Here is a 123353-nt window from a genome sequence, read left to right as displayed (position 1 = left end):
TAGCCTTGCTAAATTATAACTCTGTGCACACAAATTTAAAAAATGTTTTCATAATAACTGTTTTATTCCCTATTGTATCTGATACACATTTTAAAGAATGGTTTTTCTTCTTGGTTTACTTGTTTCTAACCCATTTCTTTTCTTTTCTTTGTTTTCCTTTTCTTTTATATTTGTTGGTGTATTTGTTTAATTGGTTCTTATTTTCTTTCGTTTCCTTTTGTCCGTTTCTTTCTTTTTCTTTCTGTTCCTTATATTTCTTGCATTTGATATTTCTTCTATACTGACCAGTAAAATGAAGCCTTGCCAGACTTGTCTTTCATGATGCTTAAAATGTTTTTATCTCTTATGGTTCATATTAACAATATTTATCATTTTGCTTCCATTTATGTTTTCTTGGGTAATTTAATGCTTTACAATGTTCTTAGTGTCAAATTTTGAGCACTTAGAATCTCTTAGTGCCTTTTAGTAGTTCTTAACCTATATTTTGACGATTAGACTATGTGCTCTTTTCTTGACCCAGTTTAATACCTTGATACCATTGTAAAAGTCCATTGTGATCGATAAAATTTTCGTCAAGTTTCTTGATGACAGTTAAGATGCAGACCATTCAATATTCAGGATTAAACAGACTTTGATTAAACAAAATCTGTATTAAATTTTAAAACAACATTTTATTTTTATATTTTATATTTAAGATTAGTATAAAAAAATCCCATAGTAGCAAAGCCCATCAAGATAATTTGCATTGGGAAAGAACATGATGTAGAACAGCCAAATAAATTTGAGATGCGTGAAGAAACAAACATTATATTTCATTGCCTCGAATGACAATGGTTAAGTCATGTTCACTAAAGATTATTGGTTAGTTCATAATCATCAGCAATGTTCCTTTGAAGTCGGATTTTATACCATACATAAAATGCAAAACATAATGGGTAGTTGGAATGGTCAGGTGTGAAAGTGTCTTTCATTTTTTAAGGCAAAATGTCGAATGCAGCTTGAGTTTATGAAGCCCAGCTGCAATATGGAACAGTTTTCACAAACTGCAAACATCTGCCATGTTGATGTTGGTCATTATGATGTTATCCATCATCACAATAAGACTACCCCACATCATGTCAGGCACCCTGACCACATGGCATCATGTAAGGCACTCTGACCACCCTGCATCATGGCAGGCACCCAGACCACCCTGCATCATGGCAGGCACCCAGACCACCCTGCATTATGGCAGGCACCCTGATCACCTTACATTAGGGCAGGTACCCTGACTACCCTGCACCATGGCAAGCATCCTGACCACCCTGCATCATGTCAGACATCCTGACTACCCTGCATCAGGGCATGTATCCTGACCACCCTGCATCATGTCAGACATCCTGACTACCCTGCATCAGGGCATGTATCCTGACCACCCTGCATCATGTCAGACATCCTGACTACCCTGCATCAAGACAGGTATCCTGACCACCCTGCATCATGTCAGACATCCTGACCACCCTGCATCAAGACAGGTATCCTGACCACCCTGCATCATGGCAAGCATCTTGACCATCCTGCATCATGTCAGTCATCCTGACCACCCTGCATCAGGACAGGTATCCTGACCACCCTGCATCATGTCAGACATCCTGACTACCCTGCATCAGGGCATGTATCCTGACCACACTGCATCATGTCAGACATCCTGACCACCCTGCACCATGGCAAGCATCCTGACCATCCTGCATCATGTCAGACATCCTGACTACCCTGCATCAGGGCATGTATCCTGACCACCCTGCATCATGTCAGACATCCTGACTACCCTGCATCAGGGCAGGTACCCTGACCACCCTGCATCAGAGCACATATCCTGACCACTCTGCATCATGGCAGGCACCCAGACCACCCTACATCATGGCAGTCTCAGAAAGATCATTTTCAATGGTCAGAAAAATTCAACAATATCTTCAAGGAAATTTGACAACAGTACCATCAACTCTCTGATAAGACTGCGAAGATGAATACGAATGACATCTGCATCGCATTCAAATTATTCAATGAGCTATTGAGAGCAGTAAAGTCAGCCACCACAAGCTCAATACTGTATTCCACTGTCCAACTGATTTTAAAGTAGTGGGGTCATGACTGTGGTACATGACACACTAAAGGTAGTGGGGTCATGACTGGTTCATGGCACACAAAAGGTAGTGGGGTCATGACTGGTTCATGGCACACAAAAGGTAGTGGGATCATGACTGGTTCATGGCACACAAAAGGTAGTGGGGTCATGACTGTGGTACAAAACACTCTAAAGGAAGTGGGGTAATGACTGTGGTACATGACACACTAAAGTTAGTGGGGTCATGATTGGTTCATGGCACACAAAAGGTAGTGGGGTCATGACTGGTTCATGGCACACTAAAGGTAGTGGGGTCATGACTGGTTCATGGCACACAAAAGGTAGTGGGGTCATGACTGGTTCATGGCACACTAAAGGTAGTGGGGTCATGACTGGTTCATGGCACACAAAAGGTAGTGGGGTCATGACTGGTTCATGGCACACTAAAGTTAGTGGGGTCATGACTGGTTCATGGCACACAAAAGGTAGTGGGGTCATGACTGGTTCATGGCACACTAAAGGTAGTGGGGTCATCACTGGTTCATGGCACACAAAAGGTAGTGGGGTCATGACTGGTTCATGGCACACAAAAGGTAGTGGGGTCATGACTGGTTCATGGCACACAAAAGGTAGTGGGGTCATGACTGTGGTACAAAACACTCTAAAGGAAGTGGGGTAATGACTGTGGTACATGACACACTAAAGTTAGTGGGGTCATGATTGGTACATGACACACTAAAGGTAGTGGGGTCATGAATGTGGTACATGACAAACTATCTAGTCATGAAAAATATCCATACTAGAGATGAGTGCAATGTGAATGGTCCACCTTACCACACTTCATGAAGCAGGTCCTTAAGGAACCTTGCGTTGGGAAACCAAAGTTAGGATATGGGTCGGGGGAGGGCATAATTCCACTAAATGATGATATGTAATGCAAGAAATTAAAGTCATCATTATAAAGATGCATGGCAATTTTGTTTGAAGTTCATCAATCCTTGGTAAAGAAATGCTGCATAAACCAAAGACTGGAGGGTGGACCAATCGGGGGACATAACTCCTGTAAATGATGCTGCGGAATACTAGAAATTCAACTCATTCAACATCTTGTCAATATAAGGTGTGGGCAAAAACCAAGAACCTTTATTTAAGTCATGCAGCAGAAAACTAAGAAATACTTTAAACTGAACTTGTTCAATTCTTATGAAAATAAAACTGCTGCATCTAAAGTTTGGTTGAAATCCAACAATTCCTCTTAAAATAATATTGCAGAAACCAATGACAGGAGGACAGGGACTATAACTCTCGAACACGAAGTCATGGAACACCAATCATGGAAATGAAACTGATTAAAGGTCTTATCAATAAACAACAGAAAAAAGTAGAAATGATAACCTCACCTACATAACTTTACAGTTGATCATTTCAGTAAGAAGGCACTTTAAAAACATAATCCTCAGTAACTATCTACTTAACTTTATATCATTTTGATTTTATGTATATTACTAAATAGTCTGATAAAATGCTCTTTCAAAAGAAAATGCATAGTTTGTATAAACATGTTTACCAAGTTTTATTGAAATTGGATGAGAAATATAGTCTCTAGACCTAAAAAGGTAACATGCTCAGCCAATCTGATGCAAGAACTTCTTATTAATGTATCTCACTTTTATTACAGAACCTATGAAAATAATGATACAAGCTTATTTACAAAGATGGAGTAAAATCCAATAAAAGCCTCCAGTGTGGGAACAAACTCTGCCAATCAGATACAAAATTATCTCATAAATATGCCTGGATGTTGTTCATAATCAAATTTGTTGAACATCTTGATGATGTAAAACTATTTCACACAAACAATCAAAATCTGATCAGAAATATTGTTGCTAGTGTTGAAAAGCTCAGTAAATCATGTGTTTATGTCTATTTACCAAATTTAATAAAATGAACAGAAATTTATTTGCTAAAGGGTTTACAAACTCTGTTAATCAGATGCAATAAAAGTAAATTTCACTCATCAAAAAGACATGGAATATCCTGATAATATAAACCTATTTACCAAGTTAAATTAAAAAAATATGGTCAGAAATAGTCTGACACTAAAATGTTGAACAATTCAGCCAATTAATTGAAAAATCACCTCATTTGTATGTGTGGGTTTCACTCATTATTGAACTCATCCAAGAACTTGATGATATAAGCCCATATTCCAAGATCATAAATATAATCTCCCAATGTTAAAAGGCTTAGCATGATCACCTTATGATTATGCGTAGATTTTGCTCATTATCAAATCTGCTCGAAATCTAGATAATTTAAGCCCATATTTCAGGTCTGATCAAAACTGGTTCAGTAATATGGCTTCCTAAGTGGTAACAAGAGCAACCAATCAAATACAAGATCACCTCATTAATATGCATTTGTCTCAATTATACAACTTGTCACATATGGTGATGTTATAAGATCTAATTCCAACTTTAATCAAAACTGGATCAGAAATATAGTCTCCAGACTGGCAACAATCTCAGCCAAACAAATGCAAATCACCTTTTTATTATGCATGGATCTTGCTCCTTTATTGAAATCATTCAAGATCTTGATAACATAAAGCACATTCCAAGACTGATTTAAAAAAATAGGATAAGAAATATGGCCTTCAGATTGGAAACAAGCAATTACTGACAGATGTACAACAAGCAACAGACACAGGGACATATCATAAGATAACCTGGACTAAACTGCATGCCACTTGGTCAAAATTCAACAAACTCTGGTCAAGTTATCCCGAAGAAAGCAAGGTCCTGAGGATGGGCAATACATGGGCATACATTTTGTAAATGAAGCAGTGGAATGCTGAAACAGACCTCTTTCAAGGTGTTTTCAATATAATGTTGATTGGTTAAAATCCAAATTCCTTTGTATAGTATGTTGCCAAATGTTTGGTTGAAACCCTAATTCCTTGGTATAGTTATGCTGCTAAATGTTTGGTTAAAATTCAAATTCCTTTGTATAATTATGCTGCCAAATGTTTGGTTGAAATTCAAATTCCTTTGCATAGTATTTTGCCAAATGTTTGGTTGAAATTCAAATTCCTTTGTATAGTTATGTTGCCAAATGTTTGGTTGAAATCCAAATTCCTTTGCATAGTTATGCTGCTGGATTAAGAGGACAAACAATCATGGGTCATAACTTTTCCAAAATGATACAGAAGTCTGAAAACAAGCACTCTGAATTTACCCAAATTTTCATAATGTATCTGTAGGAAACTGTTCTGTTCATGTTCCACTTGTCTCTTTATTAAAGCAATATAGTTTTGTGTTTTTGCATGTAAGATTGCAAGTATGTGGTTTTTAATTTGATAGAGTTGACTTAAAAGGTAAGAGGGTACATCTTTCACTACGGCTGTGGCTAATGATACCATAATACAAGTATAACAACATGAAATGACAGCAGTTATAGACATAATCACCTTCTGATTGGTTGAAAATGTGAGTTTATTCAAGGATCAAAAGATATAATCCAGCATCTTTAATAATCAACTTAACATGCAACAATTACAATAATTTCAATAGAAACAATTTTCTTCCCTTGCATTTTAGAATGAAATGAGAAAATTATAATCCCATAATTTACATCTGCTTGTTTAAAAATCTAAAGAAAATGTCTACGGAAAAAAGGTTAAAAGTATTGTTTTCATGTGTCAACAACGAATACTATACAAAATATATAAGAACTGATTCTATTTTGGCATTCAGTTTTTACAAAATAATAAAAAAACACCATCGTTTATTAACGGATTGCATGCAGTTCATTATCACTGGCTAAAATGTATTCCAGTTTTGTGTTACACAGGACTGGTAATACCTTTATTTAACTTACAATCAAACAGCCCATTTTATTAACCATGACAACACAAGTTTGATTATATATGTTGCTACTGACAGAGTGACAGATGTATTTTAAATAAATCCAGACACCAGCTGATAATGCCGAGACATAAAAATTACAAAACTCAGACTGACGGCAAAAAGTAAAATCTGTTTTATGCGCTAATACAACTCCTAGTATCATCTTGGGTCTCACTCATTAACAAACCCATCAGAGTTCTTCATGATGTAAGCTTATATTCCCCTACATGTCAAACCCTCTGAGATGTATAAGCATTATCATTGCATTATAAGTAGCAAAAAACATGTAATCTGGGCATAAAAGTGTAACCTATATACTTCCTGCCAGAATTACAGCATTTATGAAAAAGATGTTTATTTTTGTTACTAACCTGGTTCTGCAGCTCGTCAAAATTCTTGGCAAAATCCATATGGATTAGAACATGAAAAGAAACGCAATATATACTTAAAAATTATTGTTGTTCAGCATTCACCTTAACTAGTCTACATGTGTAACTTTCACTGAATGATCACAAACTGCAATTCTGCAATGAGCATGATCATGTGCTCAATGTGCTGTATTACATTAGTCTCATATTCTTTTTTCAATGTTTGTCAAGCAGTGTGGATTTGTCATTTTTTTTTCATCTGACATGTTTTGAAATTTGAAAAGATACATCTGCTCTAACATTTTCCATCATATAACATCCACAACTCACACCATAAAGCGTTGTGTTAAAAATTTGGTGCATCTTCTTTAAAAGTATAGACTGGTATGCTAACTAACAAGCTTATACATATAATAAATCTGTAAGGCAAAGTTCATATTTGAAACTGGTGTTTTCTAGGAAATGGGTCAAATCCAGTTCCTACAAATAGCAAATAAAGGAAGTACTCTTATATTATTCCTAAGCAGCAGTTGTCTTTTTAAGAATATTCTCAAGTTTATATGAGTGGAATTAAAGAGATGATAATAAAAATGAGAAAAACGACATTTTCTTACTTTAATTTTTTTTTTAATGAACCAAAACAGCGTAACCCATATACAGGCAAGCCTAAAATGTAATTTGGTTGGAACAAGTGTAATGATTATGCCAAAAGCATCATGGCTGGCATGTATGTATTCCAAGTTTGATGAAAACTAAATGAGAAGTATGGCCTCCAGATTGGCAAGCAGCTCAGCCAATCAGATTCAAGATCATCTTTCATGTCTGGACACTGTTCATTACCAAATTTGCCCAAGATCTTGATGATATAAGGCCACAGTCCAACTTTGATCAAAATCAGATCAATAATACAGCCAAAATAATGTGGCCCTATGGCCAGCTAAACTAAAATAAGGCCATAGTCCAACACTGATCAAAATCAGATCAATAATACAGGCAAAAGAATGTGGCCCTACTGCCAGCTAAACTAAAATAAGGCCACAGTCCATCTTTGATCAAAATCAGATCAACAATACAGAAAAATAATGTGGCCCTATGGCCAGCTAAACTTAAATAAGGCCATAGTCCAACTTTGATCAAAATCAGATCAATAATACAGCCAAAAGAATGTGGCCCTACGGCCAGCTAAACTAAAATAAGGCCACAGTCCAACTTTGATCAAAATCAGATCAATAATACAGCCAAAAGAATGTGGCCCTACGGCCAGCTAAACTAAAATAAGGCCACAGTCCAACTTTGATCAAAATCAGATCAATAATACAACCAAAAGAATGTGGCCTTATAGCCAGCTCAACTAAAATAAAGCCACAGTCCATCTTTGATCAAAATCAGATCAACAATACAGAAAAATAATGTGGCCCTATGGCCAGCTAAACTTAAATAAGGCCATAGTCCAACTTTGATCAAAATCAGATCAATAATACAGCCAAAAGAATGTGGCCCTACGGCCAGCTAAACTAAAATAAGGCCACAGTCCAACTTTGATCAAAATCAGATCAATAATACAACCAAAAGAATGTGGCCTTATGGCCAGCTCAACTAAAATAAGGCCACAGTCCATCTTTGATCAAAATCAGATCAATAATACAGCAAAAAAGCAAATGCATCAAATTCGTATTTAACACCATTTTTAGGTTCAAAATCACTTAATGGTTTCTCCTGTTAACACTTGCCATCTCCTATATCCTAATATACTTCCTAACTTTAAAAATAAAGTGCCTTCATTACTATGATCAGCCAGATGAATAACACTGGGAATTGGCCACTTTAGGTCTTCTAGATAGCTTGTATTATAAATGCACATTTCTAAAACTTCCCTGAGCAAGGTTCAAAATTTTACACAGTGCTTGTTATGGGGCCCAATGGACCAATCAAATTTCGTTTAACAACCATTCAAGTCAAGCCAAAGAAATCAGATGTATAAACGGTTATGAAAAAATACGTCACAATAAACGCTACAATATGTCTAAAATTTCTACAAGCACTTTAAGGGTGAATGGCTGAATATAGTTGTATACTGCACAGAGTATATTTTCATATCAAAGACTTGCAAAATTTATGGGAATTTTCATGCATTCTGCTCTCCAAGTGTATGAATTTGTAAAAGTATTTGCACAAATCACATACCCTGGGAGCATCTCTGTCAAAGTATTGCTGTAAAACATGTAACCATGACCCTTAGATCAAAAGGTTGAGCAAGCATGTCACAGAATGACAGAATGATTTTTCTAAGCATTGTTATAATTAATCAAAAGTAGGATCATGGAGTTAAGGAAATATCTGCAAATGAAAAAATCTTGAACCAAACCCTGAATGAATATTTTCTTTGTCTTTGACCCCAATATCAAAAGTGCCTCTTTTGTACCCTATGGTTAAGCATGTGGTCAATAAGTAAAATTACTATTCAAATATAGTTTTTATTCTTTCAGTGACCTTGACCTTTGACATTTTAACCCCAAAATTTCAATTGGTTTCATTCTTACCAAAAGAGAAAGCCATAGAAACCACTTATATTCTTCAAAACCAGTACCCTTGAAATGTGACCTTTTGATCTCAAAATGAATAGTACTGTAGTATCATCAATTTTCGTGGGGGACCAATTTTCGTGGTTTTTGCTGTTGACCTGAACCACGAATTTAAATCACCAACGAAAAATTGGCCACGTAGGATGATGCACCCCGATTTTTTTTGTGCAGTGTTTTATTACTAGAGATTAACACAGTTTCTAGTATTTGATAAATCAAGACCAATACTGTAATCGGGTAATTAAATATTAGCTTTTACATGTCTTTTTTAACCTTTTGAAACAAGAATTATAAATAATTTTATATTGTTTCAATGCACACGTTCGATAAGGTATCCGATAGCTGTAGTTTTACACTCACTGCCTTAAATCGATATGTGAGGCAAGTAAGGACAGATAGAAAAAAAGGGAAAAAGCTTAAGATATTCAAACAATAGTAACACCGAAAATGAAAGATAAAATAATACAAAATAACAGTATATAAAAATTACATTTAATACTTATTCAAATCGATCCCTCACTCGAGTACAACTGTTGCTGAAACATTTAAATCCTTCTGAAAGCACATTTCATTTTATCTATGCATTTTTAATCCCCCCCCCAAAACAATCCTGTAAAATACTATAACTATTTATTGAAACACTATTATTAATGAAACACTATGTATATACACTAATTACGGAAGAGTATCAAAGCTCACACTTGACAGATTTTTGGACAAAGCCACTGTATCAGCATCGTGTCAATCAAGTCTAATGGTACTCACAATTGCTTCTCAGGTAAATAATCCCCAAATTGCTAAATTAAACAAGTCCAGCTTTCTCAAAACCTCTGAAAATTGGGTCCTATCTTTCACTTATTTCGCGTGAGCTGCAATTATCCATTCAGCATGAATTGGCTTGATTAATGAGGTTGCAAGGTTTACTAATACTGTGCACTGATCATCACCAGTAACATCTTTTTCTATAATGGCATCCATGACCTGTTTAGCATCCCACTCCTGGAAGTGTGATTTTAATTCTTCTTTAATAACCGATTGACCTAGTGTTGTTGGCTGTGTTGGTTTCCTTTGATCTTGAGCACTCAAACGAAAACGTGGCAAAAGTGATTAATCTTGACAGGTATTTTATTTGTGCTCCTAGAGATTGTTTTTCAAATTTTGTGACCTTCAGTACAAGGTCATTAGCAGTGAGTAAGTATATCAATACAGTAACAGACCTGTCAATGAATGACGCAAAGGCCTTTTCTGCCCTCTTTTAAGCATGTCCAAGTACACAAATGTCTCATATGAATATCTCATTTATAGATCAAGTATATGAATATCTCATTTATAGATCAAGTATATGAATATCTCATTTATACATCAACACTGATTTTTTAAACTTTTAAGAGGCTGATATTTCCCTTGCCTTCAGTGTTTTGTTTCACATTTCCTGATGATGCTATTATGTCAAAGCAAAAGCATTTGAGGTGCCCCTGTTAAGTTAGTCTGGTTAAGCAAAATTGTTTGAGGTACCCCTGTTAAGTTAGTCTGGTTCCTTGATTAACTTTATTGACTCTAATATGAACATCTAGATCCAGACCAATCCAGGACAACCCAAAATAATGATTTAGCTATTGTTTCACAAGTTCATAATGTAAGGGTTGTTTACATAAGTCTTAGTAAAATTGTAAAAGTTGGCAGGTATGCAATAACAAACCATTGATACTGCTGCCCCTAACACTGAAAAAGTGACTGCTATATTTTGATTCCCACTAATTTTGACCTGAAAATAAAATTAATTCCCTTCTTCCTCAGATATAATAAAATGGAATAGCCTAAGGGATTAACTACTCTGGCATCTATCGTTTTCTTTTGCTTGTTGGCATTTCCTCATCAGAGTCAAACACAGCACCACGTTTTCCTGAGGTTGTGCTCCTCACAGAGCTGTTGCCTGCTCCTCTCTGCTGTTTCCTGCTGGAGCTAGGGATGTCAAAGGGATCCTCATCTGATGTGTCCGATGATATAATATCAACTTCCTCATCTGATATCAGACTGAAAGGAAATGTTATGAAGTAGGAATTATCAGTGTTCAGATGTCTGGAGTTACAGTAAGCTCCAGATAAAATGATACCCATTATTATAGTGTTATATCCAAATATAATGATATAGACTGGATCCCTATATCACAGTGTTATGTCGAAATATAATGATATAGACTGGATCCCATTATTATAGTGTTACATCCAAATATAATGATATAGACTGGATCCCATTATCATAGTGTTATATCCAAATATAATGATATAGACTGGATCCCTATATTGCAGTGATATGTCCAAATATAATGATACAGAATGGATCCCTATATTACAGTGATATGTCCAAATATAATGATATAGACTGGATCCCTATATTGCAGTGATATGTCCAAATATAATGATATAGACTGGATCCCTATATTGCAGTGATATGTCCAAATGTAATGATACAGATAGGATCCCTATATTACAGTGATATGTCCGAATATAACGATATAGACTGGATCCCTATATTGCAGTGATATGTCCAAATATAATGATATAGACTGGATCCCTATATTGCAGTGATATGTCCAAATGTAATGATACAGAATGGATCCCTATATTACAGTGTTATGTCCAAATATAACAATACTGAATAGATCCATTATAGTGTTATCTCCAAATATAATGATACCTAATGGAACCCAATATTATAGTATTATATCAAAAAAAAATGATACTTAATGGAACCCAATATTACAGTGTTATATCCTAATATAATGATACTTAATTGATCCCAGTGTTACAGTGTTATATCCAAATACAATGATACTTAATGGAACCCAATATTACAGTGTTATATCCAAATATAATGATACTTAATGGAACCCAATATTAGTGTTATATCCAAATATAAGAACACTTACTTACTCCAAATATAATGATACTTAATGCATCTCAATATTAGTGTTATATCCAAATATAAAGAAAATTAATGGATCCCAAGATTTTAGGAATCGTATACAAGTATAATGATATTTAATGGATTCTAGTAATACACCATTATATCCAAATATAAAGAAATTTAATGGATTCCAATAATATAGCATTATATCCAAATATAAAGATATTTAATGGATCTCATTATTATAGCATTATATCCAAATGTAATGATATTTAATGGATCTAATATTATAGTGCTATATCTGAATATTCAATGGATCCCAATATTACTGTGATATATTCAAATATATTTAATGGATCCCAATATTATAGTGTTATATCCAAATATAATGATATTTAATGGATCCCAATATTATAGTGTTATATCCAAATATAATGATATTTAATGGATCCTAATATTATAGTGCTATATCTGAATATTCAATGGATCCCAATATTATTGTGATATATTCAAATATATTTAATGGATCCCAATATTATAGTGTTATATCCAAATATAATGATATTTAATGGATCCTAATATAATTGTGATGTATCCAAATATATTTAATGGATCCCAATATTATAGTGTTATATCCAAATATAATGATATTTAATGGATCCCACTATTATAGTGATATCCAAATATAATGATACTGAACGGATGCCAATATTACAACATTATATCCAAATATACTTAAAGGGGCACTAATTGTTGTCCATGTGAAAACAGCTTTCTGACCCAAAAAAGTCCATGCAAAACTTTTGTCCTATTTTGGAAAGCACTTTTGTGTTTTATTTATTTCTATAAACAGCACATAGATACACTATACATATTTAAACAAATTTGGTTGATGACTCCAAGTAAACATGCATATGATAAAGACTTACTGAGTCTTGTGGGGAGAAAAATGGTTGAAAGCAGGGGACTTGAACCCACTGACATAGGTGAGATGGCAGTGATCAGTAATGGTGAGCACTTTAGACCACTCAGCCACCTGTTGGAAAAATACATTCAAATTTGTGTTCTTGGAATGTGAACATTGATGCTTTTTTAACAAGCTACATGTACATATACTTAAACTTGCCTAGATTTTGGTCAGCTGGAGATGGCTATCATCTTGCCAAGGTTATTCATAATGTGAACAAAATCCATTGCTTTTATTTAAATTTGGTGCTGACTTCCTTTGATAATAAAACAAAAACTATTTAATAAAATAAAAAAAATTGTAGTTGGCTTTCTTTGATGAAGGGTGCATCTTTTAGTGAAGTCACTGCTAAAGGCCAGCTTTGGACGACCAAACAAATGCCCTTTTCTTATTGCAGTGGCAACATCTTATAACTGTAGAGCATTGATTGAGACTGATTTTTTAAAATTTGCTTTGTATTTATGCCTCAGTTTTCTCTGAAGTTTCGGCAAAGCTATTTTTCTGGGTACATTTAAAAAAAAAGTTATTAGCCATCATTTGGGAGATTATAGCAGTTACTGTTTCTGCCTTCAAAAGTTGGTCGATTACAGCTAGTGGTATGACTATTGGAGTGCATCACAGGCCAGATGTCAGCATGTGTGTGTGTGTGTGATTTGGATTTTTAACACAGCTTAAACAATTTTTCAGTCAGACCACTACGATGTTTGCAGTAAGGCAATTTATAGTGATGTCTACCATAGATGCATCATGCCACAGACATGTAGGATCATGACCCACCCAGTCACATTATCCTGACACCAGGCCGACAAGTTATAATACTAGTCTCTTAATGCTTTGTGCCAGGTGAGGCAGCCGTTAGTATAATTAAAAAAAAAAAGGTCTTTGGTATGACTCAGCCAGGATTTGAACCCACGACTTCCTGCATCCAAGGCAGATACTCTAACCACTTTGGCTACCAGAGATGGTCAGCATAAGTAGATTATGATATAACAATGCACTGTTAAGATGGTTTGTCAATATGGACAATGAATTTGTTTATGTAACAATTGACAGATTCCAGTGCATTTTACAACAAGTGTGTGGCTTTCTCTCATGGTGCCTCTGAATTTCTCCACTCCAAACCCAATACTGCATATGCAAGTTTAAACAGCCAACAATGTTGCCAAAAAAATAAACTTTTTACATGTTATTTTTTGTACTTTTAAGAAGTAAAGACTATTTTTTTCATTTACAAGAAAAATACATGTATGTGAAATTTCAGGAGCCATGCCACGATCATCTTATTTTAGAATTCATTTACAATCTCTTTCCCAAAATGATAATAAATGCTTTACATGTTAATTTTTGTACTTTTAAGAAAGAAATTCTTTTGTGTAAGAGAAAAATACATGTGAATTTTTTTTAGCCATGCCACAATCGTGTTATATCCAAATTCATGTTATAACAGAATGTACTATGGCAGGGTCACATTGTACTACTACTACTACTACTAATAATAATAATAATAATCCCTGACAATGTGCACTGGTCATTATGTGCTATTTTTCTTTTCCAATTCATTAGCTGTATGTACCACACAACCACTCCTTCTACAATTAAAGGCAAAATAGCAATTTGTACTTTAAAATTTTTTTTGAAGACAACTAGAATACATTTGAGTACATGGAAAATAATGTTTAATCAAGAGTTTCTGCCATTTCTAATTTTGATAATGATAAATAAAGTAGCTTAAAGAAATTTGTATTGCCATCATTAGTAAGTCATCCTGACAAGTCATGCGCATTACAGCCAATTCTTATCAACAAATGAACAATCAAAAATATCTTACTAAACAGTTCTCTTAAGCAGAAATGTGGAAATATAAAATATATATTTTAATTGGCATGGTTACTTCCTGCCTCACAGCCACATACATTTCATTTACATGCTTACTAATTCTGTAAAAAGTTACAGTAAAATAAACCATTTACATATAAAAATGTAACAGCCTTAGTATGCAGTGAACTCATTTCAATGCCTTATCAAAAGTCCACGTCTTCCTCCACCATCACCTGACCACCAGTGAGTGGGACAAACATGAACCCATCTGATGAGAAGGATATTGTGTGATGAGTCGTAACATGAATTTATCTGCATCTACAAAAATCTAGAGGAGATGGAACTACTAGCACTTTGAACTGCTCTCAGTGGATAAAGGAATTGGTGATTCCCTCTCAGCTATGGAGGTGGCAAGTGGTGGTACCATCCCATTCCCTCTATGATGAGGCCAGCAAGATTTAGGGTGTGCCCTATCCACCAATATAAGGAGCTACAGCAAAGCCATCCATAGTGGCATGGCTGACTCAACATCAGCTGGGAGTCCCTTAGCTGTGATCCCTTCCCTCTGATTGGTTCTCAAAACATTAATAAGTCTGTTCCCAAAAGGGATTGAAAGGAAACAGAGTAAGGAGGGTTATCAAACCAATCCCTTCCTCTAAACCTGTAGTCAAAACTGATGTCTGATGCCTGGCTTATGTCAATCAGTGCTTTGCACAGGACATCTATGTTCGGTTCAATACCGACGTCTAATGCCCAGTTTATGTCAATCAGTGCTTTGCACAGGACACCCATGTTTGGTTCAATACCGACGTCTAATGCCCAGTTTATGTCAATCAGTGCTTTGCACAGGACATCCATGTTTGGTTCAATACTGACGTCTAATGCCCAGTTTATGTCCATCAGTGCTTTGCACAGGACATCCATGTTCGGTTCAAAACTGATGTCTGATGCCCGACTTATGTCAGTCAGTGCTTTGCACTGGATATCCATGTTTGGTAACTGGTACTGAGTGTTCTATTGGTGACCCAAGACAGAAATGGAGGACTGGCATCGGACACCATACCTGCAGCACAGTATATAATACCCAGTGATTGGTGCCTGGTGCTCACTCAGCATCTGTTGCTCAGTGGTTACTGCCCTGTGACAGAAACTCACAGTTATTTGGGACATTAGTTACCAGTGTCTAGTGTCCAAAGCCTAGCGCTCAGTAACACAGTACCGAATACCTGTGTCTGGCACCTGGTGACAGACTTTCTATGACTGTCACTTGACACATACCCTGGTGACTAGTGCCTGGCACCTAATGACTGCTCACGGACCTTCTATGGCTGTTGCTAGATATACTACCCTGTAATCGGGCATAGACTCCAAGGAATGATATCTTTGCTTTAATTTGATGTCTTTTAGCATGAGCTGATCACTGTGCTTCCCTTAAGACTGAAGGCAGACCTCACAAACTGGGACTGGCCACTTCTCCATGCCTGAAAGAGCAAAAAATCCTTCCCTTAATGATCTCCCATTAGTGAAAGTGGGTGACTTCCTAGCTCTGGACTCCTCTCTCACTGAAGCAGGTGACTTCAGTACACTGGGAAGTGCCATCACTGAAGCAAATGACTTCCATACATCTGGAAGTGCCCTAGCCTGCTCTTGCTAATGGAGGGGGCCCTCCTGAGAAGAAAAGATAAAAGGCTGGTCTCTTCTTCCTGGATGTACCTAGGAACATTCGACCAAATCCCAAAAGTTGTCAGCCCACAACGAATGGGGCAACTGTGTGTACTTTAATATTGGTCACAAAAACATCTTTTTGCAAAATGACTAGAATTTATCATTGTGCCTCAACTATAGTATGGTATGCATACATCTTCAAAAAAAACCAGTTAAAGGTAAAGTGTAAGTCATGAGCTTCTTTTTTTTAGTAATCGTGTGCTACTTACAGAAAGGCATTATCAGCAATTTCAGAGTTCTAGCATGAACACTGTCTGAGAAATTAACATAAAAACACAAATGTAAGCCAGGTCAGTGAAGCATAACTTTTAGTTAATAATGATATACTAATACAATGAAGGAGCAGTACTCGTCAAAATGCATACTCTCACCAAATTTACAATAGTATGCACATAGTATGCAACAAACCCTTATGTTCATGACCTAATACATAACTTTTACCCAAGCCAGTTAAATGTGCACTGTAGTTCAGTAACCTTTTTGTATGGGAATGGTACTAAGATACAGGTACAATTATATGGTTTAATGATCAAGCATGAAAGGTATAAATAGACAATTTAACAAAACTCAGTGAAACATAAAATATGGATCATGGTGACCTACATTCACAATGTGGGTTTAATACAAGATTCCCACACTTTTTTTTAAGATAAATCTCCAGGTCATTTCCAGGACGAAATTAATTTTTTCAAGGTTCACATATGACCATTAATGAATGAAATTAAAGAACATTTTAGCTTATAAAACATGCATTTTTTAAAAATTTAAATGAAAGATGTTTCTATTTTGAGACTGCCAAAACATCTAAGTCAAAAAAGATGATCATGCACTAACTACAAAATGTATCACATGAAACAAGTTCGATTACTGTATATTCCTGTAAAGTGGCATGTAAAGTCATTTCAATGTACAGACTAAAAGTTCTCACTTTACTTGCCTGACCTGCATCACGTTGGTACAAGGAAACAACATAATAAACATAAATTACTTTTATTTCTTTTCAAACATTTAATTTTAAAACAGATCAGAATAATCAGTTGTAAATTAAGATAACAGTCTATATGCATGTTATACAAAATGAACGTTTCCTATCACAGTACACCGCTCCCTCGATAACTCGCGCACAACGGGGTCCAAAAACATCGACCGCACTATAAGCGAGGGCACGAGTTACCGAGGGACCTATAAAAAAAACTAATAAAGAGATGAAGATCGACAGAGAGAGGCGAAAGGGGGGGGTTGCATTGTTAAATACTTGTTTTATAATCGTGCTGAAAATAACTGTGAATAAATATTTCTTTATAAAGGTGTTGTTCGTTTTTCTTTATAAATTACCTATAATTTCTGAATAAAGTATCTTGAAAAGATCGTAAAAACAAACATTATTCCACGAGGTATCAGTACTCTTAACATGTGTATCGCTAAACACATTGTGTATTATGTCACTGCTTTTTGTGTTGATTTGGATACATTCTAGTTTTATTGTTTGTTCAAAATGAATCAAGATTTCTTTTATAAAAAAAGATAACATTCATATCGAAAAACGACAACGTCGAAACTTGTGTTGCTCTAAAAAAAAAATTCTGCTATCACTAGATAGATAGATAGATAGAGTAAAATGTAAAAAAATAAATTCACAAAGATAAACCATTACCAACCATGAATTTAATGGGTCTAAACATCAGACATGTAAAAAAAAAAATTTAAAAAAATATTTAAATACAAATACGCGAGTGAGAATACGACAATATTTGCAGTTTTTGACACAGTTAACAAATATAAATTCACATTTTGAAAAAAATCTGTGAATTTTTTTTGTGTTGTCAGTTGATTTCTCTGCCGCTGAGCAAAATCTCAGGTTTCTCAACTGAATTATCTTCACAGAGTCAACATTTTGGGTCTCCAGCCACCGGATGGCAACATTAAAAGATTCTATTGCTTCCTGTGCAGAGGGGGGAGGTGGAGCAACATCTGAATCGGCTTCACTCTCGACAATAGGGGTGCTCCAATTGGAATCATCTTCCAATGCGACTCTGTTTGTTACAGAATGTACAATCTGTTCTTCTGTCATGTACTCAGCTGTGGGACAGTCATTTTCAGCACATAACCACCCCTCCACATCGTCGCGATTAACATCCATCTGAGCAGCGGCCGCCTTATTTGCCACCTGATTTGCTGAGCGTATCTCTCCCGACAACGAATTTTGTTTTATTCCATGTCGGAGCTGAAATCTCCAAAGCCATCCATGGCTTGCCATGAAATCTGAATCAGTATCCATAGTTTTGGCCATTTTCTCTGCCTGGGCCTTGAGAATTGTTCCCGAAATCGGAACACCTTGTTCATGTTGCTGTGTGAACCAGGTGTACACAGCATCATCTAATTCTGTGTCATTTGCAGTGCGTGCCCGTTTCCGTTTAAATCCATCATCAGAATCAACTTCATGTGAATAATCCCGAAATTTCTGCTCATCCTTGAGCCAACCTCTGAGTGTGAACTCGGCAAGTTTAAGTTCACTACAAACTTTTGATCTTGATTCACCATTACGAACCCTCTCTATGACAGTAAGCTTTTCATTCACTGAGTACGCCTTTCGCTTGATTCCCTTGCTCTCCATGATCACATTTACAAATGATTAGGATAAATTACTGATTAATATATACTTTAATGACAATAAGTACATACTATTTGAAACCATGTTCGATTGGTCCAACTAAATTGATTGATGTTGAGACATGATATTGACCACAAGAGTTCATGCATGTAGGATTTGCATTCCTTTGAACTTTTGTATTGTACATCTTTTACCTGATTTGATACAAAAGACCGACTTAACGTGATAAAGCAAAGCAGGTCTATTTTAATTGATTTTTACAATGCAACAAACACTTCCCCAAGTCGTTGATCAAAACGCAGCTGGCACTTAATTAGGTTCTCACAGATGTGCTCATGGGCATCGATGTGACGGTCAATTGACTCTTTTCATGTTTGAATAGAAGAGAACATGCAACGATTATACTGCTTACACTGCAACACAATGAAAAGATTAAAACACTAATTTCCCCTGACAAGACATTCATTCAGTGTTGCCACCTGTTAGCATTTACTATAATTCATTGATCGCTGTTTCACCGTATACATATACAGTGTTATTAGTTACAATGAACTGAGAAAATATTTTTTTCTGATAAAATCTAACAAGATATGTGATTCCTTATTAAAACCTGAAAATTTCACGATGTTGATTCTAACTTTTCGGGCACTAACTGCCATTTTCAAACGATAAAACGGGCGATATATCAAGGTTTCATTCACCAGTTCTGATCACGATTTTCTTCATTTTTTAAAAATATTTTCTTTATAAAAAAAATGGGATCCACGCCGGACACCGCGTTTTAAACGGGTTCGCGAGTTATCAGGGCGTGAGTTATCAAGGGAGCGGTGTATATAAAAAAAAAACAATAAATGGAAAGTGTTAGGATTTTATGTTGTAAAGAAAAAAGTATAAACCTGAATTAATCTGTGCCAATAAAACCCAAAAAAAGATTTTTCGAACAACCTAAATTCCTTTAAGATGATTTGGTAAAATCCATGATTTAGAAATCATTTACAAAAAGGATTGATTAAATTTTGACAAAAAGACCTTCAAAATTATACACTGTATAAAAAAAGACTGAATTTTCTGTAAAATTTACATATGTCTGCTTGTAATGCAATAAACCAGTCCCAAAAAACTGTATTGATACTCACAGGAGATTTTATTGTTTTGTCATATTCAATACAAGGGATGACAATCTCCCATTTCTTTTGTGACCTAAATACTATTTGAAACAATGCTTCCAGCTACATGTCACAGTGTAATCGTTTAGCACCAAAGTTCAGCTCAGAGATTCGACATTCTGGACTAAAAATTGGATTTAAAACAAATCTCTGTCCATTTTCTAATCCAGGTTTCCTCCGAATATTCCCACCACATTTTCCCATTTGGACATTTAGGTTGGGATGTGAGGTCAGAGAAATTGCCTATTAAAAAATTGGAATTTGCCACCACAGTGCTGTAACGGCATATGTAGTAGCTTACCAGTGGGCCTAGCAAACGTAAATGACGTTATATTGAGTCATATCTGTATGAAATCAATAGGAAAAATGATTTATTTCACAGAAATTATAAGTATTTGTTACGTCTTTAATCCGCTGACTGACTAGACAAAACTACAGCATAGATGAAACCTGACCCAGTATTTGCCATTTGCATTACTAGTCATATGACTACCATATAGGAAATCCAATGGTCTTGTGATATTACAGCAAACACCCAATATTGTTGTACAAAAATTCAAATATATTAAATGAAAGTTGGATACCTTTTGTAAAAAGCAGAAAGAACATAATTCTCAAAATTCTCAGAAACTTGTTGCTGTAGAAGCAATCTGGACAGTCATAGTCATCAAGCATCTAATAGAGCACATGTCAACCTGTTAGTCATGTGATACAACAAACCCAGTGTAGTTGTTTCCGGAATAAATATATAAAGAATTTTGTGTTCTTTTGTTTTTGTTCTTTATTACAGTACATGACTTTCACTTAATATTTTGTTTCCTACAACATCTGAAAAGGGTTATTATTGATATCACTTGACTAATGAATCTATGATGTCACGAACATGTGGGTTGCAAAATTTGTGTACTTGTGCAACTAGCAATGTAAATCATGAGTGCCAGGTCAAATTTCATAAACGACATAGTTTCATCTTGTCTTTCAGCAGATTAAAGACATAATGATGTAAAATTTTTGTGAAAATAATTTTCATATTGATTTCAAGCAGATATGACACGATGTAACAGCATTTAAGTTTGCTAGGACATATGGTAAACGGCACTGCTTTGCCGACACCATGTTGGCTGCTAGTAATGATAGACTGGTTTTCAACTTTAAAGTTAAGAAAGGATACAGATATCGAGCTTGTCTGTGCAACAACCAGTCTACCAGCCAAATCTTTACTGCTGAAATATTTGGATTGGCTCGACAAATATGTTTATGGCAAGCACCTAAATGATCCATTCTGCAACCTCTGAATATTCATCAGAACTCGCTAAATTTAACTCATGATCAATTCAGTTATAATTCAATTACTAACTGTTTTTGGCATCCAGTGTTGGTGGAAAATTCCCCGTTTTTCCTGACTTTCATCATTATTTGCAAAATTCAAGGACTTTTCATGGTCAGGACATTTTTTATCATTTCTCCCGACTTTTTCCAGATTTCCTGGTAGTGTGGGAACCCTGTTAGTGTTCATCAAGCTGCATCCTCTCATCAAGCTCAATGATTCCAGTTATAACAGTATCAGCTAAATTCAAACACTTAACCCTAGCCACAAAAATGTGAAATGTTGCTCAAAGTAATCTTCTTTTGTTGCGAGAGTGTAAAAATAGATTTTTTGTATTTTTGGTTTTTGTGTTAATGTTATTTTTAAGCAAATGATAGGCTATACACAGAATCCAATATATTGTGGTGGCGTAAGTACCTGGGAATTTTTTTTATTGTTGTTGTTGTGGGGTTTAATGCCATTTCTCAGCACACGATAGGCTATGCATGGCAGCCAGTAATAATGGTGGAGGAAGAACCAGGGAAAACCCCGGAGAGAACCACCAACCCACGAGAAGCTACTGGCAAGCTCTCTCACATACCCACATTGGCCGAATCCTAGACGAGAACCCACGCAGACAGAGGTGAGATGGCAGTGATCCATAATGGAAAGCGCTTTAGACCACTCGGCCACTCGGGGGCCCCTGTACCTGGGAGAAAACCCTGGAAGAACCACTGACACATGGGAAGCTACCAACAAAGAGCTGCCAAACCTCCAGACTTGCATTTAGTAAAAACACCGATAAAAATCAGTGAATTCTGAATAGCGTAAAAAATTATGCCATGACACATCCACTTTGATGGTCAGTATGCATTATGTGAAAATCCCAATCTAAAACTATAACATTATTTACACATAAAAATAAATCTGCATACAAATTTACAAATATATGCAAACTTCATATTATTTGTTTTGATATGATGCTGTGGCAGACTTGAACTTCCTCAATTAGACTATGGTAAATTTGTTTTCAACACAGTTCAGGCTTCTTGCCTGTGTTTCATCTTGGTGACTAAAATTGTTGCAAATTTTCAGCACCTAAGAACACCTCAAAAAGACTCTCGTTTTTCCTCATGACAGAAACTACTTTTTCACTGTCATTGTTGCTGATCTCCAGCTGAGAAAAAGCAGATTATGTTCAACAAGAACACTCACAAACAATGCTTCAGTATTGTTAGCTTTTAGGACTTGGGTAGGTGGCTTCAAGTATTCCGGAGCTGAAATCTGCTCAGTGCTCTTCATTTTTCCAGTATCTATGCTTTTCACTAGCAATGTGCTTTTTCACATTGTCTCTCACATGCCCTCAGGGGATTGCATTGTCGCTTACAATTTATCTGTCATACATGTACTATATAATACTATTATATAGTACATGTATGAGAGGAAAGTTGTAACCAACAATACAAGCCCCTGTGCACATTCCCAATTCTAAAATTCATGGAACACTGTTTGCAAAAAAAAAGCATAATGTACATTGATATTTGATGGCTGAATGCAAGACCAATTTTTGTGTATTCCAATCTATACTTCACTTTTTGTGGAATAAATTTGTTATTCCTTGGAGGTGAAAACATTTTAATTGTAGTGTAGCTTAATTACGAAATAATATTAATCCAGAAGACGTCGAATGATTAACAATTAGTGATGTTGGTGCATGCGTGGAGAAAATGAACTCAAGCAAGTTACAATATATGCTAATCTTTCAATATCTTAAAAATTCTTACACTCAAAAATGCTGTCTTCATTTAGTGTTTGTTTGAAAAAAATTACAGTTGCAGTAAGTATGTGCATGTGCCATTGTATTAAAAAATTCCAGGTGGGCCCTCATTTTTTTCGCAATTTTTTTTGTAAAACTTGTGTTCTAAATATAGATTAAATCCTTCAAAATGCTTGCTACAGGGCAAACTGTAATAACTGGATGGAGTTTTACTAACATTGCGACTAGCAGTACAGGACTGTTATTTGCATAAGTGACCACTGCTGATACTGTGGCTAGTACTTACTGGGATAAAAGTTATTTTATTCCTGATTTAAGCTGATTGAGAATTGGGGAATACGTGATTGTTTTGCATGCAGAGTGAATCTGTGAACTGCTATCAAGAGTCCTGAAATTCACGCTAAAATTGTGAGAGTTGGCAGGTCTGTGGCAAGCTTTCTCACGTACCCACTTAGACCACTCTGCCACCTGTGGGTGGTACTAGTAGAGTTGCATACAATAATCTCTAGTTTGCTGATTCTGACATGAACAGCATTTGAAACTGAATCTAAATCAGTGAAGTATGAAATATGAGTCAGAGTGACCTACTTTTGTAAGTTAAAAGCCCAGAGTGTTGCCTCCTCACCAAGATTTATGATCCTAGACATGGGTACAATTATCACAATTTGATTAGTTGAAGGTGAACAGAGCTTGAGAAACAAACTTCACAAAAACAATAAACCAAAGTGAAGTGAAGAGTGAAATATGGGTTGCAGTGACCTATATTTGTGATGTGGATGCAGTACTCATCAAGTTTCATCCCCTCTCCACGTTTCATGAATGTAGATATACAGAGCATTTATTTGGTCATGAGCTAAATGCAAATACTTTGCCAAAATGATGTGAAATGTAGGTCTTTAGTTGTAATGATGTGGCTTTAACAGAGATGCATGCAAAATTTCCAGAACAGAGCTCAAGAAATAAACTTATAACAAAACATAAGTCACATGTATGTGCAAAGTCATCCCCTTCCCCATGTTGTAGGGGGCTCACCATTCCGGATCACTGCCATCTCACTTGTCTGCGTGGGTTCGAGTCCAAGGCTCGGCTAGCGTGGGTACGTGGGAAAGCCTGCCAGTAGCTTCTCGTGGGTCGGTGGTTCTTCCCTGGGTTTTCCAGGGTTCTTCCTCCACCAGTTATACTGGCCGCCATGTATAGCCTATCTTGTGCCGAAAAATGGTGTTAAACCCTAGAACAACAACAACAACAAAATCCCCATGTTGTAAGTGCTATGAGCCCCACTTCAATGTGTTGTCTAGGACCTAGAAAGAAGGAATGGTGGTTGAGATTCAGTGAGGCATATGCTTTTATCTGTGTGAATACTGACACTGACATAGGTGAGAGTACAACACATCTTACTGACTACACAAGATAAGACAATGACCACAGATTTCACGTTTTCACTATAACTGAGCAAATAACCAATTATGGGGAGGTAATTCCTGGATAAAGGGATGCAATCCACATATCACAAAAAGGGTCTATTGATGCATCAGTGCAACACACATTTTAACACATAAATATATATGTTTCATATTCTGTGAGGTTTTTGCTACAAAAATATTACTTGTGGTAAGTATAAAAAAGAATCCTCCCTATGTGAGCGGACTGGAGAAAAGAAATTTTACCCTGACTGACTCAAATCTTACCCTGATTGACTCCAGTCTACTCTCTATCATTCCCACAAATATGAGGGAAGATTTTTAAAAATCTATTTTGTTGTATGAAACACTTCAACTTTCTACTTGCATCTAAACTCACTTCTGTTTGGATTTCTTTGCTGCCACATTGGTGAATGACGACCCAGAGTACTGGCCTGCCCCTGATGGTTTACACATAAAAGCATCCATGAGAGATGAGCTGCCTCGACTGTTTTCCGCCCCTGGAACCTTCCCCCTTCCTCTACTTCCTCGAGAGCCTCTACCGCCACCCCTGCTGCCTCTTGTAGCTTTTGCCACTTCATGACCTCGTCTGCCTCGCCCACGAGAAACTGAGGTGTCTGAGATTGTGCCTTTATCACCATCTGAGTCCATGTCATCTTGGTCTGCATCGTCTGGAAATCGATCATCATCCTGAGTCTCTGGACGCTTCTGTTGGGCTCTCTTCAAAGCTTCCCTAACTTCTTCTTCCTCCTCTTTTTTCTTCTTCCTCTCCTCCCTAAATTTGCAAACTTCCTCATCAATTAGTTCCTCCATAGTGTTTCTGTTTTTCAAATATTTCTGGTAAAAGATGTAAAAATAATGAAAGTTATTTGAAAGGTATCTAATACGGGTACAAAACTCGTGATGCGAGGCACATATAAATATCAAAATGAACTTACAAACAGTTTCACCTTTTCTTTTACAAAAAATTTAATCAAGTGTGTGAGCAAAGGAGGTCCTATAGCCTTCTCTTTAAATTATGGATTCATAATTTATTTACAAAAGAAAGCGAGTAAAGCTGTCAAAATTTTAGGAAACTTCTATCAGGTGCCAAAGGGAAATTGTATTAAATGTGAACCTGAACTGCTCTGTTGTAAGTTCATACATGCTGAATGGTCATGAACTCCACAAGTGATAAATACTGTATTAAATCACTGTCAAATTCTTCTTTTCAAATCTGAAAAGTGCTACTGATTTGTCCTTTTCCTGATGCAACATGTTTTTAACTTTAGCATAATCCCTCTCCTTTAAGAATTTTCAGTCATATAACATGCATGAGTCAAATCAATAAAGCCCATTTCTCTTCATATCGGGCACCATTTTATTTCAATTTAGACTGGTCCACTATGTGTGTATCAATATATAATGAATCTGTGACACATGGTTTCAAATTCAAGAAACCCGTCTATTTTCTTGGAATCGTTTCATGTGCAGTTACTATAAATAGAAAATAAGGAAATCAGACAGAGGGCTAACAATAGAAGAATATGCAGCAGCCAACAGTCACACAACATGAGTTTTGAACTGTATTAATTATTCTGTGTCTCACCTGCTCTTGATGTCTTTGATCAGGACTTAAAAACGTTTTTTTTAATTTTTTTTAAAATTAATGGGTGCCCAGTTGCCCATTTTATTATCTGGGTTATTATTAACGGGTGGGTATACAAGTACCTCCTGACAACTTTATAAATGAGAAGAGCTGATTTTTCCATCATGGTTGAAGTTTCACTAAATATCTATTGAAATCAGTGTTTTAAAATTATACACCTCTTGCCAATAACTCATGCAAATTGGAGTCTAAAAACAGACCGCAGTTTGTGAAAGCACAAGTTAACAAAAGACCTCTAAAAAACCCACAAGTGATGCCATTCCTGCTGGACACTGAAAGAACTGCAAAAGTGGGTCGAGGCAAATGGGCTGTTTAATGGCTGAGTACTCATTTCATAACTGAGCTGGGAATTATTGTTAGTAAACAAAGCTTTCATTTATCTGTATAAATTATTTTCAAGATGCACAACCTCTGATCATTAAAATTACTCAAACTGCTTTTTCAACAACCTTCACATTGTGTATTACATTGCTGCTCTTTGTTTTTGTTGATTAGTCTCTTCTCTGCTTTGTATGCATCTGTATTGCACTCTGCTACAGCATATGCAGCAGGGAACCAGACTATTTGTTCATTCAATTCACAACAAAACAAGATTCTTTTTTTCAAAAGCTATGGACATTTAAAAACTTTGAAACTCTGCTGGTTTTTTTTTTTGGTTCTATCAGTGAAATATTGATGTCATGATTTCACTGTAAGTAATAGTAAAACATCTCATCTTTGAGGAAATATCGGAGTGCCAATTCTGGAATTTTAAATTAACTCTCAAACTTGCTCTTTTTGTTACAATAAGCTGTATCTGTGAAACAAAGTTTTTTATTTCACTGATTAGTCATTTCACTTGTCTGCCTCGCTATCTTTGATCACATTTGTGAATCAGTAAGCTAATTTAATTATATTACATACAAAATAATATTGAAAATGGTGTTCAAATGATCAACTGAAATGAGTTGACCTGACACAACCATTTCCAAAAGCTCGTATGCAGCTAAAATTTGCAAGCCTTCTAACTTTTCTTTTATTCCACCCCCTTTATTTGATACAAAAGATGCAATTAATGTGATAATACAAAGGAGATCAGCTTTTAACTTGGTGCAACAATGCAACAAATACTTCTGCAAGTCAGATATCACAGTCAGCACTTGAGTAAGTTCTCAGATAAATGCCTGCGGACATAGCTTTTATGGTAGATTGACATATTTCATTGCATTTATGATGATTACACTTAAACCAAACTAAATGAAAGAACTAAAACATGAATTTCTCTTGATAAATAATTATTTAATAGGTATTTATTTATTAAAGTGCTTCCTCCAAGGGGCATTAGTGACATTTTGATACATTGCAATTTCATTGAAAATTATTATTTACAGTGTACTAAGAATGTCATTTGTAAAGAACATTTAACAAATTATATGACTTCTTATTAAAAGCTAATCATTTTGTAATGTTGATTCAAATTTCCAGGTCCAACGATAGAACAAGTTATATGTCAGAGTTTCAGTTATTGTTGTTGTTGTTGTTGTTGTAGGGTTTAACGCCATTTTTCAGCACAAGACAGGCTATACATGGCGGCCAGTATTAATGATGGAGGAAGAACCCGGGAAAAACCCAGAAAGAACCACCGACCCATGAGAAGCTACTGGCAAGCTTTCTCACATACCCACAATGGCTGAATCCGAGACTCGAACCCACGCAGACAGAGGTGAGATGGCAGTAATCTGTAACGGAAAGCGCTTTAGACCACTTGGCCACTCGGGGCCCCCGAGTTTCAGTTACTAATTTTGATCACAATTTTCTTCAGGTTCAACAAACAGGGGTCAATTTTGTTGTACTGTCTGGTAAAAATAACAGGGATCCACGCTCAACTCACATTATAAGCAGGCTTGCAAGTTATCAGTGCATGAGTTATCGACGTTGTTGTGTATACTGGACATGTATACAAAGCTTGCTGTGATGCACAAGGCATGGCTATGGTATGCAGCTGGCTACTGCTTCATAAAAACGTTTTCTGTGGTTCAACAGTTATACCATGCACAAGAACAGAAGTAGTTTTGCCACTGCCTTAACCTTGAGGCAGGGGGCATTCATATGGTACATGGCACACCATCTAGTCATGGTAAGAGCTTGGGAATAATTTCATGAAAATCTCTCTGACACAGTACAAAGTTTATAGGCTGGACAAGCAAATGTTAGCAAATGGAAGAATATCAAAACACAATACATTAAGGTCTCCCCAGGTTGGCTGCCTCAGTACGTTTTTGTGAAAGGCAATTATCTCCCATTTCCGAGGCATGATATAGCCAATTATGTTTAAAAACTGCTGTTAAAAACAACAAAACAAAACAAATAATCATGATGTATGGGACATGCTTAGGAAACAGGGTATGTCCCCTTCATAAGGGGCACATAAATTTTTATTAAAATCTTAAAACAGGGCCTGAAATCATTTACTTGTAGATGAAAGGATGTTAATATCAGTCTTAAATTCTATCAAATATAAATTGAAGTAGTCACTCAAAAGGATTAATATAAGGTCTGGATTTTACATTACAGTAGCTGGTAAGTTATCAGGCCTTGATTTTATATTACAGTAGCTTGTAAGTTATCTGGCCTTGATTTTATATTAGAGTAGCTGGTAAGTTATAAGGCCTGGATTTTATATTACAGTAGCTGGTAAGTTATCAGGCCTTGATTTTACATTACAGTAGCTGGTAAGTTATAAGGCCTGGATTTTACATTACAGTAGCTGGTAAGTTATCAGGCCTGGATTTTACATTACAGTAGCTGGTAAGTGTTCATGCCTGGATTTTACATTACAGTAGCTGGTAAGTTAACAGGCCTTGATTTTACATTACAGTAGCTGGTAAGTTATCAGGCCTGGATTTTACATTACAGTAGCTGGTAAGTTATCAGGCTTGGATTTTACATTACAGTAGCTGGTAGGTTATCAGGCCTGTATTTTACATTACAGTGGCTGGTAAGTTATCAGGCCTGGATTTTACATTACAGTAGCTGGTAAGTGTTCAGGCCTGGATTTTACATTACAGTAGCTGGTAAGTTACCTGTGTTTTTTCAAGCTGGAAGGTGACAAGCTCTTTTATGGCCTCCCGTTCCTCCTTGTCCACAAACTCCTGCACTGCTTCCCCCATTCCCCGCTCTGTCAGCACCTGCAGCTGCAGCTTCTGTCATAGCACACACACATACAGACAAATAAGTAATGTCTCCAACTATCAGTACACTTCAACTTTAACATAAATCAACTTTTCACCAATATTGTCAAACACATGTTGGGGACTCAAACACCATCTCTTACAGACTTTTGCTTGTTATGATCCTGTACAAATTTTAATATAAATGTGAAACTGTATCCCCGATCTATCTCATTCTAATCACATCAATGTAATTCATGTGCAAGTAATCAAAGTGTCAAAATGCCAAATTATTTTTCATCATCATCATGGAGTTTAGATTGAAACAGACTACATCCTCCTAGAATAAAGAATAATAGAAAAATGAATCCAACTAGAAAAATATAAAACACAAGGACCATGAATAGCATATATGCCCACCTCATGTTTAACAGTCCTCTGTGCTTGGATGGTTGACTTGGAAGATGTTATGAACCAAAAGGAAATGCCATCTTGAACTAAGCTTAATGTATAGAAACCATTATTTTCTTAAATTAGTTACCACGACTGTGACCTCTGACCTTAAAACCCAGAATCTATTGGCTTCTTCACTGCAAAACCCATTTTTCTTTTGAGTTACATGACTGCAATATCAACAGGCCTTTTCCATACCTAAGTGCAAGCCCTCCACAATCTTTGGTCAAGTACAAAAGTTATTAATCAAAAATCATTTTCTTTATCAAAGTAACCATAATCCCTGAATCCAAAATCAAAAGACTTTTTTTAAAAACCAAATAATCCACATACTTTGTAAAGGTACATAGTCAATAAATGAACATTTTGTGAAGAAAACATGTCTTCTTTTAGTCATACTGACCATGATCATGAATTGTGATCTTTTGACCCCAAAAATCGCTAGGGTTTTACCTTATTCCAAGTGAGAGCCATTCACACATTTGGTCCTTTTCTGTGCTGTAGTACTAATGTTACTGTGTAGAAACCATTTTGCTCTTTCAGTCACAGTGACCTTAATCTTGGATCTTTTGACCCTGAAATCAATAAACTTTCTTCCTCACACCATGTGCAAGCTATCCATAAAAGTTTGGTCTGGTATGTGACACAGAAATGATGTTATTGTGTGGAAACTGTCTTCTTAGAATTATATAACCTTGACCTTTGATGGTCATGGCTTTAAAATCAAGATTTCTTCCTCATCCCAAGTTTAAGCCATCTGGTTTTGTTCAACTCTGTGATGTAAAACTAATGTTATTTCATATTAACCATTTTTCTTCTTTCATTCATAGTGACCTTGACCTTTCACTCCAAAATCAACAGGTTTCTTCCTTATCCTAAGTGGAAACCATCCACAAAATTTGGTAACTGCAGACAGTGAACTCAAATTATTCAGTTAGTGTTGACTGTTGACCATGAATTAAACAGATTTCTTATCCCAAGTGCAAGCCATCCACAAAGTTTGGTATGTAAATGGAGGAGTTTTTCCACATAAACCTTTTTTATTCTTCAAGTCACTGTAAACTTGACTTTTTTCCCTCAAATCAAGAGGATTCTTCATTATCTCCAATGGATGCTATCCACAGTTTGTGCAACTGTAGATGGTGCACAACTCAATTTATGATGCAGCAAATGAAATTGGTAACATATAAGGATGGAAAACATCATATAATTGCTATGTATATTTAATTTGCAATGTTTGTTAGTTTTTTTATATTTTTTTTAGAATTTCATTTTATGATATTGTATGTTGGACTTAACCCTTTACTCCCCAAGTACGCTTTTTTACGCCTTTACCTTTGCCCCCCGTCTACGCCTAACTACGCTTTTACCTTTGCCCCCCATCTACGCCTAACTACGCTTTTACCTTTGCCCCCCATCTACGCCTAACTACGCTTTTACCTTTGCCCCCCATCTACGCATTTCTAAGCATTACACAATATCTACTATGAATAGGTTACAAGTTTCCATTTAAATGTTGTTTCGCCGTGAGGTAACCAAACGCTGGTCAAAAAATAAATCAGCTTTACTAACATTCGATTTCAATGACGTATTACTTAACATCAGAACTTTATAAATCTAAATTTAACTGACCAATTATATGTAGAGGGGTTTTCCACAGCCGCATCAAAAATGGCATTGTGGGTCGATTGTATTACCTCAATTCGATGTAAATATTATGGCCTTTTCAACACATGTATGTTACTCATACTTGTAATTTTTGCCAATTATAATGCGAAATTTTACATTACTAGCATAAATTCATAATGTCATCATGTTCTTTATGTGGAAAATCATATTCGCAGAATGCGCGGCAAATACGGCAAGTCTTCTTCCATATATTGTAATGTATAATGTAGTTTTAACGTGTTTAAAATACAATATCTGTCATATTTGCGTGTCATATAAAATAAAATAACAAAATTAAGAACATCTTTGTTGTTCATTTCTTCCATTCATTTCAATATGCAAACTTTCAATCAAATCGTATAACAGACGATACTGGAAGTGAAATTGTTTATTTATGAAAGGAATTCCCTGATCTCGTCATAGCGATGTCGTCCAAGTCTGTTGATTACAATGATTTGTCTGGCAGTGAAAACGATCTTTCTGGATTCAGTTCCAACGAAATACCAGCTTTTATAAACAATGATGCCTTTAATGACAAAGGATCTGAAATTTTGTCATAAGCTATCGACACTGAAATGTCATCAGACTCAAGTGACACTGATGATGATCAGCCAAATTGGTTTGCAGACGTGCAAGATGTTGACAGAAGTCCATTTACTCAGCAGTCAGGACCATGACATAATTTGCAGGAAACAGCACCAGAACTAGACTATTTCCATTTATATTTTCCAGTTGGACTTTTTGAAAAGATTGTTAGTGAAACAAATCAATTTGCAACTGAACAACATGTGAATCAAGGAATCAGTGATGCAAACTGGACAGAGACCAGTGTGCCTGAGATGTCTGCCTTTATTGGCATGTTGATATTCATGGGGATAATGAAAGCTCCTGACTATAGCTTTTATTGGTCAAATGACAATTTTCTATCAAATGAAGGAATCAAAAATGTATTGCCACGCAAAAGGTTTGAAAAACTCCTCCAGTACCTTCACCTAAATGATGACAACACCGATTTTCCTGCTGATCATCCTAACCATGATAAACTTTACAAAATCCGTCCAATACTGGATGAAGTTCTGTCAAACATTGCGAATACATACAAGCCTTGCCAACATCAAACCACTGATGAAGGTTTTTATACATTTCTACATTCATTACAAATATTGTATTTCTTTCCAACAGTAAATTGCACAGCAGAAACACTCACATATAGAGATCATTTAAAGAAATACACATACATACATGTATGCACACATATTATATTGTCTTTCATCTTTACATTAATGTGATAATTATAAAAATTAAAACAAATAACTTCATGTTAATTTGTATGTCCAATAAGAACCACTCATGTGTGCATATCATATACACACAAAAACATACATTAGATATCCATAACCACACAATTCTAATCTATCAAATCACCATACATAAATCTAAACATTAGATTCATGAATATCTGAAATTTAATGCATACCTTTTCATAATAATACAAATAAATTAAAAATAAACATAAATTAACTTTTATTTCACTGATCCTATTTTAAAGTTAGATTAAAATTTCAAACAATACTTCATTAAATGATTTATTAAGAAGATAATGCACTTTACAGGTATGATTGCATTCAAGGGACGACACAAGGCCAAGCAGTATCTTCCATCAAAGCCAATCAAGTGGGGTCTGAAAGTATGGATGCGCTGTGATAGTTTGTCTGGTTTTTGTCACCAGTACGAGTTTTACCAGGGGAAGGAAGATACAGGTGAAGTGAATGAAAGCATGAAGGGTCTTGGCTATTGCATTGTGCAAAAGCTTACTATGCCTTTGAGAGGAAAATTTTATCATGTATAACTTATTTACATCCATTCAACTGGTGCGAAGTTTATTGAGACATGGAATATACGCATGTGGCACCATGAGGAAAAACCGTAAAGGCTTCCCAGAGGAATTTAGATATCCACCATATATGGAGCAAGGGGACCATTTAGTCAGACAGGATGGAAACCTGACAGCCACACTGTGGAAGGACAAAAAACCAGTGACAGTCGTATCCACAGCAGCAGATCCAACCATCATTGATACTGCTAACCGGAAACAGAAAGATGGGACAGTGCGACTGGTTAACTGTCCAAAGGCCATCACAAATTACCAACAGTACTACAGAGGGGTTGATATATGTGACCAACTCAGGGCCAAATATCCAGTTGGATGATCTTCAAAGAAATGGTGGCGATATGTTTCATTTCATTATAAATATATGTATCATCAATGGTTTTATAACAATGGTGGAGAGTCATCCTGGGTCATGAAAGAAGAAAAAGATTCAAACAGTTAGATTTTCGAATTATTTGGCAAAGCAGCTCATAGGAAGTTTCAAGTGCAGGAAGGTTGCCATGCATCGAAAATCTGGAGCCCCAGTGACACAGGCCAATATTGAGACGCACCGACTGCAGACACTTAAAAGGAAAAAATCTACCTGCAAATACTGTACCAAGCATGGAGAAAAAAGACGTAAAGAAACCAAATCTGGCTGTGTTGTTTGCAACGTCCATCTATGCTGCATAGAATGTCACAGCCTGTTTCATCAAAGCATAGTCATAGTAGAGGAGTAGCTGTGATGTGCGCCAATACAATTATAGTTTATTCTTATTCTCATGTTTGTTTGTTTTGTTCATCAACATGAAAGTCTGAGAAGTGATTTGCTAAATAGTTCATATTTATATTTTAAATCAGCTCTTCAATGAAATGAAACATTAGCTAATTAAGAAAGTTTTTTTTCCTCCTCTCACAGCAGATATAATTACATTTCCTTGACCACATCACTAATGACAAATAACAAGAACTCACATTGAAATATTTTTAATAACCTTTAATAAGGCCATGTATGGAAAGCAGGATAAACTGTAAAATATTATTCTGTGAAGAACATTGAATTGCACTAGAAAAAATCTAAAATATTAGTCACACGTAAAGTACGAATAATTTCAAGCTCCAAAGATGTAATAAAATAAAAAATGTGATGCTGAATTTCATTGTTTCTGACAAAACAGTACCCGAGTTTTTCATCGACGATGAAATGAATCATTAAAGTACATCCTTGCATGAAATATATTCCTATATCCAACTGAATCACATTACGACCAAGAGTAAAATGGCACCACGCATGCCATGTGGGTGCATCTATTTTTAGAAACGGGGATTTTCTTAATATGACCACTCACTTCTTAATTAGGTTTTTAAAAAAACTATTGATAATTATAGGTTGTAATAATTAGTATGTACTGGTAATATTATTTTCTATTTGTTAGATATGATTTTCTTGGCTGTGTTATGTTATTATCATTACAAAATGAGTGATTTGAAAAAATAACCTTGACCTTCTATACCACATTGATTTATCCAACGTCGCATTGTGTAATATAGTTCAGACTTATTTTTTAAAGAGCTAAATATTTAATCACTGAATGTTTATATCATGTTTCTTATGAATTTTATATATTCCTTAATGTATATGCCAAATGAATTATAATTACAGTCTGTCTAATGAACAGGCACTGCCTAGATAATGCGATGTCCGCCATTATTACGTTTCTGCCTCTTGTCAGATTCACTTGTGACTTCTAACTGATATTACGAAGAATATAGCGGGAACACGGCAGTGAAATATTTTAGTTAAATATTTTGAACAATAATTTTACCAAGTATGATGATTAAATACATGTTTGTATTTACATATTAATGTTTAAAGATTCGAAGCACAAGTTGCAGTGATTAAAACAATACAAGTTGTGCTTCGATAGTTGTTTTTATCACAAAATGATGACAAATAATAACTTACAGTAATCCGGCATTAATAACAAATGCAGACTTTCGGTAGAAATGATTTAGGTTATTTTGAGGCTATTCCAGGAATGCAAGAATAATTTTTTTAAGGATGACATTGATTTATGGTTTATGTGGGGTTTTTTTTATGGGGAGTAAGAGTATGACGTCGCAAATGTCATATGGGACGCACAGGTAAGAGGGTTAGATTTTTATATGGGAAGTAAAGGGTTAACCTTGTCCAATATCAACTTTATTTTCTACTTGACCTGAATTATTGATTTTTCTTTTATTATTTTGTAAACAAATAATGCATAGCTGAAATATTCTCTATCTGCATTGTTGCAATATCAGGATCATTATTAAAAGAAGTAAAATGTTTATTTGGGTCTGGGTGTAGGTTATTGGAATTCCCCTACAATTTACCTGGTGTAGCTGACATAGTCTAGTTCTATATTATAATTTTAGTATAAGATTTCTAATTATAACTAACATGTTATATTGTAAGAACATTCTAGAAGGTTATTTTCCATTAGGTAACTTTTTTTATAAAAAAAGCTAATTGTGGCATGAGGTCAAGTAGATGACTATATAATCTTGCCACTGGAAAGATTATTCTTTCATGCTTAAGATTTAGCAGAATCAATTTATATTATTGGTGTGTCCTGAGGTTCATTTGGGCTGGAAATTATTTCTACAAATTATTTAATTCAATGATTGTTTCTTGGGAAATACTGAGTGCTAATAAAAATAATATTCTTGGATAGAGACATTCACTGGGATTTATTGTGAATTCAAACCTGCAATTATATTACTGTGCTTCAACAAAAGACTGTTGGTACAACAACACAATAAAGGCCACTACAGGCATACCACCACCATCAGTGTGGGACTTAATTTGGATTTCTACTAAAGTTTACTCAGAACTTTAAATTATTCGGACTTGTGTCTGTCATTCTGGGATTATTTTGGATTTAATTTGCAATACCTAAAGTTCTTTCTTTTTTTTCATTTTCACTTTGTTTTCAAGGGAAATAATATATCTGTTGCATTTTTTAAAAGCTTATTGCGTTTCATTAATTTCTGCTACTCATTTTAAGAGCAAAGACTCGTAACAACATAATTTTCTCTAGCTTATGGCAAACATATAAAAAGCGCACTCTCTATGGAAATTTTAATAGTGTTTACTGGTATTGCCATGTCTTGCTGCAAACCATGTTAAGATGTACACCAATTTATGTGATTTCAAAACAATCAAAACAAAACTTACAAAATTACAATCATGTCACTGTAGATATAGACACATCAATTGCTGGATGTTGTGATGTGATGTGATTTGGATTTTTAACGTAGCTTTAACAATTTTTCAGTCATATCACTACAATGTCTGCATTGTGGCAGTTTATAGTGATGTCTAGCACTGGGGCATCATGCCACAGACATGCAGCATGATGTTCCACCCCATCACATTATCCTGACACCAGGCAAACCAGTCCTAACACTAACCTCTTAATGCTGAGCACCAAGCAAGGTAGATGTTAGTACCATTTTTGTAAGTCTTTGGTATGTCTCGGCCAGGGATTGAACCCACGACCTCCCGCATCCATGGCGTACGCTCTAACCACCGTGCAGTTGGAGCGGTTGCAATTACTGGAAAAGTGATACAAATGCCACACCATCTTCTAGATGCAAGATCAATGAAATGAAAGAATTGTATACCAAAATGGGCAACTGGGATATTTCCTGCTAATATGATAGATGCATGTTGACAATTCTTTACCTGATCAGCCTGTGCAAAATAATCCTTGACCATGTCCTCCACACGTGAGGTGTCCAGGTTCTCCACTTTGATCCCTTTCAGCCCCTCTAGATCTGCAGAAGTTTAATTTATCTCAATACATTCTATTTGCAGGGACATAAATATGATGATGAAGCAGAAATAAAAGGATTACATGACTATCAAGGTGCATATGTGACTAAATGGTATAACTCCAAAACAGCAGACTTGAACAGGCAGATAATAAAAGGCATTTTTGTTAAAGAATTTTTAATGAGACACACATAGCCTCAAGTTATCAAAACTTGTTGCAGTGTCTCATAGTCCACTTACTTTGGATTTTGGGGCCCCAAGTGGCCAAGTGGTCTAAAGCGCTCTCCGTTATGGATCATTGCCATCTCACCTCTGTCTGCGTGGGTTCGAGTCTCAGATTCAGCCAATGTGGGTATGTGAGAAAGCTTGCCAGTAGCTTCTTGTGGGTCTGTGGTTCTTTCCGGGGTTTTCCCCGGGTTCTTCCTCCACCATTAATACTGGCCGCCATGTATAGCCTATCGTGTGCTGAAAAATGGCGTTAAACCCTATAACAACAACAACAACAACTTTGGATTTCTGTAACTCTGATTAGAATGAAGTTAGAATTGTAGATTATTGAACTCTGCTCTCCCAGCAGCTTACAAGCCTGGACAGAACACCACCAAGATTTCATCAAAATAAAGATGCACACTAGATTTGGTTGGAATCCATTTAATCGATGCAAAGTTGCTCTTTGGAAGCTGAACTATCCTGTAAAAGCCAAACTGTTGACAGATGAACCTGATTATAATATGGTTCCAAGTTTGCAGAGTGAGAAATGTGCACACAAGTTTGAGACTGAGACAATCAAATACAAATCTATTGTAAGGTCACAATGGTGCAAACAATCAATGCCTGACTCAGTCATAATATCTGACACTTCACTCACCAGGTGTTATTTCCACTTGACAATTTCCTACACATATCTGAGTATAACTTGTTGTGGATTACCTTCTGTAACAAACTCCATCTTCAAGACCTCACAGCCGGTCACAAATCTATTACAGGATAATATCCATACCAAAGTAGATTTTAACCCTTTACCTCATAAAGCATAATGACAAAGTGCAGTGCACTATAAACAGAACACCTGTTACCTAGCTGACCGCATACGCATAGGCCTGCCTGTGAACTGTTAAGCAATGTAGTGTATGTTACGTTTAACAGCAATTTTAACCATTTTACATTTTTGGTACACATCTATTATATGTGGAAAAATTTAAGAGTAAAGTCCGATTGTTATAGCTGTGTAATTATTTTTCACAGAAGAATTTTTTACGTGCTTTAAAATCTTGAGATAACTCATTCACTGTCATGTCAGTGAGGCCGCGTGACCAACCGTAGCTGCCATTTCCCATACTCGAAATTTACATGTTTTTCGTCTGCGTCTGCATCACTAAGTCATCTGAATTTGATAATTTATAAAAACTAATTGCTGCCTACACCAATATCAGAGCATTTACCTAAGTTATTGAATCTTTCATTGTTGTGATTCTAATCATGAAAACTTCGTTAAGTACTGAATGAAATCCTGCCTCTGAACTGTTAAGCAATGTAGTGTATGTTACGTTTAACAGCAATTTTAACCATTTTACATTTTTGGTACACATCTATTATATGTAAAAAAAATTAAGAATAAAGTCCGATTGTTATAGCTGTGTAATTATTTTTCACGGAAGAATTTTTTATGTGCTTTAAAATCTTGAGAGAACTCGTTCACCATCATGTCAGTGTGGCTGCGTGACTAACCGTAGCTGCCATTTCCCATACTCGAAATTTATGTGTTTTTCGTCTGCGTCTACATCACTAAGTCATCTAAATTTGATAATTTATAAAAACTAATTGCTGCTTACATCAATATCAGAGCCTTTACCTAAGTTATTGAATCTTTCATAGTTGTGATTCTAATCGTGAAAACTTTGTAAGTACTGAATGAAATCCGTGACCGCCATTTTGGAGAGTGGAGATTACGACCCAGTTACTTTAAATAGCAAATATCGACCAGTGCATAAACAGTGATCATGTGATCTGACGTAATTGTCATTCACAGAAATGAATGTAGTATCTAATAGGTGGGTTTTCCCTGAAGGCGGCGCTACGAAAACCAGCTCAAAATAGCTGATGTTTACAGCTGGCGTCTAGAGGCGTCAAAAGGCGCTTCCATGCGAATGGAGTAGAGGCATCAAAAGGCGCTTCCATGTGAATGGAGTAGAGGCATCCAAAGACGCTTGCATGAAGTAAAGGGTTAACAAACTGGCATTCTTTGATACAAATGTATGCAAAAAGAAAGTGCTCAACATAAAAAAGCTTTGATTAATGAAGCTGAAGGAGGGGACAGGGATGGACTACCACTTGCCCAGTCAACTTACCAATGGAGCCATGGGAATCTCATCCATGAACCATAAGGGAGAAAGGTAGACATTCCAGACACACCTCCTGGATGTGGGAATACCCAAGCCCTGTAGGGATTTAGAAAACAATTGGGGAAGTAGGGGTGGAAGTGCTGTGCAAGTCCTCTTCTTTTTGACCAGTATCTGTTGCCTTGCTCAATGCTCAGTACCATCACATGACGCCCAGTAAAAGATACCTGGTGAACAGTGGCCTCACAATGATCACTGTGAGGAATCCCTATCCTGGTAACTTCATTGAGGACCTCAACCCACTGAACTAGACAGTAGAAGACCATGCTTTTTTAAGGCATGAAAGGTGGGACTTGCTTGGAGTTGCCAGTGTCTCCTTTACACCAGAAAGTGCCCTTGATCCCTCCTGGGATTGGTGTGCTGGCAACTTCCTTGAACTTCAAAGTGCAAGATTGATATGCTTGTGACTTCCTTGAACTAGAAGTGCCAATGATCCCTTCCAGGATTGGTGAGCTGGGAACTTTACTGAATTGGAATGTGCCACTGACTCCTTCTTGACTGGTGTGTTGGCAATGTCCCTACTCCAGAAAATGCTGCTGAACCCTTCCAGGATCAGCAAGCTGGTGACTTCTTAACACTGGCAAATGCTACTAATTTGTCTGAAGCATCAAGGGGTCCAATGGAGAAGATGAGGGGGCAGCTCCTTTCTTCCAGCTCCTGCAAAGGTGTGGTTCTCTGCTAGGTCCAGCACCTCATCTGACCACTATGTGTAGAAAGAATCTGGTATGTGAGCACACTCTGTACACGCTAATAGGTGGGATGGTTTAGCAAGAAACCTTGGCTGCATTTGACAACATGTTGTGCAATGCTAAAAGGTTGAAAAAAACTATTAAAAGCAGAGAAACAACAGGAACAAAACAGTACTGGATAATATGTACCCTAACACCGCTACCAAACTGGGGGGGGGGGAGGAGAGAAATTAATGAACCACCGTTAAACTAACATGTACACTCAAATTAATAAAGACAAAGAGGGACATCAAAAACTGTAAAAAGAGCAAAGACAGGTGAGAAACGGGCAATTGCAACAGTGAAATGGAGCTGAATTAAATTAAAACACAAGACAATCTTATGAGCACAGAGATATGTTTAAACTTCACAAAGTCTAAGGAAAGAAGAACAATACTCAGAATGAAGGAAGTAATTATGGCACTAAACTGGGACTGAGGTTAATTTTGTTTCAGATCTCAAATTACAAATTGGAGGAGAAACTATTCACCTTGGACTGGGACTAGACCCAGGAAAAGAAACAGCAAAGAAATAATTGATGTTATTTTACAGTTATTCAAAACGGGTTGTTATGATACATATTCTACGGTTAATTGACCACTGTCAAAGATATTGAATTTGACACAGAAATGAAGGTGTCATGTTAGTTCTTGTTAACCAATACCTCTAACAAAGATAGCTAAGCCAAGTGTAGCTGATGCAATAGCAATTTCAATTAATGAAAAATACACAAAAAAACATTTGAAAAACACAGTTAATGAGTCCAAACTGTCAAGGGTCCTTTTCTATAACACAATTGACTCCAGATTTTAATACATTTAATAATTTGATTTTACAGATGAAGACAACTAAATTTTGATATAAATGCACCTGAACATCCTTGTGCTTCCATACCAACCCATGTGAGATTGTACTTCAGCATGTAGATTTCTGTGCAATTTTTGATACAGTCTCAACCATGTCTGTGAATTCTGATATGTTTTAAAATTCTTAAGGAATAAAAAGGTGAATAATTTTTTCGATATCTGTAACAAATTTTTACTTGATAATAAACATTAAAAATGTGTCAAAAGGAAAAGGACACATAATTTTATGACAACTAAAGTGAGTTTACTGTAGATTTCTTAAATAAAAAAAGGGTTTTGCAGCATTAATCTTGGCAAATAAAGAACAATTCTAAAGGACCTCTTTACTTAACACCAATTAATACTTGCATCACATTTTTTACTGAAGCCTCTTATCTTACTGATGTGAAAAATGACCATTTCTTTTACTACACAAAATTCTTAGTTTAAAAAAGATCTCATCTTTTATGTTACATTTTTTGGTACTATCTTTGAAGATAATATTTTTAAGACATTTTTAAAATATTAGCAATGTCAGCCCTGGATTCATTTTTAACATTAAATTAACAGGTATAAGGCTCATCCTTTAAATAATCTGTTGTACAAGGGAAAGAGACTGATACGAGCCGCATAAGCCCAATACATAACTAATGAGTTGTTTTATATAGAGATCGAAAAATATCAGATCAAAACTGCTTTATTGTCTGAGACTACATTACTAGGCATTGGAATTATTTCATCCAGTCAGTGGCGGCAGTAAACAGTCTTATTTATGATCGAAGAAACTGATGTGAAAGCATCAACATACACTCTCACTCCAACTACCTGCCATTTGTACCAATACAAGGCATCATTTGACCATATTTGGAATAGTCAAACTGTATGTAAAAAACAGAAAAAACTGAGTTGACAATCAATTTAAATAAATGGCATTATTTAAGTTATTGTATACAGTGCGCATGTTAAGAATTTCTGATAAATGGCATGGCCTTAACCAAATTCAAAGATATTTTTTTAAAAACATTTGATTATCCAGTAATGGTAACAATAGAGAAAATATTTTTTTAACAAATATTTGGTTACTGAGTAAAAGTGGAAACTGAGAGACTGTGATGGTGATATCGATCTTGGCTGCATAAGCAATATTGTAAACAGCAACTACAAAACTGCTTGAAGAACTAGTGTGAATTCTGAGCTTCTTAGAAATCTCAACATGTACAAAAATTGGTAGCACATGAAAAACATTTGAATGGATGGTACTTTGTTGTGTCAAGAAACTCATTTAAGTCTGAGAAACCATGCATATATCATTTTGCTTTACCTTCTTTGGATTCCTTTTTCGAAATTGTTTTCTTCCTCTGGAACTGAATCAGGTCTTTAGGGTTGGCAACTCTATCCACAAACTTTTGCCCAAATCTATAAATTATATATATATACTTAATATTTTTTTAAAAATAATGGTTGATTTTCATTTCTTAAACATCAATTTATAGCTGTGAAAATTGCTGTAATTTTACCCTTCATTTCTTTAGTTCCCATTTAATAAGAAAAAGACAAAATTGTCATACGTTACAAAAATGGTATAACAGCTTCATTAAATAAAGTCTGTATCATTTCATAACAACTGCATGCTACCACCTGAGCAAATGGCCCAAGTGGACATGTGATCAATAACATTTGCTTAGAAGACAAATAAATGCAACAGAAGTTGGCCCAGAAATCTGGGTTAATAGAAATGTCATCCAGTGCTGCTGGTCACATGCAAACAAAAAAACATGTTTCAAGTTTTTTTAAATTTTTGTATCTTCATCCATATTTGATGCCACAACAGCATCATTTGACCAATACTCAAAGCAGGGCTTTATCAACTGTTTTTGGAGCTACCTGTCTATGAATTTTAAGAACAGCACCTGCCTTAAGAATTTATCACTTTTCCATGCGTCTAAATAATAAGGAAAATGCACTTGCTATCGTGAGTTACTGTCTTTGATGTAAATTTTCAATCCTCCAATTTCTACTGATACCATATTTTAAAAATTTTGCAGTGATTTTCAGTAGCAAAAAAAATTCTGGACACAAGTATTTTTTTTAAAAGCATTCAAAAAAGGAATGTTCTTCATGAACTAAACTAGAGTGTCAAACAAATATATATCTCACCTCTAATTTTACTAATAACTTGGAGCCAATGTAAACATTATCATGTAGAAAATAAATTCACAACTGACTTTGGCCCCTTTTCTAATAAAGGTTTTTTTAAAACTTCATTCTTACATTAGAACTTTCCAATTTAACAATTTAAATTTGAACTTTTAAATGCCATTACACAGCTACTAGAATGACTTTATGTAGAGAGGGTAACACAGTTAGCTAAGAACTAATCTACCTTGAGGCCCTCATACAAAGTAATTTATTTATTTTAGCTGCATCTCTGAAGCTACTGGATATATTGGGTTTGGAAGAAGGAAATAGAGTGGGCATTTCTAATCTCAACTGGAATACTATTCCAGAGCAAAGTTCCAAAGTACTGAAAATGTTTTTGAATAATTCCTTATTTGGTTTGGGAACTTTATACTATCTGGTAGTCATGGATCGCAGGTGGGGAGTATTGCCAGGTAGCCTATACTGGAACAGTGATTGTAAATATTCAGGAGAACTATTATTGGATATCCTCTATATTAATTTGGCTTTTCTCAGACAGATTCAGTCTTTAATAGGCAATATTTTTAACTTACCAGCTAAATTTTCTTTGCTTTCTTTCTGAATTGATATTAGCCCAAATGCTCTTTTCTGAAGATGTGCCAGCTTTGCTATGTTTTTGTCATTTGAATTACCCCATACTGTATTACAGTAGTCTAAACAGGGTTGTATGTAACTGTTATAAAATAGTTTTCTGTACCTTTCAGGGAGAAAATGTCTTATCCTACTGAGAAGCCATAAACTTGAATTGACTTTTTTATTGATATGTTTGATATGTTCAGTCCATGATAGGTTATTATCTACCAAAACACCAAGTAATCTATCATGACAGACCATTTGTAAATTTTTAACCTTCCATGTCAGACCTAGTTCATCACTATCAAGATCTGTCTTTTTCTGCCATGTTGAGATTAGTTATATTTTAGTTTTACCATTATTTATCACCATGCCACTGCATGTGCACCAGTTTTCCAGTATGCTTAGTGCATTCTGTAAAGAAATTTGGAGTTCATGCTTTGTGTTTTTGGATGTCTGACAATGTTGTGTTATCTGCATAGAGATGTGTAGATGATATTGATTCCCTAAGTTAAAGTGGTAGGTCATTAATAAATAAAATGAATAGTAATGGACCTAGAATTGAGCCTTGTGCTACTACATATGTAATTGTTCCAGGTTCAGACAGAACATTATTTATATAAACATGTTGTGTTCTCTCACATAAGTATGAAGTAAACCATCTAACTGTGGTTTCATCACATTGGTAGATTTTCAGTTTCTTCAAAAGGATTTCATGATACACCATGTGAAAAGCTTTCCTGAAATTTATAAATACAGATCCTATTATTCTACCTTAATCAAGTGCTTGAAGCCATTTATCAGTTAGGTAGACCAAGGCAGTCTCACATGAATGTTTCTGTCTAAAGCTTGATTGATTAGGGTGTAACAGCAAGTGTTTGGTTAAACATGACACGATGAATGAGTTGTGGACATGTTTTTCAATCAATTTTGACAAATTCGGTAGTATTGAGATTGGCCAGTAGTTATCAGCATCATTCTTAGAACCAGATTTGTAAATAGAAGTTAATTTCGCATTTTCCATATTTTGGGGACAGATGAAGTTGCAATACTTAAATTGATTATGAATGTTATGCTGTCTAAAATAGCAGAGGCAGAAGATCTAATGAGTCGTGGACTAATCTGATAGAGTTCTGTAGCTTTCAATGAAACATTTTTAAAAAAAAAAGTTTTTTGATATTGGTGGGATAGAGAAACATACCTCCTTAGAGATTTTGCTGCTGCAGAACTTTTTCAGTTCATTAAAGTGGTTTTTCTATCACTGGTTCTTTTAACTTTGTGGTAATGTTGGTGAAAAAAATCATTGAAAACATTTGTATTGTCAGTGTCATTAGTGACTATTGTGCTGACATATCATGAAGCCACCTACCTACTTGTTCTACATACCTGCTTTAAGTCATAAAACACAAAACAATAAAAAGAACATTCTTTTCCATGATATCAAAATATGGGCACTACAGTGAGTTAATAAAAGTAAAAAATCGTTGTTTTTTAAAATTAATTTTAGCTGTAATAGCTTTGCATTGAATCATCAAATTTCATTATTAGAACATACACAGCACCCTAAATATTACCTTTTAACACAAACTTTCAACAAAGTCACTGAAGAATGGAATATAGATCACAGAAACCTCTTTTTGCAGAGAGGTTGTAGAATCTAACAAGATGTACACTCTCACCAAGCTTCAATAGTTGACATAAGGTAGTATTCATATAACATTCAAAAATTCAAATGGTCACAAGCTCAATGAAACAACCATAACCAATGCCAGTAACAAATGAAATATGGGTCACAGTGAGTAAAGGAGTGGTAGTAACATAGATGCATGTCATCATTTTCATGATTCTAACATGAACAGTCTCTGAGAAATGAACATCAAACACAGAATTTAAATCAGTGTTGCATAAAATATGGGTCATATTTACCTACTACTGAAATAAGGGAAAAGTGCTCATCAAGATGAATCCCCATGACTCTAGAAAGGTTAATATGTACACAGCATGCCAAAAACCCACATGGACACGAGCTAAATGCGAGAAATTAACCCAAACCAGTATAATGTGGTGAAATATATGTCACAGTAATCTATTTTGGTATGGGTAAGTACTAAGAGAGATTTATCCAATCGTCTAGTTTAATGATTCAAGCATGAACAGTTAGAAAAGAAGAAGAAAAAATGAACCTATGTATGTGAAATATGGGTCACAATACTGTTGTTTAAGATGAGAATGTAGTACTCAACAAAGAGCATACTCTTGACAAATTTCTTGATTCCAGATGTAACAGTATTATATAGTAGATAAAATGGCAATGTGGTCATGAGCTAAATGCAGAAACTTAGCACAAGTCAGTAAAATGTAGGTTACAATACCCTTTTGTTGTAAGCATGTGGTACTAATAGCCATGCATACAATAACCAAACTTGATGATTCTGTAATGAACAGCATTAGATTCAACACAAATCAGTGGCATGAGATATGGATCAGTGACCTTCTTTTGTGACGAGGATGTAGCATTCGTCAAAATATACTATGGTATTATACACAGTCCAAAAACTATTTGGTTTACAATGTAAACGTTCAAGTTTTTACCTTAGTCAGTAAGATGTAAATATGTAGGTCACAATGACATTCTTTTGTTGGAAGCAGGGGTACTAATAGAGATTCTTACAATAATCTAATCTGATGACTTGAGCTTAAACTGAATTTGAGAAATAAACTGAAAACAAAAAGTATATTCAGAGAAAAATTACACATGGGCCACAATAACCTAATACTGAAATGAGTGTGTAGTATACATCAAAATATGTCTCCAAGTTTCAGGATTCTAGAAAGGATGGTTACAAAATAGCATGCCAAAAACCTGTGCAATCAGGAGATAAATGTAAAATCTTAGCCAAAGTGGGTAAAATGAGAAATGTAGGTCATAGTTACTTGTTTGTGTTGTAAAGGTGTGGTACTAAAATAGACACATCAAATCATCTAGTTCAGAGTGGTCCAACTACAGGCCCATGGGCCAGATATGGCCTGCAAGTCAGTTTTATGTGGCCTACACTCACACAAAGGTCAGTTTTTAGTCCCATGGCCTATGATGTTGATGATGCTTTACCATCCTGATCTAGTTTGATTATTCTATCATGAACAGAAATTCAGAAATTAACATTAACCACAATTTTACCTAAGTCAGTGAAGCATTAGATAAGGGTCACACTGATGAAGAAGCATCCCCATTTTAAGTTTCATGGATCTTGACACTAAGGTGCAAAAAAAAATATCTGGTCATGATGTAAATACAAAAACTTAACCTACAGTAGACACATCAAGTATTTTAGACTGCCCAGTCAATACCATGGACATGGACACAGGGGGCAACGAATTGTGTGTCCACTGTAAATAGTGGTTGTCCATTACAGCTATTAAAAACTATCTCTGCTACTGAATGGTGCAAAAACCATTCTATGAGGACCACATGGCCCATCTGAACATGCTGTACACCTGGATATTCCTTTTGCCTGGAATATGGCAGACTCTGAGACTGAGCTCCTACAAGACTGCCTTTTGGACAAGGTTCAAGAGAAACAGATGGTGTAATGCATGTGTTACATTACTAATGACATGTCCAAGGTGACCATAACATAATGACACCTTATGAGGCAGACACATTCCTGTATGGCTAGAAACAATACCTTTATTTCTAGGTTTTTATACGAAGGATTGCTTCTTCCTCAGACCCAAGTCCCAATCCTCCCTGGCTTGAGGTGAATGCCCCATCCAAAATCTTATATATCTGTGTACAAAAAGGAGTTGGGTTCATGGCTTTGAATCAGGGCTCTGGTCAGGAAATTATCCCAGTCTAACCACCAACTTAGGTAGTTAAAGAAAATGGGATTACATACTAATCTTGAGCCTATAGCAGGTCCTTGTGCAGCTTCCAGTTTGCTTCAAGCAGGAATTGGAATAGGCATATGTCAAGACTCCCTAGGGAAACTAGATCTAGAGCTGTGTTCCGAGTTTTTAGGAGAGAGGAGAAAAGGTAAGCCAACAACGAAATTTTGACCATAAGACCAACTATATGAGACAGAATCTGAGTGGTCATGTCTAGTGGGATGCAAGCCCTACCTTGAGTTGTGAGGAAATTTTCCCCTTTATAGACAAAGTCCTGTTAAGGGATGAAACCTGACTTCACTAGGTTAAGGATTAGACCCATACAAGTCACTGTTGACTAACAGAGGGATAGGTCATTTGCAGAGTATCTTGCAGACATTGTGTATCAGCCAGTCAGTGAAATACCAGAGGAAACAAATCTGTAAAGATCTCAAGTGCTCCACTTTTACCCCCATCATCCAATAAAGGCTCTGGAAATGGAGGTCATGCCAAATGGATGTTTTGACATGCATGGAGTCATGACCTGGGACCAGTGCTACTGGTCCCTCTAATCCTGTGATATTACAGGGGGCGGATAGACCTCCCAAAAAGTGTCTCCACCTCAAGTGGTAGAGCACTCAAAAGGTTCTTGCTGTGGTCCAGCAAGATCTTACACATCTCCAAAAATGCATCCCTGCAGAGGTGGAAAAGCTCTGCAGAATCCACCACTGATATAGAGAGCTTATGGCTTGGTGTTTTTGTCACAGCCTCCAAGAAGCACTGCAGTGCCAGTGGGGACAATGATTTTCCTTCCAGAGACTGAACAAAGCATAGGAGAAAAGTGAACAGCATGGGAGACAATTGTTGCTAGGGTGGAGACTTGAGCTCCAAGGCCTATAAGGCCTTTACCAGGAGATAAGCCCAGGTCCTAGCTGGCATCCCCACTTGTGATACCCTCGAGTCCAAGGGGGGAGGCTTAAGGGATCAAGCAGGAAAATTAACTCAGTTGATGGAGACAAAAACCAGCAGCTACTTCTTCTGCTGCATAACTCTTGGCCCTGGAGCAACTTCTGTGCACACTCCTGAACCACAGCAGAGTATGACTTTCAACTGAAGCAATAAAACTTAATCTGTCCATTACAAGCAACAATGTCCGCAATCATCACTATAATCAATCCATGATTGACAACAGCATGGAGTGATTCAAGTCTAATGCAATGTGTGTACTGTAAGCCACTAAAATGTGAAATGTAGGTTACAGTTAGAGTGGTACTAGGAGAGCAACCATCTCTGGCATGAAAAGAATTTAAACAATAAACTCACAACAAAATTTTACCCTAGTCTGTGATGAGTGAAATACAGATCAATGGCATGAAATATAGGTCAGTGACCTACTTTTGTGATGAGAGTGTAGTACACATCAAGAATCTAAGCTTAATAGTATATATTTAAAGGGTGCAAACAAACCTATTTGGCCATGAGCGAAACACCCAAATTTAAGCTATGCCATTAAAATATTAAATAAGTGTCACAGTGACCTTCTTTTGCAGTTAAAGTGTGCTGCTAATAGCAATGCATATTCATATAGTTTGATGATTCTAGCATGAACAGAGCTTAAAAAATAAACTTAACACACAACATTTAACCATAATCAGTGAAGCATGATACACAAAGGACCATACCATAGGTTCACTTTGTCTCATGGTCAGTTTGAATAAGAAAATAAAGAACAAAAAAAAAATGGATAAAGAGAAAATTCTGCTCATCTCAGTTTGAAAGCATATAGCAATGTGCTCAACTCAGTTTGAAAGCATATGTAAGTGTACTCACCTCATTTTGAAAGCAAATACAGTTGTAGCAGTGTGCTCACCTCCATTGCAAGCATACAGCAATATGCTCATCTCAGTTTGTAAGCTTACTGCAGTTTGCTCACCTCAGTTTGTAAGCTTATTTCAGTGTGCTCATATCAGTTTCTAAGCTTACTGCAGTGTGCTCACCTCAGTTTCTAAACTTACTGCAGTGTGCTCACCTCAGTTTGTAAACTTACTGCAGTGTGCTCACCTCAGTTTGTAAGCTTACTGCAGTGTGCTCGTCTCAGTTTGTAAGCTTACTGCAGTGTGCTCATCTCAGTTTCTAAGCTTACTGCAGTGTGCTCATCTCAGTTTCTAAGCTTACTGCAGTGTGCTCATCTCTGTAAGCTTAGAGCAGTGTGCTCATCTCAGTTTGTAAGCTCACTGTAGTGTGCTCATCTCTGTAAGCTTACTGCAGTGTGCTTATTTCAGTTTGTAAGCTTACTGCAGTGTGCTCATCTCAGTTTGTAAGCTCAGTGCAGTGTGCTCATCTCCGTAAGCTTACTGCAGTGTGCTTATCTTAGTTGTAAGTATACAGCATCAATGTGATCTCATTTTAAGTGAAGCAGACTAGCTGCAAGCTTCTCTTTGTCCAAAATAGACAAATCAAAATGTCCCCCCAAAAATGGTAGAACATACATATCATACCTGTATGTACTAAAGGGTTCAAATCCTCCACTATAGTCCACTCGCAGACGAATTAGAGGTTTTTTATCCTGCTTATTATTTCCTGTATGTTCTAATTCTGAAAATACAAGACGGTATAGTACAGTAAAACACCACATAATCAATTAACATGTACTCACATGTATCAAATACATGGCTAATAACCAATGCTACTGTATGATGATTACTTCACCAAAATGTACAATGATTACTTCACCAAAGGGTATAATGATTACTTGACCTAAATGTACAATGATTACTTCACCAAAATAATATTATTTTAAGCAGTTTATATTTATTCAGAACTTTTTAATCAGTTAAAGTTCAGGTTTCTAGAGCACTTAAACAAAAGTCCCAAGTGGACTTGATATCATCTTGAGAATGCAAATTCACACATAAATTGAAACTGCAGATGGAAAAGAAAGGCTTGGAGTATCTAGCTGCTACATACATTGTCTGTTAATACTGGTGTGATTAATTTTCTTTCCTAGATCATATATATAAAACCACTTTCTCTGCATAAAAAGGAAGTGCTAAAATCAATATCAGGACATTCAATAAATTTTTGGCAAATATTTGAATTGAAAACTGATATTCAAATATTTATTGTATCATTCACACATGAACTTGTCCACTTTTAATGTGCCTCATGAGTTACTCCAACTGGGATGGCTATGTAACATATAGCATCACTGTAGTAATTTTAATGTCAGAATTGGTGTTTCTGAAGAAGTGAAATTTTGTCACTGTCGATTTATGTAGGCTTGGCTGAATCTGTTAAAATGTCAGTTGCATGGCTGGCCGTATTTCTTGAACAACATACTATGTTACTGTTTATGCATTATAAGAGTTGCATTTAACTTAATAATGGCTTTTGTACTTAATGCAGCAAAATTTGTCCAAATGCAGCAAGTACTATACTGCTTTGACTATATCTTCTGGACTATTGTGTTTGGTAACGCTAATGACTAAAACATGAAAATTCATTATCTCTAGTTTTATGCAGAGCCATTTGAAATAACTACATATTTTCTCTCCACACAATTGATTATATTGCTTCTATTTACATTGTTTACGAAGTTATGGATTTTCCAACATCTCATGTAATGCTTTGTTTTAATTTATTTGAATAGTTATAGATCGTTTGGGGGCCGCCCATTTAATAAGTACGCATGGAGAGGGGTAACCCAAATGCATACACTTGCATATGGATGGGGTCTACTGATAATGTACACACACATAGGAAACGGGGGTGGGGTGGGGGTGAAACCTCGATAATAATTTGTCTAATACATAACCATATGAATTTTAGCAGACACTAGACAAACTGTTTAAAGTTGTGCAGCTTATGTCTTTGATGCAGCCAGACATTCAACATCAGTGGACAATCTGTTTTATTAAACACATTAATATTAATCTTTTATGGTTTCTGCATGGATTAAATATAGGTTGTTCTGTAGAATTGGGGTGTGTGCATCAATCGTACGTATGCAGGTGGGGTTTATGATTTTTGCATACATATTAAATGGATGACCCCTTGCCATCTTAAATGGGATTTGGTGTCCAAGTTATATGCGTAAAAAATGTAGTTTTTAAACAAAAGATGGTTATTTAACAGAATTTTTAAATAGGAAAAAGTTAATCCTGTGTATGTTCCACAGATAATTTGGTATATTCATTATTTGTCAAGTTACTTCTTTATGTCAAGTTTCATAGAAAGTTTCACTTAAATATGCTGTTGTATGAAATATTCTGTATTATAATGCTTGTTTGTGCCTATATCCACTTGTAATTTGTGCAAAAAGGCACAAAGTTATATGCACAACTTTTTCAATTTGTTGTTTTCATTGTCATGTTTAAGTCAAAATATGAATCTCTGAAGTCAGTTTTATAAAAGGCATACAACCAGTGCATACAAAATATTGTTTACATATATTCAATTTTTGGCATATATGTAACACTTTTGGGACCCATGATCTTGGCCAAGAACATACAGTAACAGAAACTTGTGCAGTGGAGCAATTAACAGCAGAATACAATAAATCATTTCTTTCTAACCCACCTGCTTTATCCAGTAAGGACTCCACAACTTCTTGGCAGTAAGCCTCTACTTTCTTGACTATATCATGGTCTGCCGGATTTAGACTCGTGTCACTAAGTACAACATCTTTCATATAAAACTGTCGCACAGTCTGTAATGGTATTTTAGACATCTTGAAATCCTTCCCACGTATTTGAAGTAAGCCAATGTGTTTTGGAGCTGCTTCACTCTCACTCAGTGAGGTGGCAATGCTGCTCCCTGGCTGACTTACATAAAAGTTCTGAATGCTGTTCCATTCTGGGTCGATCCGACACTCATGCTCATGGCCCCATATAACCAGATCCAGAAAATCATCCAGAAACTGTTCTGGTATGTAATTTGTGGCACTATGTTTAGAACGATTTTGATGAATCACAAATAAATTAAACCAGTCATCTTTGTCTTCACGTGGTCTCAGCATTGTAACATTTTTATGTAAAAACATTCTGTGAAGTCTTTCATCTCTGACAGATCCCAGCCCATAGAGTGCTAGTTTTGTGTTCCCTTTCTGCAAGAGAAGAGGACTAAGTTGTATTCCCTCTAGTGATGTAGTCTTACCAAAGTAATTCACCACTCCCGCAGTGTGCATCAGATCCAGAGAACACAGATTCCCCTGACCAGTTGGATCATCATGGTTACCATGGATTGAAAACACAGGAATAGAAATGTTCAGGTTTGGATCTTCATAATTCAACCCAGGGAACTGACAGTGCTTGAAATCCACAGACTGATCACTGAGAAACTCAAACTGGACTGGTTTGTCTCCCATGCAGTAGCGTCGGAAAAGAGCAAGGCAACCGTGTAGGATTTTACGAGAGGGTTTATTTTCATGAAACAAATCTCCACCTAACAAAACGAAGTCAACCTCATGCTTCTTTGCATTTTCCATGATCTCCTCAAAAGTAACAAGAGAATCATTTCCACGAACAGCATCTTTCTCACAGTAGCCAAGGTGGATGTCAGTAGCCACTAAAATCTTGAACACATTCTGATCCTCTTGGTCTTCTATAGGAGGCATTGTCTGTAAAAAAGTAAACATAAAAATAAAACCCTGAATGAGATAAATGGGATAGAAGTGTGTCCATGTTCTTCCATCTACCACAAACTGTTTCATGATCGTTGTTGTTGTTGTAGTGTTTAACGCCATTTTTCAGCACACGATAGGCTATACATGGCAGCCAGTATTAATGGTGGAGGAAGAACCCTGAAAAACCCAGGGAAGAACCACCAACCCACGAGAAGCTACTGGCAGGCTTTCCCACGTACTCACACTAGCCGAGCCTTGGACTCGAACCCACGCAGACAAAGGTGAGATGGCAGTGATCCGTAACGGAGAGCGCTTTAGACCACTCGGGGCCCCCGTGTAAAGCAGAAACAAAAGAAAGCTTATAATATTGACACATGGCCTTAACCTTGAAGAAGCATCCCCCTCGAAATGGACATCAAGTAACAGTATGGTATAGAATTTGAAATTATAAAAGCAGTGTATGTAGTGTCTATAAAGTTAATAATACCACTGATATCGGTCTATCTTAAATGGCCTTGACACTACAGAGCTCAGAAGTAGGGTACAAACCTCCTGACGCACAAATGTGGCACCAGGGGTTAATGAGTTAACTGAACATTAGTCAAATAAATTTTAAAACTAAAATTTTCAAGCAAAATATTCATATAATTTTCTTCAAAAATTATGGAGTCATGATTAATTGCCGTCATAATGCCCAGCTGTTCATTAAGGGCACAATCATTTGGCATTCACTGAAAAAGCATAACTATACACACATGAAATCATGCAGTGATCCTCAAAACAAAAAAAATAATGATCAAATTATTCAACACCACGTTTCAGTGTAATATTTATGTCTCCTTATTCTTACATTAAAAAATCTGATAAATTTAAGCCAATCTCACAAGTTTCCAACTGTGTTTGACCTTGAGAGAAAAGTTCACAAGTTGACTTAAGACAAAAGTAGTATAAAAGATAGCACCAATAAAATTTCAAACAATTTTCTGAACTTTGTAAATCAATTTGGCGTCAAAACGTTACATCTTGAATTCTTATCAAATACTGGCAGCAACAGACAAAATAGCTAACACTGTCTACATCAAGCATCATTTATTTTATGACATCTACATGCTATCCATTTATGACAGCCTGATTTAATATAAAGCATATACTGTTTTGGCAGACAAAATGGAGGTATGCCTACTTTCTCACCACACTTGCATCAACTGTATAAAAACATCAACCATGTATGGAATTTGTGCTCTGGATGGTAAATAACATAAATAGCTTTAAAATGATAATGTTTGTATTCTGCTTTAAATTAAGGTAGAAATGACTCATGTGACACAAATGATTTTCAAGAACTTCAGTTTTTTCCAGCCCCTCTTCCTGTCCATTGCTATATACTACTTATATTTCAAGTTTTAGGACCCACCCACCCCACTGTTGTATGCAGAACACCTATTAGTGATGGATACACCGTTTCATACCTAAGCCTCATAATCTGTAAAATAGCAGCACAGAAAACATAAAATACAGAACCATGACCTTGACCCATCTCAATATGTGACACCAATGTTCACTCCAGAAAACTGAAACAGTGGGACTCAACTGTCTATAGCAAATCAAAAAGTGGGGTCATTTATACTGAAACACCCCCCCCAAAAAAAACAAGGATGACAAATATCATTACCTGTTCCTTGCTTATTCAAGAAAATCAAAGACAAATTATGTGAATAGTTGTTTATGTACTGTGTATTTGCTTTTGTGTGTATTTGTGTGTGTGTATTTGTGTGTGTGTATTTGTGTGTGTATTTGTGTGTGTGTATTTGTGTGTGTGTAAACATATTATTAGCTTGTATCTTAAGTATATAATAGACAGCATCAAGGTAGATTAGTTTCTCATTTGTAACTAATTGAGTCAATCTTTGAAAATAAAGTTACTATTTATTAGTACTATTATTATTATTATTATTATTGTTATTACAAGATCTCACACAATGGATTTATTAATTTATGCAATAAATATTCACTTTTCCAGCACTATTTGCTTTCACTCAGCCATTGTGGAGTCACACCACAGCAGTTTTATAGTTTCATTGCTAAAATAAATGTTTTCACTAAGGACAAGGAAACTGTAGCAAACTGATACAGTCTTACTCAACGATGACAGATTCAAAGTATATAATGCTGGCAGAGTAAATATTTACTTCATAAATTTATAAATCTGCAAACCATGTGATCATTATTAGCCCTCTTTTCATGAACCTTCCACATTGTCATTTTATTTCATTTTGGACATTTGAATAAACACATTTTCCTCCCTGTACACTACTTTGGATATAGATGCAGCAGTCCTTTTGCTGAGGATTTCACATTCTCATCATTATATTTTCTATAAATGATGATTAACTATGTGCTCTCAGTGCAAAAAATAATAAAAATCAGTGTAACATTTCTATCAGCCAATGAAACTTGCCATCTTATACTTCTTTGGGAACAAGTGCAATATAATCTGTAAACTTGGGATGCAGTTGATTCGGTCTAAAAGCAACCAAATCATTCTTTCATCTTTATTTTCCTTGGATATTTGTATTGACAACACATAGAAAATTTTCTTCCACTGAAGATGAACAAAAATCTCTCAAAGGGACTGATGGTTTGCAGACCAAAATAAATTTCCATGAATTCATGACCATTTCTTCTTGTAACTGCTGATTGTTGAAACCATCTCTGATGTTCTTGAGCAACAACTTTTCAAATTAGTAAATGTGCCAGCCCTACTAGCTGATAAATCCCTTTCATCTAGTATAAATTAGACACCATTACAAAGCTTTTGGTGAAAACCCCAGGTTAATGGAGAATTAGTGACAAGATTTTCCATATGTTCATTGTAGCAACCATATCTGTGGTCCGATCAGCACCATATACATTGAGAACCAACTAGATATCACAATTAGTTTTCTAGTAAAAACCCAATGTTGATACAACTTTCCATTTAGTTGGTGCAACAATAAGATTTTCTAAATGGCTGATTTGGTATCTACATTGGATGCCAGATCTGCATCATTTTATTTTATGCGAACTGGACATCATAAGAATGTTTCTATTGATATAACCGTCTATCTAGGAGCAGTACTGATAAGATTACAAATAAGAACAATTTTTTTATTTAAAATCAACTAGACACCATAACAAGTACTCCAGTGAAAACACCATGCTGATATGACTTTCTGTTCATGAGAAGCAGCAATAAAGATTTTCAAGATGGCAACTGTGGTGGCCATATTGGAAGTCAGATTGGTACTATTCTGATTTACGACCAATTAGATTAAAATAAGACGACTTGTTGAAAAACCCATACCAATATGACTTTCCATTCAGGTGGAATGGAATAACAAGATTTTCTAGATGACTGCCATTGTGGCCACATTAGATGTGAGATTAGCACCATTTTCACTTTTACGAGTAACCACACGTGGAAATAAAAGGTCTTTTAGTGAAAATCCAATGTTCATATGACCATCATTAAGAAAAACTATTGATAACTAGATTTTCAAGATGGTTGCTGTGACAATCATATTGGTTGTTAAGCAAAACATTTTCCCTCATTATTTGAAGTTGTGACAAGAATGTAAAATTTCATGCTGTATGCATAAAAAGATGATTCTAGTGCAGAAGCACAGTTCAAGATAAGGTTTGGTCTATAATGTGAATTTTTCTAAGGTCTGTTTGTGTGTTTCTTATATTGATTTCGTTAGAAATATGTCTGTTTATGCTTAACATTCTTTTCTATTAAACTCACATCTTCTTTTTTTAACTGACTGGAGTTGATTTTACAAGAATATGGAATAAATGTGTATTCATTTTTCTCAAAATTCTCAAAACTTTTTCGTGTTTTAAAGGTCACTCATGACAACATGAATGGTAAATATTGCCAGCATATGCTTAAGCAAAAAGTAAACAAACTGCAACATAAAACTGGACTCAAAAGACCTGTTTTCTCAAAAAACTTTATGTTTATACAAAGGAATCAGATAATAAAAATATTTGGTCATTCTTCACATTAAATTTATATCGAACTTTTGGTATCACTTTGGTGGTGTGAATCATTTTCATGATTAGATTCATCATATTGATGGCCTGATATCTCAAAGGACACCTAACAGTGAAGTGTTTAATTTAGATTTTAACATTGCTTTAAGAATTTGAATCATACTGCTATGATGTTTGCAGTGTGGCAGTTTATAGTGATGTCAAGCATTGGGGCACCATGCCACAGACATGTAGTGTCTCACCCAGTCATATTATCCTGACACCAGGCCGACCAGTCCTAACACTAACCTCTTAATGCTGAGTGCCAAGCGAGGCAGCTGTTAGCACAATTTTTTAAGTCTTTGGTATGAATTGGCCGAGGATAGAACTCAAGACCCCCCCGCATCCGAGGCGGGTGCTCTAACCATGAGGCCACTGGAGCGATGCTTCTGAGTAATTAAGTCATTTAAATTATGGAATTCACCTTATCTCTTGGCCCAAGGCACATATATTAGGGATAACAGGCCAAATTTAAAATTTCATCTGTTTCATAAATATAGTAGTTTTGTGAAGGTCAAAGCATTAGAAATAAAAAATTTTAGCAAATAAAATATAACCCTTTTCATGATTCTTTTTCTCATAGCAAGTGCAAACAACATATTAAAATAATAATAAAAAAACCCAAAAGGTGAGCATTTATGTACCATGTATATACTGAATACTGAATGTTTTGGGGGATTAATTCTTGAAACGGTCACTAGGGAATATAACCTGACTGTTCATGAGGCATAATTTACAAATGCATGTGGTATACAAAAGGAAATGTGTCTTGGCCAATCATGAATTTATAGTTTTAATTCTTCAGAATTTGCAATTATAATAGTATGTCCAATCCAAAAGCCAGATTGTGTGAAAAGCTTGTCTTCATTCATGTTTTATTCATGTGAAAGTGAAAAACAAAAGGGATTGGCAAACAAATCTATAAGAACAATGTAACAAGACAATCTAGGTATTTGTTCCTTATAACTGCCTACCTGTATGATAATTTTTCTTTTAGACTAAATCAGGGTGTCCAAAGTCCGGCCCGCAGTAAGATTTCATACGGCCCGCAGCTTCGGTCATATAATGTATTATTTATGGCCCGCTAGCACGTGAACCCTTCTCCGCTCATTTCTGCCATGGCAACTAATGCACACTTATGCACTTAGACTTATGGCACTTACTTTATTAAACTCTTGAATAAGATTTGGTTATAACTGTTGATGTTATGTACCTGTGGCACAAACTATTATTTTCTGAAAGATCTTTTAAAAGACAGAAACAAAATTCACCTGTTTGAAACTTTAATGATAACAGAAAACTTTGCCTTAGTTATAACTCCTGTTTAAAATGACCATGAGGCAAAGATATTTATCTAACTCATGGAAATTTAAGGTATTACATACAGTTCAATGTTATCTGACTCTCCAGATATGAATGAAAGGCAGAATTGTGTTTTTAGAGTTGTTCATACCTGCCTGAGTGGCTTATATTTAGTTACATTGCCATTTGAAAAATAAAGATAATTGTGACAATGAAAATTGCTTTATTTATTTATTGCTTATTTGTTTTTTTTATTTATTTATTGTTCTATATTCTATAACAGTGTATATCTGCATGTAATTTTTGTGCTTAAAAAACATCAGAAGGAACTATTGGCCCCCGGGCATCTTCACTTTATCAAATCTGGCCCTCTTTGCAAAAAGTTTGGACACCCCTGGACTAACTGATCAAACAATATTTCTTTCATGAGTGCCAGTTTAATTTAATATTTTTTTTCTCTATTATTTCCTAAGAAAAGTTAAAGACAGGACTGTACATAGTTTTTATTTATTTATTTTGCTTTATTGCATAGTTGTATTGTGCTGATATTTTTTGTGTCATGACAATATAACTTATATTTTAAACAGGATAAAATAATGAATGAAGATGTTTAGGGGGTGGGGGTGGATTCTACAACAGCCCGAGTTGTGAGCAGCATTAAAATCATTACAAGTTGTTTTTTTTAAAATTATTTGGGGGAGGTCTTACTCTTCTAACAGAAAACAATCACAACTGTAGAAGTTACATGTACAAATTTGTATTAATTTTTTTAACTACTAAATTAATTTCATATCCAAATGTATCAGACAAGTTTGGTACTGTATTGTAGCAGTAATAATAAAAACAAATTGAACTGGTTACTGAAGTGGTAGTAACGTTATTTATATTCAATATAATATATTTTTATAATTGATACCAAAGGAGTCTGATGTTATATCAGTGAAATACCTTACAATCAATCATCTTATCTGTTCTATATAACTGCTAAATATATGGAATGAATATGATTTTAAATAATAAAAATGTAGCTTCTAGTTTGATACACATGTGGAAATAAGCATCTCATAATTGTATGGAAATGTTCTTTACGTTTAGATATAGAAAATATATTGCATACTCTTAGAATTTATTTTCTTATATAATGAAATAAATTCATATTTTTGTAGCATAGAGCTATGCTACAGTATATAGTTTGTATGGAGTGTCCTGGTTTCAAGTCATTTGCCTCTTGCTATTGTATTGGAATTGGAGATTTAAAATGAAGCTGCAGATATGAGGATACTTCTAACAGCCAAATAGTGACAAAACTTGCTGGCTATTGCATAATAATCCATGCCATACAAATATAAGAATTCTGTATAATTTTAATATATACCTTATATACATATACATATATATATATATATATATATATATAAAAACTACCCCTGTAAACTGCAGATTAACAGTAACAATTAATGTCGTATCTCTCATAGACAAGAGAAAGTATGGCCTTGAGGTGTGATTATCTGCATTTTGCTCAAACCTTTTGTGGTCTTTACTGATCCAAAAAGCAGAATTTGCACTGCAATCAAACATGCTCTAAATTGATAACATTGTGAATGAGAATATATAAATAAATTATGACCATAAACCTTGCTTGTTAGTGGCTACCCCATTCTGCTACCATGCTGCAGAGGTAAATTACAGACACAAAATGTCCAAATAAAAATGGGGTGGCAAGGGTCAGCGGAAATATAACATTGTGTAAATGCATCTAATTGTATTTGATACATTTAATTTGTTTTGTGTTTCTTGCAGGCCACCGCTCTTCTAAATATTATTACTCTGAGAACTTATTGTAATGCGGTAATATAATTCGAATATTTTAAATATGAAGATCCAAACATGCCATAAAGTGGTTTAAACTCTTGTTGCTAGGGTCAGGGGAGCAGTCGTATTATAAGAAATTTACATGTCACAGTGCCATCTGTTGCCATAATGAGGTATTATTTTATGCTAACTTCAGTGATGCAAACTTGCAACATGCTTGATGCTACATTATAATCATGAATTTTGAAGGTACAATCTGTGCAACTCGTGATATAACACGTTTATAAGTAGAATACTAAAACTTTTAATAACTGACATAGCATTTGCTATACGACAAACTACTGAATCAATTCAGTAGTTGGCAAATTGCAAGATACAATGACGCAGAAGGAAAGTAGATCTAAGCACTTGCAAGTAGCCATTTACAGCCTGAATCACTAAAGAATACAAAATTGATGATTAGAATTATCAAACTTACAAGCAGCCATTGACAATAATGCAGAAGGAAAGTAGCACTTGCAAACTGACATGCAATTTGCATCAATGAAGAATAAAATATACATGGACAGATTTATGAAAGTATCACTTGCAAACTGCCATTTACAATAATGCATCAAGGAAAATTAGAAAATTGATGACTAGAATTATCAAACTTGCAAGCACCCATTGACAATAATGCAGAAGGAAAGTAGCACTTGCAATCAGCCACGTACAATTTGCATCGATGAAGAATACAATATACATAGACAGAATTATGAAAGTAGCACTTGCAAGCAGCCATTTACAATAATGCATCAAGGAAGATTAGAAAATACAAGCATAGAATTATGGCAGTAATCCCCCTCCATAGATGAATAGATGCAAAATTGTGTAAACAGTCCAAATAAGTTAATTATTTTTTTGTCACTGATTAATAAAAATTGACCATAAATACCTTGTCACAACCAAATTTAAAAGTTTTCAGTTATATTAAGATCAATGTACATGAACGCTGTAATGAAAATGCACTATCGGTTTTAACAGCAACAGAATTTTAACTTGACACATTTCATGTAAAAAATTTAGAAAGCACTTTTTAAGAATGCACAAAAGGCTTAAAAACTACCTGGAATACAGAAAATTTATAACAATTGTATTCTTAAAGCTGAATGTTCACAAAACTTTGCTGTATCACCATATGTAAGACATGCAAATTTCATCATGAAATACCATGAGGTCAAGAATGTGAAAAACCTTCCTCTTTATATGTAATTGATGAAACCATTTGGCACACAAAAACATAAGCAGAAAAGAAAAGAATCATTACAAAATTTTTGCAAAAGCAACTAAGCTCTGGTACTTTCCTCCGATAGAAAATTCCAATGCATCCAGCCAAAAATAGATGCAGGATGCAAACCTGGGCAAAGAATGCATGCAAAGGAGGAAAGAACATCACAATAATGGCAAACATTGACCAAGGCTGTGCAAAATGAACTAGAAATACACTTGTCCATTGTCAATAAATGGCTATGCATTTCCACTGTTCCGATTTTTTAAAACTGGTTTCATGTAAATATCTTTGCACAATTTTAGGAATTTTAGTTACCTATGGCACAGGTTGAAGCCATTACTTGTATTATGTTGACTTTATTAATACTTTGTTTGAAAATATGCAAAACACTTTTGAGTTCAACTTTGTTAGTTTAATATTGATTCGATTTTATGTTTTAAAACTTTGCTTGACAAGACTTAGAATAATGATCTTTGTACATATTTATGAATTTTTAGTAAGCAGCAAGATTTGTCATATTTGACAGAACTCTGAAATTGATTATAAAGATCTATGTGGTACTTTCAGTTATTCATTGTTTGTAATGTTATGTAAATGTATTCATTGTTTGTAATGTTGTGTAAATGTTAGACTTTCTTTTTTTTTAAATCTCTTCTGATAGGTATGGCAATGATAGTCCATTATTTACTTCACGTGATTTCTAAAAAGGAGAATACAAATAAAACACAATGAAGAAAAACAATATATCGCTATAGCCTGTAGCAACAACCAATTGCTAATAAAGACAAGAACAAATGCATTTGAAAAATATTTATAATGTTGTGTATATGTTATTGTTTTCATCTCCATTGATATGTATAGCACTGTTAGTCCATTGGAAATGAATCCAGTACCAATTGTCTGCCTTGTTTCATTTCCATCCAATGTAAATACTAAATGCGGCATGTGTTTGATGACTGAGATGGTACAGTTTTCTACAGTATCTGCAGTTTCATATTTTTTTATATCACCATGTGTTGCATATCAGTTGATGTCACTCTGATTGGTCCAAATAAGCCATGAAATTATTTTGCAGTATTCTCTTTACTGACTGGCTGCAATCATGGGGAAACCTTTTTAATCCCACATTCTGGAATGTTTTGTTTTCAATGAACATTTTGGCAGCCATTTAACTCGACTTACAAAAGGAAACTGGGGAAAAATGGTCTTGTCCATCTGAATATCGGCATTTAGGGCTGTCAAAAACCACAGAAAACTTCACCTGGGTACCCGTTGACAGCCTTATTGGCGTTGATTACAAAATATATTCAGTGTATTGTCTGATGTTTGATGATTATAGGTCATATACTGATAGTGACATTCATGTCTTTACAAGGTTATGGTTGCAATTTCATTCCATGGTAGCCAATATGGACCAAAATTGAAGAAATATTGCTTAAGATCATATTTCTCGTATGTAAATAAGAATACAATAACAGTAAAATTTTCTTCAAGTCAGTAATATTTCAATAATAATAATGATATTATTAATAACTTCTTAAATATTTATACTTCTTTGCCCACATTGTATTTAAAATTCAAATAAAGTTAAATAATAATTGTTTTTGATTTGTAATGTTGGTTATTCATGGATTTCCACTTTAACTACATTTGTGTGTTCAATCTGATCATTGGATCCCTTTGTTTATTGTGAAAATATTTTTACCTGAACAAGCGTGGACATTTCTTCTTACAGGTAAGTTGTATTTTATGTTTATTATAATGTGTGCTACCTTAACTCAGGCAAATACCATGATAATATAGAGTTGTTTCCCAACGATAAGTTAATGTGGGTCAACCACCATATGCTGTTTTATTTACATTTAGACCCTTCGATTGACAAAGATTTTTTAAAACTGGAATAGAAAGAAAAAGTCATTGAAAATGTATAAATTGTAAGTACACAAGCAATAGCAAGTGTTGTAATATCTACCAATAGGAACATTAAGAACTGTAATAATACAGTGTTACGGGCTTCGCATTACAAGTTTAGATCACATCCTTTTGTGAGATATTGGGCTATAGCAACAGATGGTATGCGGCGAGCATTGGTCCTGGTCATTAGTGCATGTGGGTCATAGTGACCAGTCACAAGGGCATTGTGAACAGTCTTATGAGTTGCTGCCCAGTCTCAAGCAGGCTCATTACCATCTGCCTGAGGACAACTCCCTTCAACATCACAATCATACAGGCCTATGCACCTACATCTAACTATAATGACAACGAACTGGAGAATTTTTACAACCAACTGCAAGAGGTCATTAACAACTCACCCAAGAAGTACATTCTGTTTGTACAAGGAGACTGGAATACAAAGGTGGGAGTTGATTCACAAACTGGCAAAGCACATGTGGACCCTTCTGCAATGCAGAAACAAATGAAAGTGGACTCAAGACTCTTGGAGTTTGCTGCCTAAAACAATCTTGTGCAAGCCAACACATTCGTCTCTCACAAAGCATCTAGAAATTGGACCTGGTACAGTTCAGATGGACAACATCACAACCAGACTGACTAAATCTTGGTGAAAAAACAATTCTGCAAGGACTGAATATCACCAGAACACGAAGTTTTCCAAGAGCAGGAATTGGAAGTGACCATGATTTATTAATGACGTTTTGCCTCCACCTGAAAATGATCAAAAAGCCTAACATACCAAGTATCAGATTTGACCTTGAAAAACTGAAAGATCCAAAAGTCGCAAAAGCCTTCGAAGAAATGACAGGTGGTAAATTTGTACCTTTGATAACTCTGGATAGCCAGGACACCCACCTCGAGTCCTTAACATCCACATTTAAGACAACTGTGACTAGCACAGCTAGCAAGATCATTGGCAAATATCGTTGAAAAAAGAAACACTGGGTCACAACAGATGTCCTTGAACTATGTGACAAAAGAAGAGAACTGAAAAAGAGAAAAAGAGATCATGAAAGCTAGAAAATACAGAGATACACAATATGATCAGGAAAAGCACGAAAAAGGTGAAGGAATCCTGGATAGAAAGACGATGCTGCAAAATCAAAGACAGCTGAGATCAAATGACAGCAAAATGGCATATCAACTAGTGAAAGATCTCACAACGCATAAACAAGGGAAAACTACCACCATCCAAGACAAATCATAAAAGTGCCACAGAAGATCAAAAGATCCTCAAGCGATGGACAGAATACTACTCAGAATTGTACAATCATAGGACTCAAGGAGATCCAGCAGTACTAAATTGCCATCAGGCAGAAGAAATTGATGACAACACCATTCTTCGTGAAGTAGTAGAAATTGCAGTTAGGTCACTAAAGAAAGAAAAGTCAGCTGGTTGAAAACATACCAGCAGATCTCATTCAAGCAGGAGGAGAAGAGATAGTCACAGTCCTGACAACAATCTGCAACAAGATATGGCAGACAGGAGAATGACCCACCACATGGACTCATCCTTGGTCATGGTGCTCCCCAAGAAAGGAAACCTACATCTATGCCAAAACTACAGAACCATCAGTCTAATCAGACACCTGAGCAAAGTAATGCTGAAGAAAATTCTCAACAGACTAAAGCCTCAAGCAGAGAAAATTATTGCTGAAGGGGGGGCAGGCTCCCAAGCAGGAAGGAACACCATAGAACAATTTTTCAATCTCAGACTCCTTTGCGAGAAATACCTTCAGCATTAGCAGAATCTATACGTCTTCATACATTTCAAAAAGGCCTTTGATAGGGCATGGCATGCAGCCTCATAGGCAACTAAGAGGAAGTAAAACATCAGCTCAAATCTGGTGCAGGTTGCTGAGCACCTCTGTAACAAAGCCACCAGTGCTGTGATCATCAATGGCAGCAGAGGAGATTGGTTTTGAACAGCAGTTGGAGTCAGACAGGGATGTATACTGTCACCTACACTCTTCAACATTTTCCTGGAAAGGATCATGGATTATGCCTTGCATGACCACAAGGGCACTGTCAGCATCGAAGGAAGAACAATCACCAACCTTCACTTTGCAGATGATATTGATGGTTTAGCAGATGAAAAAGAACTGGCCGACTTGGTTGAGTGCCTCAACACAACCTCCACAGCATATGGTATAAAGATTAGTGCCCAACAACACCAACAGCTTCAGTGCAGATATAAAGGTCACTGGACAGAAGCTGGAAAGAATGACAAGCTTCAAGTACTTGGGGTCAATTATCAGATAAGGGCTCCAAACCAGAACTAATCTGCAGGATTGCCCAGACAACAGCAGCAATAACAAGGCTGAGACCATTATGGAAAGATACCAACATTTCTTTTGGTTCCAAAATATGGCTGATGCACTCAATTGTCATATCCATCTTTCTGTATGCTTGTGAAACATGGATGCTCACATCAGACCTATAAAGAAGGATTCAAACCTTCAAAATGAGATGCTACTGCAAGATCTTGGGCATCTCATACACTGACCATGTAACCAATGAAGACGTCCACAACAGGATCCAACGAGCCATCGGATCCTATGAAGACCTCTTGACCACTGTAAAAAAAAGTGTAAACTGAAGTGGTAAGGTCATGTCTCAAGATCTGTACTGGCAAAAACAATCTTGCAAGGCACAGTGCGAGGGTGCTGAAGACGAGGCAGACAAAAAGAAGTGGGAAGACAACATTAACGAGTGGATAGGCATGCGATTTGGAGATGCCCAAAGGGCAGCAGATTACAGGTAAAGATAGAGACTGTGGTGCGAGTTCTACATGTAAGACCTCTACGCTGATATTTATGTTTTGGGCATCAGCACTAAAACAAAAATAACTTGTGCTGTCTTACATTGTATGACTACAGTCTGACAATACAAACCTGTTTGTTTGTACCCTCCCACCGATTTAAATCATGGAAACCTTTAATGTGATCAAAAGTACAAGGAACTTAGTCAATTCATTCATTGATTTATAGTTTCTAACCTGACTGTGAGTAGAGTGGCCCTAACATCATCATCTTATGCACGTTTCATGCTTAAAGCAAGTTTTCAGTGTAATAGACGGACATGCTCGGATCCATTTCCAGTTTCTGGACAAGTCCATTTTCAGCAAAGGGGTGTATCACGACTACAGATGTACATACACAAGTCATCTGCTTCCGATATTTACAATGTCGAATCAAGCAAAGGAAAATAATGACAACTACAAATTTGCTTATCATGTGGATTTAACAGGCGGTTTAATTTCAATGTTCATATATGCAAAGGGATATAATTCCAAACTCTCAACGTTATGTAATTGACGGAAGTATCCGGCAGTTGCCGAACATGATGAACTACGTCTTTATGTTGTCTGATGGAAATAAACTAGCCTATAGTGTACACAATATCGCGCCGTGTTAGTATGGAAAGTCCGTTAAGCATGAAAGGGTGCAGGGGATGCCAGCAGTAGTGCCATTCTGGTCAATCAGATTAGAAATTATAAATCAATGATTCAACTGACTTAGTTCTGTGCACTTTTTATCATATTAAACGTTCTCGTTTTTGAAATCGTTAGGGGGTACAAACAAACGGGGATGTAGAGTCAGTCTATAGACTACTATGGCGCCCCAACGACCTCCTGGGTTAAGCCTTAACGTAAGTGATTGATAATGCTGATGATGATGCTGATGATGATGATGCTGATCCTTCAGTACTAAATAATTACGTGTTGATATAATTTTAGGTTTTAACATATTCTTTACGAATGACAATGCGATTACCCTGCTTTTTAAAACTGATGTTTCAGTTTAACAACAACAGAGGGAAGCTTTTTCTTTGGTTTAACCATAAAACGCTTTCACTTCGGATATTCTACACCAAACAAGGTACTTCGTAACTTTGGCATGTTTGACTGGATTGATATAATTTACAAGTTACAAATCTCGAATGTATGCATAAAGTTGATAGACAGTCTACCCGGTAAATAATTTCCTGTTCCTTTCTCGTGCTGCATTGTGGGAATCACCATAGCAATTCTTGCAACATAGGAAGATTCATTGAAAAGGCTGTAGGATATGTGAAGTTTGTAAACTAAGTTAGGAAACAAAAGAAGAAAATGATGCATTATATTCCACAGTTTCGTAGATGAGTTGAAAAAAATAAGAAGATAAGGCTTTGCATATTTTAAATTGTTTGCAAAAAAAACAAAACATTAAATCAACAGTCTGTGGATTGTAAATCGGAAGAGGGTACAAGAACGGCATTACAGACTTCTACGTTAGTGTATTCTGAGCTTCCGTAGTAACATAAATCAAAATGGGAGAAAGAGGGGGCAAGAGTGATATGGATAGGATTGGCGTGTTCCAGGAAATGGGATATATAACCATCGGTGACAGATACAAAACTCCAGGAAGTGAGTATTGACTGTAAAAACCGTAACAAATTTCACGGGACCTCAGCTTCATTTTAGAACATTCATCATCATCATCAAGAACAACGACATCAATAATAATAATAATAATAATAATAATAACAATAATATTATTATTATTATTATTATTATTATTATTATTATTGTAGCTACTTCCAAAATTAATGAGGAAGCTAAGACAAATAGTCTCAATCTGAATTTATAATACTGGTTGCTTTGTAAATACCATTATTATTTTATTTTGACATTCAAATTACAACTTATGTTATGATGATCAAAGCTTAGCATATAAAAGAAATTTTGATACTAATAGTTACATATTGTAAAATCTGCAAATTGGTGAAAGGTTAGCTTTGATGTGTTCTTATTGATATTTTCCAACAAGTACATTTCTTACATATATTGGTAGTTAATTAATGAGACAAAAAATAGGAAGAATGATAAAAGATGAATCAGAACAAGGAAATAAATATTCACACTAATTACTTACTTGGAAATATATACATTTTCATAAGAGCAAATTTTCTCATAGACTATATAAAAATGTAAAATAACGTTAATTCTTTTGGATACAAAAATACTTGGAAAGCTAAAGTGCATATTTTTAACTTTCTAGATTTTACAGTTGAGTTGTATTGATCTCATGGTTACAAGCTATTTCTCTCTGTACACCACAACCACAGTACAAAAGGTAGAGATACTTTTTCGTTTCCTTTTCAGTCCAGTTCAATGAAGTTGCTTCCAAAGGAAAACAGCTCCTCCCTGGGGGGTCCAAGTTAAAGTCTGCTCTCCAACATGGTTATTTTGATGGCAAATTCACTCGTGTAATGGAGGGAGAAGCTTATACAGACCCAATCAAACTAAGAAGACAACACAGGCTACGAGAAGCACAGAAAAATTTGGGCAAAGCATTTTTACCAAGTAGTGTAGGGAAGAAAATGTAAATAGTTTTTCTTATAGCACTTGAAGATGGTTGTGTGTAGATGGATGTTAACAGGAATATAATCATACAATGCATATTAATAATAAATAGAGAATATTTTTCCCTATATGTTATGTTTATTGTTTCATCTAAGGGCTGAAACTAAGCAATAAGACAAGGTAAAACCCAGCAAGCTTTAAATTTTCTAAAATATAAATTGTTATCCTAAATTGTAAAATCAATCAAAGTGAAAGTATTAAACATAACTTACAGTGTATGAATTCAAAGAACATTATCCTAAATTGTACCATCAATTTCACATTAATCCAGAAACTATCCAAAGATAATCTAAATGAAGTTATGTTGTGCTTATGTGCTAATGTGCTAGCACCACTGAAGAATCACAGGTCTAAATCTTAAAGTTTTTACTTCAAAGTAATCCCACAAAAGTAGAATATCATTAAAGTCCTTGAAAAGTTGATATAATCCAATAAAATTATTTAAATGTTGAAGTCCTTGAATAATTGCACATAATCCTCAAGGTACTGCCTGTTTTATAATAAATATTTTTCCAATTCCAATGAACAATTATAAATAAATCATGATTTTCTCCCTCACTTACAAAACTGTATATAACTGAAGAATCATAATATTGTGCTTTATTTCTCTTATATCATCACTAATGTGCACACCAAATAAAAAAATCAGAATCACCAAAAAGATTCTGAAACATTTAAATTACTAGATTATAATATAACTGAACAGTCATATTCCAACCATCTCAAATTATTGAGCCAATCAACAAATATGGCATGCATGATATCACTACAGAACAAATGCACTTCTAGTATCATGTGATGTTTTCTTGACCTACGTTCAAATTAATGCATGGCCTACTTGACTGAAATAGTTCTTGACTTGACCTTGGCAATCAGCCTTGATTTATGGATGAAATTCTATACATATTGTACATGTACTTTTACTATTACACAGGTGAGCCACTGAATGTTAAAAATATGGCAAAAAACCCATATGACTTAAATAAAACTATCTTATAAATTAATAAATAAAACATATCCATAGCTATATATGTATAATTACTTCATAACTTTCACATTATTTTAATCTGCATGAATCAACTTTTACATTGTATCAATGCATTGATGCACCTTCATGACATTTCAAACACTAGAAATGTAATTTTGTGTACAGGTATGGTATATATATGAAGGAACATTGTTAATACCTCACTGTAAAAACTGTGATGTAATTAATATTACAATGAAGTCAAATTGTTTATTTACAAAAATATTGTAAAGAAATGATGTATTCACCTGAAGAGCATCCATATAGATGATGCAAAAGCACTTGAAGGAATAGAGCATGGATAGCTTTCTGATCTTATATATATATACATATATATACACACACACATGCACATTGTGGTTCCAAAACAATAACGTATTGCCAAATTGCAAAGCCATGAGTTAAGATATGAAATATTTTGTGCCACAAGATGAAATATATTCAGTGTTTATGCTGGGAAAGAACATTTTCTTTTATTTTATGAAAGTATTGCTCCTGAAGCAAAATTCAGAAGATTATACACTCATTTCCACTATGCTTTTCATAAGTTCACCTGAGCTTGAATCATATTATCGATTGATCATAGAAATGCAGCCTTTTAAGAGGATGGAAGGTAGGGGATGATCTAATCTGTTGCATTGAATTATATTTTACCATATTTAACCACAAAGCAAGTTCAATTAAAGGATACAACATACTATGTTTTTATCTGACCACCATAATGTGGAGCATATGATGGTACGAATTTGTTCTGCTTCTATCTGTCTGTCTGTTTTCAATCTCATTTCTGCACCATAACTCAACTTATCCACCATCTACAGCTACCTTAGTGGCTTGCACTTGGGATAAGGAAGGAACCTATTGATTTTGGAGTCATAAGCTTAATGTCACAGTCACTGTGAATACAAGAAAAAATTGTTTCTGTGTATAAACTTTATTTGAATGTTTGCTTTGTCAAAAAGGTATATATATTTTTTCACACTTGCAAATGAGTTTGTCACAAATACAGCTGGGGTGGGTGCTGTTGTGGAATCATTAACTTGAGATCTCTTAAATTGTATGAAATAAAATTTATAAAGCAACAAGAAAGATATTAGACTAGAGAAGCTGCTATAATGAAATAATAGTTGCATTTTTCTCATTTTAGGTCTGGCTTAGGAAACCATTATGGGACACTTAGTGGACCTATTGGTGCATTTAGTCCTACTGTCAAGCCAGGCAAGGAATATAAGTCGCCTGGAAGAAACTTTACTACAAATCCAAGCAAAAAAGGCACAGGATATGGGTAAGGTGAAAAACTTGTTTAATAATGATAAATATTAATCAGTTGATCCTTTTTCCTTGTTATTATATCATGATAATAATTGTTTAACTCACTTGGTTAAGTTATATTATGATTATGATATGGACTGCATTTTTTATTGAATAATTTGACTATTTTCTTGACATTAGCATACATAAAAAAATTGATTAATTGCTTTTGTATTTTGTCTCAAAATAAACTTGGTCAGCTTTGATAAAATCTAAAATTATGATAATCCATAATATTCAACATTTTATTTTATCAACATGAGATTTAAACCATAAATACAATTAAAGGCCATAATATTCAACATTTTATTTTATCTGCATGAAATTTAAACTCTAAATTTACTTAAAGGCCATGATGTTCAACATTGTAGTTTATCTGCAGGAAATTTAAACTATAAATAGAATTAAGGGACATAATATTCAACATTGTATTTTATCTGCATGAAATTTAAACTATAAATACACCTAAGGGACATGATATTGAATATTGTAGCTTATCTGCAGGAAATGTAAACTATAAATATACTTAAAGGCCATAATATTCAACATTGTATTTTATCTGCAGGAAATTTAAACTATAAATACACCTAAGGGCCATAATATTGAATATTGTAGTTTATCTGCAGGAAATTTAAACTACAAATACACTTAAGGGCCATAATATTCAATATTGTAGTTTAGCAGCAGGAAATTTAAACTATAAATAGAATTAAGGGGCATACTATTCAACATTGTATTTTATCTGCATGAAATTTAAACAAAAAATAGACTTAAGGGCCATAATATTCAACATTGTATTTTATCTGCATGAAATGTAAACTATAAATGGACTTAAGGGCCATAATATTCAACACTGTATTTTATCTGCAGGAAATTTAAACTATAAATACCCTTAAATGCCATAATATTCAACAATGTATTTTATCTGCATGAAATGTAAACTATAAATAGACTTAAGGGCCATAATATTCAACATTGTATTTTATCTGCAGGAAATTTAAACTATAAATAGAATTAAGGGACATAATATTCAACATTGTATTTTATCTGCAGGAAATTTAAACTATAAATAGACTTAAGGGCCATAATATTCAACATTGTATTTTATCTGCAAGAAATTTAAACTATAAATATACATAAAAGCCATAATATTCAACATTGCATTTTATCTGCAGGAAATTTAAACTATAAATACACCTAAGGGCCATAATATTGAATATTGCAATTTATCAGCAGGAAATTTAAACTATAAATACACTTAAGGGCCATAATATTCAACATTGTATTTTATCTGCAGGAAATTTAAACTATAAATACACTTAAGGGCCATAATATTCAATATTGTAGTTTATCTGCAGGAAATTTAAACTATAAATATACTTAAGGGCCATAATATTCAATATTGTAGTTTATCAGCAGGAGATTTAAACTCTAAATACACTTGAAAGTCATAATATTCAACATTGTAATTTATCTGTATGAAATTTAAACTATAACTACACCTAAGGGCCATAATATTCAATATTGTAGTTTATCTGCAAGAAATTTAAACTATAAATATACTTAAAGGCCATAATATTCAACATTGTATTTTATCTGCAGGAGATTTAAACTATAAATACCCTTAAATGCCATAATATTTAATAATGTATTTTATTTGCATGAAATGTAAACTATAAATAGACTTAAGGGCCATAATATTCAACATTGTATTTTATCTACAGGAAATTTAAACTATAAATAGACTTAAGGGCCATAATATTCAACATTGTATTTTATCTGCAGAAAATTTAAACTATAAATAGACTTAACGGCCATAATATTCAACATTGTACTTAATCTGCATGAAATTTAAGCTATAAATACACTTAAACGCCATAATGTTCAATATTGTATTTTATCTGTAAGAAATTAAAACTCTAAATACACTTAAAGGCCATACTATTCAACATTGTATTTTATCAACATGAAATTTAAGCTATAAATATACTTAAAGACCACAATATTCAACATTGCATTTTATCTGCATGAAATTTAAACTATAAATATACTTAAAGGCCATAATATTCAACACTGTATTTTATCAACATGAAATTTAAATCATAAATACACTTAAAGTCCATAATATTCAACATTGTATTTTATCAACATGAAATTTAAACTATAAATATACTTAAAGGCTATAATATTCAACATTGTATTTTATCTGCAGGAAATTTAAACTATAAATACACCTAAGGGCCATAATATTGAATATTGTAGTTATCTGCAGGAAATTTAAACTATAAATAGAATTAAGGCACATAATAGTCAACATTGTATTTTATCTGCATGAAATTTAAACTATAAATACACTTAAAGGCCATAATATTCAATATTTTAGTTTATCTGCAGGAAATTTAAACTATAAATATACTTAAAGGCCATAATATTCAACATTGTATTTTATCTGCATGAAATTTAAACTATGAATATACTTAAAGTCCATATTATTCAACAATGTATTTTATCTGCATGAAATGTAAACTATAAATACACTTAAAGTCCATAATATTCAACATTGTATTTTATCTGCAGGAAATTTAAACTATAAATATACTTAAAGTCCATATTATTCAACAATGTATTTTATCTGCAGGAAATTTAAACTATAAATACACTTAAAGTCCATAATATTCAACATTGTATTTATCTGCAGGAAGTTTAAACTATAAATACCCTTAAATGCCATAATATTCAACAATGTATTTTATCTGCATGAAATGTAAACTATAAATACACTTAAAGTCCATAATATTCAACATTGTATTTTATCTGCAGGAAATTTAAACTGTAAATAGACTTAAGGGCCATAATATTCAACAGTGTATTTTATCTGCATGAAATGTAAACCATAAATACACTTAAAGTCTATAATATTCAACAATGTATTTTATCTGCATGAAATCTAAACTATAAATACACTTAAAGTCCATAATATTCAACATTGTATTTTATCTGCAGGAAATTTAAACTGTAAATAGACTTAAGGGCCATAATATTCAACATTGTATTTTATCTGCAGGAAATTTAAACTATAAATATACTTAAAGGCCATAATATTCAACATTGTATTTTATCTGCAGGAAATTTAGACTATAAATACACATAAGGGCCATAATATTCAATATTGTAGTTTATCAGCAGGAAATTTAAACTATAAATGCACATAAGGGCCATAATATTCAACATTGTATTTTATCTGCAAGAAATTTAAACTATAAATATACATAAAAGCCATAATATTCAACATTGCATTTTATCTGCAGGAAATTTAAACTATAAATACACCTAAGGGCCATAATATTGAATATTGCAATTTATCAGCAGGAAATTTAAACTATAAATACACTTAAGGGCCATAATATTCAACATTGTATTTTATCTGCAGGAAATTTAAACTATAAATACACTTAAGGGCCATAATATTCAATATTGTAGTTTATCTGCAGGAAATTTAAACTATAAATATACTTAAGGGCCATAATATTCAATATTGTAGTTTATCAGCAGGAGATTTAAACTCTAAATACACTTGAAAGTCATAATATTCAACATTGTAATTTATCTGTATGAAATTTAAACTATAACTACACCTAAGGGCCATAATATTCAATATTGTAGTTTATCTGCAAGAAATTTAAACTATAAATATACTTAAAGGCCATAATATTCAACATTGTATTTTATCTGCAGGAGATTTAAACTATAAATACCCTTAAATGCCATAATATTTAATAATGTATTTTATTTGCATGAAATGTAAACTATAAATAGGCTTAAGGGCCATAATATTCAACATTGTATTTTATCTACAGGAAATTTAAACTATAAATAGACTTAAGGGCCATAATATTCAACATTGTATTTTATCTGCAGAAAATTTAAACTATAAATAGACTTAACGGCCATAATATTCAACATTGTACTTAATCTGCATGAAATTTAAGCTATAAATACACTTAAACGCCATAATGTTCAATATTGTATTTTATCTGTAAGAAATTAAAACTCTAAATACACTTAAAGGCCATACTATTCAACATTGTATTTTATCAACATGAAATTTAAGCTATAAATATACTTAAAGACCACAATATTCAACATTGCATTTTATCTGCATGAAATTTAAACTATAAATATACTTAAAGGCCATAATATTCAACACTGTATTTTATCAACATGAAATTTAAATCATAAATACACTTAAAGTCCATAATATTCAACATTGTATTTTATCAACATGAAATTTAAACTATAAATATACTTAAAGGCTATAATATTCAACATTGTATTTTATCTGCAGGAAATTTAAACTATAAATACACCTAAGGGCCATAATATTGAATATTGTAGTTATCTGCAGGAAATTTAAACTATAAATAGAATTAAGGCACATAATAGTCAACATTGTATTTTATCTGCATGAAATTTAAACTATAAATACACTTAAAGGCCATAATATTCAATATTTTAGTTTATCTGCAGGAAATTTAAACTATAAATATACTTAAAGGCCATAATATTCAACATTGTATTTTATCTGCATGAAATTTAAACTATGAATATACTTAAAGTCCATATTATTCAACAATGTATTTTATCTGCATGAAATGTAAACTATAAATACACTTAAAGTCCATAATATTCAACATTGTATTTTATCTGCAGGAAATTTAAACTATAAATATACTTAAAGTCCATATTATTCAACAATGTATTTTATCTGCAGGAAATTTAAACTATAAATACACTTAAAGTCCATAATATTCAACATTGTATTTATCTGCAGGAAGTTTAAACTATAAATACCCTTAAATGCCATAATATTCAACAATGTATTTTATCTGCATGAAATGTAAACTATAAATACACTTAAAGTCCATAATATTCAACATTGTATTTTATCTGCAGGAAATTTAAACTGTAAATAGACTTAAGGGCCATAATATTCAACAGTGTATTTTATCTGCATGAAATGTAAACCATAAATACACTTAAAGTCTATAATATTCAACAATGTATTTTATCTGCATGAAATCTAAACTATAAATACACTTAAAGTCCATAATATTCAACATTGTATTTTATCTGCAGGAAATTTAAACTGTAAATAGACTTAAGGGCCATAATATTCAACATTGTATTTTATCTGCAGGAAATTTAAACTATAAATATACTTAAAGGCCATAATATTCAACATTGTATTTTATCTGCAGGAAATTTAGACTATAAATACACATAAGGGCCATAATATTCAATATTGTAGTTTATCAGCAGGAAATTTAAACTATAAATGCACATAAGGGCCATAATATTCAACATTGTATTTTATCTGCAAGAAATTTAAACTATAAATATACATAAAAGCCATAATATTCAACATTGCATTTTATCTGCAGGAAATTTAAACTATAAATACACCTAAGGGCCATAATATTGAATATTGCAATTTATCAGCAGGAAATTTAAACTATAAATACACTTAAGGGCCATAATATTCAACATTGTATTTTATCTGCAGGAAATTTAAACTATAAATACACTTAAGGGCCATAATATTCAATATTGTAGTTTATCTGCAGGAAATTTAAACTATAAATATACTTAAGGGCCATAATATTCAATATTGTAGTTTATCAGCAGGAGATTTAAACTCTAAATACACTTGAAAGTCATAATATTCAACATTGTAATTTATCTGTATGAAATTTAAACTATAACTACACCTAAGGGCCATAATATTCAATATTGTAGTTTATCTGCAAGAAATTTAAACTATAAATATACTTAAAGGCCATAATATTCAACATTGTATTTTATCTGCAGGAGATTTAAACTATAAATACCCTTAAATGCCATAATATTTAATAATGTATTTTATTTGCATGAAATGTAAACTATAAATAGACTTAAGGGCCATAATATTCAACATTGTATTTTATCTACAGGAAATTTAAACTATAAATAGACTTAAGGGCCATAATATTCAACATTGTATTTTATCTGCAGAAAATTTAAACTATAAATAGACTTAACGGCCATAATATTCAACATTGTACTTAATCTGCATGAAATTTAAGCTATAAATACACTTAAACGCCATAATGTTCAATATTGTATTTTATCTGTAAGAAATTAAAACTCTAAATACACTTAAAGGCCATACTATTCAACATTGTATTTTATCAACATGAAATTTAAGCTATAAATATACTTAAAGACCACAATATTCAACATTGCATTTTATCTGCATGAAATTTAAACTATAAATATACTTAAAGGCCATAATATTCAACACTGTATTTTATCAACATGAAATTTAAATCATAAATACACTTAAAGTCCATAATATTCAACATTGTATTTTATCAACATGAAATTTAAACTATAAATATACTTAAAGGCTATAATATTCAACATTGTATTTTATCTGCAGGAAATTTAAACTATAAATACACCTAAGGGCCATAATATTGAATATTGTAGTTATCTGCAGGAAATTTAAACTATAAATAGAATTAAGGCACATAATAGTCAACATTGTATTTTATCTGCATGAAATTTAAACTATAAATACACTTAAAGGCCATAATATTCAATATTTTAGTTTATCTGCAGGAAATTTAAACTATAAATATACTTAAAGGCCATAATATTCAACATTGTATTTTATCTGCATGAAATTTAAACTATGAATATACTTAAAGTCCATATTATTCAACAATGTATTTTATCTGCATGAAATGTAAACTATAAATACACTTAAAGTCCATAATATTCAACATTGTATTTTATCTGCAGGAAATTTAAACTATAAATATACTTAAAGTCCATATTATTCAACAATGTATTTTATCTGCAGGAAATTTAAACTATAAATACACTTAAAGTCCATAATATTCAACATTGTATTTATCTGCAGGAAGTTTAAACTATAAATACCCTTAAATGCCATAATATTCAACAATGTATTTTATCTGCATGAAATGTAAACTATAAATACACTTAAAGTCCATAATATTCAACATTGTATTTTATCTGCAGGAAATTTAAACTGTAAATAGACTTAAGGGCCATAATATTCAACAGTGTATTTTATCTGCATGAAATGTAAACCATAAATACACTTAAAGTCTATAATATTCAACAATGTATTTTATCTGCATGAAATCTAAACTATAAATACACTTAAAGTCCATAATATTCAACATTGTATTTTATCTGCAGGAAATTTAAACTGTAAATAGACTTAAGGGCCATAATATTCAACATTGTATTTTATCTGCAGGAAATTTAAACTATAAATATACTTAAAGGCCATAATATTCAACATTGTATTTTATCTGCAGGAAATTTAGACTATAAATACACATAAGGGCCATAATATTCAATATTGTAGTTTATCAGCAGGAAATTTAAACTATAAATGCACATAAGGGCCATAATATTCAACATTGTATTTTATCTGCAAGAAATTTAAACTATAAATATACATAAAAGCCATAATATTCAACATTGCATTTTATCTGCAGGAAATTTAAACTATAAATACACTTAAAGTCCATAATATTCAACATTGTATTTATCTGCAGGAAGTTTAAACTATAAATACCCTTAAATGCCATAATATTCAACAATGTATTTTATCTGCATGAAATGTAAACTATAAATACACTTAAAGTCCATAATATTCAACATTGTATTTTATCTGCAGGAAATTTAAACTGTAAATAGACTTAAGGGCCATAATATTCAACATTGTATTTTATCTGCATGAAATGTAAACCATAAATACACTTAAAGTCTATAATATTCAACAATGTATTTTATCTGCATGAAATCTAAACTATAAATACACTTAAAGTCCATAATATTCAACATTGTATTTTATCTGCAGGAAATTTAAACTGTAAATAGACTTAAGGGCCATAATATTCAACATTGTATTTTATCTGCAGGAAATTTAAACTATAAATATACTTAAAGGCCATAATATTCAACATTGTATTTTATCTGCAGGAAATTTAGACTATAAATACACATAAGGGCCATAATATTCAATATTGTAGTTTATCAGCAGGAAATTTAAACTATAAATGCACATAAGGGCCATAATATTCAACATTGTATTTTATCTGCATGAAATTTAAACTATAAACACACTTAAGGGCCATAATATTCAATATTGTATTTTATCTGCAGGAAATTTAGACTATAAATACACTTAAGGGCCATAATATTCAACATTGTAGTTTATCAGCAGGAGATTTAAACTCTAAATACACTTGAAAGTCATAATATTCATCATTGTATTTTATCTGCATGAAATTTAAACTATAACTACACCTAAGAGCCATAATATTCAATATTGTAGTTTATCTGCAGGAAATTTAGACTATATATACACTTAAGGGCCATAATATTCAACATTGTATTTTATCTGCAGGAAATTTAAACTATAAATACCCTTGAATGCCATAATATTCAACAATATATTTTATCTGCATGAAATGTAGACTATAAATACACTTAAAGGCCATAATATTCAACATTGTATTTTATCTGCAGGAAATTTAAACTATAAATAGACTTAAGGGCCATAATATTCAACAGTGTATTTTATCTGCAGGAAATTTAAACTATAAATACCCTTAAATGCCATAATATTCAACAATACATTTTATCTGCATGAAATGTAGACTGTAAATACACTTAAAGGCCATAATATTCAACATTGTATTTTATCTGCATGAAATTTAAACTCTAAATAGACTTCAGGGCCATAATATTCAACAGTGTATTTTATCTGCAAGAAATTTAAACTCTAAATACACTTAAAATTTATAATATTCAACATTTTATTTTATCTGCATGAAATTTAATCTATGAATACACTCAAAGGCCATAATGTTCAATATTGTATTTTATCTGTAGGAAATTTAAACTATAAATACACTTAAGGGCCATAATATTCAATATTGTAGTTTATCTGCAGAAAATTAAAACTATAAATACACTTAAGGGCCATAATATTCAATATTGTATTTTTATCTGCAGGAAATTTAAACTATAAATACACTTAAGGGCCATAATATTCAATATTGTATTTTATCTGCAGGAAATTTAAACTGTAAATACACTTAAGGGCCATAATATTCAATATTGTATTTTATCTGCAGGAAATTTAAACTGTAAATACACTTAAGGGCCATAATATTCAACATTGTATTTTATCTGCATGAAATTTAAACTATAAATACACTTAAGGGCCATAATATTCAACATTGTATTTTATCTGCAAAAAATTTAAACTATAAATAGACTTAAGGGCCACAATATTCAACATTGTATTTTATCTGCAAGAAATTTAAACTATAAATATACTTAAAGGCCACAATATTCAACACTGTATTTTATCTGCATGAAATTTAAACTATGAATATACTTAAAGGCCACAATATTCAACATTGTATTTTATCTGCATGAAATTTAAACTATAAATATACTTAAAGTCCATAATATTCAACATTGCGTTTTATCTGCAGGAAATTTAAACTATAAATACACGTAAAGGCCATAATATTCAACATTGTATTTTATCTGCAAGAAATTTAAACTATAAATATACTTAAAGGCCATAATATTCAACATTGTATTTTATCTGCAAGAAATTTAAACTATAAATAGACTTAAGGGCCACAATATTCAACATTGTATTTCATCTGCAAGAAATTTAAACTATAAATATACTTAAAGGCCACAATATTCAACATTGTATTTTATTTGCAGGAAATTTAAACTATAAATAGACTTAAGGGCCATAATATTCAACATTGTATTTTATCTGCAGGAAATTTAAACTGTAAATAGACTTAAGGGCCATAATATTCAACATTGTATTTTATTTGCAGGAAATTTAAACTGTAAATAGACTTAAGGGCCACAATATTCAACATTGTATTTTATTTGCAGGAAATTTAAACTATAAATATACTTAAAGGCCACAATATTCAACATTGTATTTTATCTGCAAGAAATTTAAACTATAAATAGACTTAAGGGCCATAATATTCAACATTGTATTTTATCTGCAGGAAATTTAAACTGTAAATAGACTTAAGGGCCATAATATTCAACATTGTATTTTATTTGCAGGAAATTTAAACTATAAATATACTTAAAGGCCACAATATTCAACATTGTATTTTATCTGCAGGAAATTTAAACTATAAATACACGTAAAGGCCACAATATTCAAAATTGTATTTTATCTGCAGGATACTTAAACCCTAAATACACTTAAAAACCACAATATTCAATATTGTATTTTATCTGCAGGAAATTTAAACTGTAAATACACTTAAGGGCCATAATATTCAACATTGTATTTTATCTGCAGGAAATTTAAACTATAAATACACTTAAGGGCCATAATATTCAATATTGTATTTTATCTGCAGGAAATTTAAACTGTAAATATACTTAAAGGCCACAATATTCAACATTGTATTTTATCTGCAAAAAATTTAAACTATAAATAGACTTAAGGGCCACAATATTCAACATTGTATTTCATCTGCAAGAAATTTAAACTATAAATATACTTAAAGGCCACAATATTCAACACTGTATTTTATCTGCATGAAATTTAAACTATGAATATACTTAAAGGCCACAATATTCAACATTGCATTTTATCTGCATGAAATTTAAACTATAAATATACTTAAAGGCCATAATATTCAACATTGTATTTTATTTGCAGGAAATTTAAACTATAAATATACTTAAAGGCCACAATATTCAACATTGTATTTTATCTGCAGGAAATTTAAACTATAAATACACGTAAAGGCCATAATATTCAACATTTTATTTTATATGCAGGAAATGTGAAGTATAATACTCTTAAGTGTCATAAACATTGAAAGTCTTGTTGGGAACTTTTGTTTTGTTTAGTATCCCCATGAAAATGGAGCTGGGTAGAAATGTGACATTTTTGCTCATTTGTGCATTCATTTGTATGTTTATTTATGCCTTCAGTGTCTTGTAATCTATTACCTTCTTGAAAATTGGTAGGTAAATTCATCACTTGGAAAGTAACTCCAACAAATCAAAAATAGGTCATTGTGAAATAATTAGAGTAGCTTTTGTATGTTTAGCTATTGTTCTGTCATGCCCTAAAATCTTGGTTTTGTTTTGGTTTGTTGTTATGGAACAGTAACACTGTGAAGATTATATCATACAGAGGCAAGTGTGCCTTGCCAAGGGCACTGCATAATAACCAGTTTGGACAGATCCAGTAGTGAGAGTTCACACACACCCATCAAAATTAATGAGGAGAAAAACTACATCACATAAATAGTAGTTCACCATGACCAAATGTTCAAGTTTTACTGTTTTGTACTTTCAGCTATTTGTTATTTTACCTGTCTACATCTTGAACACTATTTCACCTGCACTTATGAATGTTGATACATGGATGCATCTCAAAAAGAGCAATTCAACTGTATAAAAATAAAGACATCATAACCTCATTTTCATGGTTTAGTAAAGTTTTATTTGCAGTTATCTGTTCATTACACCCTTAATATCTTGCATACCATTTTACCTACACTCAAGAAAAGTGGAATATGGATGTATCTCAAAAAGAATAACTCAGCCATATAAAAATACCTAATTTTGATCTAAGTTTTTGCTTGAGTGAATGATGTAGTTTTAGTTATTTGATGGTTATACTCTTAATATCTTGAATCCTATTTCACCTGCACTCATGAAAATTGGTATGTGGATGCATGTCAAGGTGAGTATCTAGAATACACCAAAAAACTAGGTCACCATAAACTAGTTTTTAAGCTTGAGTACTTTTATATTTGTAGCTATCTACTCATTATACCTTCAACATCTTGGTCACTATTTTATGTACACATTTAAAAATTAGTATGTGAATGCATTTAAGAATGAATTACATAAACATAAAATAAGTAGGTAACTATGACCTGACTATCATGCTTGAGGGAATTTTTCTTCAATTTGTTCATTATATCCTCAAGTTCTTGGATCTTATGTCACTTTCACTTGTCAAAATTGATATTTATGTATGTATATCATAAAGTCATTGAACTTAAATATCTCAAGAAAAAAAAACAAAAAAACAAAACAAAGGTAAGGCAAAATTTGGGTAAAACCCTTGAAGTTCAAGGTCAAATTCTTGATGTAAAGCACACTCTTATAAAATATCCAAGATCTTCTTAGCTGAAACATTGTCATGGACATATCCCAGTGTGTTAAGGTTGTCTCCATTCTAAAGACATGCAGAATGGTATGTTTGGCCTATTCTATATCCCTGAGCCCAAGGAAGACAATTAGTATGCAGATTGATCTTAGTGAAGGTAACTCAATGAAACACAGGAATGTTATTCTCACACTTCAGTGACTTACTTTATATAATCACTGATAAGTTGAGCCAAACTTCAAACAACAAAGATCCTCATCTGCCATAGTATAATGCACCTGCACATCAGGACAATGCTATTTGATTTACTGATTACTCCTAAAAAAACTGCATTATGCGATGGCAGATATGGGTTTGTGTAGTTTGCAATTGGAATTGTCTCATAAGTGAGTACATGTGGTGTGTTTTGTAGCTGTTCATTCATTACATCTTCATTAATGTATCTTTAACCATCCTTTACCTGCACTCCTTCAAATTGGACTGGACCGCTCTGGTGGCCTAGTGGTTAGAGCATCCGCCTCGGATGTGGGAGGTTGTGGGTTCGATCCCCGGCCGAGTCACACCAAAGACTTACAAAAGTGGTACTAACAGCTGCCTCACTTGGCACTCCACATTAAGAGGTTAGTGTTAGGACTGGTTGGCCTGGTGTCAGGATAATGTGACTGGGTGGCACGTCATGCTACATGTCTGCAACATGATGCCCCAGTGCTATGCATCACTATAAACTGCCACACTGCAGACATCATAGCAATATGACTGAAAAATTGTTAAAGCTACCTTAAAAATCCAAATCACACACACACACAAATTGGAATGTGGATACATTTCAGTGAGAGTAACTCAACAATACCAAACCTTGGTCACTGTGACTTAATTTTTGTGTATCATTTCCACACACCAGTCTGGAGTCAGCTACTCCAGATGTGCTTCATTTGGTATGGGGGTTTGTGTTTATGAGTAATCAATTTCTTCAAATGAAAACTAGTGTACTAAAAGAACCTTTTTCTATTGTTGTCCTTTTTAAGTGAGGTTTACACTATGATATATAGAAATTAAGCTTTATAATTGATTTTTACACCCTGATTCATACAAATTAAGCTTTTTAATTAATTTTTAGACTGTGAACCATGAATATTAAGCATTTTTAAACATCAGAGCTGTATATTACACTTTCCTCAACTTTATATGGATTTACTTACTTACTGTCCTTACAATGGTTAAAGTCAATTTAAGCTTCAGTTTCTTGCAGTATATCCTGTTTGGTTAAACTTATGCTATCTTCTTGTATAGACATGGATTAAAAACCAGTGTAAAATTTGATAGGTCTTTCCACAAATTATTCAATCTTGATTTGAACTGGTTTTACATTTTTTGCTAACACAACATGGTCTGGTGAACTATTCATTTAAGCCACAATCATTTATGAAGAAATAAAGTTTCTAATATCTGATCTGAAGCTTAATGCATGCTGTGTTATTACATGATGAGGTCTTGGATGTTTTGCAGTCATCTAGTTCATTTTTAGATTAACAATGTCTTTTCTCAGCCTGGAATAGCTATAATTCTTTTCCAACAAATTTAGACATCATCCAAAATGAGTTCTATCAGAGATGTGTATTTTTATTCTGACTTCCCTTAAGATTTTGTGCCCTCTATAATGATCATTAGTAAAACAATTTCTATTTTGTTTCATGACTGTTTCATTTTATCACTTAACCTAACTGATGATAAGCAGCTGAGTTGCACATTTTGGAGATTGCCCTAGAACTTTCACAAAATTTGATCAAACTTGGTGCCTTGGTGCCAGATGAGCATTATCATGTCCTCTTAAGACTCTTTCAATCTACATACAATGTTCCATCATACATTATAGGATAAATTTACTTTTTGTAGTTATTAAATATTTCTTTTCTTTATAAAAAAATCTGTTTTAGTTTCATCACTGGGCACATGATGTACCAAATTTTCCAACTATAAAACAGTTTGTGAAAATGGATCCACAGCTAGTGACTCCTTGACCTACTTGCTGCTGTCATGATTAATGCTGCACTTGTATTGATATATATGCTAAGTATTTATAAAACTTACTAGAAACTAAGGTAAAAATCAGTGTAGGATCATATTTCTTTTTTTCAAAAACATTTTGTTGTTACCCAATTCAAGTGAACAAGTTGCATTAAAGTGTGAAAGTTCATGATGGTAATGAAATTTTTAAGGATGATAATAAATAATTAGGTTTTATATCTGCAATTTCAGTTATGTTGCTGTGACAATTGGAAAACATCCCCAGTATCAGGGGGATCAATATGAAATTCATAAAGACATAACTAGGGTAAATACAGGCCACTTGTTTGCAAGAAATCAAGATGTGCACACTGAGTGGCAGCTAATGTTTTGCTGTGATATTTTGTGATGTTTGTTGTTTTGTTTGACCTGTATAATGCACAACAGTATCTTCAGGCATCAGTTTCTTTTATATCCATCCATTGATACTCCAAACATTATTTGAACAAAACCAACTTGATATCAACCTTTTTAAGCATAAGACCTTTCATCCCTCAAGATAACAGCAAAATTTACACAAGGCATTGTTCCTTTTTTTTCTCCTGTACTATGTTAAGTCATAATTATGAAAAATATTTTGATGCCATGTGACTAGATATACATCATCACTTTGTAATAGAATTTACATTAGTCAGATGTTACAGGTCTCAGTCATGCTGTTAGGCAGCATGAAGATTAAGTACAAAGTGCTGCATGCGTTTCTCTCATAGTATCCCTTAGTGATTGGCATTGACATGAAGCCATACAATTTCAAATTGAAAATATTGAGACATTTCTGATGATACTGTACATGGTTTAGAGGCTGGACTGGCACCAAGCAAAAAAAATTAGAGAACATATTTAGTTACTTATAATGGCTGAAAATACAGCAAAAAAAATGAAGTTTTATATGATTAAACTATTTATGTAAATGAATACAACTCATACAAATTAGAATGATGGAAACTAAAAATTTAGATAAATTCATATAGTAAGCATTATAATTCAGAATATCAAGGCAGTAGTAATTATATGTACTAAGCATTATAGTTCAAAATATCAATGAAATATTAATTACATGAAGTAAACATTACAATTCAGAATATCATGGCAATAGTAATTACATGTAGTAAGCATTTTAATTTAAAATATCAAGGCAATAATAATTACATGAAGTCAGCAATGTAATTCAGAATAATCAAGGCAGTAGTAATTATGTACATATTTTCCCAGTCTCAACATTATGTAAAACAGTTATAAAAAGAAGTCAAACATTGATGTTAAACCAAGTTGATGCATGAATAAATTTCTGTAGGCCTTTTTTATTCTGCATTAAAGGTGACATTTTTAAACATTTTGTCAAAAACCTTTGAAAACAAGAAAACTCATTAAATAACCCCAGATTATGGCTTTGAATGCTCCTATGTTGTACACTTTCTGAAGTGATTTAATTTTTGATTGCTTGTGTAAATCGTGTCTTGAACAACAGCATCACTATGGTACAAACTGCAATACAAGAATTATTCCAACATCAGTATCTATGAGTTTCTTTGTTTTTCTTAAGTATTTACCATATTTATCCCATGTTTAACATCCAGGGGCGATAAGTATCCAAAATCAGCAGATTTCTACACCAGAAAAATGATGCTCTGGCATTTTACAGAGAATTTTACGAATAGAGTTTGTACTCTATTATAAGTCAAGTCCAACTGTAAGCAGCATAGTCTCTGAGCTGTCATTGCATAATGTGCTGGCAGATTAGGGTCTATGTTGTTTGTCTACTCATTAATCCTAACAAGTTGCATAGACCCATGATCTGAATCTCTGCAATTTGCAGTTGGATTTGACTTACATTCAGGTATATACAAAACATGTGTAAGTATGTATATATATCAAATAAGAATATTTTCATTAGATAAATAAACTACAATGGTAATTGGATACAAACCCCTTATTTTGCAAGATTTGTTTCTGATGAATTTACAGTGTGTTATACAAAATTGGTAAGGCCTTTTTTTGACCGTACATAATACAGATTGAAACTCTATGCTGATATGCAGAACAGAGCAATTTTGATCCTAGCTGGCATGAATTCATTTAAGCTGACTTTTTAATTATATCAATCTTTGATAACATTAATTATTTTTTTCTATATTTCGGTTTCATCTTTGATAAGGAAATTAAATGATTTCTCTTTAAATCTACATCACATTTCCTTCAAATTTGTCTTAAATATGGTCCACGTTTACAGAGATATTTTGTCCAGTTCATGCACATTTTTCAATATAATCAAATTGCAGCTTGTACCATATTTTTTGTAACAGCACAAATAGAAACACATTAATATGTACCACATTGGTTAACATTTGCCATGGCTTGCTTGTTTTCAGTTATGTGGGCATTACACTTGGCGCATATCCCAAGTACGAGGCTGATGCTTATGATAGAGCAAAGGAGTTAAATAAGGTTTGATCTTGCATTCATAACCTTAGTTCAGTGTACTGTAAGTATGCTGTGGTGAATGGAGATAGTATGTGATGATTACAGTATGTGTGTTGTTGATTATATCTTTCAGTTTCATTCACGTCACGATTGGTCACTATCCTTTACATCAGGCAGATCCACATGATGCAGCGAAAGAAATTATGAAGGTTTGCAACAGAAGCAACATGTTTATTTATTTATTTATCACTGGTCTCTATTATTTGATTCATTTATTTTTTTTTAAATTTGTTTTTATTGACTCATGAATAATTCGATTAAGTAATTTATTTGCTTTTTGTTTTTACTATTTACCAAGTTACTCATTTATAGATTTTTCATACTTACTGAGACGTTTAATTTAATTCATTTCTTTTTGTATATCTGACTTGATTTTAACGCCAAATTATGGTATGGTTGTGTATCTGTCATACTTCCATCAACTATTGCTTGTTAACACTCTGGAGTCCATATTTTAGATCTGATTTCAATCATATTTGGAATATGGGCTTATAGTATTAAAATCTCAGAAGAGATCAATAATGAGTGAGATCTATGCATAATAATGAGGTGATTTTACATCTGATTGACTGATTTTGTTAACTCCCAGTTGGCCATATTTTTGATCAGGTTTTGACCAAACTTTAAATATTCACTTAAATCATTAAGATGCAGGCAGGTTTGGTAATGAGTGAGATACATGCATATTAATGACATGATCTTGCATCTGATTAGCTGGGAGTGTTACCAGTCTGCTAGTCATATTTCTCATCCAATTATTATTAAAATTTAAGTATGGGCTTATATTATCAAGATCTTGAATAAATTCAAGAATGGGCAAAATCCATTCATATTGTTGAGGTCATTTTGCATCTGATTGCTGACCTGGCAAGGGACTGACCAATACAAAAATATTTGGGTGGGAGAGGCTTAAATTTGCTTTTGAGACAGGAATTTTGTTACCTCTAGAAATTGTTTATCAACTGTTATAATGGATGTAATGTGTTGTTTTTCTATACATCAGAAAAGAATATTTTTTAAGCAATGCTCCTTCTTCTTTTGATAATTAAATAGTTGGTTCTTTACCACTCTGAAGGCCAAGTTTCTGCATTTCCACCAGACTTGGAATATCACTTATATAATCAAGATCTTAGGTAAATCATATAATGAATGAAATCCATGCTTTCTAATGAGGTGACTTGCAATAAGTTGGCAGAACTTGTTACAACCCCAGAGGCTATATTTCGGATCTGGTTTTGATCAAACCTGGTAGATATGCATTTGTCATTTTTTTAATTTGATTTTGTTCAAATTTCATGTATAGGCTTAATTTGGTCAGAATCTCATGAATTCAGTAATGCCTGCATTTTAAATGATCTTAAATCTGATTGGTTGAACATGTTAACATAAAAGAGACTTATATCTGTTCCAATTTAGACCACGATTGGTGAATAGGATTTTATAACCAATTAAAATGAACACTTTAACAACTCTATTTCTGATCATATTTTTTCAGATTTTGGTAAATATGCTAATATTATCAAGATGAAATGTTAATTTTATGAATGAAACCTGAACACCATGCAGTAATACACACAACTTTCCTGCTGTGGAAGTGTGCACATACTGGTACATGGGGTGATTCTCATTCAGCAGTGAATGAAAGTAGGTTTGTTAAAGAAGATGAAATGTTAAGTAGCCAAAGGAACACAAACAATATTACCAAAAAATGATGCAATGCATCAATGATAATTTATGATACCATTATGAAAAGATGAATCAGAAAAATTCCATCTTAGGTTATTGTTGTGATTGTTTCAGTGTTGTTGTCATGGTGGTGGGTAAATTTGAAAATGCAGCGTGTGTTATGATTGATGTCAGGATATTGTTGTCCATTGATTTTGGATAAAATCTCCAAAACAGGATATAGATTCATTTTGTGTTTCATTCAGTTTTTTGTACGGGATAAAACAGTACTATTCAGAGTGGATAAAAGTGCACTGTTACTGGAAAGAGAAACTGTTGTCTGATGCATTGTATCCAAGGCTAGTTTAACTTTCTCTCTCTCTCATACTAGCAACAGCAACTAGTGATCAGTAGATGTTGAATTTCAATACATGTATTTGCATAAATCATATTTTGTTTAGGGTTCTTTTTCTCCTTGCAGATTTTCTTTATTGAATTGTGATGATAGATATTTTCTTTGCATGAAAACAAGATCTGCTGATTCATCAGCACTGATCTCGGGTAGAAATGGTTACAGTCATTTCAGCCTTTGGTACTGGCCATGATATTTATGACACAGTCAGCATGTTCCCCACTTCTGTCACCATTTTTATTTAGCCATTGCCAGAAATAGTTTGTTGAATGCAAGCACATGTTTACCATAAAAGGAACTGTGAATATTTTTACTTAACTATGGTCAATACTAATGGATATTCATGGGACTGTTTATTAAATATATAATAAACTTAGATATGATACAGTCATCTCATGGCTTACAAATTTTTACAACCACATTACTAATTTCCCCTGACTGATTTAGTAAATACAACAGACTGTTATTGCCAAAGTAAACGAGAATTTGATTTGATATTCTGGCAAGTGTATTGTAGTCTTAAAGGATAAGTTTTCTTTCCTTAAAGGAATGAAGATGTTTAAAGATTTATTTGTTATGATTGTGAATGTTAAAGGCAAGTAGTCCATCACTATATTTTTTAAGTATGTTAATTGTTAAAGAAGTCAGCTAATAATTAATATTTATATTTGTCTTCAGTGCATTATGTACAAATGACAAACAATGACCATCCATGCTATTTCAGTCAAATGTTATACAAACCCATGCACAAGAAATGCTGCTGTTGCAATATGTTTATCACCTAGATTGGTAAATTAACCAATTTACCTTCCTAATAAGTACCAGTAATTGAAAATTATTTAATTTAATCCATAGGCAAATGGTTCTTTCAACTATTAGGCTTTGCTTTAATACCCCAAAACAACCAAAATGAAAGCTGCCTTCAGTATCCCCATGTTGTCAAACAATCATGTGCTTCATCATTTTCATTAGTCATTGCCTTTAGTAAAACCATGAACATGTTTTTCAAGATGGCAGCATCCTATTCAAAACAAGATTTTGCCTGTAAATTCAGAGTTTCAGAAAAGTGATGTAGTCCACCAAGGACACTGAAGTGCAGTACTAGCTATTTACCTCAGCTAGTTTTACCTGTCTGAGTAATTTTAATTTCTTCAAACACTTTGACCAACTGTTGCAATTGGCTGTCACATAAAGCCACTGCCAAAACATCAGATATATTCGTAATGCTTGTGACATAGGATGGTGAGATTGAGTTTTGGTCATTACAACATATGACCCTCCCTTCCTAGGATTATCCTTTAAAGTTTAACATCATATCAAAAACAATTCTTTTACATTTGCCATTTAGGGTCACCTCTAGAATGCATGATTGCAGGATTCACAATAATTTCTTTAAAATGGTTAATCATACTTGGAAGTCCTACCTATATTTCTTTGATAAATTCCACCTTTTTGTCTATTAAAAATATTAAAACATGGAGGGGTAGGAAACATCACCCCCCAAAAAAAAATTCACTTCTAAAATTGACCATTAAGGATAGTACTTTGTAGTACTGTATGTAAAATAACATATGTACTGACATACAAGTCAAGGCTATCTGCAAAAAAACATAGACCATGAACTGTTGTTTGTTATATTGATTACTCCCAACAAACTACATAGAATTAGATCTGCAGGTGCATTATGTAATGACAGACCTGGGTCTGTGTGGTTTGCATTTTGACATTACTTATAAGTAAATATATATGGTACATGTATCACTTGAGTGTAAACTGCATTTCTGAAGGAGCTAAATCATAAATGTAACTACCTGGTATGTTGGCAAATTTAGTATATGAATTACAGAAATCTACAAAGAATTCATAGAGTTCACAATTACGTATTTGTAATACTTATTATAACTACTTTGCAAGTATATTAACAAATTGTCAGCATTTAAAGACAAAAGAATTATAATATTTGTGTATTCTCAGTAACTTTTGCATTTAACTTCAAACAATGAGTCTTTATTTATTTTGTTATTCCCTTGGTAAATGTAACTAATGTATGAACATTTTTTAAAATATTATTTTGATACAGAAAGAAAATGCAGCACATAAAGGTGCCACGAAAGGTCCTGCTTTTCGTCTTAACATGCATCCAAAAACGTTTTTCGATCCAAGCCCTTACACCTCAGACCGACCTCTAGGAAAGCGAGCAGCATCAGCTGGTGCTGTCACAAGGAAGGATGATGTAAAACCCTTCAAGCCAAGCTCTCCAGGAAAGAAGGTACTTATTGCATCTGTATACAAGACTTTGTTAGTTGGAAACCTGATGTAAAAACGTATAAACTTTTAAATGAGATTATGTGGTCTCAGAGGTTGAAGTGAGATGTATGTGGTCTCGGAGGTTGAAATGAGATGTATGTCAATGACCAGGTTTCAGAGGTTTCAGATGTATGTGGTTTCAGAGGTGGAAGTCAGATGTATGTGGTCTCAGAGGTGGAAGTGAGATGTATGTGGTCTCAGAGGTGGAGGTGAGATGTATGTGGTCTCAGAGGTGGAGGTGAGATTATGTGGTCTCAGAGGTGGAGGAAAGCATAGAACCCAAAGGAAACTAATAACCCTGGATCAGTGACCATGTATTTTTGCCTAGCATCTGGACTATAGAGCTACAAAGCAAGCATGTTATCACTGTCTTATCTACTCATGTAGCCAGTTTAGGTAAGTGTTGTTAAACCCACATTAATGGGGAAGTGAAATATAGCAGTAACTTTTCTTACACAATCAGTATCATTATCAAAAGAATGTTATGGTTGGGCTTAAGGTTTGTCACTCTTTTTATAATTCCTTAACACCTTGAGAGATTTTTTTAATATTTAGGATGAATCATTAAGATTTTAAACAATCATTTATCAACATTGCTCACTCACCTCTTTTACCTTGAGGCCAGGTATCATACAAATTTGCATTCAAGTTTTTGTTGAAGCTGGTTATTTGCATCCATTTTCTAAATCTCTCAGTTGGTTTTCATCATACTTTGGATGAATCATTAAAAAGCTAAGACTATTTATTCTGTGGCATGTGTGCTTGCCACTTTGACCTTTGGGTGAAGGTCACACAAATAGAAAGTAATTTGCATTAAGGTTTTCATTAAACAATTTTCACTTGGTTAAATTTCCTAAACCCCTAGATGGATTTTCTTCATAATTTGAATTAATCGTTATGATGCTCAGACAATTCATTTTTATCAATACACTTGCTCACCCCTTTGACCTTGGAATCAAGGATGCAGTCATAGAAAATTTGTGCCAAATTTTGGTTAAATTCTTTTCATTTGCTTATATTTCCTCATTATAGATCTTAAAATTGGAATAAATCATTATGAAGCTAAACCAATTCATTCTGTGACATGCTCACTCACTATTTTGACCTTGGGGATAAGGTCATACATTTTGCTTCGTTTATGGGCTTGACATGCAGGTCTTGACCTTCTTCTTAATTTTCCTACGTGTCAGGGTTCAATACAAATGAAATAAAAAAAACATAACAACATTATACACAAGAAAGTTTATAAAATGAAACTAAAATTTTCAAAATGGAATAAACATATTGACGTGTATGAATCAATAGAGTTGCAGGCTTTTTGTTGTAATTGTAATCTTGTTAGTCCTTTCAAGAGTCCCGATGTTCCAAGCAGATCTTCATTCATAATGTAGAGTCAGTGACTCTCCTTACGGTGTGAAAAGGAAATCCTAACTTGTGCTACTGATTTAATAAGCACACATTTTACATCTTCGATTTTGTTTTTACATGCAATTATTTTTGCAGTAAGACAGTAAAGATCATGTGTTACTTTCTCTAGTACACTATTTTTGTGTAATCACTTGCCACTTATTTTATGTTACATTAAATTAATAGATTTTCCATGTGAAATAAAAGTGATAATTCACTGCAATGAATTATCAGTATAGTTTTTCACTCCATCTATACAAACTACCTCACCAAGGACCACAATGAGGATTAATTGCATGCAACTAATTGTATCTTTAAATAAAATTATGATTATAATTATTATTATTATTATTATTATTATTATTATTATCACCACCAAAGTCAGCTTTGTTGAATCATCTTTCTCATGGATTGGAATGTAAAAAAATGGCATCTCATTAACTTAACCTCAGTTGAACTTATTTGATATTTGATTGATTACTAAATCTATAAAAAGAATTACATATTGAAAAACTACTTAAGGTTGTTTTCTTATTAATAATCAGGACTGGTTCAAGGCAATATCATACCCAGTGCAAAACAGACCTTTGACACCCCCCCCCCATCATTAAAATATTTGCTGATAAGAAATCTCATAAGAAATTGGTGTAAGTTATGACCAAATAAAAATATTTATATCAAGAAAATACAAATGTTTTGTTTTAATTTAGCTCCCTTATCTGATTTTTGCACCCCATTTCTATCCTGATTTGGTACCTCTCTGAAAATGGTTCCTTGTGCAAATGCACTGCTCACACATACCTTGCACAAGCCCTGTTTTTAATCATTGCTATTCTTGAAACTAGTAGATTGTGATTATGGAAATTGTGGCGTTTGGTAGGGTTGGGGTGGGGTACTCCCAATATATTATTTAAATTACTATGGAAGTCCCAACCAGGCTCGATTTTGTAGGAAGTGAAATTAGGGATAGAAAGATGTAAAGCTCCGAGCCCCCAACCAGCAATGCCGACAGTTAAATTATTGAGCACACAAAGGTGAAATTCAAAAGAATAACAATTTAATACAATTCAATATTCAGATGATAATAATTTCCCAATCACTCTTCTTCCTCTCAACCAAGTGATAGCCTATTGCATCCTGTGATTTATAGTGTGAGATCGCTTTTCCACCTGTCCTTGTTTTCTACTCATCTGTATTTCTCCTATCCTGCCAATTCCTTCTCTCCTTCTGACTTACCTCCTAACTCCTTCTCCTTGACTGCTCCTTCTCCAATTCTCCTCCTTGACTACTTTTCCTCCTCCTCTTTGACTCTGCTCTCTGACTAGCATTCGATTCACAATCTCCTAGAGACTCAGGACTAAACCACACCATAAGTCTGTCCCCTAAAAGCTTCCAGTGAAAACACAAGGACGTTAGCATATTTCCTTAGCCATCTCGTCTCACACTAAACAAACAATCAATCATCAGATAAAGGCTATTACATTTTTCAGTCACACATTCGTGCACATCGAAATACCCATACGCTCTTGTATGGTAAACAACGTCGTAATAAAAGCATGGTATCAACTACTTATCATACAGACATCAATAAATTGCATCACATTCATATATATAATCTTAATCTCATTATACTGAACAATAGCACAGCAATCAGATGCATCTCTGTACATTACACTCCCACAAGTGTACACGAATATTCAAATATCCATATTAACTAATTTTACACACTGCAACCATTTTCCAAAGTTAAAATTCAGTTCAACAGTTGCAAAATCTAGAATATCACATGAATAAATGCACTAGTTTACTACGAATTAACCAAATAGTGAATTACAATATTAATTCTAACTATGAGCTAGCAATCTACATAATTCTTTACATAATCATAGCTCATTTCTCAAATACGCATGTAAATTAAACACTACAAAAGTAATTCTATGTACTAATGATTCTAGTAATGAAGCATACATACTGTACATAATTACAATTACAATGCCATAATATTCTGCAACAATCAAGCAAATAACTCATTGACCTTTACAAAGCTTTGTATTTCCTTAGAATTTCCTAAGTTTTCCTGCCAATTCACGAGTGGCTTCCCAGAGTTATTGCTACAACTTCTCGGCACAATGTTTCACGATGACTGGGGTTTCTAGTCTAAAGTACTCAGTTAAATTTGGGTTGAAATGGTGACCATACCCTCTCTCAATTCCGATTGGATATCAATTCTACCCTGTTCTATTCAGCTTAGCAGACAATGCTCTGGCCGTCTTTCAACGTGGTGAGAGTTACAATACCAATAAGGGTCCTTTGTTCTTGAACAAAGCTTTCAACGTCCACATGTGATTTTTGACACCCAACAAGCTGGGCTCTCATAACAACTACGAACAGGACCACTATAGCCATGCGGTATAACATATATACATGGCTTCTAACTAATTCCTTTGTTATGTAATCGTGGGCAGGCAACGTGACAAAAATATTAAGTTACATCAAAGTGGAATTATTATTTGTGTGATGGTACACAAAGCACAGCAGAACATACACAGTCTACAGCTGAGCATAAAATAAAAAAAACAATTGCTTCGCTGAGTGAATAATGGATATATTTCATCTCAGTGGTGAAAAACTCAGTATTTTAACTCACTTAATGAAATATTTACACTATTCACTCAAAACAAAGCAAATATCTTCAATATATTGCTTTGAAGGTTTCAGCTGGGCTTTGTCTTAACATCTGGCTTATTTTAAATTATGGATTACTTGCATCAGCTCACAGCTCTAACAATTAAAATACAAACTTGCATCTTGAAACAAGGTCACCTCTAAATTATTATTACAGTAATCATGTATGAAATTAATACAATTAATTGGATACAATTCTCCCAAATTATTGGATAAAGTTATACTTATTCATTGCTTTTGTGCATCAGCAAAAATTCAGTTTTGCTACTAAAGTAGTTTTTAATGAGGTAATCAACAATGTTCTATATGGATCAAATGTTTTGTTGCATTAAAAAATTGTGAAAACTTTATATTTATTGACATTAAAAATTAGAAAAAGAGAATATAGACCTGCCAAAAAGTCCCTAGCATGGACCTAAAGCTTCTGTAATGGTAGAAGAGCCTGGAGCTTTAATTAACTTCAGTCCTATGACAACCTGTGTGTTACAAGAAAGAGGTGGTAACTTGAAGATGACCTGCCCCTAATATGGTGCAGAATGGTTCAAGAAAATGCTGGAAATGAAATTAGAATATCTGCCTACCTTGTAATACTATAGTAGTAGCAGTATTGCTTCAGATATATAGAGGGGGGCCCCGAGTGGCCAAGTGGTCTAAAGCGCTCTTCGTTACGGATCACTGCCATTTCACCTCTGTCTTCGGCGGTTTGAGTCTAAGATTCAGCCAATGTGGGCATGTGAGAAAGCTTGCCAGTAGCTTCTCGTGGGTCGGTGGTTCTTTCCGGGGTTTTCCGGGTTCTTCCTCCACCATTAATACTGGCCACCATGTATAGCCTATCATGTGCTGAAAAATGGCGTTAAACCCCACAACAACAACAACAACAACATCAGATATATAGAGTAGTATATTGGCATAATATGCACTCATTCCCCTCACAGAAATGGACAGTGGTTGGAATGTTGGTTGGTTTTGATGGTAGTTTCAACACATTATTGGTTTTGCAAGGAAATGGGAACTATGTGTCTTTCCCAAGGACTCAACTGACCAAGGCTGGTCAAGCTGGGCTGGTATTGAACCTGTGGCCCCTGGATTACAGAAAAATGTATGTTACTTCTTGCAATCTTTTGTTACAATGGATATTTCTTTTGGGCTTATTTGAAAACAATGTGTGGTGCTTAATACTAACAAAAATGTCCACTAGTTTCTTGCCCTATTGAGGTAGTTTAGTAATGTAAAATTTAGGGATGTGAAATAAATTTATTTTTGTGTTAATATGAGATAGTATATTTGAAAATACAAAATTTCTGGAGTTTTAATCATTTCTTCTTACAGGAGTATCTATGTAAGCCAAGAATTCAACACAATTTTCTTTCTTGCAGCCTGGTGGATTGAAAGCTGGGACATTTGATCCTTATCCAAACCATTCAGCTGATCCTTACAAGGTGGCAATCCCTCGCACCTTGAATGTAGTCAATAAGAGTGGAAGGACATTTTTGCCATCACAAGGGCCTAAGTCATCTCCCATGGTCTCCATTGTCAACCAGAATGTTATGAGGTCAGTAGTCCCAGTGCATCATACAAGTTTCTAACTCAACCAATGCAATAAGGGTAGACGAGCATATGGCATGGTTCTGCATCTGGCATGTATTGTTCAACATCTTTCTTTTACTAATAGCTTTGTCCATTGTTCTTCAGCCATCGCTATTTTCAACTTCTCTGAAAAACCACTGGATCAGTTTTGACCACACTTGACAAAGAGCATCCTGTCATGAAGGCCTTACAAGCTGTACCAGTGATGATGATCCACTCTCAGATATGGTTATACTGCTACAATTATGAAGAAAAAAAACTTTAAACCACTGATCTTTCAGACATCCAAACCAGAATTTGACAAAATTTGATGAAAAATATTTTGGCATTAAGACTTCTCAAGTTTGTACAACAGATTTTAAAATGTTGTCAAAATACAATGGCTTCCACTAAACAAAAAAGAAATACCTTTCAATAATTTATTTTCAGAAACCACTGAATTGAATTTTACCAAATTTAATAGAAAGCATACTGACATAAATACCTTTAAAGTTTGCATGAATAATGTAAGTTAACTATCAGAAATGGTCTGAGCTTTACTACAAACAGCAAAATTGTGAAACGACATATTCTCAAAAACTGCTTAACAGAATTTGTCTTCATTTAACAGAAGCATCATCAAATGAAGGCCTTCCAAGTTTTATACAAATGATACTGGTCCACCACCAAATATGGTTACCACTAAAACAAATAAGAAAACCTTTAACATCTTCTCCAAAAAATGCTGAAGAAAATTTGACAAAGTTAGATAGAAGGCATTTTCTGAAGTAAAATATGTTTCTTTGATAAAGATTACCTGATCATAATATATTAGGAATTCTTCCACTGCTTTGCAAATCCATCTCTCTCAAGCATGAATGTATGTTAACAATGTAATTTGGCTTCTTTTAGCACTGCCAGTGCTAAATTGTCATTTGTATACTCAGATGGAAGACAGACAAGAGTAGTTTCCCTTGGGATAGAGGAATTTATCGGTTACTACTGGAGATGAAGTTTTCCTTTTCCAAGATGTAACTATAAGGAGGGCTTGGGAGGATGTGCCCATATTATAATTCTATAAGTGTTCTTAAAAAATATAATTTACCACTGATTTCTTCTACAAATATTTTACTCAGTTATAATGTTAGGAGACTGGGTAAGAGGTTGAGGGAGTTAATCTCCTTACTCAGTAGTTGGCCATCATGCTCTAATCTCCTAACTTAAAATCAGCAGCTTAGAGTCTTGTATGGGATATTGGCAAAGGATTGCACTAGTTGATGAAGAGATGTAGTCCTGAAGTGAAAAGATTTTCAGTCCTGCAGATCCAACAAAAAAAATAATGACCGACATCATTATGAGGCTTAGCAACCCAAGAAGGGAGCCTATTGAGCAGCTGATGTAGTCCACACTATGCCAGATTGAGCCTTTTGAGATGAATAGTCTGTCAGACAGAAATTGGAGAATATTGTCATAATAGACCTCCATCCCCTAGTTTGATTAATATTAGTGAGCAGTCCATTTTACTAGGCTGGTAGCAACTGCATTTACATCATCAGTCTTGTGTGTGAGAAATCTTTGTGGTTTTAAGTCGAGTTGTTATGGGATTCAGCAAAAAATCCTGCTAATCCAGGAGGAAGAAGCCCGAGCAGATATATCCTTGTTTAATTTGTTGAGTGGCTCTAAAGAAAAAGCGAGATCTTCAGATAAGTATATTTCAGGTAATGCCTCAGTGGGGTCATAAAGATTCTCTTTTGTAAAAGAATCCATTGAAGAAAAAGGTTCATAATGTAAGACAGTGATTTCTCATAAATGGGAACCTGTTTCTTAGCAATGAAACCAGAGGTTATCATGTTTTCACCGATTCTTAAAGCAAGGATGGTTAGGAAGCATGTCTATTATGAAGGGTCAGTCAATGAGGCTTTCAATGGAGATGGAGGGGGGTGAATAGATCATTTCATGTGAATCACTTGTGTTCATCTGGACATTGAGTACACTATGATACTGAGGTGGATTTGAATGTGAATTTGTCAATGATGACATCATCTGAGACAATCTCTGAGAAAAGAAGGCAGAGTTCCAAAGACTTGGTTCCCCCTTGTCTTTGATAGAGTTACTTCATGAATACTTCATGAATATAGAGTTGTTGGCAAGAATCAGAATGCCCTTACCATATAGTATCCCCTGTATATCAGCTGCCAGAGGGTCTTAATCCCACTTACTCCTTGTAACGAGGGCAAGAGATGGGCACCCTCACCAGTTATACTGGCATACATGCAAATCATGATTTCCAGTGGCTGATCCTGAAACAGAATGCATACTGCAAGCAATGACAGAGATGTGTCCTCATAAATGATTAAAAAATTTAACAATTTGGTTTAGTTGGCAACATTTTGGCCACCAGTGAAATAGAAGTCATTTTCAGGGGTCTCATTCAAGCCACACTCATGAGAAAGGCAAACTCATGTGAGAGAGATTTAGAACTCCATGTCTAGATGAGTGAAAAAAGCTGTGATAAGATTAATGGATCTGTCCATGCTGATAAGAATCCAAGGCTAAGCAAGAAGAAAAAATAGGTGATTTCATATCTTTGTACAAAAAGTTAATCTTCTTGTACTTTTGGATGATGTGCAAGGTCTGGGCTAGACGTCCCACTCGCCAAAGGAAAGTGAAGCGTCTCTCACAGTCTCTCCTTTCTAGGTGTAGTGATCACCGTGGGACCACTGTCTGGCTTTGCTGGGCAGGAGGTTACTTGCATATGGCCTCTCCTACACTATTGTGTCCACAGCATCACCTTCATGCGGGGCCCCCTGTTTTCACAGAGCCTGCAGTGCAACAGAGTGCCAGGCAGTATAATGGGGTGGGCAGACTGGGCTCATTAGCCTTGATAGGCAGCCAGTCTAAGAGAAGGAAAAATATTTTCTCCAAACCTGGGTAGATGGAGCTCATTAGCCTTGTCAGGCAGTTTGTCTAGGAGAAGGAAACTCTGATTTCAAACCCATGAAGTGCCCCTGCCATTGGATGATCACTCCACTGCCTTGTGGATATCTTTGGGAGAAGGAAATGCTACATGAGTAAACCCAGACAGAAAATCTGTAGTGAAGCCTCTAAGGCGGCTGGGTGTCAACAGCAACTTCCTTCCAGCAGCTCCTGCATCCAGACTGGTGCCAAATGTCATGCTCAGCATTCCTTTGGACCCCACTAACAAGGATGAGAGGGGGATCCTGATGTCTGGGCATCCCAGCATCTCCATACCCAGGCTTGTGCCCTGGAGGGGCCATTCCATCCTCCCTGGAAACAACACAGAAACTGCCAGTCTATGGGTTATAAGTCCCACCCAATTGGCATTGGGAAGGGTCACCATGGGTCACCTTTGACGGTGGGAGGGGTCATCGTGTCCCACAGGCCAACTACTGTCCGCTTCAAGCCAGGCAGTCATCGGTCAATAAGGTGCTGGCCTGCCAATGCCTGCTTACTCCAGTGGGTGCCTGGAGCTCATTGTGTTGCTCAGCATGACAAGCAGACGGAAACTCCACACCAGACAAAGAAACAAGAAACTAACAAAGAAGATTCTAGCTCTTTGATTCGCAAGCTGGAGTGTGTGCACCAATGTGCACATGCATCTCTGACAACCTCAGGGAGGTGGATGACACCAGGACGATGGCCATCATTGACAGAGAGCTCACCAGACTAAATGTCAGCATAGTTGCCCTCCAGGAAACCAGGCTCATCTCCAGTGGCTCCCTCAGAGAGGAAAACTACACATTTTTTGGAAGGGTCGAGAATCTGAGTAGCCCTGCCAGCACGGAGTTTGGCTTTGCCATCAGAAACACCCTCCTGTCCTCAGTTGAGCCTCCCTCAGGAGGCACTGAGCATCTCTTGTCCATATGTCTTGCTACTACTGCAGATCCTGTCAACTTCCTCAGTGTCTACGCCCCCACCCTCACCTCTCCAGAAGACCAAAAGGATCAGTTCTATGGGCAGCTGGACGAACAGATCAAAGGATGCCCAAAAAATGAGCCACTATTCCTCCTCAGCGACTTTAATGCCAGAGTAGGTGTGGACCATGTGTCATGGCCTACCTGCCTTGGACATCATGGCACTGGAAAGACCAACGAAAATGGTCAAAGACTGCTGGAGCTGTGCACCTACTATGACCTGTGCATTGCAAACACCTTCTTCAAGTGTAAGCCACAGCACAAAGTGTCATGGAAACACACCAGGTCTCATCGCTGGCAACAGCTCGACTTGGTCATCACCTGATGCTCTGACCTGAACAGCGTCTTCTCCACCAGAAGCTACCACAGTGCAGACTGTGACCCTGACCACACCTTCAGGGTGCAAGTACAGCCACACACACTACACCACTCCAAACCAAGAGGTCACCCTTACATAAACACTGTGTAGATGTTGGTCACCTCCAAGGTGGAGGAGTATGTGTCCACCCTGGACCAGTCTCTCCAGGACCTGCCAGACCACAATGCCACAACCAAGTGGAAAGCCATCAAGGGTGCCATCTACAGCACAGTCATGCCCACGTTTGGCAAGAAAGAAGAGCCCAGTCATGACTGGTTCAATGCACACCTTTCAAGGATGGAACCAATAATCAAAGACAAACGAAAGACCTTCATAGCTTACAAAAAAATGCCCCAATGAATGGACGCTTGCTGCCCTCAGAAGTGCCCAAAGCACCACCGAATGCATTGCTATACAGTGTGCGAAGGAGTACTGGCAGCAACTGTGTGAAGGAATCCAGTGCAGTGCCAAATCTGGAAACATCCAAGACATGTACAGTGGCATCAAGAAGGCCAGAGGCCCTACAGTGAAAGGGGTCACCTCTTGAAATCTCTGATGGGAGAGAAGATCACAGATTGAGAGCAACAGATGTCCAGATGGGTAAAGCACTACTCAGAGCTGTACTCACTGATGCAGCCCTTAGCAGCATACACTGCCCATCGTGGAGGAGCTTGACAAAGTGCCCACCTTAGAGGAGCTCAGCAAAGTCATCGACTCCCTCCCAAATGACAAAGCACCAGGTAGCGACAGCATCCTGCCAGAAGATATAAAACATGGGAAACCAACACTGCATGAGCTACTCTGCCTCTGCCAAGAGGAAGGAGCAGTGCCCCAATACATGCCTGATGCCACCATTGTGCCCCTTTACAAAAGCAAGGGTGACCACAGTGACTATAGCAATTACAGAGAGATCTCGCTCCTGAGCATCGCTGGCAAAGTATACACCTCAATCCTCCTCAACAGGCTGCAGCTGCTGACAGGCCATGTGTACCAGAATCCCAGGGTGGCTTCAGAGCAGGCAGGTTGACAACAGACATGATCTTCTTTCTCCATCAACTCCAGAGAGCAAGGTCAGCCACTCTAAACCTCACCAACGCCTTCGACCTGGTCAGCAGAAAGGGCCTATTTGAACTCCTCAGGAAGATTGGCTGCCCCCAAAACTCCACATGATAATCTCTTTCCATGCCGATATGATGGGAACAGTCCTGTATGATGAATCCTCCTCAGACTCCTTCCCCATTAACAGTGGTGTGAGGCAGGGCTGCATGCTGGCACCAACCCTTTTCAGGATCTTCCTCTGTAGCCACAAACATTTTTCAGGATCTTCTTCTCCCTGCTCCTGTCCTATGCCTTTGATTTGTCCACTGATGGTGCATATCTGCACACCAGGTCCAACAGGAGGCTGTTCAACCTGGCATGACTGTGCTTGAAGACCAAAGTGAGGTCGGTGCTCATATGGGAGATGCTCTTTGCTGATGATGTGGCTCTTGTTTCCCACACCAAGGATGCTCTCCAGAGACTGGGAGACCTTTTCACTGATGCCTGCAAGCAGTTTGAGCTCACCATCAGCCTGAAAAAGACAAACATGAGCATGCAAGATGCCACCACTGCTCCCTCCATCAAAATTGATGGTGTCACCCTGGAAGCAGTCAACAACTTTACTTACCTGGGGTCGACCATCAGCAACACTCTCTCACTCGATGTGGAGCTGGACAGAAGGCTTGGAAAGGCAAACACCATCATGGCTTGACTAATGAAGAGGGTGTGGGAAAACAATGCACTGACAGAGCACACCAAGATCCAAGTCTACCAGGCCTGCATTCTCAGCACCCTCCTATATGGAAGTCAAACCTGTAGTACCTACATGAGGCAAGAGCACCGGCTTAACTCCTTCCATATACGGTGCCTAAAACACATCCTGAAAATCAGCTGGTAAGACTGCGCCCCACATGGCAGCATGCACATATCCCCAGCATGTACTCCCTGCTGAGCAAATGCTGCCTTTGATGACTGGGACACGTCCGACACATGGCGGATGGGAGGCTGCCAAAGGACATCCTATATGGACAGCTGGCCACTGGCACCAGAAGAGTTGACCGCCCCTCACTCCATTTTAAGGATGTGTGCAAGAGGGACATGAAGGTATACAACATTTCACCTGATGGCTGGGAAGTGCAGGAAGAAGACCAAGGCACCTGGAGACTGACAGTCCGCAAGGGCATAGAAGTTGCTGATGTGAGGAGAGGCCAGCTGGCAGCAGAGAAACATGACAGAAAGAAGAGTGTGGCAGCAACCCCAGCAACTCAGACTTCCCAGTACATCAGCACCAAATGCAATAGGGACCGTCACTTGGGCAGAGGCCTGCACAGCCACAGCAGATGATGCCAAAACCCCAGAGACAGATGACACTCCAAGGGCGCTACTTGCATGGTCTCCCAAGACTGAGGACCAGTGATGATGTCCAGATAATGCCAGGAACATAAAGGTGGTTCTGAAGTGTGACACAACCAAGTCAGTTACCTTGGTAAACATCCAGGTGAAAGTTGATGGAAGATGTGGAATTTAAAAAATGGGTGCTGAGCTGCTCTGTTAGGTTGGATGGTTGGTTGGCTTTTAATGGCAGTATTCCCAAAGACATACTGAGGCACCAGACCTGGGCTGGCCTGAGTGTGTAGTAAACGCACAACCTTTGGATTGCAAGGTCAATGCTCTACCAGCTCAGATGTGTGAGACTGATTCCCAGTAGTGTCTTTCGGAGGAGTCTCATTGGTATTATCTAAGTTATGCTTAGCATGTTGAAAAGACACCATGGAGACCAGATCAGTATGGATGCTATAGCTACTTGTTTATGTGTATGCAAGAAAAATCTTCAAAATTTTCAAAATGCACATTCCTGAAATGTCATTGTTGACAGCTGGAACTCTGATATGGAAATCCATGAAGCTGCCATTGTGAGAAGAAAGGCATGTTGATGCTTGCATCTTATACCTGCCTATCAAAGCAGTTTCACATGTCAATGACTACACTGAACTGCAGTAACTATTTGAAAGAAAGCTGGTCTTTTATGCTTAAAATGTGTAGGAAGACAGCAGAGCACTGGGGATTTAGCTAAAAGACTTCTTTTATGGAGGTAAGGAAGACATAATTATCCCAGGACATCATCAGACCAAATAGAGAAAAAAGGGATTGAAATCATTAGTCATCAGTGTCAGAGGTGTGTGGCAAAGGAAAAGCCTACTGCAATGGTAGCAAAGACTGAATGAGGGAAGCAGGTCATCAAGGACAGTAAACTAAACTGGAAGTCTGCCAATATTGTGCAAGGTTAATCATCAGGTGTTGATTCTGGGTGTGCCAATAGACTGAGAGAAATGGGTACCATGTATTTGGTGAAGGGAAATTGTTGTTAACTGATAATGTACACAAGCCATGCATGACTGAGCCAGGAACAATTTGCCAGTGCTGGCCCATGTTGCTTTCACTGGTCCAGTACTTGATTGCATTGGAAGGTTGATCACTGAATTTGATGCTGGTTGTGCTGTAACAAAGAAGGAGCTGTAAGTGGAGTAGCTGGGTGTTAAAGACCTTTAACTTTATAGGTCTATGATTGGGAATGTCAGGAAAGATTGATCACCTTAATCAGAGTTGGCCACACTAAGGGTAAGTCATGATGATGGAGTGGATGAGTTATGATGCTGGCTAATGTCAGGTTCCAAAGTAAAGTACATACCTTCAAGGGTTAGACACCATACCAGTTCTGGGGTGTACATGTTGTGGTATGGGATTTCCAGCACTGGAACACATGGACTCCATAGCATCATTGTACTGGCCTGGGACTATGTGCTGATATGATGAGAAGAGAGTTATGGCAATGTGAATGATGTTGATACTTTAGTAGTGTTGGGAGAGGTGCCTTGAGGAGACAGAGAATGATGGGCCTTCTTTTTCATTAGCCACTTATCAGCCTGGAGTACTTGCAATATTAGGAAGTTCACTACCGTAACAGCATATGTGGCAAGGCTGATAGCATCAACATCCTTGATGGAATGTTTTCATATTTGTTTTCTGGCTCAGAACAGTTGTTTCATCAAAATTATAGTCCATCTGTCCTCAGACAAAAGTGTGCAGATTTCACAAGTATGGTGTGACAGGTACAGATAATGCCGCTGGGGTGATTATCCTTTGCCAGCAAACCCCATACCTAATCCTGCCAGTTGCTACCTGTAATTAGAGTGAATAAATTATTATCTAATTCTGACTGTCATGAACCATAGGCATCCCAGTGGTTAAACTCAAGTTTGGATAACCTTCCTCAAAACACATATAAAATCATCTCAGTTTCAGAAAATAATTAATAATAAAAAAAGTAATTGGATTCTCCCTGAGGGCTACTGTACTCACAAATAAGAGAAAGTAATTTAGCTAGAGCCCTTGAATAATCCTTGACTTAAGCTGGGTTGATCCCAGCCTTCCTATATCCATTATTCTAATATTTTACTGGTCTGGTGTGATCCCAAGGTCTGTACTGGGCTGATCCCAGTATAATCCATTCCCTAGAGCTGGACTGATCCCAGTATAATCCATTCCCTAGAGCTGGGCTGATCCCAGTATAATCCATTCCCTAGAGCTGGACTGATCCCACTATAATCCATTCCCTAGAGCTGGACTGATCCCAGTATAATCCAAACTCTAGAGATGGGCTGATCCAATTATAATCCTACTCTAGAGTTTGGACTAATCCGTTAAAAATCTGTACTCTAGAGCTGGCCTAATCCCATAGCTTAACAGGCAAGGTAGATTCCCAATCATTAAATGCTGAAAACCAAGGTGAGAATGTTGTAGTTTCCCAGCTTGGTAGGTGAAAGAGTTTCCAAATTGGGGTGGGTGTGAAGGTAAAATAGAGATTGAAAAGAAATTGATATTTTTAAACAATAGCAAGTGAGAACACACCAAGTTTTGTTTAATATACTGCACTTATACAGACTGACTTTTCACTTACTTCATATGCAAAATAAACATAACTTACAAGTGGCCTACAAGTCCCCTACAATTCAAGCATATTACCCTTATAAGTAAGAATAAGTTATTTTTGTAGTGGGGATGCCATTACTAATAGCAGAAAAAGCTTCAAACAGCCTCTCAGAAACTGAAAAAGAGTTTGACCATATTGGACAAAACCAACCTGGCAAGAAGAATTTAAAGTCTGCAAAAATGATGCTGATCTGCCATCAAGTTTGGCCCCATTACTAAAAACAAAGAACAAAACTTACAATTACTTCTTCTAAGAAAAATTGATCAGCTGTGGCCAGTTGAGCTAAAAGTATAAAAGCTTTTCAATATCCTAACCAAGATTTCTCGGCCCACTGCCAAAGCATTTTAGCTTTGAGGCTGATGTCAGCATCCTAACCCAGATTTATTGGCCCACTGCCAACATCCTACCCCAGATCTCTAGGCAACACTGCCATAGCATTTGGCCTTGAGGTTGATGTCAGCATCCTAACCCAGATCTCTAGGCAACACTGCCACAGCATTTGGCTTTGAGAATGAATCGTCAGCATCCTAACTCAGATTTCTTGGCCCACTTCCATAGCATTAGGCTTTGAGGTTCATGTCAGCATCCTAACCAAGATTTCTTGGCCCACTGACACAGCATTTGGTTTTGAGACTGATATCAGCCAGATGGGTGATCTCAGGCCAATAGGAGCTATTTTTTAAAATACTTTATTTACCTATTTGTAATGCCTTCCTTTGTGCAAACAGCAGTGATTATGATTTTCTAGCACATTATGTAATGACAGATCTTTGTTGAAGTTGAATATGTATTATTCACATTTATAAATATGGTAAACAATGTTGTACAATACTGCTAGGCCATAGAGCACTTTTAAAAGAAAACTCAAACTCTATGACAAAAAAACCCAGTTTAACAATTCAAGAAGTTTTATAGTTCTAACATTTCTAGAAAAGTTACCCATTGTTGAGCTTTTGGGGGAACACAAATTAAGGTTGAGATTTGTATTAAAAAATTTAGAACATGGGTTTAGGCATTCATTCAAAATTCTGTGTGATTCTTTGATATCTTTACCAAATATTAGTCTGGTAAAAGTCTTCATTGCTTTGTACTTACAATAGACAGCACTTTGGTAGAACTTTATCAGAGTGATACTACAATGAACACCATTCCATATATTAAACATTTTTTTAAAGACATATTTCTGGAAACCATTTAGTCTTAAATTAAATTTAAATTGCAGGTTGCACATTTCTCTCAGGCATCGAAACTATCAACAAATAATAAAAACATGGATTAATTCTGTCAACCAATAGGACTGTTTAGGAGTTTGCTGCATCCATCATTAGTTATTTTCATGAAAAATACACATCATCAGATGATGTATTCATTACAGTTTGAATGTAGCTTCCAGTAATAGGTTGTCAATGAAACCTATTGTTATTATAGTCAAGTCATTGATTACATATGTGTATCAACAACTGTTTCAGACAAGTTAAACCTCATTACAATAGACGAACGGTTGCATGGTAAGTGTAGGTGATTGGGCTTTTTTTTAACCTAATAGCTTCCAAGGTGCTCATTTTGGTACTTGTTCATAACCTATTATTTGAGTTCAAGAGCTATATAGTTTAGTAACTAATCTAAATACACTTAAAACTATGATATATAGTAATTATTTGCTTGTAAGTTGAGTGCAACTGCAAGCTGCACAGACCCAGATCTGCCATCACATAAGGAACTGGCACAGTTGGGTCTGTGCAGCTTGTTATGAGTAATCAATAGAGCAAACAACATAGACCCTGGTATGCAGGCACATTATGCTATGACAGATCAGGATCTTTATTGTTTGCAATTTGACTCAACTTGTAAGTGAGTACAGATGGTAAAGTTTCTAGTGATGTTTTTAGTTACTACCTGCATGCATATGTGTCTGTGTGCTGGAAAGAGAACTGGGGATCTTATCTGATATTAATATAAATAAATTTATTTACAACTAATGTTACACTAAATAACCAGAGACACCAAAATAACCAGCAACTAGTCACAGAAAAAACAGAAACTAGACAATAGTGCAGCTGGTCACTGCATATCAAAGTAAGAGACACATCAACTATCAGTTGCTTTGGATTCAGAATTTCTCCTCTTTTGGATAAACTAGGCTACGCCTGCCATGTAAATTGTTTTTTTATTACCGGTAGCTCTAATGGTGTTAGAGCATCAGAGATTATGGGATGGGTCTGTCATCCATTGGTCCATTAGCACAATGTTTGTTATGGTTATTTCTCCTAAACTGCTTGGAGGATTGCCTTGAAACTGTATGTAGGTCACATGGTCTAATTTGTCCTAAATTAAAATGGTGTGGATCTTATCTCAGCTGTACAGCAGCCATCTTGAAAATCTTGTTATTGCTACACCTCCTGGTGGAAAGTCAAATTTTGACAATATCTTATCTCTACTCCTCTCCGAAAGGATGGCTATATCAACATGTAGTTTTCACCAATAGACTTTTTAAGATACCTAGTTGATCCTAAATGAAAATGGTGCCCATCATACATCATATATAACTGCTATGATGACATCTTGCTGTCACTACTCTTTCGGAATTTATGATCATAATTACAGGTTTTTCACCAAAAGACTTCTAACTAATAATGTCTGCATTGTCTTAAGTGAAAAAGATACCAGGCTGAAAACCAATAAGTCCATCACAGTAGCTAATTTGAAACTCTTGTTATTGCTGGAGAATATCAGAGATGGTTTCAACACTTGACAGTTTAATTAAGAAATGGCCTTATCTTGAATTGCCAGAAATTCTTTTCTCCCAGTAGAGTAACTCTTGTTTCTTGGTAGGAAGGGGATTATAATGAGGAAAAAATATGTTTGAACATTTTTTGTTAAAGTAAAGTGTATCAGTGAAGAATCATGGATAAGTACCAGTGCTCTTTGGGTGCTTTAATGCTTTGACTGTGAGTGTTTATCAGTTTTAGTCTAAACTGAAAGATAGGGATATTAAAAATCATGAAATTTTGGCTGTGAGTGTTTATCAGTTTTAGTCTAAACTGAAAGACAGGCATAATAAAAATCATGAAATTTTGACTTGAAATAGATTATTTAAAAAAATTGGCAAGACATAGATTAACAGGTGTGAAGCGTTGTTAATGCAAGGTTCAGGACTCCAATATTTGAGAGCTAGGTTACAATATATTATGGGATTCAATTTTACTTGTCTAGTAACAGTTTTCATGGATTTCCCCATTGCTTTAAACAATGAATTTAAAGACCTCCAAAAATGATATTATGTATACTGTCAAGATTTTGCATATTCTGTCAAGAGCTTATGTATACTGTAAAGATCTCATGTATAATGTCAAGCTCTTTACGTATACTGTCAAGATCTCATGTATAATGTCAAGCTCTTATGTATACTGTCAAGATCTCATGTATAATGTCAAGATCTTATGTATACTGTCAAGATCTCATGTATAATGTCAAGATCTCATGTATACTGTCAAGATTTTCATAAAGTATACTGTGAAAGTCCTAATTATACAGTAAAGATTCTCTTACATGTGCAGTGAAGATCTTAAGTATGCTGTAAAAATCCTGAGTGTGCTGATCTAAAGTATGCTGTACAAAATTTTAAGGCAAATCTACAAACTGAAGAACTGAAACAGTTGTCTGCACTTTTTGTTATACAGTAGACTTCGATAGTCAGAAAAATAAATGAATTGACAGGTATGGGAAAAAGTGCAAACAACATTTTAAGTCATCTTTACCCCTTTTATTGGTCATCTTGAGTCTTTTTTTGCCCTTTTCATCCTTCAGAGTTCAAAATTGTGATAGATTGTCATTAGAGTTGGAGTGAACATTTAACACTTTTATCAGTTTTCCAATAATGCAAAGACAGGCATTTGTTATGACTGGTTTATAGTTTAAATTCTGCAGGTACTATACTGCAGCTGATTCAGATAATTGTTGGTTGCAAAGACCAAGAGATAATCACTTGATACACCTATTTGAAGTATGTCATTTTGGGGTTGTATTGTTTTTGATGCCTTTCTGCTTCCTGTAGGTCTACATTAAGGGTCGTGTTCATAAGGTTTGAGGCTAGATCTGAAGTTGATATCACTAATACATTGTTCACATTTTTATTTCTTTGGACCATCTGAAGTTGATATCACTAATACATTGTTCACATTTTTATTTCTTTGGACCATCTGAAGTTGATATCACTAATACATTGTTCACATTTTTATTTCTTTAGAGTCAATCTAGCTAAAATTTCACCAACAGAAATTAATTCTTGACTTCAATTTAAAAGCCAGAATACAGTGATCAGGATTGAATTTTACAAGCACAAGTTAGCCAGAGTTTAAACATAACTCAAGAGTCTAGCAGTCTAATTGGCTAAATTTCAGTCTAACTTAAAATTAACCAATCAAATATAATATATTTTTAGACTTTTAGACTTATGTTGGCAAAATTGGCACCTGATTGGCTGGAATTTAAGTCTGACCATTTCTGTACCTATCAAATGTCTCAATGTCTGGACTTAATTTAAGACTCATGTTGATGAAACTGGGACTAGGTTTTGTCTTTAAGATATTTGTTTGTACCGGTATGTTGTATTTAAAGCCATATACCTATTGTTTTTAATAAGATACAAATAAAAATGAAAATTTTGATTGTTGCCAAAAAATGTTACCTCATTCCTGCACAATACAAGTTTTAAGTAATATTGAAAACCAATATGTTTGTTTTTGTGGTGGGGTGGGGTGAGATTGTAATTTATTGTTTTACTATAAGCTAAAAAAATGAGACTTGATCAAAAGATATTTATACAAACCTTCATCACTTAGATTCAGCTAATTGTATTTATCAGTTGTCTGTTGATTAGATCTAGTATAAGAAAATGTTGGTTTCTTCTTTCTTTGATCTTTTCTGTTTGTGATTATTATTTTATATTAAACTTACAGAGCAAAAAAGTCATGTGTAGTGCTTTAAAGCAGTATCATGAGGTGTCATTATATTTTACATGTATTATTAATCAGGAGATGATATACTACGAACACCATGTGTATCCCGATTCTACATTAGAAACAAAAGATTATATACTCTGAATACTGCATGTATCCAGATTCTACATTCTACATGTATTATGTAATTCAGATGATCGTATACCAGAACACCATGTGTATCCTGATTCTACATTCTACATGTATTATGTAATTCAGATGATCGTATACCAGAACACCATGTGTATCCAGATTCTACATTCTACATGTATTATGTAATTCAGAAGATCATATACCAGAACACCATGTGTATCCAGATTCTACAGTCTACATGTATTATGTAATTCAGATGATCATATACCAGAATACCATGTGTATCCCGATTCTACATTCTACATGTATTATGTAATTCAGAAGACCGTATACCAGAACACCATGTGTATCCAGATTCTACATTCTATATGTATTATGTAATTCAGAAGATCATATACCAGAACACCATGTGTATCCAGATTCTACAGTCTACATGTATTATGTAATTCAAAAGATCGTATACCAGAACACCATGTGTATCCCGATTCTACATTCTACATGCATTATGTAATTCAGAAGATCGTATACCAGAACACCATGTGTATACAGATTCTACATTCTACATATATTATGTAATTCAGAAGATCGTATACCAGAACACCATGTGTATCCCAATTCTACATTCTACATGTATTATGTAATTCAGAAGATCGTATACCAGAACACCATGTGTATCCCGATTCTACATTAGAAACAAAAGATCACTATCATGATTAATCATAACCTGACTTCATTTTGAAATAGAGAAAAAAAAATGTCCAGATCTTTAAAATTAGTCTGACAGCTCATCTGAGACAAACAAATGGGACAAACTTTCACCCCAAATAAAATATTTAATTTACTACAGTACGTAGCTTAGAAATTTCCAAAATAAATAGTAATGGAAACACTCTCAGACTTTAATCATCGTGGCTATAAACTATGTATTGCTAGCATCTTACTTATATATAGTCTTTCCTCGCTTTTAAGTCAAGTCAAACTACAAACAAGAAAAATCTCGATCTGCCATAGCATAATGCCCCTGCAGATCAGGATCTGTGTTGTTTGTTCTAATGATTGTTGCTAACAAACTGCACAGACCCAGATTGGCTGGCACATTATGCTATGGCAGATTGAGGTATTTCTTTTTTGAAGTTGGACTCACAAGCAAGTATTGATGGTAATTCAAAATTTCAACATTCTCTCAGTGTTTTCTTATGGTCATTATGGTAATGATGAAGTGGACCTTGTGCTATGTTGATGTGGGCATGTGCATATATAACTGTTGCATTAGGATTCTAATTTGCGATCAAGAGGTTATCACAGGGACATGACAGAAAGCACAAGTTGACAAGAATAAATCAAAGTTAAAGTTTCATATCAGAAAAATGAGTGTGATTACCTTCAAGTAATTAACTGAACCTCTGTAGAGATTAGCAAAACCTTCTTTCAGAATAATGAAATTAAAAGCAATCATAAAACCTGCAGTAATATTGCTACAGCAGTCAACATTTTTCATTAAATAGTGGAAGGGCAATGTGATGAAAACACATGACTAAAGGGCTGTCCTCAGGCTGATTGGACTGATTTGGCCCAATCGGGCCCAGCACTCAAAAGGGCTCCATGCGTTAGTAATCTAAATAAATATATCTATAGAGGACAAGTAATTTTAAAGCAATGGAGGAAAATTTTAAGTTCAGTATCATTTGAAAATTGTTTAAACATTTATTTACAAATACTGTACCCACAGGGGGCCCACCAAATTGATCCATATCAGGCCCTGCATTTGCTAAGGCCGTTACTGTCCACTATGTATTCATCCACCTTTTTTTGTATGTTTTTCATAGACTCAGTTACTTTATTTTAATTTTTACACTCTGCACGTTTTATTCAACTTTTGCCTGTAAATTGTATATAAGTCCCCAAGAGGTGATTAGTTCTTATAATTTAGATGGTTTATCATATTTAAATATTTTATCATTATTATTATTATTATTATTTTAGATGAAATAACAAAACATTTCACCTGCTTTTCAATTTTTTTCAGATCTGTCAATTCCATGAACTATCGGTCACTAACTTCCATCACAATCTAGATAAATGTGACAAAGCAATGGAGAGCAATGACTAGATACATCTACATCTCATCTATCACACAGTTCTTCAGGGAAAGTTATCATATTGTTTTAGAAAAACAATACTGCTGGCATAAGCTTTGACCAAACAATATTGAAGATTGTGGGAAGGTTTTTAAAGTATTAATTTTGTACAAGTATTTCAAGCATTTACTTATACAAAGCTTAAGTTTTACTTCATGATAATCATACATATATCTGGATACTGATACAAATTGTTGGTTATGACACTCATATTCTTTCTTAATAATGAGACATCATCCAAGATTTTAAAAAAAGTATTGTCCGTATGAAGAACAAATAGCTTTAACTAATTGCATTTTGCAACCATAGTGAAGAAAATGTACATTTAATGATTTGTACGTATATTTTAAAAATATATTTCATGATGAGATTGCAGTGTAAGAGAATATTGATATATTATTGTAAAAACTTGGAGACTGTAAACAAATACATAATCATAAAACAAAAGAAATATAGTACCACACTTGTTGACCTCTGTGCACCTTTGCATGCAGATTGCATGTATTAAGGAACAATTGAAAATCTGTTGAGTACCTATTTACTGATGTATTACAGCACAGAACTTCAAACAACACCCAGACCTGTTGTTGTGACATAATACACCAGTGTGTATACACTTTATACTACTTATATTTACAAGTGTATTAGGTCACTGTAGCAGATCTAGGTGTATCCTGCTTGCTTTTATGTGTGTACTGTTGTCATTGCAGTAGATCTAGGTCTACCCTGCTTGCTTTTGTGTGTGTATTATACACATGTAAATATGGTATAATTGTGTGCAACAAATATATTATACTAGTGTCCAAAACTATGGTATAAATCATGTTCAATAATATGGTACACTAGTGCCCAAAAATATGGTATATGAAGTGTCTATAAATATGAAACACATAGCAAGAGTTGTACCACTATGCTTGTGTTTTGCCTCTTTCTTTTCAGATAAATAGTCTTGAAGAGGGTGTACAATGGTAAATTATTGGGATTACATTTGCTTGTATAATTATTCAATTTGAAATTGTTCAAATGGTGGTAACTATTAGATTCATGTACCTTGTTTGAACCCTTCCCTCTAACTTTTGTTCTGCATACCTCTTAGGGTGTTCATTAATTTACACACCTCTTTAGAATTATCACACTAAACAAAATTCCACAGAAAACACGCTGACTTTGCAAAAAGAATTATTTCTTAAAAACTCTTTTGTCTGTTCAAATTACAAAATTGTATTTTCAAATGAGAAAACATTAATTGTATAAATTAATATATCTTGGTTATCAAGGAAAGTAGATTATTCAATTTACAGCTATTTATTTCAACAATTTAAAAAAAAATTCTTTTAGGTTCAGTAGAGATCTGTGGTTTGTGCAGCATCAGTGTTCTGTATGCTACAAATAAAAGTATTGCTGTTTAGTTCTTTAGTGAGGCATGTGTTTTGGAGGAACAAGTCTGTTTGGGGCCAAGACTATTTAAATCTTTCATAAAGCATGTGCTTCAAATGGACACATCTGTTTTGGGGTCAAGGCTGTTTTTTTTAAGGTTTTTCAGATTTATGTGATGTTCTAAAATTTAGCTTTTGTACTTTCAAAGTAAATTATGTATGACCAAATTTGCTCATCTGAAGCTTAGGGCTGTGATACCAGTACTTTGAAAAGACAATCTGATGAAGTTTATAAAACAATGAAAATGAAATACATATAAAAGACTGCTCATTACTTACATAGAAGTAAACAACTTTTTATATATAAATGTGTCCTTTTCTTTCTCAGTTGAAAAAATGTAAATTTGCTTGGTGATAAAAAATAAATTAAAACTGAAAGGCATCTGTTATACTTATAATCATCAATGAGAATTATTTCTCATTAATCTATTGATTAAATGATATATTTAAAATACACTGTTTTTTAATAGTTATGTCTTTTTTCTCCTTTAATCAATTGTAGGTTGCACTTAATAATAAGTGACACAAACTACCACTATGTTGCATTTTACATCATATTTTGACTGTTTAATATTGGTTTATATTTATGTCTTGCGTGTGCTTTAATACAGCAATATTTTATCATATCTTGTCTTAGTTGCCCAGAGGATAGAATGTCAATCAAGTCAACACTGAAGCTAATATTTGTAAAGTTTGCAAGAATTCTGTAAGTGTTTAACAACAAATGTATGGATTTGATCACACTACATAGATAAGTAAAATGAATTAAAGAAACTAGTGTTTGACTCATACTATGTTAGTACAGATACTCGGGCAAATGACCTCTTTCATACTCTTGATACAAACTGCCAAGAACAAGTTTTAACTGTTTAATTTCTTTCAGTGTATAAAAAAATTAAATCTTCACCTTTTCTTATCATCATACTGTGTGTTGCAATTGATGTAAATAATATACACTCTAAACTCTGATTATTTGTTTGTAAAATATTGTCTATATAGAAAAAGTTTATGCAAAAATATTTGAATAAAAATGTCCCATTGAAGAAAATGTATCCTACTTTGAACCAAATGTCATGTTTTCATTGTAAATTTACATTGAAATCCTAAGCTAATTGAAGTGGACTCTTGCTTTTAATGTTAGTGTTCAAAACCCATCATAATTAGCAATGTCAGTACACTGCTATTTCAGGGATATCTCAGTTTCTGTGTAATTGATGATTATTACAACCCACAAGTTATAAAGGCTTACATAACACCAACTCAATCCTTCTGGCTTACCATATATACTCACTTATAAGTCCAGTCCAACTACATACAACATAGACCTCAATCTGCCATTACATCAAGTGCCAGCAGATCAGGGTCTTTATTGTTTGTTTACTGATTACTCCTAACAAACAGCACAGACTCAGATCAGCCAGTATATTATGTAGTATCAGTTCTGAGACTGTAGTTTGCAAAGTTTATTGAGAGTTATTCTTCATAAAATGCGAATTCTCTATTTATTCATTAAGTACCAATTTTTAAGGATGCTGTGCTTGCTGCAATCCACGAATTTCAAATCTCAGTGAACAATTACATCTATGGTTAAACAATACAATCTCTTCCACAAATCAAAAATCTGTTTATACCTGCTTGTATTCTTATAATGTTGACAAGCACAAAGAATTCAAAACCTGATTCTCAACATTTTATTTATCAGTCTAGTTTTTGTAAAAATGCAACCTGATACAAAGTTCAGCCAAGATCCATTTTCCATTTGTACCGGATATTGTATTCACAAACACTGTGAAATACAAATACCTCAAAAGTAATGTTTGACATTAATAAAAAAATATGGAGCATTTGTTTTCAAACCTGTTCATAACACTACAGTTATATCAATATACAATATACCAAGACACTAAGTTTGAAAAAAAAATTCCTTCCTATTTGTCAAATCAGTGGTGTTCTTAAGCTTTTATAGATTTAATAAAAGGTCCACTTGAAAAGCACTGGTCTAAAAGGAAAATATTGCTATACTTAATGGGAGGTGAATATCATTTGTAGCTTTGACACCTGGTTGCTATGGAAGTAAAATAATTCCAGGTAATCCATCCTGAACACAATTAGGGAACAGCATATCTGAGGAGACAAGTGGGATCAAAAAAATACTATGACAATCAAGGACTATAACTCATGATAAATACAGAATGTGCAAACTCTTCAACTTATCCACTCTTTCACAGCAAATCTGGTTAATATTTTATAACAACTATGGAAGCTAGTGTTGATAATGCAGATGGATGGAAGCATGGATTGACAGATGGAGACCATTTCTATGTCCACTCAACTTAGCAACAGTGGATAATTGGAGTGGTTATGGAGAAAGAAACATGATAATATTAGAAACAGACACAAAAAGAGATCATAAAATATATAACAAGGAAATGGTGAGAAAAGAACAAGAATAATAAGAGTGAACCCAATGTTGGAACCTGATGACTAACCTGCATCCATTTGGTTGGCAGCATAACTCTTGTGTGTGTGTGTGTGTGTGAGAGAGAGAGAGAGAGAGAGAGAGAGATTTTGATTTTTAACATAGCTTTAACAACATTTCAGTCATATCACTATGATGTCTGCAGTGTGGCAGTTTATAGTGATGTCTAGCCCGGGGGCATCATTCCAGAGACATGTAGCATGATGTCCCACCCAGTCACATTATCCTGACACCAGGCTGACCAGTCCTAACACTAACCTTTCTGCATTTACATCTTCCCTAATGTATACAACAAGACCTCCCCCTGCTGTCAGATGATATAAAGAAGTCTTCTATTCTCTCAATATGTTTATTTTGCAGTGACCCATCACAGCGTTCTAGAAAATATGGTTTCAATCCACAAAATCCAGCAAATGTTATTGAGCAGAACCATATTCACAATGTACTGACATGCTGGAAAAACATGGATAAAGCTGCAAGGCCATTCCATACTAATGATTGTAGTAATAACATGCTTACACATGTCAGCATATATTTTTAAAAATGAATTCTCATTAAATTATTGGTCTTGCCTTAGGATTTGTAATTTCCAAATTACAATGGAATTTTCCTTCATACTAAAGCAGACAATAAATTCAGTTTATGATTTTACGACACTATAAAGGACATTTACTGAAATATCAATGATTGATAGATGGATGCCACATGTTGCTCAGTCTTTTCAGCCTCAGTGCCTTAATACATCAAGAAGAAAAAAAAATCACTTTCCTAGTTTTTATGAAAGCTGAACAAAAATCAATAAAGCCTTTCATAAGATGGGTCAAATACTTTAAGCCGAGTTAAAAATGACAACTCCCATTTAGACCAAGATGTTAATCCCTACTGGATGACGAGTATGTAATTGGTACATCCAATAAAGTTCTGTATCTTTCCTAAAGATTGTGCAACTAGAGAGCTCTGAATCAGATTTAATAATTTGTATTATCTGGTATTTAATACAATCTATGTTGTGGTCAGATTTATTAAAATGCTGAGACAACAGAGAATCTTTATGTTTATGTATATCCCTCAAGTGCTCTCTTATTTTCACTTGGAATTCCCTTTTTGTTTCACCTACATATTGTTTACCACAGGTGAGTAAATAGATGACATTACTAATGGTACAGTGTACTCAAGTCTTGATTTATATCTGAGGTTAGTAGATGAACTTTTAAAGAGTTTAGATTTATCCATTTCACTAGAAAATGCAATTAATGGTCTCACAATCTAATACTTTGTTTTTCCAATAAGGCCATTTTTGAGGAAATAATTATCTTTATCATATGTGAAGATAGCTGGTACTGCATTGCAAGGCACTGAAATTTTTTGTATTGGTTTTTAGTAATTCTGAATGATATAACTGGCTTGCTTTTTGAAAAGCCTCTGTTAGAATTGTAGTTGGATCAAATTCATAAAATTTAATTAAATTGGAGGTATGTTTTTCAAAGTCCTGTTGTTTAGTACATATTTGTCTGATTTTTAATAATTGACTAAACAGACACGATTTTTTACAGTGGTATGGATGGTAGGAATCGTAATGTAGATAACAATGTTTATCTGTCGGTTTACAGTATAAATCAAATACTACTGTGTTATTTTCACAAAGAACTTTAGTATCTAGGAACGTGATTTTGTCCTTCGAATATTCCATTGTAAACTTAATAGTTTTATGGTAACTGTTACAGTATGACTGGAATTTATTTAATTTCATTTCAGAGCCGATCCATACCATAAATATATCACCAATAAACCTTAGATAGATGTACGATTTATTGGGTGCTGATTTTAGCATTTCCATTTAAGCTCACCCATAAAAATATTGGTGTATGATGCAGCCATTTTTGTTCCCATTGCGGTTCCACCAATCTGAAGATAATGGGTGTCATTGAAAGTCAAGTTGTTGCAATGCAATACCAATTTTAATAAAGCCATGATGCTATGAACAGAGAGACAAGAGGGACAGGAGGTGACTAGGATGCCCCAGCTGATTGAAGGGTTTGCCTCCATATCCAAACAGTCATCTTCTTCGAATTCTTTAAGTTATTACTCTCTGAAAATTGAAGAACTGGGGGGAAAAAATCACTTAGTGATAAAAGCTCAAAAATTTTCAGGTGGAACTTAAAGTTTATTTCTTGTATGCATTTGGATGTTAGCACCTAGCTCTAAAGGTTTCAAGTACAATGGAAGTGAAATTCTCAGGTCTTCAGTTTTGACAAATGAAGAAAATGAAAAAAAAAAATGATATCACAAGATGGCAAACATACAGGTTTACAGCAAATTAAAATTAATAGAACCTAATGTCATTAACAGGCAACTGATAACAGTTACATATGAAATATAAATGTAAAAAATTGATAAAAATGACCCATTGAATCTGCAAGTAAAAGAAGATGAAATTTTAACAGATGATTACCTGTAGTTAGTACTTAGGAAAAGAAAGAATCTAGAAGTTATGCTGTTGGAAAAGATAATTAAAAAATGACTGAGAACGTAAAGAAAGTTATCAGCAAAGAAAAAGATGCAACCAAATATGTTAAATTGCAAGAACAGTTGTAAATGTATGTGTATTGACAGTACAAGAGCGCAAGAAGTTGCATATTTAACAAATTAAGAGAATAACTTCAGAGAAAATATTCAATATATTAAAAGTTTAACAGAAAGTGCCAAAAAAATGAAATGTGTTTGAAGAGAAAGGCATAATGATTGCTACATCAATAGGTATGATAGCAACAGGTGTTCAAAGAGAAAGGCATAATGATTGCTACATCTATAGGTATGACAGCAACAGGTGTTTAAAGAGAAAGGTATAATTATTGCTATATCTATAGGTATGACAGCAACAAGTGTTTAAAGACATAATGATGGCTACATGAAAAGGTATGACAGCACAGGTGTTTAAAGAGAAAGACATAATGATTGCTACATTAATATGTATGACAGTTCAGAAAGAAAGGCATAGCGATTGCTACATCAATAGGTATGACAGCACAGGTGTTCAAAGAGAAAGCATAAAGATTGCTACATCAATAGGCATGACAGCATTAGGTGATCAAAGATAAAGGCATAATGATTGCTACATCAATAGATATGACAGCAACAGGTGATTAAAGAGAAAGGCATAATGACTGCAACATCAATAGGTACGATAGCACAGATGTTTAAAGAGAGGGGCATAATGATTGCTACATCAATAGGTATGACAGCACCAGGTGTTCAAAGAGAAAGGCATACTGATTGCTACATCAATAGGTATGACAGCAACAGGTGTTTAAAGAGAAAGGCATAAATATTGCTACATCTATAGGTATGACAGCAACAGGTGTTTAAAGAGAAAGGCAAAATGATTGCTAAATCAATAGGTATGAGAGCAACAGGTGTTCAAAGAGTAAGGCATATTGATTGTAACATCAATAGGCATGACAGAGTTCAAAGAAAAGGGCATAATGCTTACTACATCAATAGGTATGACAGCAACAGGTGTTCAAAGAGAAAGGCATAAATGATTGCTACATCAGTAGGTGTAACAGCAACAGGTGTTTAAAGAGCAAGGCATAATTATTGCTACATCTATAGGTATGACTGCAACAGGTGTTTAAAGAGAAAGGCATAGAGACTGCTACATTAATAGGCATGACAGCACAGGTGTTTAAAGACAAAGGCATAATGATTGCTACATCAATAGGTATGACAGCAATAGGTGATTAAAGAGAAAGGCATAATGATTGGAACATCAATAGGTATGACATCACAGTTGTTTAAAGAGAAATGAATAATGATTGTTACATCAATTGGTATGACAGCAACAGGTGTTCAAAGAAAAAGCATAACAATTGCTATATCAATAGGTATGACAGCAACAGGTGTTTAAAGGGAATGGCATAATGACTGCTACAGCAATAGGTATGATGGAGTTCAAAGAGAAAGGTATAATGATTGCTACATCAATAAGCATGGCAGCAACAGGTGGTTAAAGAGAAAGGCATAATGACTGCAACATCAATAGATATGACAGCACAGGTGTTTAAAGAAAAATAAATAATAGCTGCTAAATCTATGTTTATGACAGCAATAGGTGTTTAAAAACAAATGCATAATGATTGCAATATCAATAGATATAACAGCAACAGGTGGTTAAAAAAAGGCACGATGATTGCAATATCAATAGGTATGACAGCACAGGTGTTTGAAGAGTTTAAAGAGAAAGGCATAATGATTGCTACATCAACAGGTATAAGAGCAACAGGTGTTCAAAGGGTTAGGCATAATGACTGTAACATCAATAGGTATGACTAAGAGAAGGGCATGATGTTTACTACATCAATAGGTATGA

General features: G+C 34.5%; 2 protein-coding genes across 5 annotated transcripts; one reads left to right on the top strand and one right to left on the bottom strand.

The window, feature by feature from the left end:
• Window positions 1–5553: 5553 nt before the first annotated feature.
• Window positions 5554–67807, bottom strand: LOC149803576 (double-strand break repair protein MRE11-like). 2 transcript variants are annotated; one of them, XM_089953316.1, is made up of 8 exons: window positions 67687–67807; window positions 52455–53493; window positions 50375–50471; window positions 42562–42656; window positions 37179–37270; window positions 29371–29490; window positions 25040–25497; window positions 5554–10996 (listed from the first exon to the last, which is right to left on the bottom strand). In XM_089953316.1, exons 2-8 carry the CDS (start codon window positions 53488–53490, stop codon window positions 10804–10806), a joined length of 2091 nt encoding a protein of 696 aa, XP_089809442.1. In that variant the 5' UTR covers window positions 53491–53493; window positions 67687–67807; the 3' UTR covers window positions 5554–10803. The 2 variants fall into 2 exon arrangements, with proteins under 2 accessions (XP_089809442.1, XP_089809443.1); XM_089953317.1 differs by lacking the exon at window positions 67687–67807 and adding an exon at window positions 58548–58647.
• A 123-nt stretch (window positions 67808–67930) lies between these two features.
• On the top strand, window positions 67931–117553 carry LOC149803575 (cilia-and flagella-associated protein 96-like). Of its 3 annotated transcripts, none has more exons than XM_089953320.1 (7): window positions 67931–68318; window positions 69057–69276; window positions 71492–71629; window positions 88366–88441; window positions 92635–92823; window positions 98330–98505; window positions 114958–117553. In XM_089953320.1, the coding sequence occupies exons 1-7, from the start codon at window positions 68222–68224 to the stop codon at window positions 115004–115006; spliced, it is 945 nt and encodes a 314-aa protein (XP_089809446.1). In that variant the 5' UTR covers window positions 67931–68221; the 3' UTR covers window positions 115007–117553. The 3 variants fall into 3 exon arrangements, with proteins under 3 accessions (XP_089809446.1, XP_089809445.1, XP_089809444.1); XM_089953319.1 differs by lacking the exon at window positions 88366–88441 and adding an exon at window positions 86189–86264; XM_089953318.1 differs by lacking the exon at window positions 88366–88441 and adding an exon at window positions 88551–88626 and having other exon boundaries at window positions 67932–68318.
• Window positions 117554–123353: the final 5800 nt, after the last annotated feature.

This window comes from Sinohyriopsis cumingii, chromosome 3 (genome assembly GCF_028554795.1).
Source record: "Sinohyriopsis cumingii isolate HCF-2022 chromosome 3, ASM2855479v2, whole genome shotgun sequence".
Taxonomy (NCBI): Eukaryota; Metazoa; Mollusca; class Bivalvia; order Unionida; family Unionidae; genus Sinohyriopsis; species Sinohyriopsis cumingii.
This window is presented reverse-complemented; position numbering and strand designations above follow the sequence as displayed.

What these genes read in the sequence shown, in the direction of transcription:
- LOC149803576 (XM_089953316.1), bottom strand. Translation starts at nt 53,490, where the DNA reads ATGCCTCCTATAGAAGACCAAGAGGATCAGAATGTGTTCAAGATTTTA. An exon ending in GAAAAAGGAATCCAAAGAAG is followed by an intron (nt 37,271 to 42,561) that starts GTAAAGCAAAAT and finishes AAACTTCTGCAG; the next exon opens with ATCTAGAGGGGCTGAAAGGG. An exon ending in GCAAAGAAATCCAAACAGAA is followed by an intron (nt 10,997 to 25,039) that starts GTGAGTTTAGAT and finishes ATTTCCTTTCAG; the next exon opens with TCTGATATCAGATGAGGAAG.
- LOC149803575 (XM_089953320.1), top strand. Translation starts at nt 68,222, where the DNA reads ATGGGAGAAAGAGGGGGCAAGAGTGATATGGATAGGATTGGCGTGTTC. An exon ending in CAAGCTCTCCAGGAAAGAAG is followed by an intron (nt 92,824 to 98,329) that starts GTACTTATTGCA and finishes TCTTTCTTGCAG; the next exon opens with CCTGGTGGATTGAAAGCTGG. An exon ending in GTCAACCAGAATGTTATGAG is followed by an intron (nt 98,506 to 114,957) that starts GTCAGTAGTCCC and finishes AATTTTTTTCAG; the next exon opens with ATCTGTCAATTCCATGAACT.